This window comes from Trichosurus vulpecula, chromosome 2 (assembly GCF_011100635.1).
Source record: "Trichosurus vulpecula isolate mTriVul1 chromosome 2, mTriVul1.pri, whole genome shotgun sequence".
NCBI classification, from domain to species: domain Eukaryota; kingdom Metazoa; phylum Chordata; class Mammalia; order Diprotodontia; family Phalangeridae; genus Trichosurus; species Trichosurus vulpecula.
The window spans coordinates 171,203,550-171,347,728 of NC_050574.1; the positions used below are offsets into that span (position 1 = coordinate 171,203,550).

General features: G+C 40.1%; 2 protein-coding genes across 7 annotated transcripts in view; one reads left to right on the forward strand and one right to left on the reverse strand.

Annotated features, from left to right (window-relative positions):
• Nucleotides 1–851: 851 nt before the first annotated feature.
• Nucleotides 852–69,522, forward strand: ST14 (ST14 transmembrane serine protease matriptase). The gene is made up of 19 exons (XM_036743993.1): nt 852–917; nt 44,946–45,105; nt 45,737–45,864; nt 46,131–46,201; nt 47,397–47,554; nt 47,868–47,903; nt 54,125–54,365; nt 55,312–55,451; nt 57,340–57,437; nt 58,219–58,328; nt 58,631–58,761; nt 59,616–59,720; nt 60,609–60,719; nt 61,123–61,236; nt 62,198–62,320; nt 63,020–63,206; nt 68,305–68,579; nt 68,931–69,067; nt 69,361–69,522. The coding sequence occupies exons 1-19, from the start codon at nt 852–854 to the stop codon at nt 69,520–69,522; spliced, it is 2,553 nt and encodes an 850-aa protein (XP_036599888.1).
• A 23,204-nt stretch (nt 69,523–92,726) lies between these two features.
• ZBTB44 (zinc finger and BTB domain containing 44) overlaps nt 92,727–144,179 on the reverse strand; it is a 64,598-nt gene continuing 13,145 nt past the window's right edge. Inside the window, exons 2-8 of one of the 6 annotated variants that reach the window (XM_036742846.1) lie at nt 125,258–125,330; nt 116,511–116,729; nt 110,680–111,753; nt 101,187–101,271; nt 99,770–99,933; nt 98,184–98,484; nt 92,727–94,728 (exon numbers count right to left, since the gene is read on the reverse strand). In XM_036742846.1, coding sequence (XP_036598741.1) covers nt 94,446–94,728; nt 98,184–98,484; nt 99,770–99,933; nt 101,187–101,271; nt 110,680–111,697 — 1,851 coding nt within the window. In that variant the 5' untranslated portion in view covers nt 111,698–111,753; nt 116,511–116,729; nt 125,258–125,330 and the 3' untranslated portion in view covers nt 92,727–94,445. The remainder of the gene's footprint in view (nt 94,729–98,183; nt 98,485–99,769; nt 99,934–101,186; nt 101,272–110,679; nt 111,754–116,510; nt 116,730–125,257; nt 125,331–144,179) is intronic. The other 5 variants (XM_036742850.1, XM_036742845.1, XM_036742849.1 and 2 more) reach the window with 5 other exon arrangements.

Consider the following 144,179-nt stretch of genomic DNA (forward strand, 5'->3'; position numbering starts at 1 on the left):
TAGAAGGTTGTTGTGAAAATTAAATTAGACTATGGAATGTAAAGTACTTTAAGAAGTTTAAATCTCTATCCAAATGCTGGTTATTAGTACTACTGCCAGTTGGGTCACAAATCACCATCAGTTCCTGCTTACAAAATGCATCGCTTATAACACTGATACTCATAACCATCTTGTGAATTGGATGATTCAGCGGAAGAAATCTCCGAGACTCAGACAAGTGAAAGCACTTGCCGTTCAAGCTTGTGCTCCCGGTTAGGTAGCAGCGGAGCTGCTGGTTCAGGTCTTTTGCATCCCAAGTCCAGGCTCTTTCCACCGAGTCACATAATCTAGTCCTAGGCTCGGGATCCAGTCCTGGCTTCAGGTCCCGCTCTAGTACTAGAGGACTTGCGAGGGGAGGCTGGGCTGGGGGCGCGGCCCAGCTGGGCAAAGTTTGCCCGAGCCTTGTTCCGAGGGGGCGGGGCAGGAGGCGGGGCCGGGCCAACCCGGGGCCAAAGAGGAGGCCACACCCTGAAACTACCTGAGACCGGGAGGAAGAGCAAAAGTAAGAGCGACAGTGAGAGAGGACACCTTGCTGGACTTCGGCTTGGGAGCGGACCCCGCGCAGCTCGGTGTAGGCGTCCGGGCCGCAGAACTGAGTGGAGTGAGGCCAGGAACCCACCAAGCGGAGCAGGGATCCTTGGAGCGCTCCTTCGTTTCCTCTTCTCCGCCTCCGGCTCGGCTCTCGTGGTTTGTGCAGAGCCGCAGCCCCGGCTGCTATGGGAGCCGGCTGCCAGCCGGGAGCGCGTTGCTGAGAACCCCGTCCTGGTGCCATCCGTGGGGCAGCCTTTTCTCACATCTTTCCATCAGGGACCATGAAGAGCAACCGAGGCGGCAAGAAGGACCTCAGCGCCGGGCTTAAGTACAGCCACCAATCCCAGGTGACAGTGGGGCCCAGTGTCCAGTCCCCGGGGAGCTCCGAGCCGTCGGGGGCGCTCCCCAAGATCCCCAGGGGACCTGCCCCGCCCCTCGGGGCGGCAAGCTAGGGGACCTTAAACAAGCTGGTATCGAGGCGATTGCTTTCCGATTTCTGGGGGCTGCTTCCTGCTTAGGTTGAGAAGCCCCTTCTAGCAGGTCAGGGTAACAATAGCTCCCCTCCCCCAGGCCGACGCCGCCCAGCCTTCTCGGCTTCCTTCGTGCTCTCACCCTGCGCTCTGATCCTTCCCTGGCTCTTCGAACCGGTGCGGGAGGGAGTCCGGCACTGATTTCAAAGTCTCCCCTTTGAGGGTGAGAAATTGCTTCCCGTCCCCTCTATCTCCCTCCTGTTGGGACTGGAGGCCACCGAAAAGGAGGCGGGAGGAATTGTAGGAGTTTCTTGCTACTCTTCCTCTTTTCCTTTCCTGGCCTGGGCTGAGGCCACCGCGTCCTCCCCCAGTCCCGGGCCTCTCCAGCCCTGTGCGTGCGTCTTTGGAAAAGGAACCCGCTGGCTTTTCCCCCTTTTGTTTGCGGCGGGCCCTTGCCGGACAGGTGGAATTTCCTGTTTGGCAGGTGCTTGGCCTCTACCTGGTGAGGGAAGGCAGGGAGGAAGGACTGAGGCTGCGGGATCGTGGATGCACGCCAGATCTTTGAGGAGCAAACCCCAGCCTTCGGAGGCCAACAGAAAGAAAGCGGGGGCGTTTAGGACTAGAAGGCTGAGAATAAGTGAGAAATAGTTAAAAATCTCTGGGTCCTGCATATGGAAAGGACCTTTAGGTCTGTACCAGCTTTCCAACTTTGCATCTTCCCTCCTATCCTTGCTTCCCCAGCTTTACTCAGCTCTGCAGCTTAAAGCTCCGTTAACATCGCTGAACCAGGCTTTAGCATGTGGTTAAAGGAAGCCCTGGTGTTTAAACTAAACCCAGATTGGGTTTGGATGGGAGGGAAGAAAGAAGGAAGGAGGAGAGAGCACTTTTTTGGGGGGGAATTTTAAAATTCCAACCTTGAATTTGGATTGAGAATTTTCCTCCAGTTGAGAATTTTTCTTCTCTCTGAGGAGGAAGCTTGGGGGCTATGCTTTGATGCAGTTTAGAGGGACTGCAGTTGATTAGTGCAGCATGGAGGCCTAGACATGGCCTTTGTAGGATTTCTCTGGGTGCAGATGATCCCCGAGTAGGAGACAGTAAGTATTATTGGGTTGTCTGGCCTGGTTGTTTTAAGGCAAATTCTTAAATATAGATTCCCACCCCCAGCCACCCGTCTGGGAATCCACAATCCTGTGGTTGTAGGGAACTTCCTGTGTGAAAATTGATACAGATCTGCAACTTCCCTGTAACTTAGAGCCTTGGAGAATTGTTCAGGGGCACTGAGGGGTTAGGAGACCTGCCCTTTTCACATAGGTAATATGTGTCAAAGGAAGAACTACTCCTAAGGCTGAGTCTCTCCCTATTACATCATGAAGGCAAAATAAAGATATAAGGCAGAAAACTCGAGCAGGTTGATTGTGAAAAGATGAATAACTCCTTCTCCAAAGATCTCCAAACAGAATCAAAGAATTTCAGAGTTGGAAGGGATCTCAGCAACCATATCATCCAACTTATACATGAAAGCTTATCTAGAATATCCTGCTCTGCTGTAAGGCCACCAGTGAGGGAGAATCCAGCTCTTACAAGGCAACCCATTTCACATTTGAGCAGGCCCAGTGGTTAAAGAAATTTTCCTGACAAAAAAGCTAGATTTATCTCTTTATAGCTTCTACACATTGCTCCTGGTTCCGCCCTCTAGGGTCAATAGTTCTACATGACAACCTTTCAAATGCCTGATGTTAGATAGATACCCCATTCTGTTCTCTCCCTCTCTCTCCCTTCCTCCCCCCCCCCCTGCCGCCCCCACCCCTTCCCCTTCTCTGAGCTAAACATGCCCAGTTCCTTCAGCCAATCCTCAGGTAGCACTTTTTTGTCTTCCTAAAGGGGACATGTAGCAGTTTCTATTCTGCTTTTCTCCCCTACTTTGCACTGACTTGTGAGTCCCTAGTATAGAGATAGCCTGGTTGGGAAAAGTTCTCTAGAAATAGAGATGGGCACTTATTCTGCAATTTATAGTCTTTATTGCTTGGGACGCCAAAAGAGAAAGCAACTTGTCTGTGGTTGCACAGCCAGTAGGTCTTCCTGATCATGTCAGCTCTTTATCCACTATTCTATTCCATGATACCTTTCTTATGCTATAGAAAGAAAAAAACCCAATGTAGGACTCAGTGTAGACACAGCACTCTCATTCCCAGCCTCAAGTGATATCCAGGTAACCAAAGCTAACATTTCTCTGTCTCCGTGGGACTCTGGGTGAGAACTCTGAGAGAGACATACTTTCAGGTACTTAGCATTAGGTTAGGAGCCTTTGCTATAGTGTAAAGGAATGGGAGGGTAATATTACCATACTCTTCTTCCTTTGGTCTCCTGGACATGTGCTTCCCCTTCTGTGGTAGAGAGTAGAGAACCCAGCTGCTGTTCTGGGCCCCAGGTTCCAGTGGCAGATTTCTGAATCATTTCTGATCTTGTTACCTTTTTTTACCCCCCACCCCTAGCCCGTATCACATCTTGAGGTATTGAGCTTATGGAGGTATAGGTTCTAGGGCTACCTTAGCTGGTTGTTGTCCTTCATTCTCCATGACTAAAATGACGTCACTATGTTAGAGTCAAGTTACAATGTGTCTGACTGTGACTGAGCCAATATGAGCTCAAAATGCTTTCGCAAAGGCCGGACACAAATAATCCATGTGAACAATGGGGTGCTTTCTCTAAATTTGTACATCTTGTGTTTCTTTTGAGCTATTTCAATTCTGCTTTGCTCACAGAGCACAGCACCTTCTCTGATGAGGGCATTCCATGCTGGGTGGTTCTGTGCCGGTGTCTCCCATGTCACACAATCAATTCCAAAGGTCTTAAGAGAGATCTTTCGAATGTCCTTGTATTGCTTCTTCTGACCACCATGTGAGCCCTTGCCCTGTGTGAGTTCTCCATAAAATATTCTTTTAGGCAACCTTAGCTACACAAACCTTGAGGAACAACTGAAATCTGAGTCCTGTGGTTTTCTTTTCTTTCTCATTCATTGAGAAAGGAAGTGTGATCAGAGCAGGTCCCCAGATAGACTTTAGCCTCTGGCTGATACCACTCTTGCAGTGCTACACATTTACTTACTTATCTTCTTGTTTTCCTTATAGTAATTGGGGTGTTTATGATTTCCTGATAATTGCCTACTTGGGCCTTAGCCTCTTGCCTTCTCAGCAGAGGGCCAGTTATTTGTTATTTTAAGGTTGTTTTTCTCCTGTGCCTACAAGTCATCTGTTCTTCCCATCTTTCTTTCTTTTGGGGACAGCCTCCTGCTGACAATGGAAACCTTGGTCTCACTTATTCTTATAATTTCTCAGTTCAATTTAATACACACTTGTGCATTTGCTTTTTTCAAAGAACTGTGCTAGGTGCTGGGGAAGATGATCAAGTGAAACAGATAACAAATAAAATTTAATAACAAAAGAAAACTAAATATATAAGAGAGGTACGGCATAGGAGAACGAAAATATTATCTACTTGTGGTACGCAGGCAAAGAAGATCTCAGAAGAATTTATGGAGGAGTAGGAATTCTATGGGGGAAGTTTATAATTGAAGGTTTTAAAAATACATTTAGTATAAGTAAAGCCAACATCAGATTGCATACAGTCTTGGGGAGGGGGGAGGAGAGGAAGGGGGAGAATATTTAAAACTCAAAATCTTATGGTAGTGAATATTATAAATAAATTAATTCTAAAAAATACACTTAAACAACATCTTTTGTTTTTATATCCTCTTCCTTTGTCAGTATATCCTTATAGTACATACCTTACACCATGTTATTGTGGGGAACAAATAAGATAACGGATGTAAAGCAATCCCAGAGAGATGTGATAAAAAAAATCAAAGAAAAAAATTGTTCAACAAAACTAAGTAATATATCCAATAATAATCTGGCATATGAACTATTTCATACCCGTAGTCCTCTATGCTCACCCTAACCACTCAGTTATGCCAAAAAAGATGGGAAAGACCTTTTCAAATACCTCCTTTGGGACCAAATTTGGTCATAATTTCACAACATTCAGTTTCAATTGTTTTGTTGTTCTTTCTATTTACGTTGTTGTAGTCATTGTGCATATTGTTTTCCTGGTTTGCAGCACTTCATATAAATCTTCCACTTCTCTGTATTCATCATAGTCATCATGGGGTTTTTTTGTTTGTTGTATAGCACACTGATAATATTCATTATATGCATGTACCACAACTTCTTTAGTCATTGAAGGGTAGGATTTCAGTAGGTGGAGACAGGTGTGTTGGGGAAGAAAATGATATTTCAAGTGTAATGATAAATATGGGCAAAGGCTCATTTGGCTGGAATATAGGATGCATATAGGAAGGTGTGAAATAAAGCTGGAAAAGTATGGTGACACCAGATTGTATAGGGCCTCGAATGTCAGGCTAAAGACTTTATCTTTTGTTAGGCAATAGGAAGTTACTGAAAATTTTTGAGATAAGGAATGGCATGAGAAGCAGTACTCTGGGCAAGTCATCTAACCTCTATTTCCTCATTTATAAAATGGGAATAATGATAGCAAGGACCCCTCCCCACCAAGGTTGTTGTAAGGATAAATGAGGTGATATTTTTAAGGCACTTTACAAGTCTTAAAGTGTTGTGTAAATGCTAGCTATTATTATTAAATCATTTGCCCTTTCTGAGCCTTAGTTTCTTCATGTATAAAATGGGGATAATGATACATCTAGTGTCTGGTTGTTGTGAGGATCAAATGAAATAATGTGTGTAAGGCATTTTGTAAACCTTGAAGTGACGTATAAATGTCAATGATTATTGTTATCTTTATCATCAAGATTGGGCCTAACAAAGACGAATCTGCCATTTGTGTGAAGGGTGGATTGGAACGGAATGGAAACTGGTTTGGAGGATATTGTAATAGTCCAAGTGGGAGGTAATGAAGAGCTGAACTAGGGTGGTGGCAGTGAGAACAGAAAGGAAGCAAGCCTCATGGGAATACTGCATTTGGGGCTAGAAGACTTGACTTGAAAACCAAGCTCTGCTAATTATGGGTGCCCTGTGTGTGTTTGAGTCTCTTTGAGTCTCTGCTTCTTCACTTTGAAAATGGGGCCATTGGACTAAAATTCAAAATACACACATACACACACGCACACATGTATACTTGTGTATATATGCATATACATTTGTGTATATACATGTAGATGTGTGTGTGTGTGTGTGTGTGTGTATACCTAAAGGGACAGATCCGAGAGATATTGAGGGTGCAGAATGAATATAACTTGTCAACTAATAATTATAATAATAGTTGACATTTCCAGAGCCCTTCAAGTCGTACAAAAGTGCTTTTTGCCCATTATCTTATTTGTTTCTTATAACCCTGGGAAGGCTAAGGAAACCAAGCTTGCAAGGTCAAGTGTAACCCATCGTTACACAGTTAGGAAATGTCAGATCAGGAATTCTGGAAAATGAGAAAGTTGGATGTCAGTTCCAAATCTGTGTCATTGATCATCATTATCATCATCATCATCATCATCATCATCATCATCTTCATCATCATCTTCATCGTCAGATTTGTGGATAACAAGCACTCATCTGCCATTTGTATGAAGGGTAGAATCATGTTTTTCTCTGTTACAAACTTTCCTCCAGTTCCCTTTCTCCACACAATATATTAGAATACAAGCTCGTATTTGCTATCCAAGGTCGTCATTAAGCTGCCCTAGACTACCAAACCTCTTTAATTATTCCTAGCCTTTCTTACCTACTGGTAAATCTTCTTCCTTCCACTTAAGCAAGTCCATCCATTCCTTATTCAACCAACACTCTTGGTTGAACACCTACTATGTGCAAAAATATTATGAGAAATGTGAAGGAGTCTCTGTTGTACCTAATATATTTGTAGTTTCATATGCAATCATTTTCCCCCTATTATATCATGTTATGGAAGTGCTTGTTTTATTTTGTAAGTTCAGAATAAAATAAATAAAATTTAAAAAAAAGGAGTCTCGCCTTTCCCAGATCATACTGTCTAAAACTGTAATATAGTTGAAGGGGTACTTACTAGCTGTGGAAAGTCATTTTATGCTTGTTTTCTCATTTGTAAAGTGAGAGTAATAATACACTTGCTAATTTGTAGAGTTGTTTGTGAATAAAATGTTCTGAACTCATAAAGCATTTTATAAATGTGAGCTCTTGTTATTGGTGGCAGGGGAGTTGATTCTAATGCACAGAAGAGTCTAAAAGTGCAATTAGGTCGGTACAGAGTACTATAGGGATCCTTTCCATCAGTGCTTTATCAATCAGGTTATGCTTCACTGAGGGGAGACAGCACTTGAGCTGGATAGGCTTGAAGATTAGACCGGTGGAACTGGAGACAGATATTTCAGGTTGAAGGAATAACATGAACAAAAGTACAGAAGCAGAAAAAGCTTTGAGCATATATCTGGATGGTCCAGTTTGGATAGGGTATAGAGTATGTGAGGGAAACTATTGCGAGTTAAGGGTAGAATCATATTTTGGAACTAAATCATCAATCATCAAGGGTCCTGAGTGCTAGGTAAAGGGGTTTGGACCTTTTCCTGTGCACAAAAGGAAACTATTGAACATTTTTTGTTCAATGAGGCTTGATCTGATTAAAAGTCCTTTGGAATTCTCTTCCCTGTCCATCCATTATCTTATCCATTTAAAGTCTAGCTCATAGGGTGCCATCTTCGGGAAGCTGTTTCTGATTTCCTAATAGCCTTTCCATCTTCACTTCCTAGCTTCCCTGGATTTCTTCAAGTCCCAGCTAAAAATCCTACCTTCTGTTGGAAAGCTTTCCTGATCTCCCTTAAAGCTAGTGCCTTCCCTCGGTAGATTTTCTCCAATTTTCCTGTATACCTTGTTTGCACATAGTTATTTGCATTAGACCGTGAGCATCTTAAGAGCAGGAACTTTCTTTTGCCTTTTTATCGCCAGTGCTTACCACAGTGCCTGGCACATAGTAGGCACTTAATAAATATTTACTGACTTGACTCATTGACCATCCCCAAACTGTATGGTCCTCTGGACTCTTATAATGTACTTCTTTTATGACATGTAACACATTCTAACTCCTATTTTTTCTATACTTGTCCCATCTTCCCCTACTAGCTTCTAAGGGGAGATAAGCATAGAACCCAGTTTTACTTCTTTCCCTATCCCCTTTTGCATCTCCTACAGTGCCTTGTGCATAGTATGGTGCTTGAAAATATTTGTTAAATAGATTTGAATACCATTGTCCTAGGCAGTTGGGGGAGGGAATGGCCACCAAAGAACTATAGATTTGGATAATGTTCAAGTGAAAAGAGACTTCAGGTCATCTCAGCCAACACATTTTATAGATGAAGGAGTAAGTCCAGAGAGGTTAAGGAACTTGCCCAGAATCACACAGGGACTAAATAACAGAGCTGGAATTTGAACCCACATCCTTACATTCCTAATATATCTTTCTTTCTGTTGCACCATACTGATCATTTTGTCTAACCCATAATAAATCAAATAAACTGAAATCCAGAGGACTGTCCCAAATAATTTTCACAAGATCACACATAATCAGAAAACTTAAAGCTTGTAAACTATTTGATTAAAGGAACAATTAGGCACTTAAAACAAGGTGCTCATGAGGAGAATGAACCTTTGATTTTATTAGGCATAGTGAAGTCCCGTTGTGGAAACCCTCTTCTTAGATGAAAATTGGCATCTTCAATTTGTCTTAAAGGGTAAATGTGTTGCCTATGGTATGTGTAATAGGCAACAATCGAACCCGTATCTTATGCTTCTATAATAAGTATAATGGGAGATCATAAGAGTTCTTATCAAAAATATATCTTCAAATCCTGCTTTTGTGGAGACTGATTTGAAGATACCTCCGCCCCCACCTTTCTTCTTGAAAATTGAGTCATTAGTCTCACTTTTCTTTTCTGTGTTACGACAAAGGAAAAGCCAGATACACAACTAATGCTTATGCATAATGTGGACTTTATGTATCCACCTGTTCTGATGATGACCCAGCTGCTCTTGTGCCTTGGGTGTGGTTTTAGTAGTACCTGCAAACATTTACAAGGCTGTCACTAGATCGGATCCACTTGCTAGTGAACTCCTGGGATTCTGCTTTGCCCAGTAAAACAGAGGAGTTCTAGCTGTCTAGGAGCATATGACCTAAAACCACAGAATTTCAGAGCTGGAAGGGACCTCAGCAGCTATCTAGACCAACTCAGTATGGAAAAAAAAAATTCCTCATTGCAGCATAGTTGACAATTGATTGTCCACGCTTTGCCTGAAAACTTCTAGTACGGGGAGGGGACCCTACCATACTCTGAGGCAGCTCATTCCACTTTGGGGCAGCTTTTAGTGTTAGGAGGCTCTTTCTTGACCTCAAGCCCAAAGAGGTTTTGCAACTCAGCTGAATTGCTAAACAAATTGTGGTACATAAATGTAATAGAATATTACTTTGTTCCAAGAAACAGTGAATATGATGAATACAGAGAGACACATGGAAAGACTTACACGAACTGATGCGTAGTAAAGTAAGTAGAGCCAAGGAAGCAACATACACAGTGACTATAATGTCATAAATGGTAAGAACCACTCACTAAACAATGGAAAATGAGTATTGCAGGATTACAGAAAACAAGCATGTTCCCAAAGTTGAGATATGAGAAGACACCTTCCCTTATTCCTTTGCAGAGGTGGGGGAGTCTATGGGTGCATTATATTTTTTCAGTGTGTTAATCAGTTCATTAATCATTTTTCTCCTCTTCTTTTTCTCTTTCAAAAAATTATTTGCTACCAGTTATATATCAGTTCACAATTTCAACCAAAGCAATTCTGAATTATACTTAAGAAAGTGACTAAAATAGCTTACTAGGAAGGGGAAGGGAAAGGGGAAGGGATACTGGGGGAAATCTGGGTGACATCATAAAAATAAGAGATTAATAAATGATTGAAAAAGATTCCAATATCCTATGACTGATCCATAAATGGGATAGATGATAGTGATTCTGAAGTTCCCAGAAGGGCCCACATATGTACTCAATTAAAGAACAACCCACGTTGTGTTCTAAACTAAATATAGTGCCATCCTTCTGTCATGTGCATGTGTACATTTCTACTGAAGGTCCTTGACCCAAACTGTATCACAGTTTGTGTATTCTTTCTGAAATCTATGGGCATATATTTTGTTTCCTGTTCTTTGCTTTAAAAAGTGCTGCTGTGAATATTCTCGGGCACATGGGACTCTTCTATCTTTGATTTTCTTCAGGTATATGTCTAACATTGGGATCTCTGGCTAGGGGATGAGGTCAGTTTAGTCACTTTCCTAAGTATAAAACTGCTTTGGATGAAATTGGAGCATTTGGTAAAACCTATATAAATGAGAGCTGTTATTATCTAGTCCAGACCCCTCATTTTAATCTGTACTTAGAAACATCACTTCATTAAGCCTCAGTATTCTCATGTGTAAAATGAGGATAATAATGCCTGCTCCACCTGTTTTTCCGCAAAGTTGTTGTGAGCCTCAAATGTGAGAACTTCACTAAAGTACTTTATAAACCTTTAGATACTTTATATATTTTATATTATTTATATTTATATTACATATTATTTTATTATATTTATATATTTTCAGAGACTAGAACTCAGGCTGTTAGGGATCCCTCCCCCCTTTTTTTAATACCTCTTTGCCTCCTTCCTGAGGTGGTGCCTCACTCTTAGGCTGTCAAATCCTGGATTTACCCTCTCTTTCCAACCTCACACAGATACCGAAAGACTTGACTGCCCTAAGGCCTGACTCACAATGAGTGTTGCTTAGCAGGTATATACATGTCAATTAGTGTGCTTGTTCAGGAGACCTATAGAACTTGCCTTACATAACAGCTTGGACCCTGCAGGTCACTCGATGGTAGAGAAAAGCTTTTCTTTCCACGTCCCTTGATTCTTTTCCAAACCAGAGACCTGGATTGTACCCGGCAATGGACAGAGCTAATCTTTTTCCATGAAAATTCGATGCTGTCCTAGGCTCAGAGCTCAAATTCCCAGACATGGAAATAGGTTTCACTAATCAGAGTTTTGAATCTAGGAGTAAAAGGAGAAGAAGCTAACTGCAAATGAAACCTATAAGGTGTATAGCCTTGTAGCTCAGAGATGAATGAGGTTACCGTGTATCCGTAAAGAAATTAAAGACCCGCTATATTGGCTGCCTTGGAATAAACTAGAAGGAGGGTCATGATGGATTAGGCTGGGGGTTGCCAACACTGGGCTCACATCTTATTAATTATACCTTTAACAGTTTGCTCTTTTTTGGAGCCCACTAGAAGAAAAACTCTCCTTGCTTGAAGACTTCCCCTTGAAAGGAAACTTATTACCTCTCAAGACAATCCATTCCACTTCTGAAAACTACTATTAGGAAATTTTTCCTTTTATCAAAACTAAAACTATCTCTTTGTACCTTCTGTCTACTGTTTTTGTTTTCCCTTCTTGGGACCATGCAGAACAAATTTAATTCCAATTCTAAATGAATAATCCTTGAAGAACTTGAAGATAGCTATGACACTTTCTCATCCTCATATGGCATGAGCTCAATACTCTTCATCTCTCTAGCTTATCATTGAATGACCTTCTTACAAATGGCACCCAAGACAGAGCATTGTACTCCAAATGTCAGCAAACAGAGGCAATCACCCTGATAGCAGAATTGTCACCCATTTATTCTTAGAAACAGTGAGGCTTGGGAGCTGGTTCGCTATTGTGGTGGAAGAGATGTGAATATTCCTTTTTGTGGCTGGGACTAGCAGTCAGGGCTGTTATTCAACACATGTTGGCTTTGGATTGCATGTGTTTGCTTTCTCTGGAAGCCTTTTAGACTTTTTCCTTCTAGTTTCATAGCGGCAATAACAATAACAATAATAGCTTACATTTAGATAGCACTTTAAGATTTACAAAGCGCTTTAAAAAATACTATCTAATTGATACTCACAACAGCCCTGGGAGGTAGCTGCTATTAGTATGACCATTTTAAGATGAGGAAACTGATACAGACAGAGGTGTAAGGTTAATGGGGAATAAGATCTTCCTCACCCATCAATAGGCTTCTTGTGGAGCCCATTAAGGGAAGCTTGCTTGTAGGAAGGCTTGCACACCTTTTGTTAATAAGCTAATTAGGTAATGAGTCGGGTTGTGATACCTTCTGTCTCTGAGCCTATTAGCTGAAAGAGTATATATTGTGAGAGGTGAACTTTTGTTTTGGGGGTTCACTTATGAGAAAGATGTTGTGATTCCCTGGTTGAGACTCTAAGTGGCTGTATGTTCAGAGCTCTCCTACTCCTCAAAGGTAAAGGCTCTCTTGATTTGGTGGTGGATGTAAAGCTTTGAATCAAGCAGTAGAATCCTACCTGCTGGTCTTTATTTCTCTGCTCTGTATTATTCTCTGTTTGTCTTTTGTTTAATTAAAAAAGATTGTTGACCCCTGAAACAGCTATCTTTCCTTAGTAAAGCAGATAAGAGAATCTGCACTAGCAACCATCCTGGGTATGCCAGTATGGTTACTGTTGCAAGAGGTTAAGTGACTTCACCTGAGTTGGAGGCTGCATTTGAACTTAGGTCTTCTTGACTCCAGGTCTGGCACTCCATTTACTGTACTTGCTGATTGGGAGCAAGGAGAGAAAGGATTGTCAATGTCCATTTAGCCGATGGAAAAACTAAGGTGCAAAGAAGAGAAGGAACTGGCTTATTGGAACCCATGAGTTTTGATTCCCAGCCCGCTACCCCACAGACTGTCTCTAACACTGATATCCAAAGAACTCTAAATTCTGCCAAATTCAGTCTAAGATACATTGTTCTTTCTTCAGCCATAGGTTCGGTTCATCAGTGACCACAACTTCTGTTGTGTGTATCCTACGTGTGGCTGTCTGTCACCTAGGGTGTTGTGGTCTGAGTTCCCCATTAGGTTTGTCTGTCTCTGGTTTGTGGTTCAACCCAAACAGTTGGCTCACCTCTCTCCTGAGGAAACATTATGTTAGTAGACATAGAAGAAGAAGAGTGAGGTGTGTCCACTTCTTCATACATGCCATGTCTGTGGGTGTGGGCCTGGGGCCTTTAGCTTTCCATGACTTCCAAGTGTTCTGTACGAGCTAACATCCAAAGTATTAGTAATGGAAAAGTCCACAGAATCATAGATTTAGAACTAGGAGGGATTGTAGAAGTCAATTCAACCCCCCTTATTTTACAGTTAGGGAACATGAAGCCCAGGGAATTGAAGTGAGTTGTCTAGGGCCATGTAAGTGGTTGGTGGCAGAGCCAGGATTCAAACCCTTTGTCCTCTCTGCCCCTTCCCAGGTCCCCAACCAACTATTTCACAGTTTATTTAAATCATTACCATGCAAGTAGGGAGGAATGTATTGCCAAGGCTGAGAATTGGGTTGGATTTTGAGGGGATTCCAGGGAACTGTATTTATTTTATCAGAATGTTCCTGTGAAGTATGAGACTAAGTGAAACATAGCAGTCATTGGTGATAACATGTGTACGCCTGCTCTTCTCAGCATTTCCCAGGTAGTGCTAATGTGCTAGCAAACCACCCTCCAGGCCAATTGGGAGTTGTCCCAGTAGGCTATAGGATAATCTGCTCATTTTATACTTTGCTAAGAGTATTGGGTAGGAACCTCAGAGTGATCTGACACACTTAATGATTGTCTAGTAGCATGGAATTATGGCAGTTGGCTAGGTGGAGGGTTTCTCATCTGTTGTCTAACATTGGCTTTTTTGTCCCTGCCTAGGTTCTTAAAGGGTGTTTTATTCCTTTTTTTCTCTCTTTTTGAAATTTATTATTTCATTTTCCCCCAATTACATGTAAAAACAATTTTCAACATTCATTTTAAAAATTGAGTTCCAAATTCTCTCCCTCCCTCCCCCCTTCATTGAGAAAACAAGCAATTTGGTATAGGTTATTCATGTGCAGTCATGCAAAACATGTTTCCGTATTAGTCATGCTGTAAAAGAAAACATGGACCAAAATAAAAACCCAATAAAAAGAAATAAAGTAAAAAAAAAACTATGCTTCGATTTGTATTCAGACTGCATCACTTCTTTCTCTGAGGATGGGTAGCATTAGAGTTGTCTTGGATCATTGTATTGCTGAGAATAGCTAAGTCATTCACAGTTGATCATCTTACAATATTGCTGTTATTGTGTACAATGTTCTCCTGGTTCTACTCATTTCACTTTGCGTCAGTTCATGTCAGTCTTTCCAGGTTTTCTGAGAGCATATAGCTCATCATTTCTTATAGCACAAAAGTATTCCATTGCAACCATACAACACAAATTGTTCAGCCATGTGCCAACTGATGGGCATCACCTCGTTTTCCAGTTCCTTGCCACCAGAAAAGAGCTGCTATAAATATTTGAGCATAATTCCAAATTATTCTACATAATGGTTGAATCAGTTTACAAGTCCACCAAAGGTGCATTAGTGTCTCAGTTTTCCCACATCCTCCCTCCCCCTCAACATTTGTCACCTTCCTTTTCTGTCCTGTTAGCAATCTAATAGGTGTGAATTAGTAACTCAGAATTGTTTTAATTTTTATCTCTCCAGTCAACATTGGGGGCCATCTCCAGTTGTCTTGATCTATATCTTGCTACTGGACGCAGATAGCTCCAGGGAAGAAAGTGAAACTGCTGACCTTGCACAGCCCTGCCTCACTTGAATCCAATTCACTTGCATGTCATGGCATCACCTTCCTGTTGTCAGGGTCCTCTTCGAGAACAAAGGACAAACAGTAACAACAACAATCAATAGTGATTTAGAGCACCTTTTCATATGGCTATAGATAGCTTTGGTTACTTTATCTGAAAACTGACTTCATATTTTTTGATCATTTGTCAATTGGGGAATAGCTTTTTTATAAATTTTGCTCATTTCTTTATATATTTGAGAGATGAAGACTTTGTGAGAGAAACTTGCTTCAAAATTTTTTTTCACAGTTATGATTGCTAACTGTATTTTCCTCCGCCCTATTTTCCCTCTGTTTGTCCTGTTCTCTTCTTTCACCCTGTCCCACCTCAAAAGTTTTTTGCTTCTGACTACTGCCTCCCCCAATTCACTCTCCCTTCTATGAACAACAGCCCCTTCTCTTATCCCCTTCCCCACCTACTTTCCTGTAGGGTAAGATAGATTTCTATACCCAATTTAGTGTGTATGTTATACCTTCTTTGAGCCAATTCTGATGAGAGTAAGGTTCAAGCATTCCCTGCCACCTCCCCCATCTTCTCCTCTACTGTAAAAGTTCTTTTTTGCCTCTTTTGTGTGAGATAATTACCCCTTTCTACCTCTCCTTAAGGGACACTTTATAAAATTGCATGTGATGGATGAGTTGAAGACTTGGGCTAGACTTGACCAAAAGTAATAGTCAAGTCCAAGGCAGAGTCAGGCTTAATCTTGATCATTGGAAAAATCCTAGGATAGATTATTAAGCAGATGAATTATGAAGATTTTGAAAAGAAATCTCTAATAGCCCACAAACCAGGCCAGACTAGACCTAATTTCCTTCTCTCTAAGTGTTAATATATTGGTAGAATGCCATAGACATGGTGTATCTTGCTTTCAGCAAGATATTTAACAAGGGCTTTTATAATACTCTGCATGTGGGCAAGATGAAGCAATGAAGGCTAGATGATAGTATAGTTATCACTTCCACTTCAGGGGGTGTTAGGAGTGTGGCACTCCCTCAATCTGGAAAATCCTCATAAAATTTTTTGTCCACCCTTCATACTAGAGAAGTCTGAATTTTTTTCTTTTTCTTTTATGGAGTGTTTATAGTACCTTATTGTAAAATTTGGGTCAAATGTTTGGCCATAGGCTATATGTAGGTCAATGTTAAGTAAAAATACGGTATGAAAAAGAACTTTTTCTGTGACATCTGCTGGCCTTCACGTGTTATCTATGACTTTCACAAAACTCCCCCCAAATTCCCATTTAATTTCTTATGCCAACCCTCAATATATGAAAACTGCAATAGGGAAAGTTGTGATATGGAAGGGATAACTGTATAATTTGGTGAATTCGTAGTTGGTTCAGTAGCCCTCTTATCAAGGGACTGAAGCACAGAGCTGCTGTGCTTTATGCAGACTTTATGCAGGCACACTTGGAAATTATTAGCATTCTAATATTTTGAACTGTGGAGTGGATTAACTCTACCATTTACCATCATAGTTTTACCCACAGAGTGCACTGATTTACCAGTCCTGGTGCTCTACTCTCAGTGCTTTCAGGAATATATACTTACTTCCTGACCATTCATTCTTTTTTTAAAAATAAATTTTTGTTGATTTTTTTGTTGCATCAGCTAAATTCTCACATTTCTCTTCCCATCCTTTTCTCAGTGACCCATCCCTTATAACAGAACTTTTTTTTAAAGAAAAAGAGAACAAGGAGAAAAAAATCAGCATAAGTGACCAATACATTGAAAAAAAAATGAAACTGTATGCAGTGTTCCATACCCATGGACCTCCCACCTCTGCAAAGAGGTAGAGGAAGTGTCTCTTCTCCTGTCTCTTCTGTGGGACCATACTTGTTCTCTGTAATTTTATAACCCTTATTTTCAACTGTTTTCCCTCATTCCTATTCCTATTTTCATTATACCTCCTTTTCCCCCAAGAACGCTCTTAAAATGGCTTACCCATCTTCTAGCCCATTCCATGTGCTCTTTATAATGCCTACTGTAGTTTCACAAAGCTCTTAATGTCCTTGAACTTTTCATCCAACGTTCCTTCCATATCCTTGTTTGACCTGAAACATGACTCTTTTGAGGGAATTGCATCCCTTGTGACCCTCTCCACTGAACTGTAGCCTTTTCCATTGGAAGCTACTCCCCATTCCCCTCCCCTCCCCCCACACACAACAGGGCCAGGGGGAAAGGTGGTAGGTACGCTCCTTGTTCCCCACTGTAGCTTCTACCAGGTGTGGGGAACCTGCGTCCTCAAGGCCACACATGGCTCTCTAGCTTCTCAAATGTGGCCTTTTGACTGAGTCCAAGTTTCACAGAACAAATCCTTTTATTAAGGGGATTTGTTCTGTGAAGCTGGATTCAGTCAAAGGGCTGCACTTGAGGACCTAGAGGGCCATGAGGCCCCAGGTTCCCCACTTCTGTTCTAGACCATCTTTCTATAGCTGTCCATCTTGAGGTCCATGCAGTGTATCCTTATCTTTGCTGCTGTCATCTATCAATCTCGTAGTCACTCTCTCAACTTTCTCAAAGTATGTGTTTCATGTTCTTCCTTCCATACCATATTGCAACATCACAGAAGAATTTTAATGGAGAAATAAGGCAAGGGATGTTTAAAGGATCATAAGAGCCTAGAAGCAAGAAACCTGGCTGAGGGGAAGAGGGGCAGAGGTCAGTGTAAGAGGAGAGGCAGCAGAAGCATGAGGACTCTGGGTACAGTCACTCCTGAAGAGAGGATGGGCTGATCCTCACCTTTTAGGGAGGGGTGGAGGGAAAAGGAGGCCCCAAGAGAGGAGTCATAGCAATGGAAATCTGAGATAGATGCAGCTATACAGCCTCAGATCAGAAGAGGACATGAACTAAGTAAGACTCAGGGATGGCACACCAGAACAGCTCTTCCTAGGGAGAAAATACAGGGACCCCGCCCCTCCTCAACACACACACCAGATATCAGTACCTTGGGACAAAGCCCTACCAGCCCCATGGATAGAGAGCTAAGAGATCTCACATCAGAAGCCTCAGTCTTCTGAGGGAAGTAGGAGACTAGGTCATTTGCTATGACTTGGGGTAGAATTACTTGAGAGGAGAGGAGAAAAGGATTGGAATGATAGCTGCGGGGAATGAGATAGGTAGTTGGAAAGGATAGAGCAGGATTGTGCAGAAGCAAGCAACCCAGCTAAAGTTATGTAGCATGAATATGTAGTGGGTGAAGTCAGCTCAATTTTGTGACTTTCTCTTGGGATATTCTACCCCTGGAAAGAGAGCAGAGAAATTGTGATGGAGGTTACTTAGGGATAAAGACTCACTGATCAACAGTGGCAGAAGTTCAGGGGAGCAGGGATTCTAGACTAGTACTTAGTAAAATGTTAAGGTTTCAGACCTAGGAGGAGGAGGTTGGTTAGGAAGACAAGTGAAGCTAGATAGTTGGAGAGATTGGGAGAATGTTGGGAAAAAGACAAATGGCTCGAGGGGCCAGGAGCCATAGTCTATAATCAGGACAAAGAATACTTTTAGTGTTAGAGAGAGAATGGGAGAGCTCTAAGGATAGGAGACTGTAGATGGCAAGTATAATTTCAAAATTCTGGATATTGGAAGTAGTAGAATTCTGAAAGGTAGCAGATAGAGGAGAGTTAGCTTCAAAATCAGGATTCAAGGGGCTTCCTGCCCCGGGAAGAGCAAGCCACAGCATCCAGAGGCTCAATGAGGTTTGTGGTAACCCTGCTTCAATCAAGTCTATTGGGCAGAAATGGGACTAACAGTTACACTGAACCTGGCAATCACATAGTCAAAAAAAAAAAAGAATGATTAAATAAATTGACAGTTGCAGAGGAAACTGGAAAGACATAAGCACAACTAGGAGAACAATTTACACAAAGACAACATCATGAAGAAAAGCAAGTTTGAAAGACTTCAGTACACTACTATGACAAACCACAATTCCAGAGGATCAACAATGAAACACATTGCCCACCTCCTGTTAGAGAAGGGATGTTTTTAAAATGCAGAAGTAAACAACACAGCCAATGCAGGAATTTTTGTTTTAGACAATGCATATTTATTATGAAGGTTTCACTTTTCTTTTTATATGTGTTCAATTGTGGGGCTAGAATGGGAAGGAGAAATAACAAATGCTTGTAAAAAATGTATCCCCATTAAATATGTGTGTGTGTGTGTGTGTGTGTGTGTGTGCGTGCGCGCACGTGCACATATGCCACTGGTCATAGCAAATGAGGCTGATTCAGCACAAACATATTCCCACTCCTGAAAAAAAAAATTTATGCTTGGTCAGTAGCATTTTCTTCACATATAACTAAATGAATTGAATGTACTGAACACTATCTATTGCCAGATACTCTTTTAAAATGAGAAGTAACCCCAAAGTACATGGAAATAAAACAACCTATAGTTAATAAAGTTATAGTTCCTTTTTATAATTTCCCTAATAAAATATTTATTTAAAAAAAATCAGGATTCAAGCTGGACTCTGAGACAGACACACATAGGCACATAGGCACACACACATGTGGCTGTGTGACATTGGATAAATCAACCTCTCGATGCCTCTAGGTGACTTTCTAAGACAAGCTTCTAAATAGTTGCAGCTCTATATTGGTAGAAAAGTCATCCTTAGCCAGAACTCCACATCAATCTTAGATCCAGACCAAAAAAAAAAAAAAAGAATCCTGGCCAAAAAAGTGAATCCTGAAATGTGTCTGTGCTGGTGTATAGCTAAAGGATGAGGAAGCCACTGGCATTCAGTTTGAGGAATTGTATGGTTAGTTGTTAGAACTTGAGTCCTGGCACCTCCAAGGTTCATGGCAAGGGATCATAATGTGCCATTCTGTTTTCTAGTCTTTATTCGTATCACTCCCACTCTGTAATCTGCTACAGCCAAATGGAGCGCTATCTGTTCCCCAGAGATAATATTTGTAAAGTGCTTAGTACATAGTAGGTACTTAACAAATGCTTATTTCCTTCCTTTTCCCTTCTCCTCTGCTTTTATTGCCACTGTTCTCTATATTTAGAATGCTGTCCCTCTCTCTCCTCTCACATATTGAATTCTTACCAATTCAGCTTAAATACCAGTTCAACTTAAATGTCCCAGCCTTTCCCCTCAGAACTCAGTTATTTTCCATCTCCATAATGCACTGACCATTGTGTATTACTGCCATCTGTATTAGTGTCTCCTCTCCTACTAGACTGTGAGCTCCGTGGAGAGAGCAACCCTTCCTCAGGTAAAATTTCTATTTCCTGTAATGCCTCCATAGTACTCTGCACACAGTAGGTCTCAACAGATGCTTTTTGAATGAATAAATGAACAACAGTATTTATAAAATAATGTCATCCTAAAGGAAGGGCCTTAGTAGTGTGTTGAGGGCTTTGGACCTGGCCCTTCCTGTCCCAAATTTTTTTTACAATTTCAGAGAAGTTATAGATGATAGGCTTATTAAATTTACTAAGGATACAAAACTGGGACGGATAGTTTATAGGTTTATTGATTTAGAACTGGAAAGACCATTTAGTTCAACTCCCTCTTTTTTACAGGTGAGGAGACCACACCCAAGGGAGGTTAAATGATTTGTCCAAATTCACACAGGTAGTAAGTTGTCAAAGGTTTAGGGATTTGAACTCAGGTCCTCTGACTTCATAACCACTGCACTTTCCAGTGTACTGTACTTAGCTAATGTTTAAGTCAAGTCAGCAAGCTTTTATTAAAGGCCTACTATGTGTCAAGTACTGCTCTAAGCAATAAAGATACAAAGAAAGGTAAAACACAAGGCCCTTACAGCCAAATATATTCGCCATCAGAATCATTATTCTTAAGCATTTCCTCCTTAGTCCTACGTTCAAGGCCCTTTCGCTGTCAGACTTTCCAGGCTTGGCTAATATTCCCTTTCAAACATATGTTTTAGTCAACCAGACTCCTTGCTGTTTCCAGAACATAGCCTTGGACCCTATGGCCTCTGACTCATTAGTCCTTTATGCATATGATTCATACTTCTTTCTCCCCTTGATCCTCCACCTGTTGAAATATAGCCCAGCTCAAATGTCTCCTTTTTCCTTAAACTTCCCTATCCATGCTGGCTAATAGTCACTTCCTCCTCTGAACTCTCATTGTGCCTTGTTTTTACCTTCCCTACACACTTCACTTATCACCTTCTGCTTTGTTTTTTAGTTGTTTGCTTGTCTTCTTAACCAGATTGTAAGTTCCTCAAGGACAGACAATAGTTGATTTGCCCTTTGCTCCCTCATTGCCTAGGACTATGCTTGTACATAGTTGTCATTCAGTAAATGTTTATGAATTGAATCTTGTCAAATTTCAACTTGCTGAGGGTTGATGGGTCAGAATAAAAATGATAAAATTTTGTAGGGCCAAATATATATTAAATAAATATTTAAAACAGTCAGCTGTGCAAACACAGGATGGGGACATTTTACTTCACAATTATTCATGGAGTAAAGACTGAGAGGTTGTGGTTGACTATGAGTTTACTTAGCATTAATCAGCAGTTGGCTGGGATGTGGCTGACAAAAAAACCTAATGTTGATGCTGTAAAATATTCAAATGACACACAGAACAAGGAATCTCATAGAATAGAGGTTCTACCCTGCACTTGTGAGATCCACACCCAGGGAATTGTGTTCAGTTCTTAGGTTCCGTCTTTTAGGAGGAACATTGATAAGCTGGAGTCTGGAAGAGGGTGCTCAGAATGGTGAAGGCTCTGAATGCTCTGCCATATAAGCAGCTGTTGAAGGAGTTGATGTTTAGCTTGGAAATGACGATTCTTAAGCGTGGATATTTGGAGGGCTGTCACCTGGGAGGGAGATTAGACTAATTCTGCTTAACTCTATAAGACATAAGAAAGGAGAGAAGAGAAGGGAAGTAAGCAGTCAGTAAATGCCTACTATGTGCCAGGTCCTGTGCTAAGTGCAAACACACATGCATATACATACATATTTACATATATACATATATGTGTGTATATACATATGTATTTTACATATATACATACATGTATACACACATATATATATATAAAATCTCAATCCTCACAACTGTAAAGTACGTGTTATTATTAATCCCCCCCCCTTTTACTGCTGAGGAAATTGAGGCAGGTAGTGGTTAAGTGACTTGTCCTGAGTCACACAGCTAGTAGTCAAATAGCTAATAAGTGTCTGAGGCTGGATTTTAATTTAAGCCTTCCTGACTTCCTGACCCAGTATTCTGTCCACTGTGCTACATAGCTACTCCAGTGGCTGAAAATTCTAGGGAGGCAGATTCCAGCCCCAAGTAAGCAGAGACTTTCTAACAATAAAAGCTATTTTACAATGGAATTGGATAGTAGTGAGATTCTTATCATTAAAAGTATTCAAGAAGAAGCCAGGTGGTCACTTCAGCCATAGTCAGACGCATTGTAACTTGACTCTAACATAGTGATGTCATTTTGGTCCTCTTCCAGAATGAAGGACAACAACCAGGTGGTCATTTGCGTTGCTTGAGAAGTCGAGTTATATGACCTTAAAGGTTCCTCATAAACAGGATTCCATGGTTATGGCCCTTTTAACATAACTCAGCAGTTTTGACTGCTCTGCCTCTAATCTTACCTTCTGTTTACATCTATGGGGCATAGATAGGAGGCCCCCAAAACTCTATGTCCTGTGTCCTTCTTGTATATGTAGATCCTACGGCAGCTAACTGATGCTGATGGGTCAACGTAGGTTTGTAACTTAATCATTACACATGAGCCTGCAAAAGTAGGAATTTAGGAGCACTGTCTAGGGAGGTCAAGGACTGGGAGGGGAGGTATGAAGGACTGTCCTGTGTATAATGGATTAAACTCGGGTCTGCTTGGCCCTCGAAGATAGAATTAGGAGAAGTGCCAGGAAAAGCTTTAACAATCGGAGCTAACACAAAGTTGAATGGGCTTCCAGGGGAGGTAGTAGGCATAGGCTGAATGAATGAACAAACCAACAAATGAATGAGTGAATGAATGGATGGGATGTTGAGTTGGTTGCAGTGGGGATTTCTGTTCAGGTACAGATGGCTTCTGAGGATCCTTCCAAGTCTGAGATATTGTGACTTCCCCACTAACTTGCTCCACTTCTGCAGTTAACTCAATGTCTTTGGGGTAGTTGTGAAAATAAACACAGGCCTATAATCCTGGTTTCTATCTGTCTGTCTGTCTATCTATCTATCTGTCCATCCATCCATCAATCTGTCTGTCTTTATCCATCTGTCTGTCCATCCATCTGTCTATCTATCTCTCTGTCTATCTGCAAGCAGATACAGGAAAGGAAACTGGTGAAAATCAGTCATGCTTCTGTCTCTTCTTTCTCTCTCTGTGTTTGGTTTCCATGGGAATCCACCAGAGCAAGAGCCCAGTACAGTTTCTACTGGTACAGTCTTCTGCTTTGGGCCAGGTAATGGGAGAGCAGGAAGTAGGAATGACTGAGATGGAGGGGGCCTTCAGGAAGAGGGGCAGGGCCAGAGTATATTTACTGGGATGTTCCTTTGCCCCCTGAAAACCAGGCTGGTGGACCTCCCTAGAGCTAGAAACCAAATTCTTAGGCAGTAATCAGCAAAATAGGTTGAGTCCCAATCAGGCTGGGAGTGCAAAGCAGTCTGAATTGAGTGGTTAAAGGGGAAAGGGACTATAGAACAATAGTCCTAGGGTTCAGAGCCTAAAGGAAACTTCTACCCTACCTCTAAGGAGCAAACTTAAAGTAGGTTATTGCTACAGGACAGGTGGCCCTCAGATTAACACCCCAGGCAGCCAAGATTGGACTGGGCTATGTCTACCTGAGTACAGTGACCCCACAATGAAGGTTCTGGGCAGCATATGTCTGGTGGGTGATGACCTGAGAATTTTGTCTTCTTCCAAGAGAAGGCTGAAGGGGAGGGAGGGAGAATGAGCACACCTTTAAGCTGTGTTACTGGAAACTGCCCAGTGACCTTGCAGTATGTCAATTTGTTAGCTTCAGAAAGAACATCTAACAGATTGAAACATACTTTTTTTACTTTCTTCATTTTTCTTGAGATTTTTGTCTATGTTTTCTTTTACAACATGAGTATTATGAAAATGTCTTGCATGACTACAGAAGTATAATCTATATGGAATTGCTTACCTTCTTAATGGGGGAGGGGGAGGGAGGGAGAGAATTTAACAAAGTTTTAAAGACAAATGTTAAAAATTGTTTTTACATGTAACTGGAGGAAAGAAAACACTAAATTAAATTTTTTTAAAAAATTAAGAACATCTAAAGCTGTTTGTCAGTTAGCAAATATATATTGAGTGCCTCTCAATGTGCTAGGCACCGTGAGCAATGCAAAGATGTGCTAGATTTTGACCTTACCTTCTAGGTGTTTGCATTCTACACAACAATAAAAGATTAAACTCTGCCTCTTAATATCCATGTGACTTTGGGCAAATGACTTAATCTAAACTCTGACTCTGAGTGATCCACATCTATAAAATGGGGGTAAGATAGGTAGGGATTGAGCCAGATGAAGTATAAGGTTCTGCATAGCTGTAAATTCATTATCAATCAACAAACATTTAAGTGCCTACTATGTTCCAAGCACTGTACTAGGCTCTAGAGATGCAAAAGAAAAAAGTTGAAATATTTCTTGCCCTCAAGGAGCTTACATTCTTAGGTGATCTTATGATCCTATGAAATACTAAATAAATGATGTAAACAATTAGTGCTATGGGTGATGAGAAGAGGGAGATATTGGACATATCATTGTGGACCGGGTTTTCCAGATTTCTCTCCTGGAGCAAGCTCCCGGTTCCACTCCTGCTCTACTCTCCCTCAGTAGAGGCCATCACTTCCAATTTTATTGAGATAAGTTCAAGAATCTTTCTACATTTTCATCCATCTAACCCTCCTTTGGCCTAGGCTCAGAGAGTATGGATGGACTTTCTTACATACACTTGTGCTTTTGATCCTGCTGCCTCTTGTAGTCTAGGCCACTCTGATGGTTCATATTTGGGATGCAATGAAGTAGATACTTTTAGGCCATCTAACAACAAAAACACTTATTTAGCTGTAGCATGGAAAAGGTGGTCAGCAAGGACATGGAATTAGTTCCATTGGATACCATCGTGTGTCCAATCCAAGGTAGGAGCCAGTGATTTTTCCTGCACTTGGTTTTGTGTTTAGGTCACCATAAAAGTACACCAACAGCTCAAGTGTTAAGTCCTCTGGGCTAAAAATGTCTCAAGGACTTTTTCACTACCTTTTTAGGGGAGAATTAGAATAGCCTACATGGGAGGGACCTTAGTATATGCAATTTCTACTACATCTCATCTATCATTCCTTTGTTCTCCAACACATTCAGTCTCTCCCTGTTTCTCACTCTTTCCTGATGCCTGTATACATGATCATATCTGGACTGTCTTTTAAAAAAAATTTCCCGTAACTCTGCCATCCCATAAATACCTTGCTCTTTATTGTTTTTCCTTGTCACTGCCAAACTCTTAGAAATGGTGGTCAACATTTACTGCCTTCACTTCCTTACTACCCACTTCCTCTTCAGCTCATTGCCGTCTGCCTTGTAACTCCACCAGTCCAATAAAATGTTTCTCTTACATTTCTTAACTACCAGTGAATTCTTATTTCTATAATCAATCCAGTGGCCTTTTTTTTCAGTTACCCTTCTTGCTTTTTCTATATCACTTGACATGACTGATCATTCATTCTTTCTGGATACACTTCTCTTTCTTGGACTTCCATGATGTTGTGACTTTCTGACTCTCTTCTTATCTGTTTGACCAATATTTCTTGGTCTCTTTCACTGACTCCTCATCTTCCTACCCTCCTAAATGTGGGTGTTTCTCAAGGGCCTTCTTCTCTATTCTCTATCACTTGATAATTTCATCTACTCCCTGAGTTTAATTATACTTCTATGTAGATGACTGCCAGATCTATGTATCAAGTTCTCATCTTTCTCCTAAACTTCAGGAGAGCATTTGCAACTACCTTCTAGGCATCTCCACCCAGGTGTTCTGTCATGACCTCAGATGCAACATGTCTAAAACTTAACTCTTCATCTCTTCCTGTATTCCGTAACCACCGTCAAGTCCATCCTTCCAATTTCCTTATTTCAGTCAGTCAGTCAAAAAACACCTCTTAAGCATGTGCCAGGCACTGTGCTAAGTCACTCAAAACTCATTCATATTTTTGACTCTTTTTCAGCTTACCCCCTTCCCCCCCAGCATCCAATGAATGGCTAAGTACTGTTGATTCTACCTCCAATATCTATTGCATCTCTCCTTCTCTCTCAACTCATATCTATCTGATGTGTCTGGCCCTTAGCACTTTTCTCCTGGAGTATTATAATAATTCCCTAACTGCTCTTCCGATTAACAGTTTTCACCCTTTCTAACTTGTCTTTTAACAGTTTCAAAAGTAATCTTCCTAATGCATGTGTGGTCGTGTTGCTTTCCTGCTAAAACAAGAAAACTCAGCAAACTTTCACAGCTTTCCATTTTCATTGAATTAAAAAAAACAAACTCGTTAAGGTCCTTTTAAGGACCTCTGCAGTTCAGCTCCAACCTATTTTTCTTTTTAATTATTTCAAATTACTTCTCTTTCCAAACCCCACCTTTAGCCAAATTGGACTAGTAGCTGTTTCCCAGACTTAACATGCTGTCTCCGGCTTCTGGCATTTGTACAGACCCCATGTCTAGAATGCCCTCCTTCTGCATTTCCACTTTTCAGAATCCTTTTTTCAAGACTCAACTCAGGTACTACCACTTTTTCCATGGGGTCAAGTTGAAAGTAGTCCTTCCATTCTCAAGTCTTCCTAGGTCACATTGTCTGGATTTCTCCCTTGCCCTTATCACACTCTTCCTCTTGTTATGCTCAGGCATGTCATTGTTAAAACTCCCCTAGTAGAATGAAAATTCCTTGAGGTCAGTGCCTGTCACTTTTAAATGTTCATTTCTGCAGCACCTAGCTCTTTCTCATAATAGGTGCTTAGTAAATGTTTGTTGAATGGAATTGGTTAGTGAAAGCTTTACCAGGGAGTGGGACTTGATATGGAGTTTAGAGGATGGGTTGATTAAGGTAGGCAGAGTGGAGGGGGCATGAATTCCATAGTCTAGAGCAGGTCTAATCTACCAGTTACTTTCGGGTTTGGGACTTCTAGCTGGATCCAGAAGGAGAGATGTTGAGACAGCATCTCAGGGCAGATTGGCTAAATGGTTGAATTCTTTCTAGGTGTTGCGTTGACATAGTTATGCTCATACACTAAATCTAGGCAAAAGAATTTGTGATTAGAAGAAAGGTTAGTGAGTGATTTTAGTGCTTAGGACTGAGGCAAGATGCTATGCTTATGGGACTCAGAAGGAACTCTTACTCTTTATTGACTTTCTGTGACTACATATTGTGAGAGTTTAGGACAGTTGACTCCTAGGATTCTGGGTTATTTACTCTAATCTCCAGTTTGACTATATATTCAGTATATTGGTTTTTAGGGGGTGTCTGGACAGGGTGAGGGGGGACTAAACAGAATTCTTCCTTTTTCTTCCCATATGGTCCATCCTGAACCTTCTTTCACTAAAGGTAGACACTTATTTTCTTCCATATAGATGAATTGTGATGTATATGAGCCTTGATAAGGAGGGTGAGGTCTTTTCACATATTACTAATTGTATCTTTTTAAGTGAGGTTGGTGATTATTTTTTTTTTGCAGGGGGGAAGGCAGGGCAATTGGGGTTAAGTGACTTCCCCAAGGTAAGACAGCTAGTAAATGTGTCAAGGTCTGAGGCTGGATTTGAACTCAGGTCCTCCTGACTCCAGGGTTGGTGCTCTACTCACTGCACCACCTAGCTGCCCCAAGGTTGGTGATTATTGCCCTGTGAGTAGGGGAACATTCTTCACTTCTGAGCCTAATAGATTTGGGCTGTCTTCAGGTTCAAGTGAGTTCAATAAATATCTGTTAAGGTGCTGTGCTAGATACAAAAACCAAAAATGAAGCAGTTCTGCTCTCAGGGAGTTTACATTCTACCCAGGAGCATGTTACAACATGTGTCACAGATAATAGAATATTTCTCTGGATAGTGTCACAAGATTAGCTTTTGCCATGTCGTTTTTTGGTTTGTTTTCAAACAAACATTTCTGGCTTCTGGCTATGTCTGTCTCTCCCTTTATCACCCCAAAAGAAGACTGTGTCTTGTTCCAGGTTGGGAGAGGCAGCAGAGTGCCATCACTATTGGCAGTAATAAGCAACTTTCCTTTACAGAGCAATTACATAATAAATCTTTGTGGCATCTCTGCAAGGCAGGTTGTAGGGAATCATTAAACTCATTTTACAGATGAGATCCCTGAAATACTAGTGAGCAGAGAAACATGGACCCCAGCTCAGCGTTCCCCTCACTTGGTATATTCATTATCTTCTAATTAAGGGGATGAAGAAAATGGATATGCAACATCCTGATTTTCACACTGTTCTTTGTCTCTCTTTTAATTTTCCTGTTAGTGTTCTTCTCTTCCCTTCCTCCTCAATAGTACTCAGCTGTGAGTGGGTCTCTGGTTTTATGACTGGCAATATGACTGTGTAAGTGTCCCTGGCAGTGTATATGGGTAGGGCCATCTCTGGGTAGAGAAGGGAGGGGGAAGGTAACACAGGCTATAAAAAGCTATTGTTTCCTGAAACCAGCAGCAGAATCAGAGTAGATGTGTTAAGTGTCCCTGGTTTGGTTTCTGTGTGCTGACTGAAAACAAAGTGCCTGGGATTGCTGAGTCAGGCCTCCTAGGGGTCTTCCCTTTGGCTTTAGAATGGATGGTGGTCAGTCCGATGCATATGTGAGAATGCCTATAGGTTGGGATTGTTTTGTTTGTTTCATTAACTGAGCTACAATCCACTTTTAGTTGGCCTGGATGGCCCAGGGCCAATAAGAACTTGGCTCATTGGAATCCACAAATAATAAAAACTTGAGGTCAGTAGTTGTATCTTCTTCCCAGGCCAAGCTTTTGAATAAACCTGATACAAAAGAGTAAAAAAGACTTTCCTTTCATCTCTGTGCCACATAACTCATCCTTTGGTGGAGAGGCTAAGGAGCAGCCACATAAACAAAGGCCTGGCTGTCAGTAGGAGGTGGGAAAGGACCGTGTTAGTCCATGAATTGGATGAGGAAGTGACACATAGGGTGAGAGTTTTGTGAGTGTTAATCTCAGGGAATGTGTGTGGTATTCGGGAGGGAGGGGGTGGGGGGGAAGAGAGAGAGAGAGAGAGAGAGAGAGAGAGAGAGAGAGAGAGAGAGAGAGAGAGAGAGAGAGGGAGAGAATATTAAGTGCTTACATTCTAATGGGGGAGATCATAGATAAACAGAGGGGAAGAGCAGAGGGGTTGAGGTTGAGGAGGAGGGGATATAGGGTAGAGATAGCTAAGAAGTCATTTAGAGACCTGATTTTGGGCAAGATAAGGTGAAAGATCATCTAACAGAGCTCAGGGTTCCAGGGATGAAGTTCAAAGTTGGGGGAGTGGAGGGAATGATGTTGATGGTTGGAGCTGCAGGCAGTAGCAGTATGGTGTAGTGATAGCTGGAAGATATAGGGACTTAGTAGATGTTTGCTGAATAGATGGGTGAATGAATGTATGTTTCCAGAGAAACAGTGAGCCTGAAGAAGTTCTGAGATGACTATCTGAGACTCCTCAGGCCTCCTAAGGGTGCTTTATAGCCTACAGAATTGGTAGTTTCCCAGGGTACCGAAAGCAAGTCTGACATCATTTTCCAGACCCTTATTGTGCCATTGAGCGTGACTGCCTAAAATAGGGTGATGGAATCTCTTACATAACCAGTTCTTTCCACAGATGAGAGGAGGTGGGTCAGACAGGGCACCATTCCTTTGGCACACACACCCAGTGATGCCATCCTAAGGGAACCTTAATTTCTCAGTGAACTTCCTGTTATATCCATGTAATCATAGCCATAGTCCAGGTCTGCTGATGGTATCTGATCATGGAAATGATTTTGACCAGGTGGCCCCTGAAGCGCAAGGAAGGTCCTTAAAGTCAGGAACTCCTCTCTGATAGAGACTTTTTTTTCTTTTAGAATTAGCAAAAATCAAATTGGGACTTAAAGAACTGAAACTAAGGGGGTACCCATCAATTGGAGAATGGCCAAACCAATTATGATATATGGATATAATGGAATACCATTGTACCATAAAAAGTGCAGAAAGACAGTTACAGAGAAAATTGGGAAGATTTGTACGTACTGATGCAGAGTGAAGTGATCAGAACCAGGAGAAAAACTTACGACATGAACATTGCTAAATGAACAACTTCTTACTACTTAACTCTGATCAGTGCAATCATCAGTCATGATTCCAGAGGACTGATGATGAAGAAAACTGGACTAATAATATGAAGAATGTAATTTTGGGATATGGTCAATATGGGAATTTGTTTTTCTTGACTATACATATATTTATTACAAGGATTTCTTTCTTGTTGGAGGGTGAGGAGGAAAGAATAAATGCTTGATAATTAAAAATAATTAAATTAAAAATAATTTTAAAAAATTAAAAAAAAACTAGGCCTTTGTGAATTTTTGGCTTGGAGAACCCCAGGTATAAATTTCTCTAGAGATCTGATGAATATGGGGGTCAAGGTTTTAAAGTCATTTCCTGTTCTCATGTCTCTGGCTGTCTTTTGTGACCTCATGCTCCATTATGTTTCCAGTAACTCAAGAACAGGCCCCAAACTCAGAACCCTAGTCAGGATTTTGCTAGCAGAAGTAAACAGAAAGATGTTCCACCAGCCGCTACAATCATCTTTAACTCCTCTTCTCTGAAAAAGGATAGTGGTTTTAGCATCCCAGAAATGCCAGAGACTTCCTCTGTGTTCTTTGTACGCCTACGCCGTCCTGTCCAGGGAATCCTCTCCCTTACTCATTTAACAGTTCAGTAGACCCTGGGGCATTAGGGCTCTTGGTGACTGCTGAAGGTGATGATATCTCATGTATTTAGAGTCCTCTCTATGTACCCCACTTTGTAGGTGCTTAAACTCAGTCATCAAAAGGAGGAGTCTATAGAAGCCTCAATAGGGCAGAGGTTGTGTTAGCAATGGAGCCTGAGTTGAGACACCCTTGTCCAAAGTCCCAGGTCTGAGTAAGAGGCAGTCTCCAGAGCCAATGAGATCATTCTGCTTCTCAACCTCCGTCTAAAGCACCAGCTGTAGTAGGATATCAATTAGCACATGATAGTCTTTAATTATCTCTCCTGAGCCACTTTTATAGATCATCTGAGTTAATACCTAACCTAGCCAGCCCTGCAGCCTAATGACCAGACCTAAGTACAGAGACATTTGAATTCATTCTCTCTCTCTCTCTCTCTCTCTCTCTCTCTCTCTCTCTCCCCCCCCCCCTCCCTCTCTCCCTCTCTCCCTCTCTCTCTCTATCTCTGTCTCTCTCTCTCTCCATTTCTTTCTGCTTTTTTCAATTTTGGGGGAGATATACATAGTTAGTAGTAGGATTGTGAGAGTGAAAAGTGTGAAAGGCATTACACTTGAAGCCAACAGAACCTTGGTTCAAATCTTGCCTCAGACACTTACCAGTTGGGTGACTATGTTCTAGTCACTTAACTTCTTGATGATGATGCATTTTCTCTTCTTCAAAAAGAGGAATCAGACTCAGCAGTGTCTAAAACCCCTTTCAGCTCTAAATCTATAACGCTTTGAATAGTTTAGTCACTTGTCACAATTCCAATTGTTTTTCACAATACTTGTACAAAACCACAGATCCAATAACAGTGCATGAGTGAGCCAGTCTTCTCAAAGCCCTTCCAACATTGACTTTCTGGGCTTTTTGGGGTCTGTTTTGCCCATTTGCACTTGTGGTGAAAGGTCATAGTTGTTTTAATTTGCATTTAATTGGCATCTCTTATTAATAGTGATTTGTCAGAACATGTTTTTCTATGACTAGTGTTTATTCTCATCCTTCGAACACTTATTTATTGGGGATCGGTTAGTACAGTAGCCATAGTACTGAACTTAGAGTCAGGAGGACCTGAGTATGAATCCTGTGTCACTGTGAGCAACAAGTCACTTGGCCTCTTTCTGTCTCAGTTTCTTCATCTGTGGAACGGAGCTAATAAAGCTCCTCTCTCACAGGGTTGTTGTGAGGATCAAATGATATAATTTATCTAAAATGCTTTACAAATTTTAAGGGACTATGTAAAAACTAGCTATTGTTACTATTACTGCTCTGTAATTTATATAAATTCCCTATTTATACTTGATATCATAATTTTCATCAATGATACTGGATGAAAAGATTTTTCCCCCATTTTGAAAGCGTCTGTTTTTACTTCATCTGCACTGATTTTGTTTATGCAAACTCTCTAAAATTTTATGTAATCGAAATGGTCTGTTTGTCTTTTATGATCATCTCTAGCCCTTGTTTGGTTCAGAACATTTGACTTAGTCATAGTTATGAAAGGTACCTTCTTCTGTTCTCTATTTTCTTTAAGTGACCTTTTTTATTCAGATTTTATAGCCATTGTTATATTCTGGCTTTGTTGAACATTGGTCCACTGTTTTTAATTGTCTGATTCTTGCTTATCTAGTCTGTTCTACTCAACTGCTTTCCTATTTTTTAACCAAAATAGAAAATAGTACTTATCAGTTTTTATGATTACTGCTTTATGATATACTTTGAAGTCTGGTAATGCTATGCTCTCTTCTTTCCTACTTTTTGTGATTTTAGGCCTATTGTTTCTCCAAAAGAATTTTGTTATTATTTTGTTTAATTCTGTAAAGTACCACATTACTAGTTTGGTATAGTACTAAATGTCTACATTAATGCAGGTAATATCGCCATTTATAGTTTATTGGCATAGACCAACCACGAAGATTGAATATACCTCTAATTATCTGTCTTGCTTTATTTCTGTAGAGTGTTTTGCGTAATAATTATATGTCAACAAGCATTTATTATTAAGCACTTTCTGTTTGCCAGGCACTGTGCTAAGCACTGGGGATAAAAATATAAGCAAAAGAAAGCTAGCCCCCAAAGAGCTTACATCCTAATGGGAGAAGACAACATGTAAAAGGGAGCTGTAAAGCAGGGAGGGAGGGCAGAGAGGTACTGTGAAGGCATGGTGGCCGGGTCTGGATGGGGAAGAGAGATGGTCTAGGCCTCTCCTCAAAATGGAGGTTCCAGGGGCAGCTAGGTATCACAGTGAATAGAGCACCGGCCCTGGAGTCAGGAGCACCTGAGTTCAAATCCAGCCTCAGACACTTGACACTAACTGTGTGACCTTGGGCAAGTCACTTAACCCCAATTGCCTTGCCTTCCCGCCTTCAAAAAAAAGGGACTGAACAAAATGGAGATTCTCAGAGGAACTCAATAATGGGAAAAGGGGACTGCAGAGTTAGAGGGAGCAGGTAGCTCAAACATGGTGGCAAAGGATGGAGAATGAAGGATGGCTGGTTTTACCTTCCATCAAAATGGAAGTTTCTCTAAGTCCTGTATGTATCTTGGTTGGCCAGTGCCCAGATATTTCAGGCAATTTGTAGTTATTTGGTAGTTTCTCCCGTCTCCAATTCACAGCTGCCAAATTATTTTTTTTTAAAGCACAGGTATAACCATGTCGCTCTCTGTTTCCTCCAGGTTTAAGTATAAGATTCTCTGCTTGGCTTTTAACTACCTGACCACAGTCTATCTGTCCGAAATGGTCATTCTGTTCCTCACACATGATACTTCATCTCCTGTGCAGAGATAGGGAGGTGGTGCAGTGGATAGAGCACTGGGCTTGGAGTCAGGATGACTTGAGTTCAAATGTGGCCTTACATACTTCCTAGCTATGTGACTTTGGACAAGTCATTTAACCTCTATTTGCCTTAGTTTCCTCAGCTGTAAATGGGGGTAATGATAGCATCTACCTCGAAGGGTTGTTGTGGAGAGTGAATGAGATGGTATTTGTAAAGCACTTACTATAGTCCTTGGCACATAGTAGGCACTATATAAATGTTAGTTATTATTATTATTATTTATTATTAATGTTGTTATTATCATCTTGTTTCTGTTCCTTTGCACTGGTTGTCCTCCATGTTTAGAATTCACTCCCATCTTCCCTCAACCTTTTCCTTTAACATTTTGATCAATTGTTACGTTCTACATAAAAGCTTTTCCTGATTTTCCCTGGCAGCTAGAACCATTTCCTCCAAAAATGACTTTATGTTTTTATCTATTTTGTTTATATTTAAGGTCCTAGAAGAGGGGTTGCTTTATTTCCTTCTTTGTATCCCCAGCCTCTAACATGGTACCTAGTGCATAGGTGATAACAAATTTTTGTTTGATTGATTAATTACTATCACTCCATATCTCAGTTATTTCTCAGACTATCACCCCATGCACTGGTTATACTCTCCTACCTTCCTTATCTTGACTCTTTGATGAATCTCTTCAACTTTAAGCCGTCCTTTCCCCTTGAATCCATTTCGCCCCATCCTATTGCAGTTACTTCTTACCAAATGCCAACCTTGGATACTCTCCTCATCCAGTGCCTTCATTCTTATTCACATGTTGAACGAAGCTGGAGAAGACAATGAAAGCATGCAGATGAGGTCCACAACCAATTTATGTTGCTTAATCTTAACTGGGCCCTCACTGCTGCAAAGCAATCATTTTAAATTTCCCTAATCAATTCACAAATTCACCACATCAGCTATTCAAAACTTTTTCATATTTCCTAATGCCTTCTATGATATCCCTTTATTTTACTTCTCCATTGAGGACCTTGCCTCATGCTTCACTGAAAAAAAATGAAGCCACTCACCAAGAGTTCCCCCTTTTCCCCTCATGACACTCAGATGTCTTTTCCCACTATCTCTTTCTTTGCTAATGTCTCACACGAAGAAATGGCCCTTCTTACCAAGGCAAACCCATCAACATGCACCACTGATTCCATTCCATCTCGTCTTCTCTAGCAGATTGCTCATTCTCCCTCCCTCCCTCCTTCTCTCTCTCCCTCTCCTTCCCTTTTTCCTTGCTCTCTCTCCCTATCTTTCTCTCTGTCTCTTTCTCTCCCCTAATAATCTTCCTTGCTTCCTACAAACACACCCAAGTCCCCCTTGTCCTTAAAAAACCCTCACTTCATCCTGTCACCTCCACTAGCTATCATCCTAAATCTCTCTTCCCTTTTGTGGCTAAACTCCTTCCTCCCTTTTCAGTCTCCTTATACTTTACTTCCCTCCAGATACTCTGTAATTCAGCAAAACTGTCCTTGCTGTGACTTGAACATAACACTCTATCTTCTGACTGTTCCTTAACACTGGTTGTCCTACCATGCTTGAAATACCTCCCTATTTCTGTCTTCCCTGATTCCCTTCAAACTCAGCACAAATCTCTTCAAACCATTTTATGTTTGATTGAAAAAGACTGAGGCCAAGAGAGATAAAAAGAACGCTGGATTAGTGGTGAGGAGTCTTGGGTTGGAATTCTGGCTCAGACCCTAGCTGTTTGATCTTGAACAAGTCACTTACTGGGGTAAATGAGTATACAAGAGGGATCCTTTGGTGTTTGCCGAGATTTATGCCACTCCTCTGGTAAAGGAGATGCAGGTGGGCAAAGAGGTCAAGATACTGTCACCCTCATCCTAATTCCTGGAAGGTGGGCAGAACAGCAATAAATAACTGGAGGGAATGACCAGAAAGTTATGGATCTGTCAATCAAATCAATAAGTATTTATTAAATGACAGGCACTATTCTAGGGCTGGAGATAAAAGTACAAAGAATGAAATGATCCCTACTCAAACCATAGAACCATAAAATTATAAACATTTATCAAGCACCTACTATGTGTCAGGCACCATATTAAGCGCTGGGGGTGTAAAAAGAGGCAAAAGACAATCATTCCCTTAAGGAGATTACATTCTAATGGAGGAAACAAGTACATACAAAATATATACAGAATAAATATAAAGTTAATAAATACATATACATACTACATACATACTATAACAACAATGCTGCTCGCTGCTACTGTGGCTGTGTAAGGCCAATAACACCAGCACACAAGAGGGCTGCTAGCACAGGTTCTTTGATCTGCTTTTCTAAGGAAAGCAATTTTAAGGGGTTAACAATCTTACTTTAATTAAAAATACATATATCATTCACTTAATTCAGGGGGAAAAGTCAGCACCCTGAACTTTCAGAGAAAACACAAACAGGAATTAAAAACAGAGCAAAATAACACAAATCAACAGACAGATTTCTTTCTGTCTGACCAAATCACAATACATAGTTTTCAGAGAGGGAAGCACTGACATCTGGGTTTTCAAAGCCGGGGGGCTCTTAACAGTTACCCAGAGGCTCGTCTGGCCAAACCATGCGACCACTCTTCCAGTTAGTGAAAACCCTCCCCAAAACACCAACCTCAGAGTATATATACACTTCTTCAGGGTCAGAGGGAATCACAACCATGTGACTCAAACGCATGTGATTTAGGCTTTCTTGTGACTTAGGCAGGTCAGCAAAGACTCCCGATTCAATCAAAGACTCTTGATGGAAATAAAGGCAAGACTCAGTCAAGGGCACTCGATTGCCTTAGTGCTGAGAAGCACTCAAACAAAAAACAGCAAAAAGTCCCACCCTGCTTGGTGTTACACATACACACATACATGCAATAGAGTCTCTTTGTTCCTTTAAAATGCATCCCAAGCACCTTCTTCATGAAGCCTTTTCTCAACCTCTCCCACCTGGCAGGGGCTTCTCCCCCAAATGGTCTTGTATTGAACTACTGTGTGTATGTGTGTGTGTGTACACATATGTATACGTGTATATATGTGTATTTCTTAAGTTCGTTCGATGTATATATTCATATGTACTTGTCACTCCCAGTAGGTCGTAAGCACATTGTGATTATTTCATTCTTTATATTTGTATCCCCAGCTCCTGGACACTAAGTACTAGTTGATGGATTGATTCCTCTACATTGTTGTTGTTCAGGCCTGCCCAACTCTTCGTGACCCCATTTGGGGTTTTCTTGCAAGAGATGCTGCAGTGGTTTGCCATTTCCTTCTCCAGCTCATTTTACAGATGAGGAAACTGAGGCAAACAGGGTTAAGTGACTTGCCCAGGGTCACACAGCTGGTAAGTGTCTGAGGCTGGATTTGAACTCAGGAAGATGAGTCTTCCTGACTCCAGGCCAGGCACTCTGTGCACTATGGCACCACCTAGTTCCCCACATTCCTCTTCCCCAACTTTCTGATCATTTTCTTCAACTATAGCTGTGCTTTTCTTGCCTAATTTGGAAGTTGGATGGGAATGGCAATGTACTGACTTCTCTGCTCATCTGCTTCTACTTTACTGGCGGAGAATCTCAGCCAGCCTTGTAAGAGTCCTCTTAGAGACCCACTGGGCCTCTAGTTTTCTTTCTGGGCTTTATCTCTGTATATCTGTGGCAGGTGGGTCCTCCCTGTGTATGCATGTGTGGGCCTGTGCACGAGTGCAGTATCTCTTCTCTTAACTTTTGGATGTGGGTGGAGTTGTTCTGTATGTGCTACTAAGCAGAGTTGGGTGAGAACTATCCAACCTACCACTTCCTCCAGGGGGGCTGTGGAGAGATTGATTGAGTGATGTGCTAGAAAGAACTGAATCTACTTTCCTGTCAATAAAAGGAGGAGGTAGAATTTGTAAAGGCCCCTCCAACTCTTTTAATATAAAATTTAAAAGCAGCCTACGATGTAGAGGCAGACAACTTAGTTATTAATTAAACAGATCTTTACAGTCCAGTGCAGATGCAGAATTCAGGTTCACCCACCTTGAACTCTTGAGCTCAGGTTTCAGAGCAGAGACGCAGTATCCCAAACCTGAGGAACCTGCAGGGTTCTGCTGTGGTGAGGATTCCTGAAACAGAGCTTTGCCTCCTAGCACCCCATCCTTTCTCTTTGAGCCTTTTGAGAGAATAGCTTTCCCCCTTCCTGCTGTATTACAAAGAATACCAGATGAAGACCTTGTTTTAGTGCTAGCCACAGAGCTTTAGTTTCTGAGCAAGGTAAATTACTGGGTAAATTAATTTCTGAGCCTTGTTTTTCCCATCTGTAAAAATGACGATAATGGTCTTCAAATTGGCAAGCATTTGCAAGGACTTGCCTGTGCAAGGCACTGGGGGACTACAAAATCCCAAACCAGTTAGTCTTCTAGAAGCTTAGATGTCCTGCCAAAAACACAGGATTGTGGTGAATATCAAATGAGATGTAATGGATGGAAAGGTGCTCTATACATATTAGGTTTTAGTAGTAGTAGTAGTAGTGGTGGTGGTGGTGGTGGTGGTCAGGTGGTGGTGGTGGTGGTGGTGGTGGTGGTGGTGGTGGTGGTGGTCAGGTGGTGGTGGTGGTGCTGGTGGTGCTGGTGGTGGTGGTGGTGGTGGTGGTGGTGCTGGTAATCGTTGTGGTGGCAATATTATTTCCAGTGTCCCATTCCCCTATACAGGTCATACTGCCCTAGTGGGTAGCTGGGTATTTGTCTAGTGTTCAATGAGATAAGACATTATTTTTGCATCTTTTCATGGATCTGAGGGTATTGCAATATCCAGTGGCACTAGAGATTTGATTCAGCATCTTGGATCCCCATCCTGGGGATTTACCTGGACTGCTTTGATGTGGTTGTCTAGACAACCTGGAGAGGCATGCCAAGTCTGGACATGAGGTGCATAGCCCTGGTTATGCTTCAAACTAAGGGCGTGTAAAATCTTCAGAGGCTTCTTGGGGCAGGAGAGGCAGGAAAGAGCCTGTACTATTGGGCACAGGACCATGGATTTAGAGCCTGAAGGGACCGTCAAGCTCATCAAATCCTCTTTTTGATAGAAGAGGAGACTGAGGCCCGTGATAGTAAGTGACAGAAGCAGGATTCAAACCCAGGCCTTCTGACTCCCAGATAATAGCACCGACCTCAAACAGTTGTGGTGGGGATCAAACGAGATAATATTGTAACATGCTTGATACATATTAGGCACTTAATAAGTGCTTCCTCCTCTTCTCCCTAATCTGTAATTCTTTCCATTGACTTTCCTAGTACCACACATGATGGACTTGAGCATTAGAAAATGCCTCCTGACCTTGGCTTTATGAGTCAGTCTGCATCTGCCCTTGCCTCCCAACTCTATTTGATTTTGCCTTTACAGGGGCCCTGGTAGGTGCCCGCAGTCAGTGTCTTTCACATCTTCACATTTTACGCCTCTCACCATTCTTTCAGATGGGGGCCTGTGGACGGAGTTCTGTGCTTTACTTCTCAAGCTGAATTCTGTTGGGACAATGGGGGTTAAAATCAACACAGTTTGCTCCTAAACAGGATAATCAGAACAGCCAGTTTGTTACCATAAAGCTTTTTTCCTTTTGGCTTGTTAAGTGTTGGCTGGGGTCCACCTCTCCCTACATGGTTCACCTACAATGTAAATATGTGCTACATTCCAGTTGGAGCTGAGAACTTGAATTTCTGAGAGTAAGAGAATTTGTTTCTGAGGATGATACATTCTGTTCTTTTTCTTCTCAATAGATGAAGACGCAGGTCTCCGAAAGGGCTTTGAGATCCATAGAGAAAATTGTTCAGTAACTTCAGGGACAAATCTATCCTTCACTTTTGTGTGCCCCTTGCCCACATCCTTGCCTCTTTGCCCAAACTAGTCTTCAAATTCATTTTAATACATTCTTATCTAACAGGCATTGTGCTAGGTGCTGGGGGCACAAACACAAAAATAAAACCACCCCTCACCTCAAAGAACTTACATCCTTTTGGGATCTGATACAGTACATACACAGATAAGTAAGTACAGTGTTATTTGAAGTAATTTCAAAAGGGAGAAAATATTAATACATGGAGGAATCAGGAAAAGTCCGGCATAGGAGGTTGTCACCTGAGCTGTGTTTTGGTGGAAGTTGCAGACTATGAACTCAAGAAAAGGTACTAGTGTGTTATAGACGTTGGAAATTGGCAAAGGCAGGATATGAAATTTCTTGTGTGGAATTTAGCAAATAGGTCATTTTGACTGTGAAGGAGGGTATGTAAATGGGAATAATATGAAATTAAATTGCAGAGGTAGGTGGGAGCCAGATTGTGGAGGTTCTTAAATGCCAGAGTGAGGTTTTGTATTTCTGTCCCAGAGACAGTAGGAATCCATTGGAGATTTTTGAGTTAGGGAGTGACATGGTCAGATCTTTGTTTAGACAACACCAATTTGTTTCTCATCCTCCTCCCCGGTAGATAGTATCTTATTTTTTCCTACACGTAAAGACAATTTTTAACATTCTTTTTTTATATAAAATTTTGACTTCCAAATTTTCTTCCTCCCTCCCCCAAGATGGTAAGCAATTTGATATAGGTTATATATGTACAATCATGTAAAACATATGTCCATATTAGTCATGTTGTAAAAGAAGAAACAGAACAAAAGGAAAAAAACTACACAAAAATAAAGTGAAAATAGTATACTTTGATCTGCATTCAGACTCAATCAGTTCTTTCTCTGGATGTGGATAGTATTTTCCATCATGAGTCTTTTGGACTTATCTTGGATCATTGTATTACTGAGAAAAGAACTAAGTCTATCATAGTTGATCATCGCACAATGTTGCTGATACTGAGTGCAGTATTCTCCTGGGAGAACACCAATTTGGAACTTGTGTGGAGGATGGATTGGAAAGGGTAGAGACTGGAATCAAGAAGATTAATCAGGAAGCTATTGTAGTCAGTTGGTAAGCCAACAATCACTTATGAAGCACTACTATATGCCAGGGCACTAAACTAAGTTCAGGGATACAAAAAAGGGGCAAAACCATGGTTGATGACTTCAAGGAAGTTCTAATGAGGGAGACAAGATGCAAATAATTATGTATATACAAAATATGCAGTGTAATCTACTTGGTAATATGTAACATATAATAAATAAAAGGAGGCAATCTCAGATAAGGACATTAGAAGAGGGTGGAGAATGACATTCGAGGAAGGTTTAGAGAATGGGAAAGGAATCCTTCAGAAGGTGGCATTTGAGCTGAGTCTTAAAGGAAGCCACGAGGTAGAAGGGGAGAATATTCCAGGCATGGGGGACAGCCAATGAGAGATGGTGTTGTGCACAAGGAACAGTAAGAAGGCCAGTATTGCTGAACCTGGAAGGGAATCAAGTGTAAGGAAATTAGAAAAGTAGGAAGGAGGGACCAGGTCATGGGGGCAATAGAGAGCCACTGGAATTTATTGAGAAGAGAGGGGTAATATGGTCCGAATTTTCACTTTGGCAGCTGAGTAGAGTGAGGGAGAAACTTGAGGCAGGGAAATCAATCAGATGGCTATTCTGAAAGTCTAGGGGAGGGTGAGGGCTCTGTGAATGGAGAGAAGGGGGCATGTACTACAGATGTTGTAAGGGTAGAAATTACAGAAGTTGTCAACAGATAGGATGTGTGGGGTGAGTTTGAGTGAGGAGTTGAGGATGACACTGTGTTGTGAGCCTAGGGGATTGGGAGGATGACGATACCCTTGACAGTAATAGGGAAGGTTGGAGGGGGAGAATTTGAGGGGAAAGATGAGTTCTGTTTTGGAGATATTGAGTTTGAGATATCTACCTTTGAGTTCTAGATGTCCAAAAGGCAGATGGTGATGTGAGAGTTCAGGAGAGAAAGTCTGAAGTAAGGTAGAGGCTGGGTGAGTGCAGAGAAGCTCAGATATCAGAGATGTGGTAGAACTACAGGGTGTTCCTAAAGTCTGGACATATAGGCAAAAATTAATATTTTCAAGAAATGAAATGAATGAAATTTTTATTTAGTTGGAATATTAACAAATAACATCTTCAATATGATTTCCATCATTTGTGATGCAAAGGTTGATGCGCTTTGCAAGATTCACGTGAACTCCATGCAATAACTCCACATTGTCGTCAATTGCCTATGTGTCCAGACTTTAGGAACTCCCTGTAGAATCAATAAGAATTAACAATTGATAGGATAGTTGGGATGGAGGAAAAGTCAAGGATGATTCTAAAAGTGGGAACCTGGGTGACTGGAAGGACAGGAGTAGCCTCAACAGAATTTGGGAAGTTTAGAGAGGGTTTGGAGGAAAATATTAAAGTGAGTTCTGCTTTGGACATGTTGAGTTTGAGATGCTTACAGTACATCCAGGTGGAGATGTCTAACATCTTCTCTCACTACTGAAGACTTTTGCATTCTGGCTTCCAGCTGAAGTTGCCCTCTTCCAAGTTTTTGGAAGATTTCTTAATTGCCACATCTGATAATCTTTTCTCAGGCCTAATTCTTCTCAACCCATCTCAACCCATTTCAAATTACTGATCACCTTCTTCCTGGAATCCCTCCTCTCTGGGTTTTATGACTGTTCTGTCTCCTGGTCCTCCTCCCACCTGTTGTATTACACCTACTCACTCTCTTCTGCTGGCTCATCATCCTCATCATACCCTTCCCTAACTGTGGGTGTTCGTCAGAGTTCTGCCCTAGGCCCGTTCCTTCCTTTATACTCACTTTCTTGGTGATCACTTTGCCTCCCATGGAGCTGCTTCCATCTGGTCATCTGCATATCATCTCTGTGTAGACGACTCCCAGATATCTGTATTTACTTCCCCAGTCTTTCCTTTGAGTTTTAGGCACATATCGCTAATTGTCTGTGTATTTCAAACTGGATTTCCCAGAGACATTTTAAAATCAATATGTCTACCCTAAACCCTTCTGTGTACCCAAAAACCCTTCTGATGGCGAGGTGATCCAATGGATGGAGCACTGGGCCTGGAGTCAGGAAAACCCAAGTTCAAATCTGGCCTTGGAAGCTTACTAGCTGAGTGAGTCGATTAACCCTGTTTGCCTTAGTTTCCTTGTCTGTAAAATGAACTGGAGAAGAAAATAGCAAATCTCTCCAGTATCTTTGCCAAGAAAAACCCAAAAGAGGTCACAGAGTCAAACATGACTGAAAAACAACTAAACAATATTATTGTTTCTGTCTAAGACACTGCAATCCTTCCCTTCTCTCAGGTTCATAATCTTGGTTTTGTCCTATACTCCTTACTTTCCCTCACCCTGAATATGAAATAAGTTGCCAGATCTTGGCCGTTTCAATCTTCACATCTCTCAAATATGACTCCTTTCCACTCAAACAGGTACCACCTTAGTTCAGGGCTTTATCACCTCTAGCTTAGAATATGGCAGCAGCCTCCTAATTGGCCTCTCTGTCTCAAGTCTCTCGCCACTCAAGTCCGTCCTATACTCGGGCGCCAAAGTAATTTTCCTTAAGTGAAGATCTGATTGTCGGTTTCCTTTACTCATCCAACTCCAGTGGTTTTCTGTTTAGCTTCTAAGGCTCTTAATAGCTTGGCCCCAGCCTATCTTTCCATCCCCACTGGCTGCACTTTGTAAACCAGGCAAACTAGCCTTCCTTTCTGTCCGTCACACATGACACTCCTATCTCTATGCCTTTGCAAGGACTGTTCCCCATGACTGGCATTTCATTCTTACTCTATGCCTCACAGAGTACTTCTCTTCCTTTAAGATGCAGTGAAATACCATCTTCTGACCCCTCCATTCCCACCGACCTCTAATGCATTCTCTCCCTATCTCACATTTAATGACTTTGTACACATTTTTATTTTTACATTTTTACCAAAGATGTTTTTGTATGCATTTGTCTCTCCCATTAGGTTGAAAGCCTCTTGTGAGTAGGGATTGTTTCATTCTTTGTACTTGTATCTCCAAAACCTAGCACTGTGCCTAGCACAGAGGTGCTAAATAAATACGATTGAAAGTGCAATTTCTCAGCAGTGCAAGGTTCTAAGACAGCTCCAAGAGACTCATGATGGAAAAAGTTATCCACATCCAGAGAAAGAATTATGGAGTCTGAATGCAGATCGAAGGAAACTATTTGCTCTCTCTCTTTTTTTTTTTGTTTTGTTTCTTCTTTCTCGTGGTTCATTCCATTGGTTATAATTCTTCTTTACAACATGACTAATATGAAAATATGTTTAATGTGAAGGTATATGTAGAACCTATTTTGGATTGCATGCCATCTTGGGAGGGGAGGGAGGATCGAAGGGAGGGGGAGAAAATTTGGAACTCAAAAGCTTGTGGAACTGAATTTGTAAACTAAAAATAAATCAATTAAAAAAAAGAAAGTGAGAAAGGAGAATTCAGAAGAGAGTTCAGGGTTGGCTATAGCTATTTGGGAGTCATTTGTTTAGAGATGGCAATTGAACCATGGTAAGTGGTGAGATCACTGAGAGAAAAGAGATAGATAGAAAATGGGAACTCAGAACAGAGTCCAGGGGATGCTCAGGGGGTAGAATATGAATGATGATCCTGCAAAGGAGCTTCAGAAGGCAGGAGAACCAAGAATGACTAATGTCCCCAAGACCAAGGGAAGAAAAACTAGGGGATTTGTTGGCCGTGTCTTGACTGATGAAAACTAAGGGGAAAAATTGATTTAGCAGTTAAGAGATTGTTGCTGACCTTTGAGAGAGCAATTTCTATTTAGTGATAGTTACCAATGGCATCTTGTCACATCTAGTGACCTTTTCTCAACCTTCATTCTTCCTGACTTCTCTGCAGCTTTGGACACTTCTGATTACCCTCTTCTCCATGACGCTTTCTCCTCTCTAGGTTTTTGTAAGCTGATTTCTTCTGCTTTTCTTCCTACCTGTCTGAACTGCGCTTTAGTTTCCATTGCTAGATCCTTGTCATGCCCACTAACTATGGGTGTGCCTGAGGCTCTGTCCTTGAAAGAAAGGGCTGTCTTTTGCCTTTCTTTGTATTCTCAATAATTAACACAGTGCCTGGTGCATATTGTCATTTTCAGTTGTGTCTAACTCTTTGTGACACCATTTGGGGTTTTCTCAGCAGAGATACTGGAGTGATTTGCCATTTCCTTCTCCAGCTCATTTTACAGATGAAGAAACTAAGACAAACGGGGTTAAGTGACTTGTCCAGAGTCACACAGCTAGTAAGTGTCTGATGCTGGATTTCCTGAGTCCAGGCCTGGCACTCTCTCCACTGCACCACCTAATTGCCTTAGAGTCAGATAATCTGGATTTAAATCCTGGCACTGACACTTATTTCTTGGAAAAACTCACTTTACCCCTCTGGGTCTCAGTTTTTTCACTTACTAATTTGAGGGGGTTGATTTAGATGACCTTGAAGCGCTCCCGGATTGAAACTAATGATTCTGTGGTTCTTCCTCCTCCCTTCTAGAATATAAATGGCTTTGAGGAAGGAGTGGAGTTCTTGCCAGCTAACAATTCAAGGAAGGTGGAAAAACGAGGACCCAAGCGCTGGATTGTGCTGCTGGCATTGGTGATCTTCTTCCTCCTGTTATCCCTTATGGTTGGAATCTTGGTGTGGCATTTTAAGTGTGAGTACAGGAAAAGGTGCCATTAATATACTAATAGGTAGAGGAAGTGGTCAGTGGGTGGGGGGAATTGAAAGCCTGAGTGGTGGTCTGATAGGAAGATAATGGTTGGGGATGGGCAGGTTATAATTACTAGTAGTCTGACTGTGATCTTTAACTCAAATAGACATGGAGGCCACTAACTTAGACATAAAGATCCCTATGGGCTACATATTGACTTAGAAAACCACACATTAATATTATCTATGTTTAATTGTATTTTTATTTATTAAATATTTCTCAATTACATTTTAATCTGGTTTGGGCTTTACTTGAAGTCACATGTTTGATAGCTCTGGTCTAGGGCTCCATCCTTCTTGGATTCCTCTGGACTCTGGAGTCTAAGCTAGGAGACCCCAGAGAGCTGGTGTAATAGGATAAGGGGTGAGAGACATAGGCTCATTGCTTTTTGCCCCATCTCCTGGCATTGCCTACACAGGGACAAATGTCTTAGAGCTAAAACTGTCCATCTAGCCCATCCCCCTTATTTTATAATGATGGTGGGACACTGATGGAGGGAGAGTCTAAGATAATGGACTGATGAAGGCACAGCCCCAATCTTCTCATTTGTTTTACTTTCCTTGGTTCCTTGTAGCTCAGAATGCACGGGTACCAAAACTCTTCAATGGCTACCTGAGGATTACAAATGAGAACTTTATAGATGCCTATGAGAATTCCAACTCCACAGAATTTGCGAACCTGGCCAGCAAGGTTAAGGAAGCGGTAAGCCACCTCTTTCAGGATGAAGTTCTCCAGGCAAGGAGCCATCGCTGCCTTGCCTCTATGGCTTTTCATTCCCATTAGTGACACTGGAGTTGAGTATTGGTCTGTCAAGAGCACTGGGCGGGAAGGGGTCTGAGAATAGACATAGGGTTCCTGGGTGTGGTGGGTATGAAATGCAGGGCATCTGCAAGCCAGTCATTGGGGTCTTCTGTGACCTTTCTCTTTTCTTCTTCCATTGTCTTTGTCCACCTTGTGCTCCTTGGCAGCTAAAGGTTTTATACAATGGAATCCCAACCCTTGGGCCCTTCTACAAAGAATCTGGAGTAACAGCTTTCAGGTAAGGTCCTGGGAGTAGAGGCTAGATGGGAGATGGGGCCAAAAGGATCAAAAGGAAAAAAGCAAAGAGCTTCTTTACTTGGGAGTTTATCTGCCCCTTCTGCAAATGGACGGGGGTGGTGGGAGTCATCCAGAATTCCCATTTAGGTGGCCTGGGGAAAATTGGCAGTATGGGTTATTTGAGTCATAGGAGAGCCCTTACCCTTATTCTCATTTGGGGATACAAGTGGGTCATTCTGAACTGAATTAGCCCCAGGTTGGGTTCTGCTATGGCAAATGAGCCGATACCAGATGGCTAGAGCCCAAGGGGAACAAGGAAACAATCTCATATACAGGGATGAAAGGTATAGTGAAAAGAGTTCCAGACTTGAATTCAGAAGACCTGAGTTCAGATTTGATCTCTGACTTTTTTCAGCCATGTCACTGTGGGCAAAGTCACTTCCCCTCTCTGAGAGTCTGATGTAAAGATTGTTGAAAAGAAAGCACTTTATAAATATTGAAGCTCTACATAAATGCAAGTGGCTGATATTATTTAATAAAGCCTAATTAAAGAGAACCTAGAATATTAACAGTAATAATAATAGCTGACATTTACTGAGCCTCATAGGGTTTCCAAAGTGCTTTATGTATCTTCTCATTAGATCTTCACAACCATCCTATGAGGTAAATATTACCATTATCATCCCTAATTTACCAGTAAGAAAACTGAGACTTAGAGAGGTTAAGTAAGTAACATACCCAATGTTTGAGGCACAATTCAAACTCAGGTCTTCCTGAGTCTATGTCTGAGGCTACATCCACTGCCATACTTTCTTGAGGGCATAGACTGTCCAGAGAGCTGGGGAAAAGGATAGGAGGTTTGAAATCAGGGCACGAACTGAGGGTCTATTAATGATCCTAATTTGGGTGGGTCCAGAGCCCAGCTATGTGAGAAAGGACCCTTACCCTACTTTCTGCCGACACAGATCTTAATTCTAGTGACTTCCCTCCATCGATTACTCCCAACTGTGTACATCTTGTTTGTACATAGTTGTTCACATGTTGTCTCCCTCATTAGGCTGTGAGCTCCTTGAGAGAAGGGACTATGTTTTGCCCTTCTTTGTATCCCCAGTGTTTATTCCAGTGCCCGGCACATAGTAGGTGCTTAATTGACTGATTGACAGACCTAACTATTTCACATCCTTCTCTCTTTTCAGTGAGGGCAGTGTCATTGCCTACTACTGGTCAGAATTCAGTGTCCCCCAATACAGGGTAGAGGAGGTTGAGCGAGCCATATCAAAAGAATACGGCCTGTCGCTACCTCCTAGGTCGCGGTCCATGCAGTCCTTCAACGTGGCATCAGTTGTGGCTTTCCGTGAGTTCTGGGCCTAGAGGTGAATGGAGGAACCAGAGTGAATAGGGACAAAGAAGAAGAAAGAGGGAAGGCCTAGAAGGAGGGATGGGGAAAAGACAAGGGCTAAGTCAGAGCTGGCGGGTTAGAAGCTGTCCTTCAAAGGTCAGTCTGCAGAATCCTTTTTTTATAGAATAGATAGATCCATCAGTCTTGCATTGGGGATCTGAGTTCTTGGTGTATTCACAGAGCTCCTCCCTTTGGGGTAATAAGGAAGCAGGAGAGAAGGAAATACACAGACTGTATAAATAGTCTGCTCTTTCTCTTCCTTTCTTAGCCACTGATGCCAGGACGGCACAAACAACACGAGACAGTAAGTAATGCTCCCTGGGATGCTCTCTCTTTAATTCCCCTCCTCCTGCTTTCCCTGATGCCTTCAGGTCTCAGCTAAAATCTCACCTTCTACAGGAAGTCTTTCCTGAATCCTCCTTAATGCTAGTGCCTTCCCTCTGTTGATTATCTCCAGTGTATCTTGTTGTCTCCTGTATTAGAGTGTGAGCTTCTTCAGGGCAGGCATTGATTTTGCCTTTCTTTGTATCCCCAGAATTTAGTACAGTTCCTGGCACGTAGTAGGAACTTAATGAATGTTTGTTGATTAGATAGTGACTTCTCTTGCTGGGGAAAATGGCAGGGATGTGTTCAAAACCTAGTGGTGACTGTTAGTAACTCCCTGTCACCTCTTCAGTTCTCAGGGCTGGAAGCTCATTTCAGGTTCCTGTGTCTAGGAAGGTGCTATCCTTAAGGCACAATCTTTGTGAAGATGCTATACAAAGTAGCTTCAAGGGACACAAGCCTCTAGATGATGAATACTGGTAGATTTCTCCTCAGTCCACTAATCGTTTGCCCAAACAGAATTAGAGGATGTCAGGAGCTCCAGAAGGAACCATAGAGGTCGTATAATCTAGCTGTCTCTGCACAGGGGTCCTCTTTATGACCCCCACCTCCCAGAAAGGGATTGCCCAGCATCTGCTTGGAGACATCCAGTGATAGGCAACTATCTTCCTCTCAAGGAAACCCATTCCATTTCTGGGTCATTCTTAATCTTTCCTTCTATCAGATTTACTGAAATCTGCCTTCCTGTATTTTGTACCTGTTGTTAAGTTCTTCTTTCATACTTGAAGATAGCTACCACATATACCTTACCTCTTCTTCTTCCAGCCTGAATATTTTAAATTTCTAGTTATTCTTCTATGGCATGGTCTTTAGTTCTCACTCCACCCTGGTCACGCTTGTCTAGACTTGCTCTTCTTTGCCCATGTGCTTCCTAAAATGCGGCGCCAAGAACCAGACCCATAACTTCAGGTGTGGTCTGACCAGGATGCAGAGAATAGCTGGGATGATCATTTCCCTCATTCTGGACAGTACTCTTCTATGAGTGCAACCTAAGATTGCATCAGCTTTATTTGGGCTGCTTTGTGATTCATAGCGAACTTGCAGTTCACTAAAACTTTTAATATAAACTGTTGTCCAGCTGTTGTACAGCTGACTGAACTCAAGTGTAGGTCTTTGCATTGGTAATTATTAAATTTCATCACATTGGATTTGGCTGTTCTTAGCTATCACTTTGGGTCCCAGTTCTCTTGTTCAGCATGGAATGGTCCTTCCTAGCTTTGTGACATCTGTCAATTGATAAGTATATTAACTATGCTTTTATCCAAGATTCTGATAAAAATCTTAAGCGAGACAACTCCCAAGACAGATCCTTGTAGGATTTTGTAGGATATCTTCCCTCCCCAGTGGCATAGATCCATTGATCACTAATCTGTGGGCATATTCATTTAACCAGTTCCAAATTTATGTAACTGTACTAACATCTAGCACGTATCTATTCATCTTGTCCGTAAGATCCTCAAGACAGACTCTGTTAAATGCTGTTCTAAAATCTCAGTGTATTATGTTTAGGGTTTTCCACTGATTGACTAATCTAGAAACTTCGTCCAGAAAGAAAATTAATTTAGTTTGGCACTGTCTGTTCTTGATGCAGTTATGTTGGTTCCTAGTGATCACTACTTCCCTTTCTCACTGCTCATACCCATCTCTTTAATAATATTTTCTAGATATGTGGAAGTAATTGAAATCAAACTCACTAACCTCTCGTTTAAAGACTACTTTCTTGTGCTTTTTTTTTGTTTTTGTTTTGAAAATTGGGTGGGGGTGTTAGGGAAAACTTACTGTCTCCAGACCCTGTAGTACTTCTGTTCTTTTCAGTTTTTCCAGAGATCATTGATAGAGGCTCAGCATTTATATTTGCTGGTTCCTTCAGTGCCCTCAGATGTAGCTCACCTGGTGATGAACTCATTAAGACAGTTGCTCTCTTAGCAACTCCTCACTCATCTTTGATTTCAGCTCTTCATTAGTTATCTATCCTATCCTTCTTAATCCTATTCCTTGGTAGGGGGGAAAAAACTAGAAGCAAAGTAAGTATCAAGTAATTCTGCCATCTTTGCTATCCATAATCAGTGACCTATCTACCAAAGCAGTTTGTTTGGTCTTTCTCTCATCCCCAGTATAGTTTTTCTAAAAAGCAGCCTTTCTTATTGTTCTTAATATTTATTCATTGACAACTTCAACTCATCCTGGGTGTTAACACTCTTTATTCTATTCCTCTTATATATTCATCCATGGCTATTTATGGTTGCTGCATAGGATTGCATATTTAAAGCTGGAAGGGACCTTGGAGGTCAACTAGTCTAGCTGCCTTATTTTACTGAAGGGGACTTGGGACCCGGAGAATTTAAGCAATTTGAACATAGGGACAGTGACTCCAAATCTAGTATTCTTTTCATTGTATCACCTCTCTCTCTCTCTCTCTCTCTCTCATTTTAATATTAATTTTTACATATTTTAAATATTTTCTTTTATGAATACATCCCTTTCCCCACCCAGAGAGTCATCTTCTATAATAAAAAAGAAAAAAAGGAAAGAGGAAAAAAGTCAGTTTAGTAAAACCAGTCAACATATCATTGTGGCTGACAGCGTATGCTATATATTCTGTACCCATTATACCTCTGTAAAGGAAGGAGAGTGGGGGCATTTTTCCAACGGGGGCCAGACTTGTTTATTATAATTTATACAGCAGCCAGTATGCCAGTATGTTTTCTGTCTTTTTATGTTCATTATTCTGTTCATTGTGTATGTTTTCCTGATTCTGCTTATTTCATTCTATATCAGTTCATATGTCTTCCTGTGCTTCTCTGAACTCTTCATATTCATTGTTTATTATAGTGTGGTAGTGTTTCTTTATATTCATGCACCATAATTTGTTTAGCCACTTCCCATTCAGTGTGCATCTACTTTGTTTTTAGTTCTTTGTTTCTATAGAAGGTACTGCTATGGATATTTTGATGCAGTCAGAATGCCATTCTCCTCTGTATATTTTTTTTAAACTAAGTTGGCCATTGAGTTCCCTGTGCATCCACATAGATTTCTTTTTTTTTTCACATAGATTTCTTTAAGATTGCTACACCTTGTTTCTCGATGGAGTTGCCAAATTTTGTCATTTCTATCTACAAATATTTTTTATCACCTTTTCTTCTACCCATATAGCCAGCACCCTGGTTCACCCTTAAAATGTCTCTCTTAATATGTCTTTCAATGAGCTCTTAATTTCTTTCCCTGACTCAAGTCTCTCCACACTTTAATCCATTCTCCACAAAACTATTAAAGGTGATTTTCCCATAGCATAGGTCTGACTATGTCTCTCCCTTTCTCAGCAAATACCAATGGCTTTCTATTGACTAATAGGATCAAAGATAAACTTTCTTTGACTTTTAAATTCTTTCATGATCTGACTCTAATTTATCTTAATTTTTTTCTTTCATGAATTTTTTGTATTGTATTTTATATTGTTTTTGAAAAATTATCTTTAGTTCCAAATTGTCTCTCTCTTTTAAGAGGTAATAAATAAGATACTCACCTATACATATGATATTGTACAAAACATTTTCACATTAGCCATGTTGTGAGAAAAAAGCAAGACCAGTAAAGAGAAAAATATATTGCTTCAGTCTGTACTCAGAATTCATCAGTACCCTATCTAGAGGTGGAGAGCATTTTTCATCTTGAGCCTTTGGAATTGTCATGGATTATTGTATTCGTCAGAGTTGCTAAGTCTTTTCGTAATTGGTTATTGTTACAATGTTGCTGTTACTGTGTACATTGTTCTCCTGGTTATTCTCATTTCATTTTGCATCAGTTCATACAAATCTCCCCAGGTTTTTCTGAACTCATCCCGATCTTCATTTCTTACATTGCAGTAGTATTCCATCACATTCATATATCATAACTTGTTCAGTCATTCCTAAATGTATAGGCGTCTTCTCAATTTCTAATTCTTTGCCACCACAAAAAGAGCTGCTATAAATAGTTTTGTACATAGTTCATGACGTTAAAAATTTGTTTTTTATTATAAAAATAAAAAACCAAGCATTTCTTTTTATTCAGTTAACAAGTATTTATTTTCTCTCTCTTTCACCTCCACCCCAAATAAAACAAAACAAAAACCTTTTAACAAATATGCATAGTCAAGCAAAACAAATTCTCACATTGACCAGGTCCAAAAACATATTATCTCATCTGCGCCTTGAATCCATCTCCTCTCTGTCAGAAGTAAGGGGTGACATGGTTCATCATTGGTCCTTTGAAATTGTAGTTGGTCACTTGTATCAGTAAGGCAGTGATAACAATGTAGATGATAATTGTCAAAATGCCTATGTAGTTTTGTATCGCAAAGTTATGAGACTCTCCGCATAGAAGGCAGAAGAAGTAAACCATTTATTCAGACACCAGAGAACCATATCCCCCAAGCCATTTATCCAGTCAGTCCACTTCATCATAACAGCAAGGAACACAAAACATTCAGTACACAATATAATAACCTGGAGCCTCGCCATCCCAAAACAAACTCATAGTACAGCTAAGTCAGCCTGTTCAGTTCTAACCATCACAAAGGCAGCCATTAGTAGCCCTGCTTTCTCTCTCTCTCTCTCTCTCTCTCTCTCTCTCTCTCTCTCTCTCCCTCCCCTCTCTCACCCTCCCCCCTCTCTCCCTCTCCCCCCTCCCCCCTCCCTTCCTCCCTTCCTCCCTCTCTCCCTCTCTCTCTCTCTCTCTCTCTCTCTCTCTCTCTCTCTCTCTCTCTCTTAGCATTTCCTGTGATGTAACTTCCTTTTCCTGTCAGGAAGTGCCTCCTACCATATGTGTCTTAGGATTCCTGTGATGTAAGCAGGTCACATGGCCCATTAATGGGTGGGAAAGATCTTCAAATCTAATTGCTACTACATCACTACATTGGTTAGAGTTCTTTTTTAAAAATTAAATGTTTTTTCAGTAAAAAATTTCTTTTCTCTTCCATTTCCCTCCACTAAAAAAGGAAAAACAAAACCCTTATAACAGATATGAAGAATTAAAGCAAATTACTGTGTTGGCCAAGTCTAAAAACATGTCTCTTTCTGTACCTTGAGCTCATCGTCTTTCTGTCAGGAGGTAGTAGGATGCCTCATCATCAGTCCTTTGGAATTGTGGTGGGTCGCTGCATTGCACTGCTCAGAATTCCCAAGTCTTTCAACATAAACACAAATACTAAACTGTACAAAGAACAAGAAAGAGAATTATGTTTGGAAATCAAACCTCTTTTTTGTAAAATATATAAAATTTAATAGGAAAGTAACCAAAATGTTCAGCTTATGTCCCCTTTGCACTTTCTGTCTTCTTTGAACATTTAAAAATGTTTAATTGATGCTCTTTCTTTTTTTCACCCATATGTCACCCATATGTTTTTTCACCCACTAATTTACCCTCTTCTCCAAATAGAAGCCCTCCCTCATAGCAAATTTATATAGTCAAGTAAGAATACCAGCACATTGCCCGGGTCTGAGAATACAAGTCTCCTTTTGTAACTCTAGTTTATAAGCTTTTGGCCAGGAGGTGGGAGGTATATTTCATCATCAGTCTTTTGAAGTTACGATTATTTGGTTGTTCCTTTGATCAGAGTTCTGAAGTCTTTTAAAGTTGTTTTCCTTCACAGCATTATTGTGGCAGTCTACCTTTCCAATAATCTTATACATTACCCACTTTCCCACCAGACCTACCTTCTTGCTGTTCCTCATGTGAGGTCTCATCCTCCATCTCCCATCTCTCAAGCACACAATGCCCTTTCTCCTCACCATTGCCTCTTAGAATCTTGTTTCTTTGAAAACTCAGATCATAATCTTTTGCCATTAAACTTTTCCTGATTTGAGTCATGCCTACCCATTACTAGTGTCCTCCTCCATTACCCTATATTTATTTTGTACATATTATATGCATTTTCTTTATATCTCTGTCTCTCTGTCCCTATCTCAGTCTGTCTCTGTCTCCTCTCCTCTCCTTTCTTCTCCTTCTCCTCTTCCTCCACCTCCTCCTCCTTCTCCTCCTCCTCCCTTCCTCCCTCCCTCCCCCCTTTCTCTTTCTCTCTCTCTCTTTCTCTTTCTCTCTTCCTCTCTATTTATTGTTCTCTCCCTCAAATCTCTCTTTTTTTACAAATTCTCTTCCGTGCAGACAGCTGCAGCTTTTCCCTTCATGCCCGGTCTGGTGAGGTGACCCGCTTCACCACCCCAGGATTCCCAGACAGCCCCTACCCAGCTCGTGCCCGCTGCCAGTGGGCTCTGCGTGGAGATGCTGACCTGGTGCTGAGCCTTACCTTCCAAAGTTTTGATGTTGCAGCCTGTGATGAAGTTGGGAGTGATGTGGTCATGGTATATGACTCCCTGAGCCCTGTGGAACCTCGAGCTGTGGTGCAGTGAGTATGCTGGGGCTGGAGGCTCTTGCCGTGCTTTGACAGAAAGGTAACAAATAGGCTGATTCTGCAAGGAGAACAGGGTAGCATAAGGAGAGTCAGTAGGACGCTGACAAGATATAATGATCACACTAGCAAGCATTTATATGGCACTTTTAAGGGCTGCACAGAACTTTACACGTCATCTCATTTGCCGTGTTGAGATAGTACCTGCAGGGTAAGCTTGAGGCATTGGTCTTATAGTGTAGAAACTCATGGGATTGATTTTACCTAAAGGCTATTCTATCACTTCTAATGCAGGGGCTTTTTTTTTTTGAAGTCAATCAGGGTTAAGTGACTTGCCCAGGGTCACATAGCTAGTAAGTGTCCAAGGCTGGTTTAGAACTCAGATCCTCCTGACTCCAGGGCCGATGTTCTATCCACTGTGCCACTTAGCTACTCCTAAGGAGGGGCTCTTAACCTGGGGTCTATGAACTTTTTTTTGTTCTGAAAACTCTTTTTCAATATAATTGGTTTCTTTGGCACCCCTTTGCATTTTATTTTTAGTGTTTAAAAACATTGTTTTGAGAAGGATTCTACAGGCTCCACCTAAACTGCCAAAAAGGTCCAAGACACCCCAAAAGTTAAGAACCCCTGGTCTAAAGCAAGGAACAGGCACAGTGGAGTGAGTTATGGAATAATGTTCTGAGTCTTCAAACATAGAACATTTCTGAAGTGATTTCAGGTGATTTCATCAGTTGACTCCCCAAACCAAGCTATCATCCCAGCCCAGGGGTGGAGCGCTGACTGTGTGCAGGGGGCTTGGCTCAGCGGTCATGTTCTCGATCTGACTCCTGAAATGTTGGCTGCTGGCGTCAGGGTTACAATCTGGTTTGAGATTGGGAAGGACACAATGGTTGGTCCACCTGCATCTTCTTCCTTCAAGCCCTTCCTCCTTCCCATTTCTCAGGCTATGTGGCACTTACCCACCCTCCTACAACCTGACCTTCCTCTCCTCTCAGAACGTCATGCTTGTCACGCTCATCACCAACACTGTCCGGCGCCACCCTGGTTTTAAGGCTGCGTTTTTCCAGTTGCCCAAGATGACTGGTAAGGAAAGGGTTTGGGGTGGTGGTGGTACTGGTGGTGAGAGGGGAATGGGGTAGGTAGCTGGGTGGCACAATGGATAGAGTGCTGGGCCCAAGTCAGGAAGATTTGACCTCTAATATAACCTTAGACACTTACTAGCTGGGTGATCCTGGGTGAGTCACTTAACCCTGTTTGCCTCAGTTTCCTTATCAGTTAAAATGAGCTGGAAAAGGAATGGCAAACCACTCCAGTATCTCTGCCAAGAAAACCCCAAAAGGGGTCGTGAAGAGTCAGACACAACTGAAAACAACTAAACACTGATAACAAGAGGATCGAGGTTGGGATTGTATGGAAATCCTAGAGCAGGGATTCCTAGCTTTTTGTGTGTCATGGACCCTGCTGGCTAGTGAAGTCTCGGGCCCCCTCCTTCCTAATGTTTTTAAATTCATAAAACAAAATACATAGGATTACAAAGGAAACCAATTATATTAAAATATAAGATATTATATTTGTGTTAATATAAAAATATTAAATAAGTCTAGGCGTCTGAGATTAAGAACCCCTTCCCTAGAAGATGCTGATGCTACGCACATGGGGCATGCTTAACAACAGAGCACAGATGATTTCTGTTCAAGCCTCTTCGCTCTCTCATCCATTTTCCATGGAACGTGGCTGCCAAATTGATATTCTTAAAAAAATGCTCTTCACCACATTCTTCCCCTGCTCAAGAAGCTGCAGTGACTCCCTGTTGTAGCTGGGATAAAGCACAAACTGCTTTGGTAGCATTTAACGCCTTTAACAATCTGGCTTCCCAGATTGTGACACAAAAAATTATCTTCCTTGAATATGGGATCGGGCTAATTTCACATGACTTCCTCTCGTGCACTGTCTGGTCCAGCTTGGATGGTACTACTTACTGTTCCTCAGACACAGCTTGCTAGCCCTTTTCTCTGTAGCTTTGCATGAGCTGTCCCACATGCCTAGAATATACTTTCTCCTCACCTTGGCCTCTTAGAATCTCCAGGTCCCTCCTTCAAGGCTCAGCTCAGTTTCTGTCTCTTATATAAAGCCTTTCCTGATACTCCCAATTGTTTTTGCTTTCCTCCCTCAAAATGACTTTGAGTTTACTTTGTAGATTTTGTTTTAACTTATTCGTATGTATGTTCTCTTTCCCCTTTTCCCCAGTAGAATTCCAGTTGAATGTGAGACCCTAGAGGGCAGAGACTATTTTTTGTCTTTATAACCCAACTCCTAACATAGTGCCCAGCATATAGTAGGCTCTTAATAAATGCTTACTGAAAAAAAAGCTTACTGAATTCACTTGAAACCCTTGGTAGCAACGATGCTTGGGAAAGTGGGGGCTGGAGGGCCAGCTAAGGGGCAACTAAGGGATGATTTGAAATATGTAATACTGGAGCCTGTAGGGCAGGGGTCCTTTACCTGGGGTCTTTGAACTCTTTTTAAAGGAAATAACTGTATTTTACTATAATTGTATTTGTAATCATATGTCTTTTATGTATTTCAAGAACATTATTCTGACATGGGCTTTGCCAGACTGGCAGAGGGGTCCATAGAACAAAAAAGGTTAAGAACTCCAGCCTAGGGATGTTGTCCTTTATCTGCCGATTATAAGGCTGAATCAGCAGCTTGGGTTTAGAGGACCTCCTTAAAGGAAGCCGGTGAAGGCCTTGGTTATTTCCAGCCACCAGACAGAACTTTCAGGTCCTCAGATCATTGTTCCTCCTCCCACCCCAGAAATTACAAAAAACAAATAGTCCAGTATCTTTGGCTTCTCACCTAGAAGATGGCATCGAAAGGGATCCATTTGCTGTGTCTCTTCTTATGCCTCCCACCTAAACTCTTTGACTCTGGACCCCTCATGCTGCTTCTCATGTTTTTTGGCTTTCAGAATGTGGAGGTCGCCTAACCGGAGTTGAGGGGACATTCAACACCCCCTACTACCCAGGCCACTACCCTCCCAATACAGACTGCACGTGGAACATTGAGGTAGGAACTGCATGTGTCTAATTATGGAGTTAGTAGAATAAGGAAGGGGAGAAGGAAGAAGGGATGGGAAAAGGCTACTTGTTAGGAACCTTGAAGAGGGCCGCAGGAGATAGTGGGAGTCTTGTAGGCGGGACTGATCTCCTGGTCATTCTAGGCTCTTTCTTCTCTAACAACCCTCCAGTGTTGGAAACGCTAACCTCCCTTAGCAACAATTTCTGGTGTCTCACCCATGCAGTTAGGAAATCCTGCTAAACATCTAGGCTGCTGCAATTTAAGCCAAGTGATATTAGGCTTGGTCAGAATCAAAAGGCCTGGACTTCCAAATCTCTGTAACTTCCTAGGTCTATGATCATGGACAAATCACATAATCTCATTGACCTTCAGGCTCCTCATATGTAAAATGGGGATAATCCTACTTGTACTGCCTGTCTCTCAGGGTCATTGTGAGGAAAAGACTTTGTGAACTTGAAGGCACTATATAGGACAGCTCCAAATCTTAGAGCAGTTCTTAGCTGCTTAAGATATTAAAGCTTAGATTGCACTGAAATCTTTGGGCTGCCAAATCTAAATCTGAACTGTTATTACCCATATTTTCAATGTCTTTCATGTTGCCAATATTAGATGAAATTTCAGGGGAAGGAAATGAAAGGTTATAAAGAAGGGAATAAAAAAACTTAGATCCTATTATAGGAGTAGGGTGGTGAGAGAGGGATTCTCCTTCCCAGTACCTTGGGATAGAGGGTGAAGGGAAACTGTTGCTGAGTGTCACCTCCTTTTGCAGGTCCCTAGTAACCAAAATGTCAAGATTCGTTTCAAACTCTTCTATCTGGTGGAACCCCACGAAACCCTGGGTACCTGCACCAAGGACTATGTGGAAGTCAATGGGGAAAAGTAAGGAACTTGACAATTCTCAGAGATGCTCTCTACCTAGAATCGTTGGTGGTGGAGGAGAGGGGGGAACCTTGCTCTCACTTGTGTGGCTAGATCCTCAACCTCCCCCCATGCCCCAGCTTTATCCCTTCTTCAGGGGTCTCTGTGAACTCTGGCTGTCCAATGGGGATTTTCCCAGCTTGCTTTGTGGACTCTCTCCCACCCTACTTCCTGGCCCCATAACCCCTTCCCTCCATTTGCCTGGAGTTCACTTAATGGTCACAGCAGTGTGCACACCAGCGTTCCTCTCCTGTCTCCTCCAGGTTCTGTGGAGAGAAGCCACAGTTTGTTGTGTCCAGCAACAGTAACAAGATCACTGTCCATTTCCACTCAGATGAGTCCTATACTGACACAGGTTTCTTCGCTGAGTACCTCTCCTATGACTCCCGTGACCGTGAGTAAAGAAGGGGCAGTGGCTTTGGAAAGTTAACCTGTTTGAAAATTGGCCCAAGATGACCTTTCTACTTTTTTCATATTTGTAAAATGTCAGTCACATTTATAGCCATTATCTTATTTATAGTCATATGTATATATTTATATATAATATAAAACATAATATAACATAATATACACAAACATATTCATAAATAACATAAAATAAATAATATAAATAAATATAAATAACAATGTATAATATATTTATAGTCCCACATATAGCAATTATCTTATTTGATCTCTACAATGATTGGCGAGGTAAGGAAGGCAGCCATATTTACCCCTATTTTCCAGATGAGAAAGCCTGAGGCCCAGAAGGGTCAAGTGCTTCACCTAAGGGTGCACAGGTAGCAAGTGACATAATTAGGATTAGAACTAGGATCTCCTGATGCCCAGTTTTGTGCTCTTTCTAATTTATTATGGTGCCTCTCTGGGGGTCCAAGCTATTGAACCTTCTAAAGAGATTGCACTAGAATTCTCTGATCTGCATCCACTGGTATCCAGGGCTATCTCTTGTTGTAGTCCTTGCCCTTAGATAATGAGTAGGGGGTTTTCAGAAATCCACTCAATTGGTAGGACCAGGAGTTTTATATTTGAAGCAGGTGGTCCTTGCCCTGAGCCTTTCCAGACTTGCTGGACTCGGGGTGAAATGAAAGGTGTTTTCCATTATTTAATCATTGTGTGACTATGAAAATACCTTGATTGTGTAGAGGGGTAACAGTCTGCTAGGGGAGGGTTAGTAGAGTTGGTATGAGAACTGCAAACCTAGCTTGTGCCCCTCACTGTTCTTCCTCTGACCCTCCTCCCCCACAGCCTGCCCTGGCATGTTCACCTGTAAGACAGGACGCTGTATTGATAACACTCTGCGCTGTGATGGCTGGGCTGACTGCACAGACTTCAGTGATGAGCTTGATTGTGGTAAGTCAGGGAGTCTGAATGGGATAGACTTGGTTTCCAAGATTGTAGCCCTGGGCCCTGTAACTCCTCCCCAGCTCAGCTGCCCACTCACCCTGCCTCTTACCTTGCCTGTATGGGATCACAATATCCCATGACTCCTTAATACCATGGATACTACTAGGCCCTTCCCATTCCCTTCCCCCCCACCCCACACACATACACACTTAAGTGGCTGTCTGGTGCCTATCATAGGATGAATCTGGAGCTGATTGGGGAGATCCTTTCTCACATGGAAATACAGTTATCCCTTCCATATTGTGACTTGAACCATCATGGTTTCAATATATCACAGGTCAGCCTAAGGAATTAAATGGAAGTTTTTGGGAGTTTGGTGGAAGCTGCAAACAACATGCAAAGGCCAGCAGACCACACAGAAAAAGTTTAGAAACTCAGAAATGCACAAAATATATGTATAGTGTTGAATAATAGCAACATATTTTATCTTTTAATACCAGAATTATTCAGACTTCTTCTCTGGTATAAAGGGAAGGCCAAAAAATTTTACGTGAATTTTCCACATTGTGGGGTCGCCATGCCCCTCAGCCTTGCTATGTGGAAGGGATAACTGTATAGCACAGGTTTTCTTCAGTCCCCCAGCCTGATTTGTAAATCACTTGCCTGAATTGGACATGAAGCATTTCTACAATATTTGCCTTGTAGCCCCTGAACATTCTGGGTATTACTTTTTCCTTCTACTTATGGGAGATTGTCACTTGGCTAAGCCTTCCTGGAGCATCACCAGATGTGCTACCTGAGATTCGGGCCCTCTAAATACCCTGTTTGTAAAAGTGCCCTCATTCCTCCGTCACCCTGCTGCTCACACCTCTTCTGATCTCATCCCTCCAACAGTGTGTAACTCAACCTACCAGTTCACTTGCAACAACAAGTTTTGTAAGCCTCTCTTTTGGGTCTGTGACGGCCTGAATGACTGTGGGGATAACAGTGATGAGCTGAAGTGCAGTGAGTAATTCCCTTGCAGGTTCCCTGGGCATTTTGGGCTCCTGGGGAAGGGGCCTGGGTTCTTTCCTCTGAGGCAAAGCAGATACCTGTGCCACTGACCCTTTTTCAGTGTCCTAGGGAGGAGGTGTCAAACTTGCAGTTGGGCCACAAGTGACTAGCGAAAACTCTGTATGGCCCTAATCATATTCAAATATAACTGGGAAGTGTTTAATTAAATCAACAACATTACTAGATAATGTTAATTTGTGGTTTTCCAAGTCAATGTGTGGCCCGCTGAGACCCGTTTCTATTTGAGTTTGATACCACTGTCCCTTAGGACAGTGATGGCTTGTCTTGGGACAGTGGGATGTCATGGGACAGAGAGAAACAATTAGCTGTTTGTTGAGGCTGTGTGCTTTTTCAGGCTGTCCAGCTCAGACCTTCAAGTGTGGCAATGGAAAATGCATCTCTGAGAGCCAGAAATGTGATAAGCAGGATAACTGTGGAGACGGGAGTGATGAAGCTGACTGCGAGAGTGGTAAGGGCTGAAGCAAGAGGTGCTCTAGCACAGGGCTTGGCCCTGGGCTCGTTGTAGAGGTTGGGGACCTCTTTTGGGAATTTAGGGTTCAAGGTATCAGAGACTGCCTCTAGAACAGACCAAAATTCCTCTGGAGTTGAGTATTGGGCATGTTTCATTCTATCCTTTTTCTCTTGCTTTCAGTCATTGAGGACTCTGAATTGAGCATACACCTCGTACCTGGTGTGTAAGTGAGAAATAAAGAGTCCCACTTGATATGGTTCTGACCTTCAGGGATACAGGGCCCATTCAATGACAATGGGATGCATACAAAGCAACATGCCTACAAATTCTATTTAATAAATGCAGACAGTATTGCACACTATTTGGTAAGAGCACAGTGGAAAGGCACGAGAAGTTAGGGAAGATTTCTTGAAGGTGATGAATCTTGAGAAGTGTTTTGAGGCATGGTGGGGATGTGGGTTGGTGGTCCGAGGCAGGGTGGGCTGCAAACTGTATTAGAAGTCAATGGGCAGGGTATGGTGGCATATGCTATAATCCCTGCTATCAGGGAAGCTGAATCTGATGGATAGCTTGAGTTTGGGAGTTCCCAACAGCAGTGCAGCTAAAGTCAAATGGGTGTCTGCATTGATATGGTAAACCTCGGGAGTAAGGGCCATCAGACTGACCAGGGTGACCATGCCCAGGTCAGAAAAGCAACATGTCAAAACTTCCATGCTGATCAGCAGTGGGATTGGGCCTGTGAGTGGCTGCTGCATGTCCAGCCTCAGTGAGACAGGGAGGCCCAATCTAAAAAACAAAACAGAACATAGTTCTTGAGTTGGAGTAATTTATATCTGGGTGTGGCAAGGATGTTTCAGCTTGGTGCTGACTTCCTGGCCCTGACAACCTGTACAACAGGAGAGAATGGAGTCTTATTCCCCATCCCCAGCTTTGCCCTTTTCTCTTCCTTTGCTGTCAGTTTGGACTGTCCCCTGCACCACACACACATACAAGTGCCTCAGTGGAGTGTGTCTGAACAAAGGGAACCCAGAATGTGATGGGCAGAATGACTGCAGCGATGGCTCGGACGAGAAGAACTGTGGTATGGACATGCAGACCAGGCCCAGATGTGGTCCCTTTACTTTGGGTTTCTCTTTGTCCCTGGTTTGTAGGAAACAGCTGAGGGAAGCCAGCCCCCTTCTGCATTAGCCTGGGTAGTCATCAGGAAGGAAGAAAACCAGAACATGGCTTTCCTCGGCCATTCTCCCAACTCCTTCCTATCAGCTCTGTGGTTGGGAATCTGGGCTGCCTTTCAGGTATTTAAAGCCCTGAATTCGAATACAATTGTAGCAGTTGAGTGAATTTATCTTTCCTTCTAGAGCTTCTTAAAATTCTATATGCAAAGAAGGAGTGGCTTAAAACCTTTGAAACTAAAATGCAACTAAAAATCAGAAATCCTCCTTAATTCATGTGAGCCAGGGGGAAAAGGGAGCTAAAACAGGTAACTTTAGCTTTTAAAGGGTCTCCTGGGGTAGACGTAGGGGTGGGAGTTAAAATTCCTGGGGAAAAGTTGACCTGACCAGGCAGTTGGGAATGTGCTTCAAAGGAGCATGTTAGGGCACCTGAGGGTTATAGCTTTATTATAACATTAGTCCATATCGGAGGTGGCTTATAAAGAAAGTCTCCATTTTAATTCTCTGGGGCCAGCAGAATGGGCATTTGGGCAGTGAGGGGCTTCCCCTTCTCAACTTACATACCCCATCTGAGTACTCTTAACTTACATAGTCCCATCACTCAATAGATTGTGGACTCCGGTCATTCAGTAAACAGTCAAGGATTGTTGGAGGCCAGAACTCAGATGAAGGAGAGTGGCCATGGCAGGTGAGCCTCCATGCAGAGGGCCAGGGTCACCTCTGTGGGGCGTCACTAATCTCCTCCACCTGGCTTGTCTCTGCAGCCCATTGCTTCATTGATGAGCCAAGAATCAGGTAGGTGGTTCTATTCTCTTAGAGGCTCTACCTGGGATTGGAAGGCATGGGGTAGGGATTGGAGGGGCAGGGTGGGGGCGGGGGAGAAGGGAAACGTTCTTGTATCTTCTGTGGGCTTCCTTCATCCCCTTGCCATATAGGACAGGTATCCTGCTTTGTGTTCTATGAAATGCTTTACCAAGGATCTTGGTCTTTTCATCTCTAGAGTCATGCCAACTCATGGGCAGGGTAGGGCTTTTTAGAAAGGGCCAGAATAGAGAGTCTGGGTAATATAATAGACACCACAGGGCGACTTGCTGATTTAACGTCCACGATCACATGCAGGCAATGATGATTTAGGACTGAACACCCACCGAGTCAGGAAATGACATGGACAGTTCAGACCTGTGACTTAGGAAAATTATTTTGGCATGGATGGATTGGAAAGGGAAAGATGGAAGAAGGATGTTATTTCAGTAATCCAGGCAAGAAGTGATAATGGCTTTATGACAGGATCATAGACTTAGAGCTGCAAAAGCCTTAAGAAATCATCTGGTCCAACACCTTCATTTTACAAACAGGGAAACTGAGCCCCAAGTTATTTGCCTAAGGTTGCATAGTTAGTAAGTAGGAGAACTAGGATTGGAACCTTGAACTAAGGTTGGTAGCATTTTGAGTGGAAACAAGGAGACAGATGCAAGAGATATCGCAAGGATAGAACTGCAACCATTTGGATGTGACTGGGAGGAAGGAGTAGGGCAGCTAGGTGGCACAGTGGACAGAGTACTGGGCCTGGAGTCAGGGAGACGCATATTCCTGAGTTCAAATCTGGCCTCAGACACTAGCTGTGTGACCCTGGGCTCAATCCTGTTTGCCTCAGTTTCCTCATCTGTAAAATGAGCTGGAGAAGGAAATGTCAAACTGCTCCAGTATCTTTGCCAAGAAAATCCCAAATGGAATCACAAAGAGTGGGGCATGATTGAAAATGACTGAACAACAACAGTGGGGGAAGGAGTAGTGAGTGGGAGAGGGAAGAGTTATGGATGACTCTGAGGTCATGAGACCTGGTAGATAGAAGGATGATGGTGCCTACAACAGCAATAGGAAAGTAGGAGGTGGAATTTTTTTGGGGGGGGCGGTGAGTGAAAGGAGGGAATGGTGAATTCTGTTTTAGGCTTGTTGAGTTTGTGATGTCCACTGGATATGGAGGTGGAGATATATAAGTCATAATTGAATACAAGGAATTGATGAAGATGACCAAGAAAGAGGTTATGGAGAGAAAAAAGAAGAGGGTCAAGAAGGGATTCTTGAATAATATCCACATTATAGGGTGGGGAAGAGGGAAAGAAGATGAGGACCCAGTGGAGGGGTAAGTAGACAGCTATGTGAACCAGAAGAGCATGACATCTTTCAAACTTAGGAAGAAGACAGTAGCCAGTAGGAAGCCACTGAATTTGGTAGCTAGGAGGTTATCCATGGCCTTAGAACACGAGGGAAAGGGAGTAATGAGAATCTAGGGCTATTGTATAGTACCAGCTTTTTCAAGAAGTTGGTTGTTGTTTGTCTTTCTCTATGGAAGAGGACCATGCCATCAGGGAGGTGATGCCATGACATGCAAGTGAATTGGATTTAAGTGAGGGAGGGCTGTGCAGAGTCACCAGCCTCACCTTCACCTCCAGAACCATCTGAGTCCACTGGCGAGATATGCATCGGGATGACTGGAGGTGGCCCTGATGCAGTGAGAGACCTTGGCCTTTTTAAGCTAAGGTCTTTAACAGGTCTCAGTTTGACTGAAGCAAGGCAAATTCAGTGATTAAGGCTAGGTAAGACATGAGGCAGAGAATGACCTCTTTACCTAGTCAAAAAAAAAAAATCAGTCTGGGAAGGAAAGACCCTCAGGGCTTCTGGCCAAAACAGAAATGAGTGCTATTTATATTTAAAAGTGAAGGGGGAGGCCAGGGGGAGGCTTTCAAGGACTCTTCCTGATCTGGGTTGATTCTTTCCTGACCCCACTGTTGGTGCTGCTTCTGTGCCACTGCCTCTGCCACTGCCCCAACTCCCACTTGAAACTTGTCCACTATGAAGAAGACCAAGATAATCCAGGTCAAGCTGGCTGAGCAGGCTGAGTGCTGTGACTGTAAGGTCACATGCACAAACATTGTGACCAAGCAGGGGCCAAGCTATCCAAGAAGAAGTGAAGTCTGTTCTTGGTGGCCTACAAGAATGTAGCGGAGGAGTGGGGGTACAATGTGCAGGTGAACCTGGAGGGCGATTTCCAGCACTGAGAAGAAAACTGACAACACTGACAAGGAGATGCTGCTGGTCAAGGACCGCCAGGAAAAAGCGGAGTCTATCTGCACCACCATCCTGGAATTATTGTTGGATAAGTTTTTAATAGGCGAAGCAATCCAAAGAGCAGGGTCTTCTATCAGAAAATGAAGGATGTAAAGGTCTGGAAAATGAGGGTGTTGGACCGGATGATTTCTTAAGGCCTTTGCAGCTCTAAGCCTTTATCACTTCTTGCCTAGATTACTGAAGTAACATCTTTCTTCCTTCTGTACCTTGATGAAGTAGCCTGTGGTGATGACTGAAGACAAACAACAGATAATTCTCAAGGAGTTTACCCAGAAGCAGTTGACAGCAGCAGGAAAGAAATGCAACCTATTCACCCAGTTGTCCTGGGGCTGGCTCTTAACTTTTCTGTATTTTACTATGAGCTCCTTTAGCACATTGGCTAAAATGGCTTTTGATGGCTATTGATGGCTATTGCCGAGCTTGATGCACTGAATGAACATGCAGTTGCTTGAGGCAACCCAACAGTATGGACATCAGACAGTGCAGAACAATGTGATGCTGCAGAAGATGCAGAAAATTAAAATTCATGCAGGTGTCATCTTCCTTTCTCCCAAGTAACCTTTTTAAATGCCTTCATTCCATATAGCTCCACTTGGATTTCCTACTGCAGAGAACCCATCCATGTCTATGAAATCCACCTTTTATAGTCTTTTCACACTGCAGCTTTGGGAATACTCCATTGATTTGTGTCTATCCTGGCCTTCCTGGTGTGCAGCTACTATTGGAGAAAAGTATTAATAACTTCATTTCATATAAACATAAGTAACTTCCAAACACGTATGTAGAGAACTAAAGTGTATCTGGTATTTAAAAATCTGAACCAGAAAATCTGGAAAGACTTAAATGAACTGACACAAAGTGAAGTGAGCAGAACCAGGAGAACATTGTACACAGTAACAGCCGTCTTGTACAATGATCAACTGTGAATGACTTAGCTGTTTGTTTTCACTAGCACAGTGATCCAAGATAATCCTGAAGGTCATATGATGAAAAATGCTATCTACCTCCAGAGAAAGAACTGATGGAGTCTGAATGAAGATCAAAGCATACTATTTTTCACTTTCTTAAAAAAAAAAAAAAAAGTGAAACGGTTTTGCAAGTGACTGTGTTTTGTCTGTTACAGCAAAGATGTGACAATGTAGCTAAATGAAACTCAACTGTTTTAGGTAGCTTCCCCTATCCCTCATATTCCCACCTTCTATTTCAGGGTCTTCCTTTTGGCAAACAACTTTCACATGCTCTTCTTATATATTTCTTTTAAGGAGGAATCTGGAGGTGTTGGGTCAAATAGAAGCAAGTTTGGCATTTTAGGGTTAGGGACTACAAGCTGAAATATGCCGACTCAGGGCAGCTAGATGGCACAATGGATAGGACAACAGCCCAGGAGTCAGGAGGAGCTGAGTTCAAATTCGGCCTCAGACACTTACTAGCCATGTGATCCTGGGCAAGTCACTTTAACCCCGATTGCCTCAAAAAAAAAAAAAAGAAAGAAAAGAAAAGACAGAAATAAGCCTACTGTAAAATAAATCCTGGAGTCCATAGTATGTCTATGACAGTGTAAGGTTTTCTTACTCTTCTGTTGCTGCTGTTTCATGAACAATTTCCCTCCATCAATAAAAGGGCCCTCACACTTTTGTTCTGGCATCCACTTCACTATATGATAGAAGTAATAGAATACAAACGTTGCTTTTTGGCAAATTGAAGTGCATGTCATTTCTTAACACACCTGCATAGGGGAAACCATTGGAAAGACATGAATCCAGGCCTAATTTTTAGTATTTTTCCATGCAGATTTGTACACTTGAAAGGGTGTCACATTTATCTAGTGATCACTGTTGTGTGTTACTAATCATTAATTGTGGTATCAAAAAAGCCTTGTGAGAATGTTATGCCCTATGCAACAGCAAAGCAACATAAAATGAACTCTCCCAAAAAAGTGAAGTGGGGAGATATGAGAGAGTAGCTGGATGGGTCAAATGGGAAGAAGTGAAGATGTTTGTAAGCATGTGGAGAAAAGTTGTTGTTCATCCTTCATTCTCGAAGAGGACCGATCACATCAGGAGGGCCAGGTCTTGACTTGCAAGGGAACTGGATTTAAGTGAGACAGAGCTGTGCAAAGTCATCAGCCTCATTCCCTCCTCTGGAGTGAAGAGGCAGAGATTGAATATGCATGAATGAGAGGGTATGAGGTCAGGGAGGTCTGGAGGGTGGCAGAGGCAATGGGGCCAAAGATAAAGTTAAGAGGGATTAACTTTAGTGAACATCAGGATATTTCCTTTTCTGTGATGAGAGGAAGTAATGACGCTGAGAAGATTTGAGGAATGGAGGACGGGGGATTGAGGAATCTGATTTCAGTCTTCTCGTGGATGGTCAGTGTAGGGGTCCTGGGGCCTGGATTGGGGGGGGTGGCGGGGCAAGATAACAAACATCATCCCAGTCTCTCCGACTCACCCGTGTTTAGGCAGCTATTAAGCATCAGAGGCAGTATTTATGTTCAGGTGTCTTCTGGTTCCAAGCCCAACATTCTTCCTACAACACCACACTGCCCTTCCACAGCAGGAACTTAATCGATATTTGTTGAAACAACGAATATCATCGATCCTGTTCTGAAGCACAGAGAGGTCATGGTGTGTGCCCAGGGTCACTGAGTAAGTCAGTAAAAGAATTAAGTTCTGCATCCAGGGCCGTCTTTTTTCCAGCCCAGTCTTCTCTCCTTGTTCCCATGCTGTCTAATGTGAATGTTGTCTCTCCTTCTGTTTCCCAGATACTCTGACCCCACTTTATGGAAAGCCTACCTGGGTCTGCATGACCAGAGCAAGCGCAGTGCCGCGGGGGTGCAAGAGAGGGGGTTCAAACAGATCATCTCCCACGCTGCCTTTAATGACTTCACCTTTGACTATGATATTGCTGTTCTAGAGCTGGACGAACCTGTTGAGTTCAGCTCTTTAATTCGGCCCATCTGTCTGCCTGATTCATCCCACACCTTCCCTGCGGGCAAGGCCATCTGGGTGACAGGCTGGGGGCACACTACGGAAGGAGGTGAGAGCTTCACTCGGGGCTCAGAGGGTTTCCTGGAAAGAATTTCCCGTCTATTTCTATCACACATTTGTGTTGGTCACCACCTTCTGATTCCCCCTTTTTCATTCCCTATTGACCTTTTTGTTGGGTTCACTTCCTTGGACAGGTAACTCCTTTGTTCCCAGGGTGGGTGCTGACTCTGATTTCTTCCTCCTTAGGAAGAGGCAGGGTTGGGTGGAGTGAGAAGGGTGGGATCTGGATGTGGGGTACAGGGGATGTCCTCCAAAGCTGTTGTTCTACTGTGGGAAGCTGAAACAATAGAGGAGCCAAGTACCTCATGATGTTTTTCTGTTCCCTCTTCCCAACCACCAGGCACTGGGGCATTGATCCTACAGAAGGGAGAGATCCGAGTGATCAATCAGACAACGTGCGAGTCCTTGCTACCCAACCAGCTGACCCCTCGTATGATGTGCGTGGGCTTCCTCAATGGGGGTGTTGATGCCTGCCAGGTATGTTCCTGCCAGTTTTGGAGTGGGGAGGGAAGGTTCCTACAAAAGGGGCTGATGTTCTGATTGGGAGGAAAGAAGGAAAAGGGGGGGAGGGGAAGGGGGAGAAAGAGAATGAATATATGTGTGTGTGTAAGATGGTGTTACAGGTGTAAGAGGAGTGAACTGGTGAGGAGGCCCTGAGGATGTTTGGGAAGCAGGGTTGGCGTAGAGTTAGAGGCCAGTGATAGATGGGGTCTAGGAGATGGAGTGCTTATGTAGGCTTCTCATGTGGTTTGGGATTTCTTTTCTTTTAGGGTGATTCAGGGGGCCCTCTCTCCAGTGTGGAAGATGATGGACGGATGTTCCTGGCTGGGGTGGTGAGCTGGGGTGAAGGCTGTGCTCGACGGAACAAGCCAGGTGTCTACACAAGAGTCTCCATGCTTCGGGACTGGATTAAAGAGAAGACAGGAGTGTAGGGGTTGCCCTAAATGTGCTGTCCTCTCCTCAGACACATACATATGAAGATTGAGGATGGACCAATGTACTTGACCCTCCCCTGAGGTTCCTCCAGGATATGAACTATATCTTCTTGTCTCTAGAGACTGTGAATCTACCTGGGGAGCCTCAAACTTACCTCAGGCCCAGCCCCAGCCTCAAACAAACTCTTAGGAACTGGGTATGGAGGAACACTGGATGGCACCCGTATCTCAGCTTAGTATCTGAAGTTTGGGGACACAAATTTCCCCCCAACCCCATCCCTGAGTCTGGATCTGAGAGACTCTCCTAATCCTCCTGTGTTTCCTCCCTAAGGAGAAGCTCTAAATGTGTCTCCCAACTTTGCCCAGACTAGGATATCCTATGTGGTCAGTACCTATGGCCAGGGGCTCTGGGCTATGGAGCTCAGCTCATGCCTGACCCTGAAGAAAATGAGGACCAGGAAGCTGAACTGTTTTTCCTGACTCCCAGTTGTGTGTGTGTGTGTGTGTGTGTGTGTGTGTGTGTGTATGTATGCATGCATGTGTAGTTTTCAATACTTTTTAAATTAATAATTTTACACCAGAGTTGATTTCCCTCCTCCACTCCTGTTCAGAAATGCCTTTTATTAGATCTATGCACTCTCAGGGATGGGGCGGGGTGGGGCGCACAGCATTGCCAGGTTGTATAATATGGCAGTCTTGCTTTATTCTCCAAACAAGCAAGCTCTGTGGTCTCTCTTGTGGCACCTCAGAGGATCAGAAGTTCTGCAAGCTTCCAAGGTGTAAAAGGGGTCATGGGGCGGGGTGGGGGTGGGAGGGCAACATCTGCCAAGAGTTTGGTCACACACTCTGAGGTTTCTCTAGGAAGCACCAGGCTATTTGCCTCATGAAGCTTCTGCTTTAGGAGGGAAGGTCTCTCCCTACTCCGAGAAGGGGGAAATAACAGCATCCATGTGTGCTGGCTAGTGTCCTACAAATAGCTGGGCTGCTAGTTCCATTCCTAGACTAAGCGATGTTCTTAGACCATGAAGGGACAATATCTTCTTGTTGGAATTTTGACACCCTCAACCTCCCTTTGTCCCACACTTTGGATTCTCTATGCCTCAGGCACGGGAGGAGAAAATTTAACTGTTTTTTTTTTAATTTAAAACTTTCTTGGCTTTTGTACTTGAGATGGCCCACTGTGGGTCAGTGTTGGCCGATGCTCCTCAGAGAGTTCAATTTAATTCGAATCAGCAGACACATTTAAAGGGGATCTCATGTGGAGAACATAGTGCTTGGTGTTAGGGGAGGTACAGAGTTTAAATAAAACAATCTCTGCCCTCCCGGAGCTTAGAAGTCTGGTAGAGATTGGGTGTTCTTGTCCGAGGGCCCGGTCATTCTGACCCCTTGTACTTGTTCTGCTGTGTCTGGGGAAAAGGGAGGGTGGGCCGAGGCTCTCTCCACACTGGACCCCACAAAGCACTGGGGTTAATAGATAAGTGTGGGAATGGATCCCCACTCTGGGGCTCAGGGTGAGCGAGGGAACTGTGATCTGCAATGGGGGAGGGGAAGGGGGAGGGGGATAATAGGAAGAATCAGAAATGATTTCCAAAGAAATGACGTTGTAATTGTTGCTCTGTTCTTGATATGGGCCCTATTGTGGGCTTTCTCAGTCAATGTATTTAAGGTGCCAGAACCCCAGGGAAGATATTGGGGACCAAATGTACATTAAAGGGGAAAGTTTTACATGATTCCAGTCCTTGGTGTGGTTGCTAAGTATTCAGTAGCTAACTCAGCTGCCAGGGTGAACACGCTCCATTCCTAGGCAAAGTTTGCTTTTGTTTTCCACAACAGTACCATTGTGGGGGCGGGGGGGGGGGGCGGGAATTGACACAGAACCTGGCTGTCCACAACTTTCTTCCCTCACTAGCTTGCCATGATCCCCTGTTTCCTTTCTATCATTACTCCCCCAGATTGGGCAAGGCAGGCCTTTGCTTCCAGATTTATTACAATGCATGCACTTCCCAAGATCATGGGGGCTCCCCAGCTTTCTCCCAAATTGGAAGACACAGCCTTGTTCGAGAGAATGAAACTCAGGAGAGAAGTCTTCTGAGCATGGGAGAATGGTACCAGCAATCCCAGGTGGCCCGGGTGTTAGGCAGCCAGAGAAGAAAAGGCCAGTTTACACCTTGGCAGGTGGACAGGCAGTAAGGGACAGAGCAGGTCCAGATGTCTAGTGCTAAAGGGTGAGTGGTTTTGTTTTTTTGAGGGGGTGAGGGGTGGGTGTGTGTGCATACATCTCACCCCTGCCCCCACACACAACCCCCTTATTTTATACCTTTGCCGAGGAAGGCTATCCTTTGATTCAATCATGTGAGCTACTCTGGGTACTAAGTTGCCTAGGAATCTGGTGTGTAGAGGAAAGGGAACATGTACTGGTGCACATGTACTCAGAAGAACGGGAATATACACCAACATGTGTATACAAATATATCTGGTCAGCGTTTCCTTAGATGACAGCTAAGTTTTGGTTAGTTTCAGAATAGTGTGTGGAAGACCTGTCAGAACCTAGTGCTCACTGTTTTAAGACTAATCCAGAATTCCCTCTGACTTGAAAATAGCATGTTATCAATAGCTTTCTAAGGTGCTAATGCTCCTAATGAATCCTGCACACTGGTTTAAGCAAACATTATTTCCAGTTGGACCCTAGTTAATAAATTTGCTCATTATTCTCCTTTGTTGGAGGTATTAGTCCTAGTTTAGCTATGACATGAACAATTATATTGAGGTGGGGGGGCCTGCTGGAGAGAGGAGAGATGAGGGGTAGGGGAGGCTGCAGAGGCTCAGAAGCTCAGTGCTTGCCTGTTGTTCCTTTACTTTCTACTCCATATCAGAGAAGGGCTGATAGAAAAAAAAAATTGTTTTCAATTTCACACACACACACACACACACACACACACACACACACACGCAAATTTATGCTTGTTTGGCATAAATTTGCATTTTGAATCCAAAAACTTCACTCCAACCATGTAAAGTAAAACACAATTTAATTATTGCAGTCTCCTTCAGTTGTAGCCAAATGCAGTATTCAGGGCAGGTTTTCCTGCCTACTGTGCCCTCCCCTCAGGCTATAATAGCATGGCCAGCCTCTACCCTTCCATCTGGCCACTCCATAATTCCCTACTAGCAAGGGCCAGCCTGCCATGGGTCGATCCCCTATTAAGTGGGGTTGATGGAATAGACTGTGGCTGATCATGCAGGATTGAACCAAGAGCAGAGGTATTTGTCAAGGGAATGACCTTTCCTGCTCTTTAGGCTAGAAGAGCATACCTGCTGGTAGCACCTGCAGAAGCCAACTTGGGAGATGCAGACAGGGGCCCAGGAGGGAACTTTTAGGGGGTTGTTGCCCTCTGTTGACAAGGGGCTCATCTGGACTGATGATCAGTCACCAGAATCTATCACGCATGAATTCCACAGTTTGATGATGGTGTTCAATGGATGACCCATACCCCAGAAGAAAAACTGGAAAATTTAAGCGGAGACATTTCCCTGATGTCTGGATGACTTCTGATGCCCCTGGAATCTTCAAAGGGACCATCTTTCAGGTCTGCTGTGGATCCCAGGGATGTCTACCAACGAGTCAAGAAATTTTAATTAAGGGCCTACTTATTAATCTATGCAGTCCACACAGACAAAATCTGGAACCTTGCAACCTGAGAGACACCGATCTGGAAAATAAACGATCATATACCTACCATGTGTCAAGGGCTGATATCAAGTGTTGGGGATAGAAAGCAACATAAGACATGGTCTTTTTCCTTAAGGAGCTTATCAATTAATTAGTCCAGCACAGTGGATTGCAAATATGACTTTAAATAAATATTTGTTGAATGAGGCTAAAGAGAACACAGGAAAAATGTGCTAATGAACACGGCATAATAGTTGAAGTTACTTTGCCTCAGAGCTCAGGTCCTCAGAAGTTTGGGTAGGAGACCCTGGGGATGATGGCCCGGGCATAGCCCAAAGGATATGAAACAGAATCTTTAAATGTCAAAGCAGTCTTCTCTCAGTCCTGGACCAGGAGCATGGAATTCCATAGGTCTAACTCCAACCACCAAACCTCCCCCAGTTGTTCCTTAAAGTCACTGTCAGGTTCTTTCCAGGGGCTAGTGGAAATGATTCCATTGTTTGTCCATTCCATTGTCTCAATCTTCCAGCAGGGGTGATCCGTGCATGGTTTTCCTGGGATGCAAACGTAACTTTCCTTTTCCCCTTGGCTGACCAAGCTTTTCTTCCACTATGGTTCTTTTGCCTCCAGCTAAATGCTTTTTCCTTGCTCACACCCCTGAGATTGAAACTTGTTTCATTGGTGGGTCAGACCCATGGTCTTCTCTACACTTAAAGAAACTGTCAATTGGATTCTAGCTAAAATGGTGATTTCTTGACCCAGTGTTGTGCAATTGATGCTGGATTCTGAGTCAGGAAAAAAAATAGTTTTGGATCCTGCCCGTGCTTTTACCACCTGTGTGACCTTGGGCAAGTCACTTCTCTGGGCCTCAGTGTTCTTATTCATAAGATGAGGGAGTTGTCATAGAGGATCCTTTTACAGACATCATCTTCAAAACACCTGAGGGGGAGGTAGGACCTAGCATTATCACTAATTTTACAAACTAGTACAGACCGTTGGGGCAGGCACAGTCTAAGTCTCCAGTTAAGGCTGGCTCACTATCAAAAGTCTGCTTAATGAATAAGCTCTTGTATCAGACCCTTTACTAGGCACTACTTTGAAGTTCATAACCTAAGGGAGAAGGGATCAAACAAGGCCCATGACATCGAGGATCATAGATAAGAGACAGACACTGAGAGAGTACAATGGACAGGCACTGAATCTCTGATTTCAGTGGTATAGGGACTTGATCTGCAATTTATAGTCACAGAGTCATCTGGCTAGAAAGCTGAGAATTAAGTGATTTGCCCTATGCTAGGTGCTCATTGGTTGGGGGAAATGGGGATGGGGATATTACGGATAAAGGGTAAAAGACCAGTTGATCCAAACTTGAGGGCTGCTTAATCATAACTCAAATGTAAGTAACCCTTTGTGTTAATGTTTTACATATAGTATATTTTCAAAAAGTGGGATTAGTGCCAGAAAGCAAGAACTTGCTTTTTAAAAATGAGTCATAAGGGACACCCATTGCCATTTGAGAATAAAACTGAGGTGTCTTGATGCCCAAGTGGTGGTGAGCCCTCTGACCAGAGTCACCGTGCTGAAGTACAGAAGAATGTCAGAGGACGTTAGTACTAGTTAGAATCTTGCTGGTCATCTGGCCCACACCACTTGAAGAAACGGAAGCCTAGAGAAAGTTAGTGACTTGGCCAAGGGGTAGCCCTGGGCCCGGAATTTTGAAAAATGTGTGCAGAGATTTTTTTCCTCCCTTGTGATCTCAAAAGAAAAGCATTTAAGAGGGCACATATAGGAGAAGGGAAAGGGAGAATGTGCTGGGAGAGGTGTCAGGAATACAGTCCCAAGGAGCACTCATGGCCCTGAGTGAAGGTCTTCCCACCTGCTACTCTCATGCCAGGTAGGCTGCTCATCAGTTCAGACTTGTTTGAGGGGTCAGCCGGGCACTGAAATGCTTTATTTAACAAATTATTCCTGACACTTTGCCTGGGGTTATTCTCTTTCCCCAGTTGGGACTGATAACTCCTACACCACTCCAGCAGTCCTCTGCCTGTTTCCCTCACAGGGTGGCCAGGACATCTGCTTCCTTTTATTTTTCTGCCTGGGCCAGTGCTAGCACGAGTGGAAGAAGACAAAGGTTTCCTTGCTGCTACAGTCTAGGCCAGCGGCACAACATGTTCCCTCCACTGATTCAGAAGGACCAGTTTCTGCCCCCTTCATCCTGCTTCCCAGAATGCTCACCTCTCCAGATGCTATTTTGCCTTGGAGAAAGGAGCCAGGGAGAGGAGTGCAGAGGCCAAATGTGATGGGGAAAACCTCCATCCGGAGCAATGTGTGGGAGGAAGGGAATTGCAGGGGGAAGCTCTGGTTTGGAGCCATGGAATAATTCAGAAGAGTCCCCTGAGCTGTGGTTTGCTGGTCCAAAGCAGGAAAGGGTCTTCCAGACTCTTGTCTTAGCTGCTAGGATACAAGGGCTTCTGCCAGGGACTTAAATTGAATCAAGTTTCCACTGGAACCCGTGATGCCATCACAACCCTTCATGCTGGATAGGACGACCTAGGCATGTTGCAAGGATGAGAGTGAAACACATTTAGACAAGAACCTAATTTGGGGTTGAGCACCAAAAGTGATGTGAGTTAGGTTTTCAATTAAATGAACCATATCAGTTTGATTTCCTTGCTGTTTAAAAACTTTATAAAACATGCAAGTGTGGGTGCCACTTTGAAACTGGATTACTAGGGTAAATGTGTGTGTGTGTGTGTGTGTGTGTGTGTGTGTGTGTGTTTGTGTGCACGTGTCCTTGAAAGTCCTTTGAATCTGTTAAAAATGATTTTTCTTTGGTGTGGGACTTGATTCCTTGAGGTTTGGCCCAGGTCAAGACTTTTTTTTGTAAGAACAGTAGGGGGTGCTCATGCACTGTCTTTAAACATCTCCCAGAGAAAAGGGGGATAGGGCAGCAAAAAGCTGAAACACAGACTGTCCTTGCCCTCCTCCTGCCAACACATACACATGAATCTGGGGCACAATGATGATGATCATGTCATAGCACACTCTACATTTCATGTCTTTCTGCAAAAGCTACTACAAAAGCCTAGGTTCTGAGAACTCAATAAATTTTCCAGATGTGGTTCAAGTGCAAAAGGCCAGTGTGTTTGCTATATGCTTAAAGGTAAGTTTGGATGACCTCCATGAGGCAGAAGGGCTCAAGCCACTGCTCTAGAGGCTCATTACTCTCCAAAGGGTATATTCCCTCCCAACCCCCCACCCACCATGTTATCTGGCAAATGGGCAACTGTTCTCAGTCCAGAAATGATCCAGTCACCGAGGCTTGGAGAAACTGGATGGCATTTTCATTTCAAGAAGTATTTACTTTTATTTCTGAACTTGATGGCCAACTTCAATTCCTGGCCTTGGAACTTCGACTCCAAACCTTTATGAGGCCCAGAGGGTGTGTTATGGGAGAAGGGTAATTTCCTGAGTCCTTGGCAAGACCTTAGTAGGTCCAACAGGATTCAGGGTTATGGATGCAAAGTCAGGGCTTACAGCCCTCCCCCTCTGGAATGGCACGACCCATCCCTGGAATTACTCATTTTCTTCTCTTCTCCTTGAAGAGAACCACTAGGACAACACTCTCTCAGATACCTTAAGAAAGTTTATGTCTTCTTTCAGGTTTTTTTCTTTAAATACAGTGCCTTTTAAAAAATCTATATGACTATTGGCAAACAAGTCCCCCAGGAGTTGGTACATTTTATATTTCAATCTTAAAGCTAAACCTAGTATCAAAGGAATACATGTATAGGCCTCACATCTTATTTTTCCTTTCCTAGACCTTATTACAAAATATTTCTATCAACCTGTTCTCTGCCCACTAACCCTTTTACTTTCAGCAACGAGCAACCACAAATTAGCTAATTCATGAGAATGCATTTAATAACGTGATGTTACACAGTATATTTGAAATTTTGTTTGGTTTTGGGTTTTTCCTATCATTTCCTAGGGAAGTGCCCTGAGAATAAAATTTATCCTTTCTTCTTCAGATCCTAAGGTAGTTTAAAACACATAATTTCCAAAGTTTCAAGTTTTTCCTCCATTCACAGCATATTGGTTTTGCCTTTATAGATTTTATTTAAATTAAATGACACTGTCAATATAATTTTAATTGTTCTTCTTTGGTGCCTCTTCCATTTGCTACAAAGGGCCTATCAAATTCTACTAACACAAATTTCAATGATTCAAGGGGCATCTAATTTTTTCTTTGTAGGGAAATTTCATTGTGGCACACTGGTAGCAATTGTGTTTTCAGTCTGCAGAGGCTAGAGATAAAAGAGCCCAACCTCTCTTTCCACAGTGAACTTGAAATATATAAATGTACTGACAACAGGGCAAGAGGCAGGTGTTGTAAGCACACTTTTTCCTTCACCCCATTTCCTCCAAGCTCCTGAGCAGCTTTCTCTTACCCTTCATATACTCTGTATTCCAAGAAAATGAGCCTCCTTGCTATTCCCAGAACCCAGTACTCCATCTCCTGCTACCATAACACATCTTTCATGCCTGCCCTGCATCCCACTCCTCAAATCTCAGCTCATGTTGTCACCTCTAAATAGAAGGCAATCTTCTGATATCCTTGGCTGTTACTGTTCACTCTCTCCCCCACAAATCACACATATACTTTACTGTATACACCCACATACTTTTCCATGTCTTACAGGATGCAGCGTTTTATATTTTCCATCCTACTAGTATTTGTTGTAATGGGATTTTACTTGTATCCTTTCCAAAATAGGGAAATCAGAATTAAATGTAGCTTTCTAATAAGTGCTTTGCCACAGGTCGAACAGCTCAAAAGTAAACTTCTGGCTACTACAATTTGTATCACCTTAATAGTAGCACTACACTTGAACTTATGTTCAACTTGTGGTCCATTATGACCCTCCCTAGTTATTTTTAGTTGCCCTTGGACTTGGTGAACCATTCCTAATTTTGTATCTCTAGATTATTTGTGGACAGGATAGGATGACCATTGGGGTGCAAGAACAAAATGTTACGTTCAAACGAGAACACATTGCATAGGTTGCGACCCGTTTTCCATATACCTAGGAGTGGCCCTGGAGGATGGGAATAGGGACCCCCTGCTCTAAGGCTTTGGCCACATTGGTGCTCAGAACTGTGCTATGCTGGCCAGGAAACAAAGAACCAGATGAGGCATCTGGTTCCCATTGGAGTTGGGGGGTTGCCGGGCTGAACCGAGCTAGGAGTCACTTTTTCCTCTGCTCTTGGCTCTGCTGCAGCCCCTTCACCTCCCCCACCCCCAACATACACTTTACAGTGGGAGAGAACTGGAAAATCCACTGACTCATATAGGACCTGGAATAAACCAGAGTGTGTGTGGGGAGAAAGGCTCCAGGTGGAAAAGGGAAAGAGAGCTGAGAAAGTGGGAACAAGATCTCCTCACTTCCCAATTCTGGACCTAGATCTGTGTTGGCCTTGGCTAGCAGAGGCACATTTCCAAATAGCCAGTGAAGCACAAAGAAAACAATACTTTTTGTGGGGGAAGGGGTGGAAGTGAGGACAGGCTCAGTGACTAGTAGGGAAAAAAGGGCATGGGCAAGAACGCCTGTAATGGGGGTATATTCACCCCAGCTGGGTGCCTGTTGAGTTTGCAGGGAATAAAGGAGGAGAGTGAGGGCATTTGGTTCTTTGACTTAATGGAGGGGCAATGAGGTGAAAAGCTGGGGCCTCTGTGGGAGCCTCAGTGGTCTGGAGATCATGAACGATATCAGCAGCCCTTTAGAAAAGTCTGGGACTCACTAAGGTTCACTTAATTCCAAAGATCGGTGCATTGAGGGGTGGGCATTTGGGAGAAGTCAGAGAAACTCACTTGGAAGAGACCTCAGGGGCCATCCAACCTTTACCCTACCAAGAATCCTCTCTATAGCATCCCCAACATGGAAGCCTCTTCCCCTACTGTCACTACTAGAATAGGAATGCAAATTGGCCTGCCCAATTCAAGTATAGCCAACTAGAAGAAACCTGTCTTGTGCTGTACCTGTGCAGATATCTGTACTTTACTTGTACAATACATGCAGGCTATGTCTACATGTGACTAGTATGAAGCCTAAATACACTGTCTATAAGCATCTGAGTTAGTATGCTTATATGGCATGGAAACAGGTGTTAGAGGAGAGACAGTGTGGCATGGCGGAGAGGATAAAGGATTTATTAAATTAGTTCTAATTGTTACTCTTTAAGTGGAAGACTACAGGCATATTACTTTTCCTTTCTGGGTCTGTTTCCTTATCTATAAAATGAGGGGATTGGATTAAGATGATCTCTTAAGATCCCTATTTAGGTCTCATTTTGTTGAAATTCTAAAATTCAGCTCAATTGTACCTCAGTAAGACCTTCCTGGACAAAGCCAGGCTTAAGTAATCTCCCAAATGAGACAGCATTTATCCATCACTTCTGCCTGTGTACATAGCATGTTGAGCTCCTTGAGGGCAGGGTTATGTCTTGAACTTCTACAAGAGAACTATTACTTTTGACTTCCCATTCACCTCATACAGCCAGTCTATGGCTAAAGCCTGTTGATCGACTCTACCTTCTTAATCTATTGTATATGTCCTTTGACCCTGCTACCATGTGCTGCAGGCTCTCATCATCTTACACCTGGACCGTTGTAATAAACTGCTGTTTGGTTCCCCTTGTCTCAAATCTCTCCCCACCCAGTCTATCCTCTACTCAAATGTCAAACGTGACTTCCCTATTCAATCAACTTCAGTGTCCCTTTATCACTTTTAGGAACAGAAAATGTTTAATATTCAATCCTCTGGACTCATCTAACCTTTCCAGTCTTTTTACACCTGACTTTCATGTAGCCCGTGATCCAGTGACGCTGACTTTCTTGTTGTTCCTCAGACAAAACTTTTCATCTCCCAGACTCTAGACATTTTCACCAAGCATTCCCACATGCTTTGAAATCTCTCTCCATTCAACATCTTTTGGCTACCTTGGCTTCCCTCAAGTCTCAGCTACAATCTTACCTGCAAGCTTTTTCAGACCCTTTTTACTGCTAGTGCCTTCCCTCCGTTGATTAAATTAATCCAATTATTTCCAATTAAACTGTATACATCTTGCTTGCACATTTGCTTGCATGTCATTACCCCAATAAGACTGTGAGTTCCTTGAGAGCAAGGACAATCTTGTTTTTTTTGTATCTGCAGCGCTTAGTAGAGTACCTGGCATATAGTAGGTGCTAAATTCGTGTTGACTTGGTACACAGTACGCTGAATAATACCATCTAGTAACAGTAGATTCTTATTTATTGAATATGTGCATGCATTGTGTACCAGTAAAAATAAATTCATTTTTGTGTAGTATTGACTATAGAAAGCAGTAGAAATCTATGTGAAGTCCCTGAGGGGTGTGTGTGTGTGTGTGTGTGTGTGCGCGCGCGCGCGCGCTCGCGTGCATATGTAGTACATGTCAGAACTTGTTACTCTGATGGATTAGAGGTGAAGGGCACAAGAAACAAATTTAATGAATAAAATTACTCAAAGTCTATAAAAGGTAAAACTTTGGTTGCAGAGAATGAACCATGTTTGCCAAATTTTTTTTTTTTTAAATAAAAACCCACAGCTGCTGCCAGCATTTGGACTGAGACTTTCTAAGGGCCCTCAGTGATGATGGTTTGTCAGGCGGTTTGGCTTGTGCTGGGGAATTATGCTTCCTACATACTTATCCAGCAGTGAACTCTTATTAGACCTGGAAACATTTCGGTGTTGGATTTCTTTGTTGTCAGGTATTTGTTTTATTTAAAAAAAATTTTTTTTTGTCATGGTCTGTTATACCTTAGCCTCTACTCCAGAGACTCCTGGATTAGATCTCCAAAACCAAGCCTTCAGCATCATCTAAAGCAAGATACACTTACCTCATCCTATTGTAACTGCATCCTGATAACTAGACCCTAAGTATCAACTTGTCAAGAGTAGTGACCCAAGTGAGATCTTCAGTGTTATCAACCAGGTTACAATTGAAAAATATTCTGAGCCAGTCTGTGGAAGAATAGCTCTTAATTCTTTGGGTAGGTGCAGTTGGGGAACAGATTCACAGAACTTTAGAAGTGGAAGGGACCTCAGTGGTTACTTGTTCCAAGCCATCTACCACAGCACACCCAATAAGCAGGTATCCAGCCTTTGCTTGAAGACCTCCAATGAGAGAGAAGCCACTACTCTACCTGGGCAGCTCATTCCACTTTTGGATGGTTCTGTTAAGTTGTTCCTAACCTCAAGCATAAATTTTGCCTTAACAATTTTCACCTGCTTTTCTTGTGGGGCTAAACAGGTTAAGTTTAATAGGTCTTCCCCACAACAGTCCTTTGAATCATGCCCTCTCCCCACCCACACTATCTTTCTCTTTTCCAGGTTAAGTACTCCCATTCACTTCAACCACTCATATGACATTAATTGAAGGCCCTTCACCATTGTGGCTGCCCTGGGCCTGTGGCCCAGAAATAGAATATTCCAACTGTGGTCTGACTAGGGCAGAGAACAGCATGACTACTATCTTTTTACTTCTGGAAGCTGTGCTTCTCAATGCAGCCCAAGATCGCATTGGATTTTTTGGCTGTCACATTATGCTTTTGGCTTACATTGAGATTGTAGTCCAATAAAATCTTCACTTCTTTTTCAAATCGCCAGTATGTCTACCATCTTGTACTTGTAAAAGTGATCTTTTGTACTTTAACTTCACATTTAGCAAATGAGGATACATAAAGCACTGCACAAATCTTAAGCTATTCTTCAGTTCTAATTAACTTCATTTTGTTAGATTCATTCTAATGCTATATAATCTGTTAAGTTCTTTTTGGATCCCAACTTGTGATCAAGCGTGCTAGCTATTTTTACCAACTTCCTGTCATTTACAAATTTAATGTCACCTATGACAATGTTAAACAGCATAGGGCCAAGTGTAGTTCTCTAGAATATTACATGGAAGACCTCTTGCCAAGCTGGTATCAAATCGCTAATGGCTCGTCTGGCCATTCAACCAGCTCTGATTTCATATAATCTAGCCCGTATCTTTCCATCTTTTCGATAATCCATCAGATACTGTCGAATGCTTTGCTTTTTAGGGAACTGAGTAAACTATAAGGCATTCCAATGATCAGCGTTTAGTAGCTCTGTCAGAGGAAGTAGGGCCAATCTGGCATGACCTTTTCTTGGAGACCATGTTCGTTTTAATTACTGCTTACTTTTCTAAATGTTCACCAATCATCACTTGAATAAAGCATTTTAAAATTTTCACAGGAATGAAAGTCAAACTCACCTATAATTCCCAAGATTCAATTTTGTTATGTGACCTTGGGCAAGTCACTTAATCCCAATTACCCTGCCTTCCCCCCTGCAAAAACAAAAATAAAAATAAATTCAATTTTGTTCCTTTTTTAAAGTTGGACATTTGCCTTCTCTATTGCTAGGCCATTTTTCAAACACTTAGGATGGTGCAGTAATATCTAGCAGTTCTTTCAGTGCATATATTTTACCTAAGCCAGGCAACCAAATTCATCAAGGGCTATCTTACAATCTCCTCCCATATCTTGTTTCTATCTTCTCTGTCATCCCTCTTTTTGCCTATCTTGTGCAAAGTCAAATCTGCTTCCTCTCCAAACTCTATTCCTGACTCTTCCTAGCATGCTATATTGTCTCCTCACCCTCGAATTTCACATCACTCCTTGCTGACTTGCGTTAGGATCTCTAATTCTTCTTGCTTGTTGGTTTGGCCTTTGGCATTTATGGATTGAGATGAGGCCATGGATTTTACTATTGGCTCTTCTCTTTGGATTGTCCCCTGGGTACTTCTGAGAACCTTAACTACTATTCTTTCATAATTGTAGTTACCTTCTATTGGTGGATATGGTACTTCCCTCATGCTTTTCATTTTAAAGCTCCTTTGATCAGATTTTCAAGACATTAAGCAAATACATTCTTATTAACTTTTGTTAGGTATGTTCTATCCCTGCCCAAGAGTTTGTAATCTCTGTATTTTAAGTTGTGGTCTAGAAACCCCAATCTTTTTTTCTTCCAGACAGCATCTTCTTCGGTGTTCACTTTCTAATTCAATTTTTCTCTCCGGCATCCTTTGCCTTCATTGGGAAAGCGAGGAAAATTACTTGTAGTGTGCTTTTAGTTTTAAGTTTTCTCTTTCTGGCCTTGCTTCCATACCTTACATTGTCTCCCAATTAAGCAGATAATGGGGTATTATTGTCTGTTAGGACACAATCAGATTTCCCTTTCTGTAGTCACAATATTGGTAGACATTTTAGGTAAGGTAGGTAGAACTTTTTCTGTAGGGTGATATTTAAAAGAAAGGCTTACGAATCCTATCCTCTTACTGCCCTCTAATCTTTGAGTGGAGTAATTGGGACATAATTGTCTTTTGCCATTTTGGACATGAAAGCAAGACTTTCCACTTAAACTTGACAGGGTGACCTCTTGTGTATTGTTCACATATTAATTTCCAAACTACTTTTCTTAGGAGTAGATGTTCCCAGACTCCAAGCTGCTTCTAAGAGTCTTGCTTTCCTATGGATCTTTCAAATTTGTTCCTTTAGATCTGCTCCCAGAGTTTTTTAGAAGATAGGCCATGAGGTATAACCCTACCTCAGCCCTAGGTAGACACTTTTGGGGGTGGTGGAGGAAAGGAATGAGGTATGCTGTCTAGGCTGTAACCCAATTGCATTTGCTTTATTGGTTTGTTTTCAGTTGATTTTTTTTTTGACATTGCAGAAGGTATCTTTTCTACTATCACCTCATTGTATATATTATGTGAAAAGTGAAGTGTTAAGCGAAAACTACGCTGATGAAAATCCTTCTGCTGTTGCCTCCCTAGTGAGTTACCTCAAAAATTCTGATATGCTGATTTGTGACACATTTCTTGGTCACACTGAATTAAATCTGGGATTTCCTATGAACAGAGTGAACAATAAAATAGTAAAGAAAACATGACAATGACAAAAAAAAATAAAAACTCAATCCCTCCTCCCCCAATGGAGCTCAAGTAGTTCAAAGGCAGAGCTTTTGGAAATACACTAAATCTGAACACCACTCCACTCTGATTTTTACATGGCTTCTTCTCCTAAGAGAGTCCGGAAAGAGAATGGATGCAGGCCTATTCCTTCTCTCCAACTAGGATGTCTTCGTCTCAGAGTTGGAGCAGTTAAGCAAATGTTGCTCATCCTAAACCTCACAGTTTTTTGCTTTATTGTTAAGATTCAGACCACGAGAACTCTGGTAAAACAAATCACCAGAGGTCCAAGTCAGTTTTATGACAGTGAATTCCTCCTGTACTCCTGCCCCATCAATTTTTTGTCTACTTGGGTAAGGCACAGTACAAAAAGCTCACCATTTATGTGGACCTTACAGCAGAATTCAATCTTATGAGCAGAAACTTGTGGCTGAGTGTGAATTTTGTTCCAAAGCAAAGGAACAAAGTAGAATCACAGAATCTTGAGTTAGGGCTGAACAAAAATCACCTCTTACAGTATAACAATTAAGACCTCCAGGGAGAAGAAACCCACTATCCCAATACATCCTGTTCTGCTTTTGTGTAGCTGTTAGGAAATTTTTTCTCATATCAAACTTGGCCCTTTGCAACTTCTATCCAATGCTCTCATACTTGGCACCAAAGGGATGAATTAATCTTAATTCTTCTCTTCCATGATAGTTCTTCAAGTTTTCAAAGCCAGCTATCATCATGCCCATCCCCTTCACATTCACTCATCTTCCTTTCCCACTCCAAATGGGCTAAAACATTCCTAGTTCCTTTTTAGCTAATACTCATGTTATGATTTTTGAGTTCCTTCATTGTCCTACTTGCCTTCTGGATGCTCTCTAGCTCAGAGTCCTTCCTGTATGAGTGTTGACTCAAACATACTCACCCAAACTCCATGATCTTTCAGTTACATCTCTCTCCTCTTCATCTTGTACTTGTAGAACTGGTATTGTATTTAACATAATCTGAACTTGCTCAATGTCTCAATAGTATGAAATAAACCCCAGCCGTTCCCTATTGCCTTCAGGAGCTAATACAGAATGCTCTGCTTAGCATTCAGAGATCTTCATGACCTAGCCCCCTTTTCTCTTTCTGGTCTTACATCCCACCCCCATCACGTATGCTTTGATGAAGTGACACTGGCCTCTTGGCTGTTCCACAAACAAGATGCTCCATCTCTCAGCTCAGGGAACTGTATGCTTAGCACAGCACTTGGGATGTAGAGATGCTTAATGTTTACTGACTGATTAGATCCCGATTCTGCCATCCAAATGTAACTATCTCCTGTAGCTTTTTCTTACAAGCAAATTATCAAAGTGGCCTTTCAGAGCTAACATTCCTGGTTTGTATAAAGTTTGGCTTCAAAATACTTTTATTTTGTTTGAACTTTAAGTCCTAGAATAACTCACTTTCCTGAGGTTTAAAAGTCCCTTCCCTTTCAGTCATTTTTATTTAGGATCTGAACCCATCTGGGGCTAAATTTTACCTCTAGCTTATTTTTTTGGGTCCATTTGCAATTGAAACAAGATTAAGTTGCTTAACTCCAGTCAAAGACAATCATTAATATTAAACTGTTCATAGATGTTAACTCAATTAAGTAGCAGGAAATAAGATTTAAACAGTAGCAGTAGGGTGTCAGGGGTGAGTCAGAGATTACATGTATCAAAGTATTACTCTAATAGGAACCTAAAACGTTTAATGCCAGTTCTAGCCTTTGAATGGAGTCACTTTGCACATCCTCTGGTCCTCAAATGGTGTTTAGGCTCAATCCCCTTATTTTGCATGAGGAAAATGAGGCCAAGAGGATAAATGACTTTTCAAAAGTTACACAGCTGGTCAGCGATTCAGCTGGAGCTCCCAATACAGATAGGAATCCATGTTGTAAGGGAAAGAAGTCAAATGTAAAATGGATGTGTTCATAAACCAAAGTATTTGCATGAGTTGAAAGAGCATGCATGTAGTTAATCTGAGTGAGAGAACTGGCTCTTCTGGGACTTCTTCCTCATGCCAAGACAAACAAGCTGGGCTGTCTGGGAGAAAGAACAGAAGAATGCCAGGTGAAATGAAAAAAAAATAGCGAAAGGATAGATTTCTAAAGTGTTCTTTAGAAGATGCATTAATTTTTTCAACCCTCTTGGGGGCTACTCAGCAAATTTCTACATCAGAAGGGAAAAAAGTGTGTGTGTGTGTGTGTGTACAGACACACACACACATATACACAGAGAGAGAAAGAGGGAGGGAGGGGGAGAGAGAGGAAGGGGGGGGCTATATTCAAATGGATTACCTTTTATTACTGAGGGTGTGTAAAACACTAGGAAGAATTTTTCAATTCTCTGCACATTCATCCAAGAAACTGAGACACAGCATCTAGCATAGTGCTTTTATGTAGCAGGTGCTCAAGAAATGTTTCTCCTCATGCAAAGTTCTCCCTTTTCAGAGACACAGGTCAGAAATAATGCTTATACTGTTTCCTCTGCCCTCAGAAGACCAGAAACCATTCACCACTTAACTGTTTAGCCAAAGAGTTGAGAAATATTTGGTTAAATAACAACAAATGGAAAAATTTTACCCCATAAAACATTAATAATATATTTTAATGAAAAAATCTTAGCCTCATGTTTCTATCCAAAGACACTCAAAGCTAGTGTTTCCCTGCCCTTTTTGCCCAACTGCACCTCAATTTTGGACCTCAATAAGGACCAGTTTGGAGAAATTTTTCTTTTTGTATTTCAAAGCTTTTTTTTTTTAAAGATTAAACAACCAGGCTAGCAAAAAAGTAATCAATACATAACTCTCCTTATATCAAACAAGCTAGTATTTCGGTACAATGGTACTATACAGAATATATACAGTACACGGAGGATCACAAAGCAAACACTACAGGCTCAGAACAGATTTGAAAAACATGATATTCACATTGATTACAATAACTCTAAAAATGATTGTAACGTTCAAACGGCACTTAGTTTACAAAAAAAGTCACAAAAATATATATATATATGTATATATACACATATATAGCCACCAAGAACTATGGTTCCTGAAAAATACTAATAGCCAGATACTAGTATATAAAATGTGAATTTTTAAACATTGTACACATTTAACAAAAGCAAAACAAAAACCATTTCTGTTGTTGAAAGTCAAACATGCCAAGTAACTTAGCTGTGGCCACTGTCACCAAAAGAAGCTATATTTGAATGAGATGACAATTGGATATAGAGCTGGTGATTGGAGACTGGCACAGTTAAAAGTTTTACTGTTGCTAGGAGCTGGGGGGGAGGGGGAAGTGGGAGAATACACAACAACACCCACCCACATAATTTAATTCACATTTTTCCTCCAGCAATATCCTATCTCAAGGGTTTCACAAACTGCCAGTGCCCATAAAGTCACAAAATGGCAGGGTTAAGAAAACCACCCCCAAATTCCCTTATTGCCAGGGATATATGCAAAATATTAAAGCATGCATCAGATAAACAAAACAGTCACCCATCCGGAAGACAGTGGGGTATAGTTTTCATCTAGTTTTTATTTTTATTTTTGGTGGGGCCAGACCTGTTAGCTCTGTAAAACACTGAGCTACTATGGCAGCTAATATGAAATTTTAAAAAAAAGCAGTTTTATATAAAAATCTAGTTCTCTTGAATTAAAATCACGAATCGTTTCCTTCATGTTTCTCTTTAAGGGTCATTGCTTTTATGATGTTTTGCATTAACCACCACCAATTTCTTTTATGATAGTCAGGTTATGGCCTTTGACCTCAATTTGACTATCTTTTTATGTTGCTATAGAGAAAGACAATTAGAGTCTTGGAAAGTTTCATTTTATTCTAAAAAAATGAGAATTTTAAATTTTAAAAAAAAGGGGTCCATTCTAAAAGTATCTTTCACAAATATATATATTTAAATATTAAAATACTAGGACTTTTATAAAATGGCTTTTGAAAAGATGGTATACGTGCAATTTAGACATATACTATCCTCCAAGTTGGATATAAGGTGCCACAAAGATGCCCTAAAAAGAGGCAGGCAAAATCTGATGCACCACGAGGCACCAGAAACCAAAGAAATTAAATAGTCTTGGAAACTTAGACCAAAACCAAGTTTTGGGGGACCACAGGTTTTTTTTCCAAGTTTACAACAATGTTTTAAAATCTCTCATAATATAAGCATTGGAAGCCATTACTTGTAGGAAAAAAAATTAAAGTTCGTGGTCTTATTCCTTCCAAATACCTGATGTGAATCATTGGTATCAGGTACCTGAAAGTTGAAAAGCAGTGCAATTTTCAAAACTTTGCTATTCTCTCAGTATGAGAGACTTTAAGATAGCATTTGTCAACACAAGAATTAAATTGATAATCAGAATAAGCCAGCTAAGGAAACACAACATTTATAATTTAACAACAGAGATTTTTGCTATAAGAAGTATCTGCTTCTAGGGGCTGAGAGACAGACTACTCCTCTTAAAATCAAAAGTTTCTACTAATGCTAACAGGAACTTAATGTACATCAAAAGGGAGATGATTAGGGTTCCCTCAAAGCAGGGAAGAAACATGTTGCCCTCATCAGATGTACTTTGGTATGTGAGCATTCATGAATGAGATTTTTAACTTGTCCAGAAACTGATTTTTTAATTCATTCAGATACTGAAGCATGAAAGGAAAGGTGAAATTCAGCTATTGTGTATGTGTGTGTGTGTGTGACAAAGGAATTTTAAGAATCACAAAACTAAAATCTGATTGACAAAGTGATAGTATGCCAAAAGATCAGAGTTAAAATCAAGACTAGAGGCCTAACCAATAAACGCAGTCAATTTAAAAGAGCTAGCAACTAAAGAATTTGTTTTAAATCAGGCACTTCAAAATTAAATGACTAAAAAAATTATTTTACAAAAGAATGAATAAAAAATTACATTTATCTGAATTCCTAAGCTCTCTATAAGCTATTATTATGTACACTAGAACTTCACTATAACAGCATTTGCTATAGAGTGAAATTTGGTATAAAGTAGATCCTACTTGGAACCTACAGAGGGGAGCTTAGTTACTGAGGCACGAAATGAACTTTGTTATGACAATCTCAAATTATGTGCCTCAGCAACATTATATGAATAAAGGTTATGAATATTACTACTTTCACAAACATGGAAATGTTATCTCAGAATTTAGTGTGTAAGTTAGTAAGTTTTTCTGTTTTAAGAACCTTACTTTCACAAATTCAATCTTTTTGTACTGTATTCATTACGATGTAATAAATATGTCTAAGATACAAAATGGAAAAAAGCAGTGACTAGTTCGAGTGTAAAAAGGAATCGGTAGGTTGAAGGTACAAAGTTTTCTTCTGAAAAAGAAAATATAATAAGACTTCTATTAACAATTCTCCCACAAACTGCTATAGTCTCAAATAGTTTAGGGCCTTAGTTGTATCGAATGTAAAATGATACTTTCAACTGTCAGAGATGCTTTCTTCATTGGTTGTGGCACTGGTCCAGTGGATACTTAATTCAGAGTAATGTGTTTTACCTTGAATCATTATTGCCTACTAAACATCACAGGCTAATTTGGGGATTCCTAAGGAAATACAAATAGCCACATTGTCAGACAACTTTGAAACCAAAAATGGGAAACAGGTGTGTACTAACAGAAGCCCAATTTAATGTTTGTAAATTCGATAAATTACTTAAGAAGTCTAAGGGAATATTCATAGCTTTATGAACTCCTCAAGGTATATATTCCACAATGCTATTTTTTCATGTCTTTGTAATTTTGTTTTACTGCTTAAGCAGAGGAAACTAGGTTATTCATTTTTTCAAACCAACTTTCAAAATCTGTAGTTAGTATGAATGTTTTAAGAAAATGATCATAAATGGAAAGGAGATGTCATTTTGATAATTTCTTTCTTTCAGTTAGCTACTTTATATTGGTAATACTCTTTCAAATCCATGTAATTATTTGAAAAATTATTTAACTACACTCACATGAGGTAGTCTTTCAAAGCATCACAGAGATGTCAATAAGCTGATTTTTAACCACATCCTAAATCCCTCTCAGTTAAACCATAAAACGCTTCAGTTAAAGATAAACTTCTTCAAATATATACTACTATAACTGCACAACTGCTACTGCATTATGTTGTAAATGGTAAATACTTTGGGGGAGGGGCTGATTATGATAAATTACAAAGACCAAAGCATTATAATCTTCACAATGAGAACCAGTAAATAAGATCCTTCTATAGCTTTGGTTACTGTACTTTTAACTCTCAGGCCAATAATATCAAGAAATAGTTTAACCCTAGCAGAGCTCCTCTTAGTCAAGAATGTAGATACCGGAAGAATTTGGCTCAGGAGGTATAATTTAATTGAGCGATTAATAGTAAATTAAGTTTGCTAAACATTCTATTAGATTTAGCCTAATGAAAACTATTTTAGCAAGATTGCAGATTTTTGTTTGTTTTAAAGAACTAAAGGACACATATGGAACTATGTTTACTGTGATCCAGAACTGAATTTGAAATATTTTTGAATAATAAAGTCTAAGACTAAATAAACTTTGGTTAACCACCAAAATATTTTACCCACTTAAGTCAAGCTGCACTTGAGAACTTTAAAAACTGATTAAATATATGTCTTATTATTTAAAATTCAAATTGAGTGCAATCCAACAGCTCATTAATTTTTTAAAAAAACTGTGTCATCATAATAATCAGTAACATTAAGACTCTCCATGTATAACATCTTATAGAAAAATTGAAACGTAAACCACAGTAACAAAATCCCAATTCTTCCTTACCTACCCCTTTAGCCCCAAGATTTAGATACCTCCCACTTTCCTACACAGATTTACAACTTAAATATTGGAAAGAACAACACTTGCGATGTTAAAATGGCTGTAATGCCTTCTGTGCACTAGAGGTAAAGAGCTGACCAATACATATTATTATGCATAATGGCACACAATGAACTTTCACCATTGCTAATGGAAAGAACAAACTAGCTGTGATACCTGGCATTAAGGGGTTAGCTGTGAGAACTTTTGTTCATTTCTAATGTACATGAGACTTTTTTAATAGTTAAAAGACTGAAATTAAAGCTTTCCTTACATAAAGCCCTTAGTTTTAAAAAGACAAATTTATGATATATCCCAAAACTTTTAATCCCATTAAGACATAACACTATGTTTTGGGGGACATAAAAAAAGAAATAATCTAAATGAAAATATTCCAATGCTTAGGTATTGTGGTAATTTCTGGGGGACAACTAAATAGGCACTGGTATTTCACCCATTTGTATGCTCTCCTACAAATTAATGGTAAAAATTGCTTTCGGGGCTTTTTTTAGAGAATTTAGAAATAAAAATAATTAGATATTATTCGCAATAATTCTATAGCTTAATTTCCTAAATACAGGCCTATAAGCCAAATATCCTTATACCAAATGTATTTCAGTGAAATAATCTATCTACCTTTCCCCTCAAAAATAAACTAAGGATTTCATTTAAATGTTCTCATATGAAATATCTGCTAAATACCTAGCATAAACTGGAGAGGGGTTGGGGGAGAGACGGGACTGGGGCAATGAAGTAAGGAATCAAGAAAGCTTAAGAGGCTGTTACAAATTTACACAAACCTGGAAATCTGCACATCTGAAATTTCCACTTGTAGAGAGTACTCAGTGTTGCTTATCTCACAACAGTCAGAGAATACAGTCATCCTGCCTGGAGAGCAACTACTGTGTAGAGCTCTCTTACCTTATTGCTTGGTTCTCAGGATGGGAGGATAAGAAGCTTGGATGGAATTATTTAATTCTACTTACTTCTTCCTTCTACCCTGAACACTGCTTTTTCCCTCTGTAACTGTGCATAGACATTAAATAAAAAAGGAAGAGATACTAAAATGTCAAAAAGGTAGAAATGAATGCTAATGCTTCATATTCATTATATATACTTCTTTATCACTTTTCCCCATCCAAAAAAAAAAATGAGAACACTATTAACTCCTTAGTTTTTTTGGAGGGGAAGAAGGGGGGAGGTTCATTTCTTGCCTTTGATTTAAAAATAAACTTTAAATTTCATTTATGTAAAAGAAAAAGATAGGACAATACATTAAAATAAATTTAAAAGCCTATTTTCTTTAGTATGGATGCAGCAGTTTCAAAAAGATCACAAAGTGTTGCAAAAAGTAACAACCCAGTTGCAAAGAAGTGTAACTGGTGGTGCTATTTACTTATCTTCCTTAAAAGTTCACAGGTAAGCCCTCCCTATATTTGGGAACAAAATTAGAAACAATAGTTTCATGGAAGCAAGGTAGGGAGATGGAAACAAGATCGGAAGATGAGGTAAGAACATTTTGAAGAAGGATGAACAAGTACCTTTATTCTAAGAAAAATCTGCATGAGTTAACTTTGCCTATCTTTGTGTTTGTAAAAATTAGAAAATATTTAATGTTAAAATCCTTCAGAAGAAATTATTTAAATTCTGACTGCTATAAAGGAATATAATTTATAATCTTATAGCATTTCTACATTCATAAAGCCATGAAAGAGAACAACTCAAAATTTGATTAAATTTAGACAATGAATTAGTCAATTTTTGAAATGGAAACGGGTCCAATGAAATTAGCATATTTCTACTAAAAATAATTCTACAATTACCACCCAGCACCTGTCAACAAAGCAAATATTTTATGTTTTAACCAGGGCATTATTTTTGAATTTCCTTTTCATATTCTACACAAGTGCTTTTATAATTTACTTTGGGTAACCACGTGGAGAAATAAAGGAATACTTCAATTTTCATAACCTGCGAAATCAACATATATTTTCTTTGGAGGCTCAAGATCAGTGATGCTTTAATGGTGCTAGATGTGCTACAGAACATAATCACTAGCATCACAGAAGCTTCAACTTCAGCTGACTCAGGGAGTCAAACACCACAGCAGCATAATGAATACTCGCTAATCTAATGCTCTAATGTTACTGTTACCCTATTGGTACTTGTCAGATCTTTGCAGATGCCTAAATGCCTTCATGACCATCAGTTCCAACTGAGCCTTTTTTAAAGCTAGAAAAGATGGAACCATGAACTTCTTACTTTATTGCTTTAACTGTCTGTATAAGCTCTAGTAACTGCTGCCTTTAGTAAACCTGGCAATCGTTTAAAATATTTTGGAAAAAGGACAATTTATCACTGTCACATAGACTTTTTGTAAACAACCCCCTATTGGGTTAAGAACTTGGCCTCTACAGAGAATTCTTTGCTTTATACCAAAGAGAATAATGAAAATCACCAAGTATGCATACACATGTATGAACATAAAAGATTCCAATATTTTTACTTCAATAAATTTGCTACTAGGCCAGTATTTGAAAAATAAAATACAACTGAATATGGGGCAAGAAGAAAATGGATCGGACAATAAACCACTTAGCCAAACGTCAACAGTCATAGCTCAGGTAAACAAGTTTTCAGCCAAAAAAGTATGGCATGAAGATGTGTAGACTAGTTTCTGTTGGGACAGGATGTATATTATTCTCCTTCCTTCTCAATTTCTAAATGCACAGTTGGACTTAAAAAAAATCGTAAGTTTCTTGCAGACCTCCACATAAGCAAAAAATATTTGGAGAAGTGTGAAACATTAAAGGATGGAGTACCATAAAAAAAGAATGTTAAGTTTCAGAAACATTTACCATAATAATTTGAGAATAAAAACTTTACTGTAAACAGTTCAAGAAAACAGTAGGCTTTAAAAAATATTGTTCAAGGTCCTAAGCGGAGGGATAAGTATCTACTTAGGACATCGGTCTGTATGGTAATATATTTCTGGCATATATTTGCATTTTAGTCAGACTGAAAGTCTTCTGATTTCTTCTTTACCAATGGCCTGCAGACAAGAGGCAATCTACATTAATGGTGGAAGAAGAAATTAGTAAGTGTTTTGAGACAGTCGGTTTTCCTTAACTGTATCACAGCTTCTATTATGATTTGACATGATCTTATTATCACTCAGTCTTAAGAGTGATCTCTCTATCATGAAAAATATGACATCTATTGCAGTTTTCTGTTTAAAGCATAGCTAACAAAGTAAAAAGTATTTTCCCCCATTACACCCTTTCTTCTTCAAAAAATTAAATTAAAAAATGTATAGAACCAAGAACAGGCACTTACTAAAACAAAACATAAAAACAAAAAGGACACCACACCATGAAATTATTCAATAGTAATAGAAGATAGCTCCAATTTTGGGGGGTCATCTCTAATTGTCTCAGTACTGGCATTGGTCTTTGGCTGCTCCTGCATTTCTTCCTCCTTTTCTGTCAGACCACCAAGAGACCCCAAGGGAAAAGTGCTTTCGCAATTCTGAGTTGATGAGACCTGTGAAATGACAGGCATTTGGACAGATGAATTGCTTTCAAAACTGTGTTCTCCAAGCTCGTACTGAACAAGGGTCTCTTCTTGCTCCTGGTTTAAGTAGTCCGGTACTAGGAAATCACTAAATGAGGGGCAAAGGACAAAACACAACGTTACTTTTCAAAGAAGCACTAAATGCAGTTGAAGAGTTAAAGTCCTTGCCCAACCAAATTAATACTAAAATCTCAAGGAAAGAAAATTTGACTCGCAACATAGGTATTTTTAATAGCATTGCTCCTGAGTAAAATTAAAACAAAGGAGACCAAATATGCATTATTTTGTATTGCTTATAATTGTATAGCAGCTTCACATTCTAGTTTATTGTCCTCTTTACAGTTTCTTATCATAATCAAATCATATTTCTTTTCAGCTAAGAAAATGATCTTTAGGGTATTTCTAACCCCAAAAAGTTATGAAAATTTTAAACTAGGAATATGAATTCCTACATTAATCAGAAATAAAAATGAAATGCTAGTAGGCATGCATATATTTCAAGACTACAACGTGTAGAGATAGTGAAAATATTACTGGATTGTTTTTGGGGGGGGAAGGGAGTGGAGATGTTCTACGAGTGGATATAAATATGCTTATAAATATTAAGTCTACATAATTGGTATTTGGAGCAATTACCACAAACTTTTATTTTAGATGTGTCTCCCTGTTTAACTGGGAAAACCCAAGAACACTACACCAATATATTAAATATCAAAACATTTAAATTCTTCTCTAAAGAAAAAAGAAAACTATCTGCACAGCTATTCAAGGGTATAAGTAAAAAGGGTAAATCTAATCATCAGAGTACCTAAAAAGCTGAGTATGGCAATACACTATGTAAAAGTGCTTAAGAATGGAATAAGCCTGTCAACCTTTAGTTCAATATTTGTATCTGAAAAATACTGTCAAAAATCCATTGACAGAAAAATATTTGCTTGATGGGCAAATAAAGGGAAGAATGACTAACTGCATAAACACAAGATGAAGAATCAACCACTCTATATGTTGATTTTTAAAACTATCTGGGGAAAGTAGGAATTTTGGACATTTTTACCTAACAAAGGTTTAAAAAAAACAATCACATTTCTTCTGGTTATTAGTACTCAAATATAGAATTAAGGAATCTGTAAAACAAAAAAAACAAAACAAAAAAAAAAGAACACTACATCTTAGTGATTTTACAAAAAAATGTCACAATCATAAAAGGCACTTGGTCCTAATGCTTAAGGATATGAAAACTGTTTCTAAATACCAACAGGAGTCAGTAAAATACATTCTCACACTAACAAAAACAATGGTGCTTTTGTGTATGAATGGTAAATTGTTTTAAAGGAAGGTGTTATTTTCCAATTTATAGAGATGGCTATTTTAGCAATATAAAAACACTATTTATGGGAGTGTTTTAAAAATATTTTGCCAGCAGAGAGGCAGTCTATATCCTACCTTTTATGCAAATACAAAATTGATCCTATCATCATATCCATTAAAATCATATCTTTTGGATGAAAGGTCACTATCAATTTCAGTTTCTTGCGCCCTGCTGGATAAACTATACACAAATTCAGCTTCAAAACAATATTAGACTGGGGTGAGGAACCTGTGGCTTTGAGGCCACACATGGCCTTCTAGGTCCTTGGGTGCAGCCCTTTGACTAAGCCCAAGTCTTACACAACAAATCCTTTTATTAAGGGGATTTGTTCTGTGAAGTTTGGATTCACATGACTGCACCTGCGGAACTAGAGGGCCACATGTGGCCTCCAGGCTGCAGGTTCCTCACCCCTGTACTAAACAATAAATTTAAGGGGCTATACCCTTGTGCATACTTGGATTTAGGAATATCTTACCTAGTAGAAAAATAAAAAATCAAGTCATCTTCGGACACTAGGGTGAAAATATAAGAAACACTTATGAATTAATTCTCTGAGGAAGATATTCATTCAGATTCCAATGCCAACTTGAAGCAATAATAGTAGTGGTAGGAATAACATTAGCAACAGCAGCAAGCATTTGTATAGTGCTTTAAGGTTTACAAAGCACTTCATAAACATTAACCCATTTTATCCTCACAAAAATCAACCTTGGGAGAAGGTGCTAGAAGAAACTGAGTGAAACAAAAGTTAAGACCTGACCAGAGTTGCAGCTACTAAGTATATACGCAGAATTTGAACTCAGGTCCAATGTTCTATTAGCAGCACCATCTAGCTAATTGTATGCAAGTTTCACTACATAATGGAGATTATTTTGACCTGGAAAAACTGTTGCTTCAAAATCTTTAATTGCTTTAAATATTTTATCAATTTTAGTTAACTATGTCTTTCATCATATATCTGAATTAGGAAAATTTCACTCTTAGGCATAATCTTTTTCATGACTATAGACATTTTACCATCAGATTATTTAGAAGCAATCAAAGAAAGTACAATGAAAATTTCCATGGGCCCAAACATTTATCCAATGTATAAATTCTGATAAAATCTTAAGATGATATTAGAAAGGAGACCAGGTATATAAAAAGAACCACATTCATTTACTCTTCAAAGTATAATGCCTAAATAAGCTTAGTTGGTTCATATAATCAATTAGAATCTTCTAGGTTAGAGAAAACCGTGCACATACAGTTAAAGTTCTGTAGTATAACAATCATAAAGACATAAAAAATTCAGTTTACCAATGAAAGGATAGTTAAAACTTGGCCACTGTGCCTTTTTAAAGTAAATAATGAAAAATTTCTTTAAAAATCAAAGGGAGACCAATATTTGAGAAGCAGAAACTAAATATAAAAATTTCGCCCCTAAAATAAGAATGTTTTGCTTTTATGAAAAAAGGAACTCTGGTAACAAATAGAATACTGCCAAAAACCAAAATCCTTTTATAAACGTTAACTTGAAAATTAAGAATGTTATAGTGCTTATGAGCTCAGGACACAGGCAGTTTTCAGTAAGTACTAACAAAATGGTGGAAAATAGAAATTTAACTCGTGAAAATTATTATCTGTAGCAGTCTACCTAAGATGAAAAATCAAAGGAAGAAGGGATTGTATTGACCTTGTTCAAATGGGTAAAAGGGAAAAATGTAATTGATCTATTATAGTTTGCTCCAAGGTTCCTCTATAAAAACACTCCACTCCATTAAAAATATTCTCACAGAACTTAAAAAGAAAAAAGAAATGGTCAAAAATCTGTTCTTGCCTAAAGTGTCTGAAATAATTCATTATAGCCAAATATCATTTGATACGGTTAATTGTACTGTAGTCTGTTAGGCAAATAACATTAATATTATAGAAATATTTTGTTAGCTTTGTATTACTTTAAAAATAACATTTAAAAGTGTTCTGATTACCGTAAAAATCTTAATAGTGAGCATATAAAATGTATACAATTAAGAAGTGATCAGAGTATGGATAGTGGAGTGGGGGTTAAAACTGAATGTGACTGCAGTTGGCTGGCAAACCTGATAAAAAAAACACAGCAGGCTGCCCTGAAAGTAGGAAGAGAGAGTTTAGAAAAGCAGTTTCCCTGGTTAGATTTTTGTTGTGCACCTCACCTGCTCTGGAAGTAGTTTGCTAGCTCTGACGCTTCATGGTTCAGACTCCTCAGGTGAACGATTAAATTTCCAGAGTTGGTGAACATGGCGCCACAAGTTTTGCACTCGTAAATCCGAGGCTTGCGGATAATGTGCCGGGAAACCCGCATGTGGTGTTTATATTCCCCGAAGGAAGTGAAAGTGGCACTACATATCTGGCACCGGAAACAGCGTTTACCTTCATGCTTTAGGCGATGCATCTTTAGCGAGTAAGCCCGGGTGAACTTTTTCCCACAGCGGTCACACTGAAATGGTTTAATGCCTGTCGGGAACAAAGAATATTGCTTCTATGAAAGAAACAATTTGGGGGGGGCCTAAATCAAACAGACTCTAATTTTAGTGAAATAGATTTTGTTGCCATATGTAACTTGAAAACCCAAAATTTTATAGCAAAAAAACATTCTCTAGAATACTTCAGAAACAGGAGACAATATTGATGCATGCTGCTATTGCTGGTCACGATTGCTGCTATGAGACTTCAAAGAATGGGCTTCGATGTGGGGATATGGTGTAACATATGGTCATTTTCAAATTTTTTATTAATGACTCAAAAGGATAAATAGCGAACTTATTAAATTTGCAGATAACACAAAGCTGGTAGGGATAACTAATATAATGGACGACAGAAACAAAATCCAAAAATATCTTTCCAATATACTATTGAGTCAAATATATGAAACGAACTAGGATAAATGAAAAGTTCCCAATTTGATATAAAACTATCAATTATATAAGCACTAGGTGACGGAGAGGAAGCTACATGATAGTTCATGTAAAATAAAAAACAAAACCTAAAGGTATAATAATGACTCCAACTTATGAAGGTCTCTAAGATTTATACTGTATTCTTCACCAAAAAAACTGCATAAACATAGTGTCCTTATCTTAATAACGGAAGTGATAATCCTAACAAACTTTTGTTCTTGTATTACATTCAGTTCTAGTGCTACATTTTAAAAAGGAAAGTTGATGCATATCCTAAGAGAAAGGCCCAGGGTGATGAGGAGACTTTAAAATATGCTATACAAGGTCTGATCAAAAGAACTGGGAATGCTTAGCTTGGAGAAGAAAGTTTTGGAAAGTCCATGGGTTAGATGGTAGTCTGGTGGCAATGGTGTCTATCCTGCAGAAGAGAGATTAACATCTATTTTGCTTGACCCTCAAAGAGAAAGCTACAAACAGTTTTGGGGAGAAGCTTCAGAAAAGCAAAATTTTGTCTCCAAATAAAAATAAAACCCAAATGATCAGTTACTAAAAAAAAAAAAAAAAAAAAAAAGGAATGTGCTGCCTTAGAAAGTAATGTGTTTTCCATGGAGGTCTTCAAGTGGAAATTGTTAGGGATGCTATCTATGGTATAATGCTTTAGATATGAACTGGTGTGTATTATCTTTGGATCTCTTCCAGTTCTGGGATTTTGTCTCCCTAGAAGCTTTGTCAAGCCCACAAACACCTAGCTTCTGTATAATCAAACACATTTTGACTAGAATCCTGTACATAAATTTTAAAAATCATCAAAATTTAAACCACTACAGAGAAGTTAACATTACCTGAGTGGATGAGCATGTGCTGCTTAAGGTTCTGAATGCGGGTGAATCGGACCCCACAAGTTGGACACTGAAAAGGCCTATCTGGACCATTTGGACTTGGTCGTTCTGTGCTGCTGGTAGAAGGAGCAATGTAGAGTTGGTAGGGATACTGAACATTTTCCAATCTAAAAAACAAACAAACAAACAAAAAAACCAAGAACCACAAAAGGCATCCATATTTTCATTTTAAGGCTGGGCAAATATATAATTATTTTAAACAAGTCAAATAAATTTCTAATGACTTTTCTAAACTTATTTTCATGACTGATAAGATTAAGAAAGCCAGTATCTGAAGCATTGTGAAAAACATAAAAACCCCTCCAAATTAGAATAAAAAATGTTCAGAATCATTGGCTAAACTTGGATCTAAAATAACAGGATGTATTTCTATATAGACAGGGTTGGACACTTTCATTCCTTTAATTTTAATAAGCTTCTCCTTGAACCAGATGTTCCTCAGATGAATATTAGCATCTTACTAATATACCTGCTAACCCCCAAATGCCATGATACAATTTAGCTAAGTTCTTTAATGTTTATGGATTTACATTTTGTTTCCTTCATTAGACTCTTAAGTTTCTTGAGGGCAGGAAGTATTTGGTTTTTTCCATTTGTATTCCTGGTGTTTAGCACAATGCCTGGCAAAGAGTAAGTGCTTGCTAAATTGATGAATGAATGTTTTATCTGCTCAGTTCCCATGTTATTCTCTCTGACACATAAAACAGCACAATTTCAAGAAAAGCAACTTATGTGTAATTCTGAAAAGATTAAGTATTCTGCAGAAATTAACATTTTTTAAAATCTGGCTTATCAATTTTTCCAGTAAAATGGAACATGACTGATTTCTACATCAAGACATAAAATATCCATTTTATAAACACCAACAAAAAAGTTTTAATATGTTTCAGGAACCACAACCATGTTTGATAAAGAACATTATGAAGAGATAGAGCTCTTTAAATAAACCCTTGGGCTAAAGTTGTAAAATTATTCAGGAGTACCTATAACAAGCCTTGTACCTAAGTACTTATATTTCCTGCCCTGGAGACTGCTACTTGACACCTTTCTCTACAACTCCACTACTTTCTGCTCACCATTTCCAATTAGCATTACATTTTGTATTAGGAAGTATAATTAATTCCCTACACTGGGCTGATACTAAATTTACCAACAAGTACAATGAAACTGTTCTTTAGCACTATTTGTTATGGAGCAGAACTTATCATAATGTATGGATGCATGTATACCCAAGTACCTAAAGGGATCTTATATGAATAAGAACTGCACAGGATCAGAAAGTATGGCTGGGCAGAGATTAGCAGTAGCTCTAATGAGAGAAGTGGAGGAGACCATGGCATCATAATAAGTTTGTACTTACCGATCTTCATCATCTGCATGAGTATTAGTGCCCGAGGTGCTCTGAAGTGTAGGTAGTCCTTCAGTGACTCCTTCATCTACTGAGCCTGTAAAGAAGAAAAGAGGATGACCATCAGATGCCCGATCAGATGTTTAACATAGGAAGAATTCAGTGGGTTACTTGTAAGCAACATCTCTTGGTCTATAATAGGCTGGTACCTGTGGCCATAATTCAATGAATTAAAAACACTTATTAATACGTCTACTAAGTGCAAGGCGCTAGTTAGTAACAACTGACATTCTTATGGTGCTTTAATATAGTGATGGATTCAGTAAAAGTAAAATTTTTGCGGTTAAAATACAATGGCAGACTGCTATGTTTATGAGTTATGTCTGGTTTTTAAAAGTTGTTTTACCTTTTCCCTCACTAAGCTAGCATTTCTTGCTGCTGCCAGTATGTCTCCTCTATAGCAGCCCCCCATTTGACTTCTAATTTGCTATGGACTGAGAAAACAGAAAACCAAGATTACCAAAGCTGTGTTTAAAACATGTACAAACAGGCTCTGACAGAGGGCCTGAAAAGCTCTCCTATATAGAGTTCATGAACTTCGGTATAGAAAATGACATCTAATTCGGTTGCTCAAAGAAGGTTCCCTACTTCCTAGTTTTTGGCTGTGTTCCAATTAGTTGGGCTCATCAGTTAAGTAATCCCTGCAAAAATAAAGTGCTGTAATATCTGATTTTGCAAATCGGCAAAACAAAGTCTTTGCTCACATATTTCTTAGGCACTGCTACAGCTGCTTCTGTTCCTGGGCAGAGAATCAGGGTAGGTCTGCTATGATGCTTGTAAGGAAGAGCCGAATATATTCCAGCAAGTTCTTTTAGATATGAATTGGCTTAGCATTGTTTTTAGATACGAATTAGCTATCAAAATCAACATGTCTAATTTTACTGAAAAGAGACTTCAAATATAGCATCATTTTGAAGTACAACCCTTACAATATCCTTCCTTGTCCAATTCTTGGCCCTTATATTATTTCCTATATAGCTAAGAGATTCTGAGTGGTCAAAAAGTAGCAGCATTCTGTTTTTACAGACATATCTATATTAAATGTACCAGAAGCTAGAAAGAAAAACCATTCTGAACCAATTTAGTTGAAAAAAAGAAAGCCGAACATAAAATCAGGGCATCTGTCAAACCTTAACCACACAGTAGATGTTATATATACTCTCATCACAGAGCAAACTGAGACGACAAAAAAAAAAAAAAAGACCACATTATTCAGGCTTCGATTTCCATTTTAACTCAAAAGAACGTTATTAGACAAGATGATACTTTAATGAAATGGCATTTTGATAAAATATCAAAACAAAAATTTTCTTGATTACTCAAAGGACTCTGATGCTAGAGATAGAGAGGAGTGAAATTTTGACAATTGCCTTTCTTCTTGTGAAACAAGAAAGCTGAGTCAGAGAGAAAAACTTGCTTTACAAAAAAAGTAGGCCGGAATCTCCTAGCTGTAAGGAGTGCAGTCAGGTAATTTAGGTTAGGCTAACCCTCACTTCCTGGTTTTATGACTATTTTATTTCTCATATACCTTTCTTAATTCTATGGAAGTTAGTGCTAGAAGTCTCTCTAGAATGTGCCCCAGGGAAGCTCCAGCTTCTTACTACCACCCTTGTTAACTACCCTCACCAATCTGACTCATAACTGTTGCTAATTGCTAACAAATGTAAAATGGTTTTCTGTGGACTAATCTCATCTTCACATTATTACCGCTGCCTATTTTCTGAACCATCATTTATTATACAAGTTATACTCACTAATAGCAGTTAGCATTTCATAATTTGCAAATGCTTTATAGAAGCACTGCATGCATTTTACAATAGAGGAAACTAAGGCTCAATGATATGAAGGGATTTGCCCATAGTTATATACAATTATTAAATGTCAGAGTTGGATTCTGAACCCAGGTCTTCTTAACTCTAATGTCCTCTCTCCCACTTATTTTCTGATTGAATATTTGTACGTGACAAGTCTGATGGTCTGGGAATTGAAAATATGTCAAATTTATTTTTTTTCCTATCTTAAGCCAGAGGAGATAGTTGTTTGCCTTTAAAGGCATCCTTACAGGAGGCAAAGGGAAATAAAAAGTATCATGGTTTAACACAGAAATTAAGATATAACCAACTCCAAGTTGCATTGTGGTAGAAATTCAGAAAATGAATACTTTCTTAGAAATTACATTTACAGTACCACAATTCTAATCCCTTGAGCTCAGTATCTCTAAGAGCTCTCCTTGACTTTTCTCTGTGTATTCAGTCACCAAGGAACTGGATACAAAAGGTGACTCCCAGCAATATGCTCTCTAATGAGTTTTACTGCTAAGTCTAATGGCCTCTGCTCAGTCCTTTTTTGATCACAACCTCCTCTCGGTGTTCTCTTAACAGTACACTTTTCTGGCTTTCTCCCTCTATACTTAAACATGGCTTTTCAGGATACTTTGTTGGATCATTGCCCATGTCCTTCCCCTTTTCAAGGTGCCCCAGGGGTCTGTCTTGGGTCTTTTCTCTCCATTCTTGAACTCATTCGCTCCCATGAGTTCAATTATCATCTCTATATAAATGACTCCCAAATCTATACACATCGACTTCCATTTCTCTCCAAAGCTGCAATCCCGTATCACCAACAACCTACCTGTGGAACATCTTCATATGGTCATGCTGTCATCTCAAATTCAACAAAAATAGCTCATTATCTTTGCGCCCCCAAAACTAATTCCATCCTCTTCCTAAATTCCTTATGTCTGCCAATGATACCATCAATTGGTTGTTTAAATTTATTACCTCAGACATGACCTTTTCTTTCATCTTCCATATTCGATGAATTGGAAAATCTTGTTGATCCTATATCCAAGACATATACCCTGTTTTGTTCACTCATATAGATACTACCCTATGTTCAAGACCATATCACCTCTCAAATGAACCACCGAAAAAACTTTCCAATTAGGTTTTTGGTCCCAAGTGTCTCCCCTCACTTCTCTAATCCATCCTCTACACAGTCACAGGAATCGAATTTCTAAACTATCTGACCATGCCCTTGACCTGCTCAAGAAACTTTAATGCCTCCCAATTGCTTCTAGTACAAAATATAAAATCCACTGTTTGGTACTGAAAGCCCTTTAAAATCTGGATACAACCTATTTTTCCATATTACTCCACAAACACACTCTATAGCCCAAACTTTCCTACTTGCTGTTCTCTGTATGACATTCTATCTCCCGCTTCGTCTTTGCATAGGTTGTCACTAATGCCTAGAATGCTTTCACTCTATACCTGTAGAATTTGTAGCTTTCTTTAAATAGTAATAACTCAAGTGCCACTTCCTAAAGGAGGCCCTCCTTCTTGATCCTCCAGTTATTAGTGCTCCCCTGCTGACGCTAAATTACTTTGTCTTTATTCAGTATATACTTACATATGTACACACTGTTCTCCTTGTCTTGTATCCCTAGGGCCTGGCATACAACATTATTTAATTGAAATGCATTGCTTTGAACATAAGAACATAAATAAAAATAAAGTATCTCACACACACGATCCCCACCACTTTTCTCCTTCTAAGCTCCTGGAAATCTATGTAAACTACATTGTTATTTTTGGTAGTTACGGTATGGTTTTTTTGTTGGTGGTGATGATGGGGGCAAGTGGTATGAATAAGAAGAGAAAATGAAAGCAGAAAAAGCATTTCTTATACACTTTATTATTTGCTCTAAAGATTTCCTTGTCATTAGCATAAAGCAATAATGTAACTATGAGCTGTAGGTAGGGCAAATCATTTTAATTAGAATACATCCTTCTAAAGGCATTTATTACAGTGGGTTATCACCTATATTTACTTATATCTACCAATTCTGTTTATTTCAACAAAAACTTGAAAACACTTGTTCTGAGTTTTAGTGAAATGTCAGAAAAAATGACATTTAACTATGCATGCTGCTAAGTTTTTTCTCCCAGTGCTAAAATGATCAAACCTAATAAACAGAATTCTTATATTAGTCGTATTCTAGTAAGTCTTCGTGGTATGACTGATGTAGGGTTTTATGATGGCGATATCACCAAAGTCCAGACTGAATCTCTGAAAAATGAGCTGAAAAGGCTTTGAGTGTAGGTTCCAGTATGGTCTGTATGTCTGTCATATAAGAACAAGCATATATCCAGGTTTAAACATTCACCAACAGGGTGGCTCCAGAGTGATAATTTATCATCTGCTAAGCTGCATCCAGGATGGAAGGAATGCTAACACCCAACGGTTTCAAAACTAGAGATCCTTAAAAGTACCGAAATAAGAAGTATTTATGATGTAGATTTTTTGCTGGAGGTCCCAAAGGTATCTTCAGGTCAAAAGAATCTCTTAGTACAAGAATTTAAAAGATTTAAAATACCCTTTCCCTCTCTCTGCTTTCTGCTCTTTAAAAAAAAAAGGATTTTAACTCTTGAATATACTTGGTAAACACTTTATGTTTGAGGGTACTGCGCTTCAAAAAACATTTATTAAGCATGTACTATGTGGCAGATTGCTCTACCATGTGCTAGGGGGAAATACAAAAAAAATGATTCAGATTATGAAGGACAATGAACACGAAGCTAAATTTTCAACTTCATTTGGCAGGCAAGAGGAAGTCATTAAATGATTTTTGAAAAGGAATAACATTATTAGGTCCTTATATATGGAAAATCTGACAGCAGTGTGAAGAACAAACTGGAACAAGCACAGAAGGTGACAGTGTTAAGAATCCCAAATCACCTCACAATCAAATGAGCAAAGGGAACAGGGGACAAGAGGCAATAAACATTTAGATGGTGCTTTCTTATGTGCCAGGTACTACGCTAAGCATTTTTATATTATCTCAACAAGCCAGCCATATAGGTGCTATTATCACCCCCATTTTACAGGTGAAAAACTGAGGCAAATGCAAGTTAACCCTCTTCAAGTTTACATAGCTAGTGTCTGAGCCTGCATTTGAACTCAGCTCTTCCTGACTGCAGGCCCAGCATTGTAGCCACTGTGCCACTTAGCTGCCTATAAAAAAGGCAGGAAAAGCCATCATTAGGTTTGTGGGAATAAAGGCATGTGAGTTCACCGATCATAGAACTGCAGCTTGGTTCAACTACTCTGAAAAATAACTTGAAATTATATAAAAACAGATATTAAATTGTTCATACCCTCTGACCCAGAGCTTCCGCACTACTGGGACAATACCCCAAACGAGATTAATGACAGCAAGAAAAATTCATATATGTAAAACTATTCACAGTAGTATCACTTATAACAAAAAGCTGGAGACGAAAATGTGTCCAACTATTAGGTAATGGTTGAACGAACTGTAAATACAACAGAAAATTGTTGTACTTTAAGACATGATGAATTATGAAGAACTTTGGAAAATATAGGAAGACATGATGAATTAAGTAAAGTCGATAATGAAAAGCAAAAAAATATGGTCAAACACAATGGTCAATATACCACTAAAATATACCACTAAAGCTAGAGGACACATCTTTTGTGTTAACTGGAGAGAATGTAATTCGTAAAGAAGGTTGACTATTGTTGCATCAAAATAAAGGTCATTTTAAAAAAAGGAAAATTCATTATTAAGTATCAATTAATGTGTTAGGTCCTGGGGATAATGACAAAAATGAACAAACTACCTGTTCTAAAGGAACTTACAATTTTGGTGGATGAGAATAAGGGCTCATATTAGTATAGTGGTATAGTGGGAACAGAGGAAATATATGACAGAAATCTGAGACCAAAAATCAGTGTGACTTGGAGAGGGAGAAGAGATTTTGAATAAAAGAAACTGGGAAAATGTGTATTCCAAAGAGGTCACAGAAAGAGCATTAGAAGCTACATGTGACAAAATAGTCATAATGGCACTTTTAGTAAAACACTGGAAAGAAAGTGGTCACCCATCATTTGGAATGGGATACTACTAAGAAATAATCAATATAAAGGATTCAGGGAAGCATGGGAAATATTATACAAAGCGATTTGCAGTGAAGAAAGAATTAGAAGAATATATACAATGACAAAAATAATGCACATTGATAATGATGACAGCTGGCATTTACAGAGCATTTTTATGATTAATAAAGCATTTAAAAAGACCTCATTTCATCCTCACAACAACCTTGCAAAGCAGATGCTATTGTTGCTGTTGTTCAGTTGTGTCTGACACGTTGTGACTCCCTTGGCAAAGATCCTGGAGTGGTTTTGCCATTTCCTTCCCCAGTGCATTTGACAGATGAAGAAGCTGAGGTAAACAGGATTAAGTGACTTGCCTAGGGTCACACAGCTAGTAAGTTATCTGAGGACAGATTTGAACTCAGGAAGAGGAGTCTTCCTAACTCCAGCCCCAGTACTCTATCCACTGCACCACCTAACCGCCCTATTCTCATTTTACAGATAAGGAAACTGAGAGGCTGCGAAATGGTAAATGGCATTGCAAGTCCAAAGGCAGCTAGCTGAAAATAGTGGTGCCTCTGACATATTTCCTATAGGAAGGTTAGAGATGAGGAGGCCCCAAGTCCATTTATCCGAACCATAACTAAACAAGAATATCTGCTGCAGCATGCCAAATAAACAATTACCTACTCTTTGCTTGAAGAATGAAACACAAACTCATTGAAATGAAACACAGAAGCCCATTCCACTTCTGGATAGCTTTAAGATGGAATCTTTCACTTATACCTGTTTAAATTTGCCCCTTTGCAACTTCAACCCATCATTCCTGGTTTTGCCCTCTGAGGAAAAAAACAAATTTAATCTCTTTTCCACATAACAGCCTTTCAAATATCTGAAGACAATTCTCAGTTTTATTTCCTTTAGGTTAAAATTTCCCCATTTCGTTTAACTGATTTTTGTACTATTTTTGTACTTAGGCCTCTTACCATCCTGTCTCCTTTGCGGGATGTAGTCCAGCTGTTCTCAAAATTGGCACCCATAACTAAAGACTATTACAGATGTGCTATGATCAGAACAGAATATAAAAGAAAATATCCTCTCTTTCATTCTATACACACCTCTATTAACAGAAGAGCAGTAGATTTTTTGGAAATTATCATTTATCATCAGTGATTTGTAACTAAAATCCCTAGATCTTCTTCAAAGTGATGGTTATTTAGTGATATTTCCTATGCCTGTGAAGTGGACTTTTGAAAACGAAGTATTAAACATATTACATTTATCTAATTAGATTCACTCTCATAATCCTGAATGTCAACCATCATGGTAGCGATTACCCCCAGTTTGTATCATCAGCAAATCTGACAAATATGTCCTCTTTGTCTTTATTCAAGCCACCAATTTAAAAAAAATGCTGACCACTAAAGGACTAAGTTTAGTTCACCGAGAGTCAAGGAAACTTGGTCTGGACATCAGGTGAAAAATCTGGACTAAAGATATAGTTATGGGAATCTAATGCAGCATATTGCAAGGTGGTGAACAATTAATGTGTGCTGAATTTAACTGAAATCAACTATATGGCAATGGAATATATGGAAATAATGGAGATGTCATGGGAAAGAATGCAAATAGAGGGCCAAGGACAGAATGTTGGGGATCTTTCTTGTGTTCTTCAGAAGGAAGAACGAGGAAAGAAGTATAATTACAAAAGAAAGAAGCATATCTTAAAAACCGTAAGAGGACAATGATTGTCAATAAAGTAAAAAGGTAAAGAGGTCAAATGAGCACCGGGAAAAGGACATGAGACTGACGTAAAAATAAAGAGGTCTCTGCTGATGTTTCAGGTAGTGGTAGAGACAAAAGTAATATTGATAATGAGAAAGTGGAGGCCCTGGGCAGAGTGGCTAAATAAAAAAGAACAGAAATCATTGGATAAATACAAAGATAAGCTGTGATTTCAGCATATGAAATTCCCAATTTTGGCAACACCTTCCCCAGATAAACACTTCAGTTTAAAATTTAAGAGTTGATAAATCTTTGGAAGTCGCCTGAGGCACACAGAGGTTTTGTGACTTGCCCAACCACTGTCACCTAGCTTACTGAGTGTGACAGGTGGTATCTGAACCCAGGTCTTCCTTTCTCCAAGTCTGGCACTCTTTCCAACTATGCCATCTTGAGCAGATATTCTGATCCAAATTCCCAAGGAAGATGTTAAAGGATGACTGATGATGAAAACACCAGAAACTAAAATTAATGATGACTTCTTAGTACTCATTTTCCTTGACCTTATAATTTTTAAGACTGTTGGCCAACAACTTTTTCAAACTTTTTGTTTGAAGTTTTTGTAGTTCACTCCTTTTTTCGTCTCCTTTGCCGATTTAGTTTTCTGTCACTCCTCAAAGGTGAATGCTCCTTAAATTCAGTTCTTTTTATCTCCTTTAAGCTTTCTCCAGCCAACTATCATTATTATGCATATCCAATCACCAAGTCCTAGGAAATCTTATTTTATAATGTAATATATCCATCTCGTCCACTCTAGTGCAGGTCTTTTACCATCTTACAGCTGGACTGTTGTCTAACTGGTTCTAAACAATGACGTCAGATTATTTTCACATGTCATTCTTTTGTTTCAAAGGGCAAACAAAAGGCCGGTGTGGGGGGTGGGGGAGTGGGGTGGGGAAGAGAAAGAATTAGGTTCTCTACTGTTTTAGAAAAAAGTCCAAATTGCTGAGTCTGGTAATAAGGCCCTCTGTAATATAGCCCCAATCTATCTTTTAAGCCTTATCCCACACTACTCCTCACAAAGAACTCTCTGCTCTGGCCAATGTGTTCTACTCATTATCCACATTTCATTTACTTGGTAATTAATATTACAGTTTTCTGACATCTCCTGTATTTTGTATTTAATGCTTATACTGTTAATTTATTTAATGCTTATACTGTTAAATTTAGCCTTTTACATATCTATGACTTGTACCCTCCAAAAGATTGTAAACTCCTTGAACGCAAGAACTATTTCTTATACTACTCTTTCTTCTCTACAATCAGTACCTGGCACATAGTCACTCAATAATTACTGATTTGAAATACCAATGACAAAGGTAATGTGAACAGAATGCTGGTATAAAGATCTGGGTTAAAATTCTCATTTATGTAATGTACTAATTGTGTGGCCTTGGGCAAATTTACTTAACACTTCCCCATATGAAAAATGAGGAAAGTGGTCAAAATAAGTTCAAAAGTACTGCATAAGTCAAAATCTATGATCCAAAAGGAGGATTTTTTTTTGAACAAACGTCCCATTAAAGACCTACTGGATTTTTTTTCACTCTATGGTTATGGTATTCAGAGTCATGCTTGAAACCTCATTGTTACTTCCCTTCTTCTCTCTGCTACTATTCCATAGAAATCCACTCATTTGCACTTTCTTTCAAAATAACAAATCAGTAACAAATACACCTTGTAACAACCTGGTCAACAACAAAAAAATCCCACAAATTCCCAACAGTACATTTTACAACACGTAAAAATACAAAAGACATTATACCTATAGAAGAAGACTGAGGACTAATTAGAAGATCCTCCTGAACTTGCTCACTTCCTGGCACTGTCTGCTGATCACTCAGGGAACTCTGAGAAGCACTGACAGGCTGGGACACTTCCTCATGAACTTCCTCATCACTTAACCTTTCCACTTTGACCCGTACATCGTCTTCAGTAACCAGCGGCAAATTAGCCTTTGTACTCTCACATGTCACATAATCAGTCATTCTTCTAGCTGCCTCAGATGGGCCCGGTAGTTCTAAAGTCCTGGGATTTTCTACCTGCTTAACCTTCTCTGACTGAAGCCTCCGATCAATTCCAAATGGAAAAGTCCAGGGAAAAGCTAAGGAAGAGTCAACTGGTTGGTTTCTAGGCTCTGAATATGAAGCTGAAGAATTTAGCACTTGGGGAGAACTTGTCTGTGTGCTACACTTAAGTGGACTTTCAGGAGACATAACTATGTAGCTTTTACGCTTTCTCCGGGACTCTCGGCAGACAGGAATGGTCCTTTCTACCACACTGCATTCTGAAGACACTGGAGAAAGACTACCATCTCGTGAGGTAAAATTGCAGTTAGAACTGTTTTCTTGCCCAGCATCTAGTCCCTTTTCTTGTTGGTTGTTGGGTGTATTCCATAAAATGCTTGATTTCATGAACTCTGAGCAGGTGCTGGCAACACTAAACATTTGCATATAGCTGGCTGCAGCCAGGACATCAATAATATTTTCTGTGTTAATTGATAGAGTTGCTGTATAAGCATACTCCAAAAGGGGTATAAATCCAGTGACTGTCACATGATGCAAATCCAATACATTCTTGCTGTCATCCTCTGCTTGGCCAACAAGTTTGGTGCGAAAGAAATCACTGCAAGCTGCCAGTACCACCTTGTGAGCCCGAAAGATTTTGTCCTGGACACGAATAGTGATATCACAAAAATGTCCATCATTTCGAAGCATATTTAGCTTTCCAAGCATCTCCTGGCTGTGGGAAGGGGAACTATGAGTAAATGTTTTCACACCCATCTTTTCCTTCCTCTTCTACAGATGCTCTTCAGTGATGCAAATGAATCAGAAATGTCCTAAAAGATATACAAATAAAATATTAATTGCTAGTTTAAACTGTGTTATTTATAAAAGTGAAATTCAAAGTGATTTGGATCATTTTCATGTGACATCTATGCTACTAACAAAGGATGACTAGTATTATCAGAGCTCGTTCAAGATATTCTGACTAGATAGGACTGGGTGCTTTTTATTTTTGAGTCAGTTCAGATAGGGAAGAAACTCCTAGGAATTTGTGAGGCATGAAAAATGGCTCCATAAGCTATACATTCTTAATCAGCTACAAAGAAGGTTAAGAATACTTTCGTAAATATTGTAAGAACATTCTTATTGAATGGCTATCCTCAGGAAATAGGTTTAGCAAAATAAGGTATATTTGGCAACAAGTATGTGATGCAGATAGGTACCAGCTAACTTAATCTGCTTTAGATAAGAAATTTCACATACTATTTAACTAAAAGTCTTATTTCCTAAAAAGGAAAAGAACTAAAGTCTTAAAAAAAGATTTCAAATTCTTGTGCCTCTATATGTTTTCTAATTTAGCATAAGATTAATTTTTTAAAAAGATTTATAAAAATCACCATTAACTCAAATGAGTACACATTGAAATAAAATTTTTATTTTCTAAAGTTTAAAAAAATGATCATGAGTATCAATAAGTTCTTTGTTTTCTGCTACATAATTTTTTTGGCACTAGAAACTAAACCTAAACCGCATTTTTTTTTTTAGCCAAACTGATGATGTTGAATTTAAATATAATTTCTAAAGATCCAAAATTGTGGTGACTCCAAGGACAATGGAGACATCAATGCTGGTCAAAAATAAAAAAAAAAGGCTACAATTTATTACCAATAAATATTGTCATTGAAGGGATAGCACACAGTACATCATTCAGAAAATGGATCAATCGTTTATTGAGAACGAGTATACTAAGGGCTGTACAGACAAACTCAAAATGATTATTTAAAAAATCCCCTACATTGCCCAATGTATACTACCTTCTTTGTCTTTTCCTGGACAGTTGTCTCTTATAATAAAGAAAAGAGGGGAAGCTAGGTGGTGCAGTGAGTAGAGCACCAGCCCTGGAGTCAGGAGGACCTGAGTTCAAATCCAGCCTCAGACACCTGACACATTTACTAGCTGTGTGACCTTGGGCAAGTCACTTAACCCCAATTGCCCTGCCTTCCCCTCCCGCCCCCCCCCCCAAAAGTTTAAAAAAACGTTAAGAGAGGGAAAGGTATGGGAGTGTATCTTCCTAGCCTTTCATAGAGAAGACTGGCCATTATAACTTCTCAGTATTGTTTGAATGGTAGTGTTGTTCTTTCTGCTCACATTGTTTATAGTCACTGTTTCTCTAATTCTATTTACTTCACTTTGTATCGGTTCACGTAAGTTTTCCCAATTTCATTATTTCTTACAATATTATTGTATATATCATTCATATAACCACAAGTTGTTTAGCCACTCCCCAACAAATGGTCACCTACTACGCTTCTGGCACTTTGGTATATGTGAGGTCTCTCTTTTTTGTCACTGGCCTTCTTAGAGCACACGTATGTTAGCATTTTTGACACTTTCTTCCCATATTTCCAAACTTTGCCAGAATGGCTGAACTAATTCAGTTCCACTAATCATGTATGAATGTATTCACCATTCTATAATCCCTCCAACACCAATTACTTCCTTCTGTGACTGCCAGTTTGCTGAGAATAGGGTGAAACCTTTGAGGTTGTTTTGGTTTGTATTCTTATAAGTACTTTGGAGCGCTTTTTTCACATGGTTGTCAATGATTTGCAATTTTTCTCTTGGAAATTGTTCATTTCCTCTGACCATTTATTGATTGGGAAATGTTTTTTTGTCCCATACAGGTTAAATGCTTACATACCTTGAATATCAGACCCCCAGAAATATTAGATAGAAAAATTTTCCCCAGCTGATCACATCCCTTCTTGCCCTAGTTGCACTGAACTGATTTTTGTCATATTATCTATTTTATCTTTTGTAACTGCGCTCTCTTATTTGGCTAAACATTCACTCCCTAACCATAGCAGTGAAACGTACCTGATCTGAATTCTCTCATTTTTATAGTATGATTCTTAATATTTTGGTTGCATATCCATTTTGAGTTTAGTGTGGTATATGGCATAAGCAGTTGGTCTAGACCTGATTTTTGTGCACTGCCACAAAATGATCCGTCATATAAAGAAAACGTATTCTCTAGGTTAACCTTTTTTTGTGTCATGGACCCCCTTTTTATCAGTCTAGTAAAGCCAGCTAGGATCCCAAAGGAAATCAATTATATTGAAATACCTGGCAAAGTATTTTTTAAAGAACTATTAAAATTCTGTGATCTGTACCTTTGGGGGAATTCACATTAATGAAATTACTGCATTACTAACAACGTTATTAAAAATAGCACCTACTGTGTGATGTTGGGAGGGCATAGAAAACTTAGTTCTAAGATATGCAACTCATGAAGAATGTGTCCTTGGCTTGAAGAGGATAGATGTAAGAGCTGTAGTTTTTGGCTAGATATAGGGGGAAGAATTCCTAATAATTACACATCTGTCCAAAAGTGGAATAGCGTTTTAGAAATAAATGGGGGAATGAATAGTCCAAGATATCTGTGGGAAGGAGTAAAAAGTAGGAGTAACACTGCCAGGCTAAGGAAAGAATATCTACACAGATATTTTGCTGATGCTCAGCAGCCTAGGCAAAGTAGTAGAATAATCAGTTACTAGTGGTTGATTATCCAGGGTGAATAATTAGAAAGTCAGGGATGTGAAAGTTCCTATGTGACACACTGAGTATAAGCCACTTAAGTACTAAAAGTGATAAACCAGAAGGTCAGGCCTGTGAACAGAGAGGATTGAAGCCAGTAGTAAGGCATAAGAAGGACAGAGATTATTGGTACAGGGAACCCCAAGGTGAAAAGTTCCATCTAATCATATAAATTGAGGGGAACAAAAGGATTGGTTATCAGAATGCGGCAAAGGAACAAGTGTGTAAGGGAGAAAAGGTAGGGAGAAGGACAGAGAAGTTTGTGGTCAGAGAATCTCAAAGTTCAAAGATCCTAGAAATAATGTCAGTAATTTCATAAAGTAAGCGTGGTTGGAACAATACCGACTAAGATCCCTGCCACTCAGGCTGCACTGTATTTTCTGAAGGGTCTATTCCAACCAGGCTAGGTAAGTTTTTCTTTAAAAGGTATATATGGAAACTATCCTTGAGACTTAATTGGCCCAGGGGACTATGCTGCTAGTGTAGTTTTCTAGTAGCCTAAGTACAAAAAGCAGTACATGAGAAGTCAGAAGCTCCTCCCTTTGATTCCTGCACACCACAATGACAAATACAAGGGCAGAGAAACTGTACCCAACTGAATCAATATTGTATGTTTGCTGAATTGCCTTTCCATGCTACAGCTAAGTAAACCTCCTTGGTGTAGGTGTTGAGAGGGGCTATGAGTAACTTATTTCAGTACAATTCTGAACCAGAACCACTAGATCAGCTTGAGACAGGCCTGGCTTTGTTGTTGTTCAATCGTGTCTGACTCTTAGTGACCCCATTTGGGATTTTTTGGCGAAAAGATACTGGAGTGATTTGCCATTTCCTTCTCCAGCTCATTTTACAGGTGAAGAAACTGAGGTACTTAACAGGGTTAAGTGACTTGCCAGGGGTCACAGAGCTAGTAAGTGTCTGAGGCCAGATTTGAACTTGGAAAGATGAGTCTTCCTGACTCCAGGCTCAATGTTGTATCTATTTCGCCACCTAGCTGTCCTGTAGGCCTGGCCTACAATGCAAAATAAAAAGGTACTATAATGGTATGTAGTTGAAGCAGTAAAGGGAGGAGGATGGAATAGAAGAGGCTGGGGAATTATGTGAACAGTATGTTTAAGGGATTAAAATTATGAAGACTGAGGATGATGGCCAACAGGCAGATATTAGGGTAGAGAGAAAGACTCTGATCCAGTACTTTAGTCACTGAATTTTGGAAAGTGACCTGGCAGAAAAATTATGACAAGTATATGATCAAAGTGGCATAGCTAAATTATAATGACAGTATGAATAAATCTCCAGATTAAGTTATTCAACTAGCTTAACAGTAATTTAAAGATAAACAGTTTTTCCCCCGGTTTCCTTGTTTTCACTATAATTTCTTACTAACTTGCCTTACCTTTTATCCTTCTGGCTCAGGTTTAGCTCTCTTAAAAGCCTCAGTCTCTAGAAAAGTCAGGTCTTACATGAAAATTGCAAAGAAAAATTTTCTTCCTTCTATATCACCCCCATATAAATAGCCATTCCTTTTCTACTTTAATACTTCTAAGAATAGAGAATTGATTAGTTCATGAGGCAACCACTTCCATTACTGTACAGTTTTGGCTTTTAGAAAGTTCTAATAGTAAGCCAAAATCTGATTCCCTGTAATTTTTTGTCCACTGGCCTTTTGGAGCAACAATTGCCAGTCAATCAATTTACATTTATTAAGTGCCTACTATGTGCCAGGCATATGACAATCCTTCAACTATCTACAAAAGTTTCTAATTTGATCTTTTCTTTTCCAACCTCATGCATAATCAACTTCCTTGATCCCTCATTTCCTCTAGTCACACTACAGCCTGTAAATGTTCCTCTTAAACTGTGGCACAATGTTCTAACTATGTAAGATTTTTTAGGAGCACACAACAGTACTATAATTTTTCTATAATCTGGATACTAATGGACCTAAATTTTGTTAGCTCTTTTAGTAGCAATTTTTGTGTCTAGCTTTGTTTACCTTTGGTCCTGGGTATGCTGCCTGCTGGTCGGTTTCTTTGAACCAAGCTCCAGTATCAACTTATATTGCAGAGGGTTGTCCAAAATAATTGTTCAAGTATCAAGTTTTACTGAGTGCCTATTAAGTACTCAGCATTTCAAAATTAACAAAGTATAGGGAGTCTGTAGGCTTTTCAGTAGAAGTTTCATGGTAAATAGTATGCTGATAGCAGTATGTAGGCTGGATAGGAAAAGAGAATGCAGTCAAAGTGTCAAATAGAAAACTAACAATGCTTAATGTTAACCCAGATAATGAAAATACACTAGGTTGGGAAAACAATTACAACAGGCATGTCCAGAATAGTATTTTTTCTGTTAAATTTAAGCTGTATTATTTTAATCCTGATTTTTACCTCATACCTGACTTTCCACTGATATTATGAGTGGTTTCTAACAGGAAAAAAATGAATGTTGAGGCTTTAGAGAAACTGAAATGACTGAAGGAAATCACAAGTTACTACTTTATATATGGTTTAAAAATAAAAATTTATACTTCTCTGAAGTTTAAAGGGAGAGGAATATGATAAAGTATCTTTTAAGCAGAGGAAGCACCACCACATATAACAAACCATCCTATATCCCATACCTCATGACAGTTAAGGGGGGGTAAGAAATGGGAGATTGTTAATCCAGACTTAATCTGACAAAGTAAAATAATAATTCATTAAAGTCAAAAGCAGTAAAGTAAAATTTCATGAGAATATTAGCCACTTAAACAGTTTTTAAATTATACAGCCATACAGATCAAGAGATAGCAGTCAAGGGAGTTCCACTAGACCTATAAGAATCAGGCTTCTGGCATGTTCGGTGGATATTTGCTATGGAAGAACACTGGAAAGACTCACAGAGGATGAGAAATTATGGAACGATTTTTGAGAAATATTAAGAGGCCCATCTATACTGACAAGAGTACCCATTTCAATGAAATCATTGGTCCACTGAAATATTGAAAGGTCACACAGCAAAGTGAGGAATAACTAACACAATAAATCTAACATTTATATAGTGCTTTAAGGTTTGCAGTACATGTTACATGGTACCCTCATCTGATCTTCACAACAATCTTCTGAGGTATTCTCTTTTTGCAGATGAGGAAAATGAAGTTAAGTGACTTGGCCAGCAATAACACAACTAACAAATGTTTGAGGCAGGATTTAACTCAGGTTGTCCAGGTCCAACATTCTTTCCACTAAGCCAACTAGCTGCTAACATGCTTAATTAGCATGTTAAACACAAAGTTGTACAGAGATTAGAGATTAAAGAAACAAAAACCCATAGAATTATAGCTCCAGAATTCGAAGGGCCTTTAATAAACTCGGAAGCTGTAACTTACATACCTTTCTAAGGATTATTCTGTTAAATCTGTTTATGCATATACAGCAAACTCATTAATTTGAGTTGCTTAACCTTTCTGAATCTCAGTTAATTCATCTGGAAATTGAAGAGGATGGACAAAATAGATGCTAAGGTCGTTTCCATCTAAAAAATCTATGATCCTACTAATTCATACTTCATGGTAATTCATGCGATTCTTATTCTACATCCTTTATCTGTGACACATAGTGTAACACAATGCAAATCTTTTATAAATTACGATCTCCCTAGTAACTCACCTTAAAGTGTTCATGTATATCTTTAATAATGCAGTATTTGAAATACAATTATGCAATATTCTACAATTTTATCAATGTTTTTATTAATCAAAAAGACTTCCTTCCCAAGTTTTTCCCTCCCAAATTACTAATCCATTACTGCAAGTGTATATACCAACATGCTACGGCTGTTTAGTTGTTTCAGTTGTGTCTGAATCTTTGTGAATCCATTTGGGGTTTTCATGGTAAAGATAATGGAGTGAATCGCCATTTCTTTTGCCAGCTCATTTACAGATGAGGAAACTGAGGCAAACAGGGTTAAGGACTTGCCCTGGGTGTCACAGTGCAACTAAGTGCCTGAAGCTGGATTTGAACTCAGGAAGATGAGTCTTCCTGATTCCAAGCCTAGTACTCTATCCACTGCACCACTTAGTTTGCTCCATATATTAACATATACAATTCCTTTTGTCAATTTAGTGATTTTCATAATTTTAAAAAGAGAAACTGATTTAGCCACTAAAACTCAACAACCTTGCACTTGTGTCAGTTATGACATAAGAATTAACTATAACTAACCCTTCTACCAAAGAAGAAATTTTGACTGAAGAGAAAGTTACAATCTATTTCTCCTTGATTTTTACCTTATGCACAGGGCTATATTTTCTTATCAATAAAGAGGATGTATATAGATTCACAGAGAAGAAAAAACAAATGACTTGTTAATAAGGGAAAGGTGCTGTTTTGGAGGCATCCTGGCATAGTGAAGAAAGAGTGGCTTCAGACCTTTGTTCAAGCCCTACCCCTGATACATACTAGCTGTGTGACCTTGAGTAAATAACAACCTCTCAGTGAATAGGCACTGAGTTTATAAAAACTGCAGAGAAGGTGCCACTCTTCATTGGTAGAAAAGTTCCTCACTGGGAGCTCTGAACTTCAAAGAAATCATAGATCCAGTCCTTAGAGACCATTATATTTTATTCTTGTTTGCCTTTTATACCTTTTTGTTGTATAACTTGGTGTGCCAGGATAAGGCTGTCAGAATACAAATCTGAAACCTCTGAAGAGATGAAATGTAAACTGTATTGAGTCAATTTTCATGATTAAATATACAGTTTCACCTCTGGCACAGTAAACAGTTAAGTTAGTTGACCCTGAAGTCAGGAAGACCTAGTGTTCAAGTCTCCCTTCTGACATATAGTGGTTGTGTAACCCCAGGCAACTTCAAATTTGAGTTTGAATTTCTCAATTCAAATCGAAGGAAATGCATGCCTCTAATTAAGACATGGCCCGTAAAATACTAAGAAATAAGTTTTAAGTTTTGGTAGTCACAACTAGATTCAGGTCAAATGGTATTAAATGAACACCTGTAAGAACTGTGCTAGTGTATTAGACTTTTAAGGAATATAAGACACTGTCTGTACCCTCAGGAATTTATAGTATCAAGAGCAAGCAAACAGTCATGAAATGATTAGAGAACATAAGACAGTCCGTGATCAAAGGCTATAAGGTGTAGACAATCAGTGCCATAAGTAGTTCAAGAGAGTGAGCTCTTCGGGGGTGGAGCCAAGATGCAAGCTGGAAAGCAGGGACTTGTCTAAAGCTCTCCCCCAGGTGCCTCCAAACACCTGTAAAATATGGCTCTGAACAAATTCTAGAGCTGCAGGACCCATGAAATAACAGAGGGAAGCAGGGCTCCAGCCCAGGAAAGCCTGGATGGTTGCTGGGAAGGGTCTATCGCACAGAGCTGGGAGTGAAGCAGAGCCCAGCCCAGCATGGGCTGGGCCAGGACCAACCAGACTAACTCAAATGGCAAAAGAGCTCCAAAAACCCAATGAGGAGAAAAATGCCTTGAAAGGCAGAATTAGCCAAATGGAAAAGGAGGTCCAAAAGACCACTGAAGAAAATACTACCTTAAAAATTAGATTGGAGCAAGTGGAAGCTAGTGACTTTATGAGAAATCAAGATATTATCAAACAGAAGCAAAGGAATGAAAAAGTGGAAGACAATGTCAAATATCTCACTGTGAAATATCTCACTGACCTGGAAAATAGATCCAGGAGAGATAATTTAAAAATTATTGGACCACCTGAAAGCCATAATCAAAAAAAGACCCTAGATATCATCTTTCAAGAAATTATCAAGGAGAACTGCCCTGATATTCTAGAGCCAGAGGGTAAAATAGAAATTGAAAGAATCCACCGATCACCTCTTGAAAAAGATCCCAAAAAGAAAACTCCTAGGAATATTGTCACCAAATTCCAGAGTTTCCAGGTCACGGAGAAAATACTGCAAGCAGCCAGAAAGAAACAATTTGGATGTTGTGGAAACACAATCAGAATAACACAAGATCTAGCAGCTTCTACATTAAGTGATCGAAGGGCTTGGAATATGATATTCCGGAGGTCAATGGAGCTAGGATTAAAACCAAGAATCACCTACCCAGCAAAACTGAGTATTATGCTCCAAGGCAAAATATGGACTTTCAATAAAATAGAGGACTTTCAAACTTTCTCAGTGAAAAGACCAGAGCTGAATAGAAGATTTGACTTTCAAACACAAGAATCAAGAGAATCATGGAAAGGTAAACAAGAAAGAGAAATCACAAGGGACTCACTAAAGTTGAACTGTTTTGTTTACATTCCTACATGGAAAGATGATGTGTATAATTCACGAGACCTCAGTATTAGGGTAGCTGAAGGGAATATACATACATACATATATACGTATATACGTGTGTGTGTGTGTGTGTGTGTGTGTGTGTGTGTGTGTGTGTGTGTAGACAGAGGGCACAGGGTGAGTTGAATATGAAGGGATGACATAAAATCAAATTAAGGGATGAGAGGAATATATTGAGAGAGGGAGAAAGGGAGAGATAGAATGCGGTAAATTATCTCACATAAAAGTGGCAAGAAAAAGCAGTTCTTTTGGAAGGGAAAAGGGGGCAGGTAAGGGGAGGAATGAGTGAATCTTGCTCTCATCAGATCTGACTTGAGGAGGGAATGATATGCACACTCAATTGGGTACCTTACCCCATATGAAAGTAGGGGGAAGGGGATAAAAAAGGGAGGGAGGGTAGATGGGGGAAGAAATAATCAAAAGCAAACACTTTTGAAAAGGGACAGTGTCAAGGGAGAAAACTGAATAAAGGGGGACAAGATAGGATGGAGGGAAAGTCTTTCACAACATGACTATTTGTGGGAGTATTTTGCATAAATATACATGTGTGGCCTATGTTGAATTGCTTGCCTTCTTAGGGAGGTTGGGTGGGGAGGGAAGAGGGAAGAGAACTTGGAACTCAAAGTTTTAAAAGCAGATGCTCAAAAAAAGTTGTTTTTGCATGCAACTGGGAAACAAGACATACAGGCAATGGGGCATAGAAATCTATCTTGCCCTACAAGAAAGTAAGGGGAAAAGGGATAGGGGTGCGGGGGTGGGGGGAGAGAAGTAGGGTGACAGAAGGGAGGGCTGACTAGGGAATGGGGCAATCAGAATATATGCCGTCTTGGAATGGGGGGGAGGGTAGAAATGGGGAGAAAATTTGTAACTCAAAATCTTGTGGAAATCAATGCTGAAAACTAAAAAATATTAAATAATAAAGTATGGAATTTAAAAAAAAGAGAGTGAGATCCTGATCGTCTAGTTAAGTCTTGTACCAACAGGCCTTATGAAAGAGAAAGAAGTACAGTCCAGGCAAAGGATACAAGAAGATAGGCATTAAGGTGAGAATGAGCATTTCAAGTTTTGTGAACAGTGAAGAAACACTCTTAACTGGAACAGAGAGGGTTCATGTTGGGGCACTGGGAAGTAAGGGCTGAATAAGGTAAAATGGGACCACCTTCTGCCAGAATGAGGACTTGATGTGCTAAGCATTGGGGAAGCCATTATATAGTCTTTGAAATCTTGAGACTTTCTACTATGTATTAGTCACTATGCTAGGGATTTTCATGGTACCTTTACCATCAGACCATGATTAAATGTAGTACACTATAAGCCACACTTCAGATTTCTAAATGTGCTCAATCTTTAACTAATCCTACGTATAAGATAGTTTTGGGACTCAAACCCAAATCTGAAATGAGATAGATCTAATCTGACTTGCAGCTATTATGAGAATCGGGTCTAGTCCATAAGGCTTCTTAGATGCCAGCTTGGGTAAGGAGTTCTGAGGGATCTCTGGACTGAAGGCACTGAAGAGCAGCCCAGGAACCAACACAGGCACTAATGATTGTTTACTATGGAAGTGTAGAATAGAAAAAAGAACACTAGGCTTAGGGTAAAAAACACCTAAAAGAAAACTGGCTTCTTCAAGTCCTGACTCCATCATTTGTAAACTGTGACCTTGAGCAAGTTACATAACCTCTACGAGTCTCAGTTTCTGCGTCTGTAAAATGTGGAAAATAACACACCATGTGAAAGGTCCAAAACAATATGATCAGTGATCAACAAAATTAGTGTTTAAACTTTAGCAAAGTTAATTTCCAAGTGTCAGTCTATTTTTGCTTGCCAAATATGTATAGATACTGTGTGACTGCTTTCCTACAGTGTTACTTTATGAAATATATTAATAATGAGTTTGATCAGCACCATGGTACTAAAGCTGCCTAAAGTAGTCACATGTTAAGAAGGGTTGTCTCCTAGATTAACAATTTTCATCCTGTCAAAATCAATGAAACCTAAGCGTGTAATAGAAGTATAATGTAGTACATAAAACAAGAATTCAAATTTTAACTCAATCTAAGTCAGAAGTCCTGAGTTCAAGTACTTTAGTTTTATCACTTTATAACCTACATGAAAGTGAGAGGGAGAAGAGAGAGGGGAAAGGGGGGGTGGGAAGGGAGGTGCACAATGGGTATTTGAGATAAAAGAGCACAGATCAGTTTTGCACAATTTACTGCTCAGAGTGGCTCCACAAAGCGTACTGAGCACTTCCACTAAGTGCATAAGACATTTAAAGGAAATAGTGGAAACAGAATGAGTGCATTCATGCTGAGTTGGGTAATAAGAGAAAGTGAGGTCCAGGGTGGGAGCCTTTTATGAGTGCCCTCCTTCTCTTTTATTTACTCCTGGAATAGAGATTGTGAAGGTGAGGCAATGTAATGCAAAGGACAGGATTCAGTACAGGATCCAAATCTTGGTTCTGCCTTGGTAAAGGCATTTCCCCTCTACTGATTTAAAACACTTAATCCATAAAACGCAGAAGGGGAAAAGATCTTGCTAGCTTGAAATCTATGATCCTTTGTTCTTAAGAAATAGGGCACCATAGTCAATGGATACTATATCCTTGAGAATATGCTAATTATACCAATGTGGCCCACCTTAAAGTGGGCATGGAACCTAAGCCTCAGAGTTTGCAGAATGACAGTGTCTTTGGGCTTAATCTCCCTGATACTTGGTTTCCTCCTGTGTAAAATATGGATAATAATAATTTCCTCACTATTTACAGAACTATCCTGAAGATCGAGTGATAAAATAAAAATGAAAGGGCTTTTTCAACTTTAAAGCATCATAAAAACATTAAGTTCCATGAGTATTCTGTGAGTGAAGATATTCAAGAAGAGGCTGGATAACTTGTCTAAAAAATTGTACATGGAGTTCCAGTTAGTGTATGAATTATGTTAATGACCCATGAATGCCCATCTCTCTGATATTTCACTCTCTTATTTTTATTTTCTGTTAATAAACAGGAATGACAAAGGTGTCTTATACTTGTTACCTTGTATGTTGTTGCCAATTGGGGAAGTATCTGCTCAGCATTAATTGAAAAACTGAGGCATAGAGTAAACTGTTGAGCTGGAAGAGATCAACTATGTTCAACTAGCTCATTTTAAAGATTAATAAGTGATTTACGCAAGTTAGTTGTTGCAGATCTTGGATGAGGAGCCTATATAAGTCTACTTGCTGTCCTTTCCACTATACTATGATGCCTCTACATGAAATGTACAAAATCTGATGAATTTGGGAGTTCAGGCCCATGACCAAATCTTTCTGATTCCCAAATCGGCATTTTTAAAAAACTAGATTTGACAACACTGCTGAGAGAATTAAATTCCCAGTTATGCTTATTTTCCTAATATTTTTCTCTAATTTCAACATTTCTAGCCTTCATATGCAATCTGTTCAAATTAGTAAACTACAAGTGACAATCCCCTCTTATATAACTAAAAGAAACAGATTGCTATGAAAAAAAGTTATGACTTGTTATAGTAAATACCATTCTAAGTTGTCAAAATGATGAAAAACCAGTCAAGTCCTGCAACAAAATGATGCAAAATAGATATAAAACTTAGATTTTTAAAAGCCAAGTCCTGGTAGTATTAACTGCACATTAACTGTACGATAATGAAAAATACCAATCTATTAAAAACTAAATGATTCTGATATACATGAAGTGATATCCCCACAACTTTTCAAACTCTGGTAAATAAAAAAAATTGCAGAAATTTACAGAAGGAATTCCTGTTCATGTAGTGAGTGGCCTATGAAATATACCTAAAAACTCTATTAATCTAAACATTCCTTACAGATCTACTACTACAGGTCCTTCTAATGTACCTACTATTGAACCATCTTAATTTAAATTCCATTTCAATTCTTAATTATTATGGTTTCAACTCAGCCACAGGCACACTGTTATAAAGCTGTCGCGCCTGGGGACTCAACTGTGGAAAGTTATGGGGAAAATCCTAACAACAATGGGAAGCTTTGTATAGCAACAGATATTGAGAAAATTAAAGGTGATGTATATATGTGTATTAGGGGAAGGGATGGAAAAGAGAATGAGTTTGGCCATCCAAATTGCTTAGATTCTTGAATTAGATTCTTAAGCCTACTCTTGCCTGTTTTGCGTTTTTGACACTGCCGATCCAGACTTCCACATCTTAAGATATGCTGCTAGCTTTTAGCCCTGCTCTGCTATTCGTTACACCTAGGGATAATTTGATGTTATTGTCTTGGGGGAAAAAAAAAGCAAACCACAAAATACAATTATTAGAGCCTTTTATTAAACCCCATTATTACCAAAACCATTACTAGCAAAAGAAGCACAGCAAAGGAGAAAAGCATGCTGGAACAGGGAATCAGGAAAGACCAGAGTTGAAATGTGCCTCTAGACACTTACCAGTTATGAAACCCTGAGAAAGTCTGTTCACCTCTAAGCCTCAGTTTCCTCATCTGTCTGAGATAATAGAAACCTAAGAGATAACAGTATGTATAAATGTAAAGTTGTAGCATTTCCCACATTATCAAAAAGCTTACAATATCCATAAAATCATAATTCCATGGCCTTATTGAAGCAGATTATATTCCAACATGGAAAGGCTTCTAGTAAAAGCCTGCTGAGGACCACTGCCTGCGTCTATTGTGGCTGCTAAGGACCAATCTAGTTGACACAAAGATGCTCAGCTGCATCAGAAAGCTGGCCCCTAGATGATGCGTCTTTTTTTAAACCAACTAACTGAACAAAGAAAACTACAAATACTTTAAAAGGCCCTCAATTTTGTACAGGCCTTCTCTGTAGTGATAGTGGCAGAAAAACAGGAATAAGGCACTAAGAATAACACAATTCTTGCACCTTTCACAAACATTCCAGTGTGTGTATGTATGTATATACATACATTCTTTCTCTAAAAACCAAACATTGAAGGTGAAACTGAATCATATTCATACATATTTGTGCCCTTAATGAAACCAGAAAACTGTTGTAGCTGAATGGAAGGTCAGCTCACAGGTCCTTAGAGATAGAAGCAAATAAAGGAATTTGTAGAGTTGGTTTCATAATATAACCAAAAGCAACAAGAACCATTTCAGAGAACATTTGGTCATTTCATTTTATAGTGCTCATGATGACTGTAAATAAAGAGATCACTATGAGGATACTCATAACATAGACTCCAACATTAGTTGTAGATGATGAAGCAGAGAAATTCTAAGAACTTGACAAGATCTTCCAAACTAAGTTAACATGCACATTGTGACTTCAATGCAAAGGTGAACGAAAGAGGAAGTAAAAGCTAAGCTGAAAAAACATGATTTGAGAATGATAAATGAAAAGACATATGACTGTAAACTGCTTAAAGGCATCATGAATATATATACTTTCTTCAAGGAGACAGAAGGTCCCAGGATATGAGGAGTACCACATATTACAAAAAAATGAAAACTCTCTGACAACAGTAAAATTAGCTGTCTCTCTGTGTTTTCAAACTATTAACTATCTAGTGCATGGAATAAATGGGCTGTCTCTGGAATTACTTCTACTTGAACGGAGGTTGGGTGACCATGTCACATATATTACAGAAGGATTCCTATTCATGTAGTGAGTGCACTATTTCTTGAGTATGAAGCAGCAAAGGTCAAAATCAATATGGAATAAGAATGATAAAAAGAAACTGAATGTGATTTACAGAAGTTCAAAATCTGTTTATACAAGTTATTCTTTCCAAAAATGTGAAATGAGCAAAACTAAAGACATCTTTAACTATGTTTTTAGAGAAGTTTAACTGACGGTTGCCACAACAAAAAGGCAGAAAGAGTCTAGAAACCACTTCAACTTGAAAGTACTTGATTTTCTCCTTAAAAAGTACAAAGATACAGCTAGGCATATACACACCAAAGACACCAAAAGTGCCAATATAATCATAACAGCATTTTCTCATGATAGGAAACAAGTGGAAACAATAAATACCCATCAATTGATGAATGGCTAAAAAAAATGTAGTACACGAATGTATTTAAATATTATTCCGTTGTAGCAATGAACATGAAAAGTTCAGAAGCATATGAAGACTTATATGAACTAATAATGTAGACTAGAGCATGCAAAAGCAGAAAAACAATACACACAATGACAATAGAAATGGAAGGATTGGGGCAGCTAGGTGGCGCAGTGAGTAGAGCCCCAATCCTGGAATCAGGAGGACCTGAGTTCAGATCCAACCTCAGACACTTTACACCGTACTAGCTGTGTGACCTTGGGCAAGTCACTTAACCCCAATTGTCCTGCCACCCCCCCCCCAAAATGGATTGCCACCAAAAAAACCCTGTAAATGCTTTATAATTACAATGCCTACCCATGTTCTTTGCATAAATAGGGAACTATGGGGGGAGGGAGTATGTGTGGAATATTTCTTATACTATCTGACTGTTAGGGTTGTTGAACTAGGTTTTTCTCCCTTCTATTTAAAAAATATTGCTATAAAAGTTACACTGAGTAGAGCTTTTCTGGACAGCTAGGTGGACCAATGGATGGAGCATCAGGCTTAGAGTCAGAAGACCTGAGTTCAAATTTAACCTTGAACACTTTATAGCTGTGTGACTTCTAGGCAAGTCATTTAACTTCTATTTGCCTTTCCTCATATGTAAAATGAGGACAATAACAGTATCTACTTTGCAAGGTTGTGAGGATGAAATTAGATGATTGTAAAGAACTTAGCACAGTGCTTGGCACATAAGCACTATATAAATGTTAGTTGTTTTTTAGAGGAGGTGGAATGTATTCGGAAAATAACATTGATATAAAAACAAAATATATCAATAAAAATTTAATTTAAAAAATCAATACCAAAGAAATAAATGGAGTAAAGTACAGTCATAACAATCATAACCAATAACTATAAGCACATTAAACAATCCAGTAAAATTTTTGAAAGAGTGGATAAGAAAACACATCTAAAAAACAAACACACATACAGAACAAAAAAGGGAAGTCTATGCCAAGAAAGGGATCTGCTTTATACTAGACTATGAGGTTTATAAGATTCCCGGAAGAAACAATTTGGGGCTTAGACTTTTGTCTTTCTTTCAGTATTTAACAGAGTTCTACATACCATGGGTACTTACTTAAGTGTATGTCTTATACGTGTACTAGACTAGGAAGTGCCATGAGTTTCTTATCTAAACCTTCTAATTTGTTCCTGTGGCAACAGATACTTAATATGTATTTGCCAAAGAGATCCAAGGGTAGGTATGGCATCTCATCTAAACTTTCTTTCTCCCTCAAAACCAAGTATGGTGCTCTAGTGCTTTGGAAATGGTTTCTTCTGCCCCCCTCACTTTTTTTATTTGCTGGGGCGGGTGGGGGGGAGGGATCATGTACCATACTATTAAAAAACAGCAAATCACACTTTAAAACTAGAAGCCAACAGTCACAAATTAAGCACCCCCTCTCCTCCCCAACTCAACACTTGTAGCTTCAACACTTAGTTTGGAGTCAAGAACTCTGAGTTCAAGGCCCCACCTCCCTGTCTCCAGTTACTAGCTGTGAGGCCTTAGGCAAGTATAGGCCACAATTTATGAATCTATAAAATGAGAAAAACAATACTTGAATGACTGACCTCACAGTGTTGTTAAGCTCATTTTCTAATTTCTAGAAAAAACTTTCTGAGGGTAATTTACACAAATATACAAAACCATAACTTTGATGGAGGCATGTGAAGAAAAAAGAGAGACTTTAAACAACATCGTTAACAGGCAACATCTTTATAGTGGCACACAGACTAAAAGGCATTGTTTAATGATTATAATAGCATTTGAGTTGTTGGAGCAAAACTCTTAGTTATAGAGATAATCCAGTGCAAAATTCAAATAGAAAGAGGAATTCTTTAAAAAGATAAAAACCTCCAGAGGCTCCCATAATGGGGGGGGGGGGGGAGAGGGGAGAATAACTTCATATTTTTGAACGATAAGCATTCTTCATCTACTTTGTTTTTTTGTGAAGATCGTTAGGCCAAACTCTTCTGATAAATTATGGAGTCTCAGGAGGCTCATCAGTGTTTTGGGAACTGATGAAAACAACACAATGTCATTCACAAATAGGAATATCTGGACAATCCTATCATCTGTTAGGAATTCCCACCCCCAATTTGAACTATGCATTGGACCATCTCTGTGACAGTGGCAAACACCTTTGACAAGCATACACCATATGAACATACAAAAACACCCACACCAGAAAATGAAGACAGAATCTTCATTGTCAGAAGCTCAGAACTGAACAGACCATGGGCAAATCATTTAACCTCTCAGTGGCAACAGTGGGAGTTTTTATAGCTAGAGATTTCCCACACTAGTACCTTCCTTCTCCCTTTCCCTCCCAAGTTTCTCACATCCTTTCCATTTCATTCCTTGTCACTGCACTAGTTCAGGCTGCTAAGCACCTCATGCCTGGACAACCAAAGAAGTCTCAAGTCTCCTTAACTCTATTCTCTCCTACCTTCAAAAAATTTTATGTGCTGCATATAATCTTAAAAATATAGCTGTAAATGCAAATCAAAACAACTCTTAGATACCACATCTCTCCTGTCAGATTGGCTAAAATAACAAAACAGGAAAATGATAAATGCTGGAAAGGATGTGGGGAAATTGGAACATTGTTACATTGCTATGCCCAAAGGGCTATAAAAATGTTCATACCCTTTGACCCAGCAATACCATTTCTAGGGTTGTATCCCAAAGAAATCACACAAGCAGGAAAAGGACCCATATGTACAAGCATATTTATAGCGGCTCTTTTGGTGGTAGCCAAGAATTGGAAATCAAAGGGATGCCCATCAATTGGGGAATGGCTGAACAAGCTGTGGTATATGAAGGTAATGGAATATTATTGTGCCGTAAGAAATGGGGATGATACAGACTTCATAACAACCTGGAAAAACCTACACAACATAATGCTGAGTGAGCGCAGCAGAGCCAGGAGAACACTGTACACAACCACAGATATATGGATTCTGTGAGGACCAACCCTGACAGACTTCGCTCTTCTCAGCAACACAAGGTGCAGGCACAACTCCAAAGGACTCACGATGGAGAATGCTATCTACATCCAGAGAAAGAACTATGGAGTTTGAATGCAGATTGAGGCACACTTCATGCTCGCCTTTTTCTCTTCTCTTTTGTTTTTGGGTTTTTTTTTTTGGTTGTTTCTTCTTTCTCATTATTCATTCCATAGGTCATAATTCTTCTCCGCAACTTGACTAGTGTATAAATTAATTCAATGTGAAGTCATTCGTGGTAGTTATATGAGATTCCATGCCGTCTTGGGGAGGGAGGGGAGAAAATCTGGAACTCAAAATTATGTAGAACCGTCTGTTGTAAACTAAAAATAAAAATAAATATTAAAATTAAAAAAAATATAGCTGTAAGCATGGGAATCTAGATTTAGAGCTAGAATGACTCTCCACTGTCATCTAGTCTAATAAGCTCACCTTAGAGATAATAAAACAGGCCCAGAGAGGTTAAATGACTTGCCCAGTATCACACTCCCAGTAAGTGGCATTCGTACCCAAGTCCTCTAACCACAAATGTTTTTTCAATTGTACCAAACTACTCTTGTATTACTCACTACACAAAAAGAGTGCGGGGAGGGGGGAAAATAAAAAAAACTATACAAACATTCTTGCTTTACATAAATTCATTTTATGCAAATTCAAATTTACATAAGGAATTCTGAAAGAAATCTGCATTCCAAAAAAAAAAATTATTACAAATCCTTACGCAAAATAGATACTGTATGATAGGACTCTATGATACAGGCAGCATAAAAAGTAGTGGGAAGCTGACAAGCATCTCTAAATCAGTTCCCTTGTGTCTGCAGACAGTGACACTTTACCTCACCCTCTGTTCAATAGTGATTCTTATATTTTCACCATGGCTGGTGGCAAATGTGCTCTTGAGGGGAAAAGTGAACCATCTCGTAAGTGTAAATGAAAATTAAAATAATTAGAAAATATGAAGGAGGACAAAAATTGTCATCAATAACATGAAAATTTAGTCTTGTGGTGTCACCTGTGAACACAACAGGTGTTGCCTGGATAAAGTAGCACGCAAAAGGCAGTCTTGCATGAAGTTGACTTAACTGTTGAAACAAAGAGAAGCTGTTATTCTAGAGATCGAGATACCATTAACTGGGGATATAAGATCAGACTCAGAAAATTCCTTGAAGCTTGGATGACATTTCAAGCCAAGGCTCAATGTGTATTTGAAGATTTAAAGGTAAAATACCCTGAAGAAATACAGGCATTTACAAGCAAGCAGTGGTAGTATGCTGCACAATTTAGAAATTATGCAGGATTTCAAGATGTTCAAGTGTCAGGAGGGCCTGCTAGTAAAGATCTCAAGCAGCAAAGAAGTTCCCAGAGTTCCTGAAAGAAAAAACACACCAAAAACAAAACAAAAAACAAAACAGATGAAGGTCCCTACTTACTGGAGCAAAATTTTTAATGTAGATGAAACTGGCCCATTTTACTAAAGAATGCCATCTTGGTGGAGGAAAAAACCTATTCAGGGGCATAAAGTTTTAAAAAAGAGTTACTCTTCTGCTTGGAGTGAATGCATCTGGGACTTGCAAGTTAAAATCTGTTCTTGTGCACCACTCAGAAAATCCCAGAGCACTGAAAGGAATTAGCAAAACATCACTACCCAGGTATTATTTTATTAACCTTAAGCACAGATAACCCTTATCATCTTTGAACAATGGTTTATACAGGGCTTCATTCCTGAAAAATTTTGTAACGATAACTGCATTCCTTTCAAGATTCTATTTATTTTGGATAATGCTGTCCCGGTTCACTTTCCCCATCAAGATCTTAATGAAAATGTAAAAGTGGTCTCCTTTAACACTACCTACTTATTACAACCTATGGATCGGGGGGGGGGGGGGGGGGGGGGGGGGGGGGGGGGGGGGGGGGGGGGGGGGGGAGTGATTATTTACATACATTTGCCCAGGCAATTGAAGCTTTGGATGCAGATAAGGACTTGACCTTGAGAAATTTCTGGAAATTCTATAACATTTACCACGCAATCCAGAAAACCACTAAAGCATGGGAAGATTTAACAGAAACAGGTATGAAGAGAGGTTAGGAAAAAAGTGTGCCTGAAGTTCGTTCCCCATTTTCATGGATATGACAAAGATTAAACTTTTGAAGATGTGAGAAACAAGTAAAAATAAGCGTAAGAACTGGAGTTAGAAGTGGATGAGAATGATATAAAACTGATTGAGTCTCACGGTGAAGAACTGTCAAATGAGAATCTGATTGGGCTGCTAGCTGAAAAGATTGCAGAAAAAAGGGAAACTTTGAAACCTGAGGTCAAACCAAAGAAGTTCACAATGAAACAGTTGGGAGAAGCATTTCATCACTTGAGTGGATTTTTTTCTAGGACTTAAAAGACCGTTCTTCCAAGTACTTCAAGATTTTTAAAAGTTCAAAGACTAGTGGAGGATAATATTACTTGCTGCTATCTCTCTCTCTCTCTCTCCCTCTCTCTCTCTCTCTCTCTCTCTCTCTCTCTCTCTCTCTCTATATATATATATATATATATATATATATAGAGGGAGAGAGAGAGAGAGATATAGATACAGTCAGGCATATGAGGAAAGAGAGCCCTTGTCCACACACCTCTCAATATCTTCATTAAAAAGTTGTGCAGCCAACCACCAGTGAAAATGGCTAGATGCAACGGGTAGAGAAGGGGGCAACACACAGCACACCTACGTTAACTTCACTGCAGAGTACTAGGTATACTTTAAACATTAACTTTACCTTTCACAATTCTATTTATCATGATACAGTATTTAATATACTTGCATTTTAAAGCTCATTAAAATATATGCATGTCACGTCCTTTCTCCTCTTTCAATTTCTTTTCACTTCTTGCTTTAGAACTGTAGATTTCAATTTTGATCAAATATCTCTAAACATACTTTTCATATCATTATACTAAGTAGGATCAAACTACTCATATAAAAGAGAGAAACTAAACAAGTAAGACTGCATATATTTTATACATGAGCATCTAGGTGGCACAGTGGATAGCATGTCTGGTCTGAAGTAAGGCTCATATTCCTCATTTCAAATCTGGCCTCACACACTTAACGAACTGTGTGATCCTGGGCAAGTCACTTAATCCTGTCTGCCTCAGTTTCCTCATCTGTAAAATGAGCTGGAAAAGGCAATGGCAAACCACTCCAGCATACTGGCCAAGAAAACCCCAAATAGGGTTACGAAGAGTTGGACATGACTGAACAACAACAAATATTTTATGTGTGTTAGTACCATTAGTAAAGTAAAAGTATTATTTTATGTATGCCTTTGTTATATGCTAAATGAAGTGGGTGGGTAGGAGCAAATTCAAATTACACAAAAACCTCTTTACATAGAGATCTGTAGAGGTCTATGGATTGGTTCACTTAGTACAGTAAAAACTGTCTGTATGCACATTGATTACAACTATGCAAAGAAAGACATCAAAAAGCAGGAAAAATGAATGGCTAACACATGGCATAATGTTGGTGCTAACTTAATATTAACATATATGATCTTCATTTATTTGACCAAACTGATAAATAATAGAAATGTAAGTTCCACAATCATTCCCAGACATTTCATTTTTTATTTTAAAGATTAAGTAGGTCAGTCAATAAGCAATTTATTAATAAAGTACCCACTATGTGCCAGGCACTGTACTATATTGAGGTTATAAAGGCCAAAAAAAAAATCCCAAAACACCAGTCCCTGCTCTCCGAGATCTCACAAGTCTAAAGGGAATGATGACATGCAAACAATTATGCGTGAACAAAAATGCAGGCAGGGTATGCTGCAGCCTGCTCAACCTAGTTCTAGCTTCAAACCTAGCCCATTTTACGCCTTTATATTTCAGAAATCAATAAACTACAAATCAGGGCTTGATTTATTGTTTTGTTAACTGTTTATATTTAAGAAAGTGATGGAGAAAATGTTAATAATGCAGATTAAACTTAAAAGCAGATCATATACTCACACCCCCCCCCACTTCCCCTGTAGGATGTTAAACATTTACCAGCACATCCCTGTATACATGATAAATTGGAAATAATCCCAAAGGGAAGGAGCTAGTAATTAAAATGACCTTTCCCGCCCAGTCCTGAAGTACAGGGGCTACCGATCATCAGATCCCGCAGGTTCACTCTGATTAGCACAGGAGCTTTGACCTCCATTTCTGACCTAGGCTGGCTTGCCTTTCCTTTGGCAGCTTTCTGTGAAGTAGTGTGGTTCAGGAATGTTGGATGTGAAGTCAGAGAGAGGCCCTACTTCAAAATGTGGCTCTACAACTGTCTACCTGTGTGACCATGGGCTGAAATCACTTAACCTCGACTATAAAATGAAGTGGTTAGACCATATGATCTCAAAAGATCTCATCTATTCGTTTAAAAAAGCCAACATCATTTTCACTATCTAACTTTGTTTCTCTCTGTTCCACCCAAAGAGGTAGAAGAATGAAACAAAGTGTCTTATAACAGAGTACACCCTTAATAAATGATTGTTGATTGACTGATCTGCTAACTTTACATCTATGGCCATACCTCAATTCCTGGCCAAATCCTGGAACACATTAAAGGCATGATTTGTAAGCATTTAGAAAAAGAATCAGTGATCATTAAATCACGAACTTATCAAAAACAGGTTATATACCAGATTAACCTCCTCAGCATTTCTGAGATTTTGTCAAAGTGGTTTCATGGTATTATCTGTGGTTAAAATGAAGTGATGTGGATGGTCCTCTCCTGGTCAACATTTTCATTAATTACTTGGATGAAGACAAAAATGGAACACTGGTTGAATATGCAGGTGGTGCAAAGTTTGGAGTTACAGCTCTTAAAGTTAGATTATATCATCAAGATCCCAAGAGATATTGGCTTGATGAGTCACATTAAGAATATTGTGGCCTCTCCCCCAAGATGGTGCTGAAGATGAAGAGGGAAGCCATTGTCCTCACCAAGACAGAAGCCAAGTCCAAGGCCTTGAAGGCCAAGAAGGCCGTTTTGAAGGGCGTCCATAGACACAAAAAGAAGATCCGAACATTCCCCACCTTCTGACAACTCCAAGACACTAAGACTAAGAAGACAGCTCAAATACCCTCGGAAAAGTGCCCCTCATGCCATCATTAAGTTCCCCTTGACCACACAGTCTGCTATGAAGAAGACTGAGGACAACACCCTAGTCTTCATTGTGGATGCCAAGGCCAACAAGCATCAGATCAAGCAGGCGGTTAAGAAGCTGTATGACATCTATGTGCCCAAGGTCAACACGCTGATCCAGCCTGATGGAGAGGAGGCCTATGAACGACCTGCTCCAGACTATGATGTTGCCAACAAAATTGGAATCACCTAAACTGTGTCCAGCTATCCCACTCCACCTACAATAAAGTTTTCCAGTATTAAAAAAATTATCGTTATGGAATACTACTGTGCTGTAAGAAATGACGAACAGGTTGATTTTAGAAAAAAACACAGAAAGACTTGCATAAAATGAGTGAAATGAACAGAACCAAGAAAAATAATAGCAATACTGTTTGAATAAATGTGAATGACTAAGCTATTATAAGTATTATAAATATTTAAATCAACCACAAAGAACTATGAAACAAGATCCTATCCACCTCTAGAGAAAGAACTGATAAATACAAGTATGCCTATTATGGTTTTACAAATATGTGTTGTGTGTGTACACACAAACACACACACACACACACACACACACATCACACATCTGTGTGGGGTGGGGAGGGAGGGAGACAGTTCAGAACTTAAAATGTAACAAAATAATTAAAATTAAATTAAAAAAAGAATATCTCATATAAGCCTTGCAACAACCCAGTTAATACTCCAAATACTATTGTTGACTAGTAAATGGCTGAACTAGAATTCAAACTACATACACCAATGCCCTCCAAATTTTTTTCCTCATAGCTAACCCCTTTCAGTAGTTTCTGAGCATATACTCCTAATATATGTAAATCTATCTTATAAAATTCACTACCATAAAATGCAGACATCTTCTTGCCAGCCTCAGTGACCATATATCCTGGAAAAGTTGTTTTTTAAAGTGACCTAAACTCACTGAAAATAGGTGCTTTCTTACCATACGCCCTTATTTATCTTGGGTGTCGATTCCCCATAAGTCATTTTTTTTGAATCATCCTTTCTAATCCAAAGATTATTCTCTTAAAAGGGGAAAAGACAAGTCATTACTCCTTCTTTGACTCTTCTCTTTTCTCCAAAATACCTAACAAAAAAAAATCCACCCTTTTTGTCCTTAGCTTTTCCTTGCCATCATCAGTTCATTGTAAACTACTCACAAAATGAAGACACCGTGTGTATATCAACATGCCTCCTGACTTAAATCTTCAACTCATTGCCTCATCAAATATTTCTCTTCAGAAAGCTCATCAAGGTGTATGTACAGGTCTTTCCCTTCTCTCAAGATGGCGGACAAAAAGCCTCCAAAGGAACCAAAGGAAAAGGTCAAAAAGGAAAGAGAACAAAAAGGAAGATGTGGCTGAAATGGTGGTGAAAAAACCTCCAAGGCATTGCAGTAGGAACCCAGTCCTGGCCCAATGGATTGGTAGATACTACAGGTCTGCAATGTATTCTTGGAGAGCCATGTACAATCAGAAATACACTGCACCCTAAAACTCAGATGGAAAGGAAAAAGAAAGGAGAAGGTGCCTGCTACTATCTCAAAGCCAGTTGGTGGTGACACGAATGGAGGAACCCGCAGAGTCTAGATTCGCAAAATGCCTCGGTATTACCCTACTGAGCATGTGCCTAGAAAGCTGCTAAGTCATGGCAAAAAGCCCTTCCTTCAGTCAGCATGTGAGGAGACTTCGAAGTAGCATCAAGCCAGGCACCGTTCTGATCATGCTCACAGGCTGCCACAGGGCAAGCGAGTGATTTTCCTGAAGCAGCTGGTTAGTGGCTTGCTACCGGTGACTGGACCTCTGACCATCAACCGTGTTCCTCTGAGAAGGACCCATCAGAAATTTGTAATTGCCTCCTCTACCAGGGTTATCCTTTCAGGTATAAAAATTCCAAATCATCTTACTGATGCTTATTTCAAGAAGCAGCAGCTCCATAAACCTAGACGCCAAGAAGGAGATTTTTGACACAGAGAAAGAGAGATTACAGAGCAGCACAGGCTAATCAGTGTTGGGGTCTCCTCTGGGGGTCCTTGACCAGCAAGGACCTGTCTCGATGAATGAAGCGGGAGTTAAGATGGAAGCAACTCCGATTTATTGGGGGAAATCATCCTTTTATATAGGGTTTGCAATGCATGACTATAAGCAAGGGGTAATGATTATGACGACAACAGCATGGGAAAGAACAGAAATGTTTCGGTATGGGTATCTGCATGGGCATGGGAATAATCAGGCATGTTGCAATATAGGCAGCATGTCTGTACCAGAGGGCTATGTGAGGCAGGATGTCCCAGTAAAGTATCAAAGATGTCCTAGTAAAGTAACAAGGCACTGCATTAGGTAATGGTTCAGAAGCATTAGGTAATGGCCAACTGGGTCTCTCCTTCCGGGCTCGTGTTTTCCTTGTCGATAGGCTCTGCCTGCATGTATAGGAAGACCATAGGGGCTTCCCAAAGGCGGAGGCCCTTCCTCTGGGCGCCATGTTGTTCCACTCCTACTAAGCCTGTCTGGTTTACCCAGGAAACAGGCCAAGTGCTAGCGGTCCTGACAGCCCCAGGGTTGGAACCAACCCCTTACAGATCAGAAAACAGTAGACTCTCAGATCCTGCCCCAAATCAAGAAAATTCCTCAGCTCCATGGCTACCTGCATTCTGTATTCTCTCTCTCCAATGGAGTTTATCCTCACAAACTGGTGTTTCAAATGCCTTCCAGAGAACTCTTATTAAAATATTTGGAATAGCTAAAAAAAAAAAAAAAAAAAGATCTATGTATAGCCTTTCACCTCTATTTCATGTGAAAACAGCATGTGTCAATCTGCATTCAGACTCCATAGTTCTTTCTCTGTGTGTGGACAGCATTTTCCATCACAAGTCTTTTGGAATTGTTTTGGATCACTGTATTGCTGAATAGTTGATCATCACACAATGTTGCTGTTACTGTGTATAATGTTCTCCTGGTTCTTTGTGCTTATCCTTTGCACCCAACACATTACAAACAAACATTTATAAATAGCTTATTGTAGTAGCCCCAAATTGGAAATTAAGGGGGAGAGTACCTATTAGTGAGTAGGGAATGGCTCAACAAATTTCTACATATGAAATGTTATGATAGGATCAATCATCCCTCTGTAAGAATTTTTATAATTAAATGAGACAAAAAAAGCTGAGGTAGGTTGGATGCAGATTGTAAAGTGATTTGCATACACACACGTGAACATACATATCTATAAAATGAAAACTGATTTGCTGCATTGACAGAGACTTGTAACCTGTCTGAACTCAACAGCACCATTCCAATCTTTACACACAGAACAATCATGTGTATATGTTATCTCTATCCATGTTCACCAGGCTGTAATGCAGATGGGCAATGCCTACTGGAAATTATATTGCTTAGAGCACAGTATCCAACCCAATGGTATCATGTCCAGCAACAGGTCCTGGGGGGGTGGGGTGATGAGGACTCCTTCAATACCTTCCTCAGTGAGAAAGGGGTTGGCAAGTATGTGCCCAGAGCAGTCTTTGTGGAGCTGAAGCCTTTTGTAGACAGTAATAGACCAGAATCTATTAACAGATGACCTACCCTGAGCAGCTGGCAAGTATGCTGCTGCTAATAGGTTAGCAGCATATGCAGTAATGCATTTATGTGTGTGTGTGTGTGTGTGTGTGTGTGTTATGTATATATGTAAAACAAAGGAGTTTGTATTTGATCCCAGAGGAAATAGGGAGTTTACTGAGTCGAAGACTGACATGTTCAGACTTGTGCTTTAGAGTATCACTTCTGATACAAGAGAAAGTAGAGATTTGAGGGTGGAAGACCAAATAGGAGGCTTTCATATTGGTTAGGTGAGAGGTGATGAAGGCCTGAACTAGAGTGACAGGGGTTTGGATGTGAAATATGTTGTGGCAGGTAAAAGTGACAGCAGCAGCTGTCCCACATATACCTGGGATGCTCTCTCACCTCATCTCTGCCTTCTGACTTCCTTCAAAACTGAATTCTACTTTCTGCAGGAGCCCTTTTATGGTTCTGGTTCCTCCAAACACATACTGTATCTTCTCTTTGAAATTACCTTTCATTTGCACCATATTTATCTTGTATGAACATGGTTGTTTGTTCATAGTTGTCTCCTCACATTAGAATGTGAGCTCTTAGAGGGCAGAGACCATGGTTTTGGTTTTCTTTATCCTCAGTGCTTAGCCCAGTGCCTAGCAAATACTAAGTACATCTGTTCTGTAAAATTATGTTTCCTGGCAACTGAACGGATAGGTGGAGTAAGAAAGTGTCTTGATGAGATGAGTGTCCTGATTCACCAGGGCGAATGGAAGGATAGATGAATTTTGGGGGGAGGAAAGAGGAGTTTTTTTTTTAAGAGATACCGAGTTTGTAATTCTTACAAGAAATCTAGTAGAAAATGTCCAGCAGGCAGATGGTGATGTGAGATTGGAGCTCAGTGGAGGACTAGAGCTAAATGTATAGATCTGCGCCTGCAAAGATAACAGCTGAACAGGAGCTGAGAAGTCTTGAGAGACAGTGTAGAAAGAAGACCTAGAAAAAAGCAATGCAGCATACCCCTTGTTAAAGGGACAGGAAAGGAATGATTCAGCTAAGGAGACTGAGAAAATAGTTATATGGGGGAAAAAGGAATCAAGAGAGAACAGGTTCAAAAAAAAAATGGAGTAGGAGGGGAGAGGAAGGAAGGGGAGGGGGAGGAAAGAGAGAAAGGGGGAGGGGAGAGGGAGAAAGAGAAAGAACAAGAACAGGAACAAACACAAACCTAGGAGAAGAGGGTAGTCAACAGTGGTAAATACAAATAAAAGGTCAAGAAGGATGAAATTGAGAAAGGTCCATTGGATTATTTGTTAGTTATGTCAGTCAGTAAAGAAATATTGAGCATTTACTAAACAAAGCAATTTACTTTAAGAAGTCACTAATTAAAAAAAAAACAACCTTTGAAAGCCTTAAGAATTTCAATCAATGCAATAACTAACCATGATGAAGCATGTTAACTGTATCTTGAGAGGTGATGGACTTTGGGGTGCATTCAGAATTGAACACAATGCTCCAAATGTGGTCTAAGACAGAATGAGAAATTCCTTATTCATGTCTTACGCTTGAGTTTGCATTGTACTAAAACCCTCAGTTCTTTCTCACATGAACTATAAACTAGTTCCCCATCTCGTACTTGTGAGTCTCACTCGCCCTTCCACCCCCCACTTTGGAAATACCCATGGTGGGAATTTGTTTTGCTTAACTATGCATATTTGTTCCCCCCACCTCACTCCATCTCAGGAGATGGGAAGAAAAATATATATATATAATTTTTAAAAAGAAGTTATGGCGGAGCCAAGATGGCAGCTGGAAAGCAGTGAGCTCCCCACCGAGTCCCTCCAAAAACCTATAAAAAATGGCTCTGAACCAATTCAAGAACTGCAGAACCCACAAAACAGCAGAGGGAAGCAGGGCTCCAGCCCAGGACAGCCTGGATGGTCTCTGGATGAGGTCTATCCCACATGGAGCTGGGAGCGGAGCAGAGCCCAGCGTGAGCGGCATGGACCAACCAGACCAGAAGCCGGGCGGAGAGGGCCCTAGTGCCCTGAATCAGTGAGCTGCAGCAGTTACCAGACTTCTCGACCCACAAACACCAAAGACATCTGAGAAGGTTAGTGGGAAAAGCTGTGGGAGTGGAAGGAGTTCACAGTTTGGCCACCACCCCGGGGGGCAGCGGAGGTGGGGCAGCTACAGCTGCTGTTGCTTCCAGTCCCAGGCCCACCTGGTGGAAGGAATTAAGTGGTGGATCAGAGCAGGAGTGCACAGCCTACTGAAGATCTAAGCCCAGTCCGGGTTGGGGGTTCTTGGGGAAGGAGTGCTAGTGTGGCAGAGTTGGTGCATCCCCCCCCCAAACGTGGAACACAGAACTCTTCAGTCTACAAGCAGTCATACCCCACTGAAAAACTCAAGGGTCAAGTTAGTTGGTTGGGAATATGGCCAGGCAGCGAAAACACACCCAGATTCAGTCTCAGACTTTGCATTCTTTCTTTGGTGACAAAGAAGACCAAAACATACAGCCTAAAGAAGTCAACGAAGTGCAAGAGCCTACACCAAAAGCCTCCAAGAAAGACATAAACTGGTCCCAGGCCATGGAAGAGCTCAAAAAGGATTTGGAAAAGCAAGTTAGAGAAGTAGAGGAAAAATTGGGAAGAGAAATGAGAAGGATGCGAGAAAACCATGAAAAACAAGTCAATGACTTGCTAAAGGAGACTCAAAAAAATACTGAAAAATACACTGAAGAAAACAACACCTTAAAAAATAGACTGACTCAAATGGCAAAAGAGCTCCAAAAACCCAATGAGGAAAAGAACGTCTTGAAAGGCAGAATTAGCCAAATGGAAAAGGAGGTCCAACGGACCACTGAAGAAAATACTACCTTAAAAATTAGATTGGAGCAAGTGGAAGCTAGTGACTTTATGAGAAATCAAGATATTATCAAACAGAACCAAAGGAATGAAAAAATGGAAGACAATATGAAATGTCATTGGAAAAACCACTTACCTGGAAAACAGATCCAGGAGAGAGTATTTAAAAATTATTGGACTACCTGAAAGCCATGATCAAAAAAAGAGCCTAGATATCATCTTTCAAGAAATTATCAAGGAGAACTGCCCTGATATTCTATTGCCACAGGGCAAAATAGAAATTGAAAGAATCCATTGATCGCCTCCTCAAATAGATCCCAAAAAGAAATCTCCTAGGAATATTGTCGCCAAATTCCAGAGCTCCCAGATCAAAGAGAAAATACTGCAAGCAGCCAGAAAGAAACAATGAGTATTGTGGAAACACAATCAGGATAACCCAAGATCTGGCAGCTTCTACATTAAGGGACGGAAGGGCTTGGAATATGATGTTCTGGAGGTCAGTGGAGCTAGGATTAAAACCTAGAATCACCTACCCAGCAAAACTGAGTATCATGCTCCAAGGCAAAATATGGACTTTCAATAAAATAGAGGACTTTCAAGCTTTCTCAGTGAAAAGACCAGAGCTGAATAGAAAATTTAACTTTTAAACACAAGAATCAAAAGAAGCATGAAAAGGTAAACAAGAAAGAGAAATCATAAGGGACTTACTAAAGTTGAACTGTTTTGTTTACATTCCTACATGGAAAGATGATGTGTATGATTCATGAGACCTCAATATCATAGGAGCTCAAAGGAATATGCACATATATACATACATATATGTTTATTTATATATATGTAAGTGAATGTGCATGTATGTGTATATGTATGTGTGTATATATATATATATATATATATATATAGAGAGAGAGAGAGAGAGAGAGAGAGAGCAGACACAGGGTGCGTTGAAGATGAAGGGAAGATATCTAAAAGAAATAAAACCAAATTAAGGGATGAGAGAGGAATATATTGAGAGAGGAGATAGGGAGAGATAGAATGGGGTGGATTATCTCACATAAAGATGGCAAGAGGAAGCAGTTCTGTGGGAGGAGGGGAGAAGGCAGGTGAGGGGGGAATGAGTGAATCTTGCTCTCATCAAATTTGGCCTGAGGAGGGAATACCATACATACTCAATTGGGTATCTTACCCCACAGGAAAGAAGAGGGAAGAAGATAAAAAAAAAGGGGGGGGATGATGGAGGGGAGGGCAGATGGGGGTGGAGTTAATCAAAAACAAACACTTTGGAAAGGTGACAGGGTCAAGGGAGAAAATTCAATAAAGGGGGATGGGTTGGGAAGGAGAAAAATATAGTCTTTCACAACATGAGTATTGTGGAAGGGTTATACATAATGATACACATGTGGCCTATGTTGAATTGCTTGACTTCTTAGGGAGGGTGGGTGGGAAGGGAAGAGGGGAGAGAATTTGGAACTCAAAGTTTTAAAAACAGATGTTCAAAAACAAAAAAAAAGTTTTTGCATGCAACTAGAAAATAAGATACACAGGCAATGGGACATAGAAATTTATCTTGCCCTACAAGGAAGGAAGGGAAAAGGGGATGGGAGGGGAGTGGGGTGACAGAAGGGAGGGCTGAATGGGGAACAGGGCAACCAGAATATACGTTATCCTGGAATGGGGGGGAGGGTAGAAATGGGGAGAAAATTTGTAATTCAAACTCTTGTGAAAATCAGTGCTGAAAACTAAATATGTTAAATAAATAAATTTTTAAAAAAAGAAGTTATTAGTAACTTGGGAGACAGTATTTTTGGGTTGACATTACAAATGGATGTCAAATGGGAAGGAGCCAAGCAATTGAGAGGAGTGACAGCAATAAATATCGGCAGCTTTTTAAAAGGAGTTTAGACTGTAAAAAGGATGACAGCTTGAAGGATAGTAGATCTCTCTAGTGAGGAACCTTTAAGAATGGAGGAGACTTGAGTGTTTGCAGGTATCAAGAAAGGAACCAATAGACAGGGAAGGATTAGAGAAAAAGGATGAATTTCAGAAGAAATTTATGGGAGAAAGGGATGATGAATCAAGGGTATGTGTAGAAGGGTTAGACTTGGGGAGGAGTGCCTCTTCAACAGACACTGAAGTAAAAGAGAAAATGTGATGAAATTAAGGGGCTTTGAGAAACAGAATATGAAGAAAAGGAAGCCCAGGAAGAAGAGCTTCTATTTTTTCAGTCAAACATAAGGGAGTGGTATGGAAGGCTTGAGAACAAAGTTTTGGAACAGCTGCTGTGGACAGTTTGACAGAGAATCAGGTGGAGGAAAAATAAAAGTACAACATCCAAGGAAGGAGCCAGCCAAAAACCCCATGGCCTCAGCTTTCAGTACACAAATGAACAAAATATGGCCAACTGGAAAAAAAAATGCTATGAAAATGAACTAGAGTATAATGCAAAGAGTCAAATTTGAAATAAGACTCATAACTGGAATATGGCTCAGCACCTTATTCAAAAGCCAGAGAAGGGGTGAATGGGTCAGTTCTTGACAAACTCTTAGAATGTATTATAGCAAAAGAATGTGTCTCATAGGTGTTACAGAATAGGCGTCATCAAGAACTAGTCAAATGAACTACCTCAAGTCAACATGCCTATTGGGCTGGAAAATGAGAAAAGCGGTGATAATATAGGAG

Bases quoted from the DNA above. Each gene is read 5' to 3' on its own strand.
- ST14 (XM_036743993.1), top strand. From the start codon at position 852: ATGAAGAGCAACCGAGGCGGCAAGAAGGACCTCAGCGCCGGGCTTAAG. The intron at 55,452-57,339 runs GTAAGGAAAGGG...TTTGGCTTTCAG, and splicing joins CCAGTTGCCCAAGATGACTG to AATGTGGAGGTCGCCTAACC. The intron at 63,207-68,304 runs GTAGGTGGTTCT...TCTGTTTCCCAG, and splicing joins ATTGATGAGCCAAGAATCAG to ATACTCTGACCCCACTTTAT.